The sequence below is a fragment of the Lactuca serriola genome, chromosome 5 (genome assembly GCF_051521515.1).
Source record: "Lactuca serriola cultivar US96UC23 chromosome 5, Lser_US96UC23_V15, whole genome shotgun sequence".
Taxonomy (NCBI): domain Eukaryota; kingdom Viridiplantae; phylum Streptophyta; class Magnoliopsida; order Asterales; family Asteraceae; genus Lactuca; species Lactuca serriola.
This window is the reverse complement of record NC_136412.1, coordinates 120,633,789-120,777,967: the sequence shown is the minus strand read 5'-3', so window position 1 is coordinate 120,777,967 and position 144,179 is coordinate 120,633,789.

The window sequence follows — 144,179 nt, the reverse complement described above, 5'->3', positions numbered from 1 at the left end:
AAGAAAAGTTGCATGCAATAATACATGAAGTGTAGATGTGGCTGAAGTTCATGAATTTGTGTAGCCCATTCAGTGAGGTTTTAAGCCACGATATTTCAACCATCATTCACTAGATATGTTAAGTTTCTAAGGTATTTTTCCTCAGATTTATGGTTGGGTTTAAGGCCATTGATTATGCAAGACAAAAATAGTGATCACAGAAAAAGAGCTGTATGCGCAATAATTTTGTAAAAATTGCCAAAAATCGGATATTTAATATTTTACAGTAAGACCAGTTGGGTTTGAATGTTAACTCGTGGAACTAACCAATACAAAAAGAATATCATGATTTGGTTACGAAATGACTGAGTTATGGCCGTTCAAAGTCGAACAAAGTAATCTGGCAGATTGCATGTTTGCTTGTGTGCATTATTAGGGTATTTCAACAAGAACATCATGCATATCTTTGGTAAGGCCCGATTTCTAACACATGCATGGAATGAATGAGCATCCAAGATGTAATAGAAATGGTTTAAATGATTTTGTTCATGCATGAACACAAAAGAAATGGAGAAGAACATGAAATATTAGGTTTTGATGTCACATGATCATATGTGCATCTTTTTCACTCCTTGCATGGGTTTGATCCCGGATTTTCACCATCTCTAACACATGCATTGTGTTATGGTGAGAATCTACAAACCACAAGGGAAAACATAAAGATTTCTAGCCATGGAATGGCATAGAATCCGCAAAGAAGAGAAAACTAAGAAAGAAAAGAAGTAAAATCATGTAACTATGGAAGAAGATGATGTTGTTTACCTTTGTTATGATCTTGAGGGAAGTAAGAACACTTCAAGGGCTTCACAATCTCGAAATTTTGCAGAGGAATGAGAGGATTTTCGTGAGTTTAGAGAGAGGGAAGAAGAGAGTGAAGTGTGTGAAGAGTGGAGTGTAAGAGAGTGGAGAAAGAAGAGGTAGAGTGTAGGAAATGAGTTAATGATTGAAGTTTTTGGGAAGAGGGAGCATGGGGAGGGGAGAATGGCCAGATTTTTGAGTGGATTAGGGCCTTCTCTCTCCTCAATTCAAATTTTATAAAAATCCCTCCTTAATTTTTATAAAAATCTAATTTTTATAAAAGTGATTCTTTAAGCAAATTTTTGATTTATTTAAATATCTTGTTTTTAACTAATTAATGATGATTAATGCATGATAATTTATATTTCTATTTCATTGGTATAATCCATAATTTGATTAATAACAATTTGATATTAGGAAGTTTATAGCCAAATTTTATAAGGTTTTTAAGCTTTATAATTTATAACTTTGGATTTTTGGCTCTTTTGGGTTTTTGGAATATTGTTTGATATTCAACAACATGTTGAAGTATAATTAGAATGTTTTAATTTATTTTTAGGGTTTTATACCCTATTTCAATTATAACAAAGCTTGAAGCTTTATTCTAATTATAGTATTGACATTTCCTATTGTAGCTAAGCAACTTACTAGAATTGTAAGTATCAAGTATATTAGTCCTTGACCTTAGTTGGATCCTAGTTTATGCAAGATTTTTGACCTAATTTATACTACTAGGTCATGGCATGTTGTGCATGAATGGTTTTTATAAAGATGCATGAGTCCGAGAATGACCTGAATTTGACAGTTGTCACATTTATCATTGCAAGGGTTGACACTATTTAATGGTTATGCGACATATCTCCCTTTGGTTTTCCTGACCAAAAGAATTCATCGCAACCTTTTGCATTATCATCATCTACTAAGGACGTTAGTTCGGAAGTTTGATTTTTATTCAGTCTGGTTTTTACAAAAATTTGATTAGGGATGGTTTGAACTTTCGGAAATACAATAACTTTTGCTTTTAAAACATCCGAAGCCTTATTTCCAACAATGTGAACATATTCAACCGAGTTTTTGGAAATCAAAATTTTCTTTGGTGCATTCTCATTTTGCACAAATGTCAAACAATCAATCTTATCCTCTACAGAGATCTCACTCATGTCACTTTTGTCAAATTTGGAAACATTCTCAGTATCGAAAGTGTTTTCCGAACTCAATTTTATGCATAAAGAGTAAAATTTCTGTAAAGTATCAAATTTAATTTTCTCTTTATCATTTTCATCCAATATTTTTTTAGCATGCTTTTATGATCTTTGGACCAAATGTATTCTTCAATTTTGTCAAGTCCGACTTTATAAGATTTAGAAACATCATCCGAGGACACTATGGATTCGCACATGTAACACTATGCATCAATTTCATCATCTTTCAAATTGAGAAAGGGTAAAGTCATTTTGTGTATCTTTTCCCTATTTCATAGTCAAGATGCAGTTGGGTAATGTTAAAATATAACCCCTTAGAAATCAAACAAAAAATATTTCTTTGTTTTAACAATTCTAAATTGTCTCTTTTCAAATAAATAACATCATCCCTAGACCTAGTTAGCTCTAACTCCAACTTATCTATCCACATCCGTCTCTCTTCACTCTTGTTTGTTATCCTGCTGATTTGATTAGTTAGTTTAGAATTATTTAGACATGTTCTTTTTAAACTATCACTAAAACTAGAGACAGTAAAATTAAAATCATCTAATTCAAATTCGTAACGAGCGACTGGAATATTAAGAGACTGGAGAATAGATTGTACCTTACTGATGACCCACTCACATTCACTGACCTATTCCGAAACAGGTCTTGCAGCAAAACAGCTCTCAGAGGCCTTCACATTGTCAGTGGCATATCATCTCTGCTCCAAAACATCACCACAGACCATCAACCATCTTCCCTCGTACTCAGGGACTCCAGACATCACAACGAAGCATCCAACATGTGTGGGCTTCCGAACTTACTCATCTTCTGAATCTGTTGACCAGACCTCAACACGTCCAAATTCATCATCGTCCTCCTGCACAATCAAAGTAGGTTTAGGATTATCAACACTCTTTTTCTTTCGAGTCTCTTCTAACTTTCGAAGATAATAAGCTTCATCGTCTTCTTCCTCCTTCTTCTCACACCTTCTCTACATGCACTCCTTAGCCAAGTGATTTTTGCCATGACAATAGTTGCAGTCATAGCCGGAATCTCCCATCAATTTCTTTTCTTTCTTCACCTCATCCTTTTGGGAGTTGCTGAGGCTCTCATCCTTTGCTTTGTCAGAACTGTAGTTTCGTTGCTAGTTCATGTTTTTTGAGGCATCCAAAATTCTTTTTAGCAGACTTTCTGGGATTTGACACTATCAGAATGTATTCTTCTTTTGTTAGCTCGCAATCAGAAAGATCAGAATCTGAACCTTCTTCTACAAACTTCTTTCCCTTCGCAACCAGGGCTAATGACCCCATGCTCGACACAATTTTTCCCTTCCTTCATTAGTTTAGATTTGTGGGACCTAAGAATTCCTACTAGCTTTGCCAAAGAATAATTCTTAAACTGTTGATGAGCTTTAACTGTTGAAACAAGTGCCTTCCATTCAGGCCTCAAACCATTCATAAATGTGACTTTTTGCTGCATAGGTTGACGTCTGATCTTATGTTTTAACATTCTGCTTAAGTGATGATTAAACGATGGAATGTTTGATCTAATGTCTCTTCTGGCTTTTGAACAAAAGCACAAAAATCTGAGAGAAGTAATGTTTGAACTGAATGCTCAAGATCTGTGTCACTCGGATAAAGTTTGTAGAAGAAGCGTGTCTGGAGGAAGAGCGAACCTGATTATCCTCATTTCCTTGACGTTACTCATTAACGAATGTTTGTTTGTTCAAGGAGAAGAGCATTGTATACTGCTTGAGTTGTAATGATCTTTCTTGTAGCAGTGTGAGCAAATGTCTGCTTGGTTATTGATTCCCATATTAATGAACCATGATCTTCAAGACCTAGCACGTAGTCTTCAAAGTGCAGCGCCCATACTTCATAATATTATGGAAAAAGAATAGGGATCCTGGTAGTAGATCCGATGCTGCTTGATAGATTGAAGGAAAGAGTGTGTGGATCTTCTGGTTGCATGATGATTCACAAAAACCTGTTAAGAATCAGATGTGTAAAATAATAATCGATTTTAGGTCTTAACTAGAAACTAGATCTAACGTCTACAATCGATGAAGACAACAAGAACAGATCTTACAAAAACTCAAAAACCCTAATAAGCTCGACATAAGATATGTATATTTATTACACAATCTCCTGATCTGATACCAATTGTTGAAACAATAAACTTGTAGATCGATAGATTCAAAACAGTAAAGTAAATGAAACAAGAAGAGCAATTTATCAAAAAGGTGTCGAATGATTATATTATCAACGTCTTAGAAGAGTTCTACTTCTCTATAAAGACGATGTCGGGCAATCCAATTGATTAACCCTAATACAAAACATGCATGCAATATTTATAGCCAAACCCTAGCTCCATAAAAGCGGATAGACAGGCCCAATCCGTTTAATAAAGGCTAAACAGATACATATTAAATTTGACACAACACAATAAATAACTCAACACCAGTAAGTGTATAAAGCTTCTCTTCTGCTGTAACGTCGTGATTTTTACCATAATTTTTTTTTCTTTTAAAACATTTATTTAACAGAATACGTTAGCAGAAGACTTAGTTTTTTTATTCAAAACATTTTTGAAACCACAGCGTTACTTCAAAAATTCAAACATAATTCCAAACCATTTAAAATGTAAACAATAGTACTTTAAAGTAAATAATCAAAAACATGTCCAAGAGTGGTATCGTTAATATAAATCTACTATCCATAAGAACCCCTCTCACCAAGTCCAATCTTCTAAACTGCCTGCACCAATCATAAGGAACAAAAGAGAAAAGATATAAGTGTTAGCCCCAGCTAAGTGAGTTCAAAAAGTTGCACATAAAACATACAACCCCATATGGGTCAATCATTCATTTTATGATGAAGCATAAAAATGATAGACATTACCACTTAGAAAACAATCGCATATCATAATTATTCAACCGCATACATGCATATATGTTTAATCACAATTCTACCACATAACGTATATGATCAACCAAATACCACATAAGCAACCGCATAGCATATAATTAATCACATTTCATATATAAGCAATCTTTAAATGTTTAATCTTTTATTAATAAGCAACCTTTAATATATATTCAACCTTTTAATATGCAACCAACCTTTTGTTACATGTTCAACCTTTTGTTAATAAACAACCTTTGTTATATATTCAACCTTTTAATATGCAAACAACTGTTTGTTACATGTTCAACCTTTTATTATATCTATCCAACCAGTTGATAGAAAAGTGTCTCTTAGTGCTACGTAACTCAAGAGAAACACCCCGTTCACTCTTGTGTGCACGGCCAGCCGAATGCTCTAAGTGGCTCATGACTTCCACCCGAAACACCAACCTCGTGACTCCACTTTCGCTACTCCGACTTTTCAAAGTACAAGTACCCCGCGGTGTCGTTCAGGATCGATACAAACGGTGCCAATTCCAACGATACACCTCCCGATTCCCACGTGATGTTTGCGTTGGCCGCGAACGAGGGACCAACATCACTCCAGCCCACGAACACCGAAGTGCCCGCAAACCATGTGTCACACGGTCATCTAGAAAGACCGACAACTAATCACCGTTGTGGCTATAGCTCTTCCTATAGGTACTCTTTCAACCTAGTAGGCACCCTCAATGATCCGGATAAGGTTTTAGGCAAAGATCATGAACTACCCAAACCCTCTACGCATAACCCCGCAATGTCATTTATAGATTAAGCATGTCATATAATGCATACCTTATGAATGTGTATTAAACATGCAATGTATTCTAACCAACACATCACAACATAACCGTACATCATATTTCAAGCAACTTAAGTTAGCATGTCATATACATCAAGTGCATCAAAGTGTAAGCAACATAGCAATTACATCATATCATGGCATTAACACAAAGCATATATTAGCATAACCAATATCATATCATCATCAAGCACAAGTAATGACATGGTCATCCTAAAATGAATCAAATCACCATCTACGGATTGCACGTTTCAATCAAGCAACTTTAGTGAGTTAAAACTATGAACTCACCTTTAGCCTTGATGAAATTTTCCTTCTATTCCAAGTATTGAACTTACTTGAAGTTCTCAAAACTCCACCTAAACACCACACATAACATTCAATTAACAAATAAAGTATATGTTATATTAATTTTTATATTCTCCCTGCCCGACCCCCGTTCAGTGTTTTGGGCACAAAACAGAACCTGTAACTCCAATTAACCTGAATCTGGACTTTCTGAAAACTAGAATCGATTTCCTACATGTTATCCAGAGAGGGGTATCGGCCAATTATGCTTATATTAGCAGATACAGCTCTCGCAAGATGGGACAAAGTTGTTGTGCAAAATTATAGTATTTGCCAAAATACACAAACACGTAAAGGCTTTAGCCAATGGATTAAGAATACATAAATTTTCACCAATTTGGCCTTGAATAAGTGCATTAAGATCTCATGGTTTGCTCCCTGAATAGTAATTCGTAGTTTGCTAGAAACTTTGAATATTGGTTATCTTTTGTTAAACACCAAACCTCACTGTCCACTTGATCAAACTCTTGAATCTATATACCCATTTTTGTACGATTTGTATTTTAAATGAGATAATCCACCGTCCATAAAAACAATTAACAAATCTTGTTAAACTACTTGTTTACTCCACCAATCCCACACCATCCATTCATTATATATATATATATATATATATATATATATATATATATATATATATATATATATATGTATATCCACGCATGTGATTAATCCCATGAATTGTAACTAATACACGTAGAAAGATTTTACCTTATATTCACGGGAAGCAACGTGTCTCTCACTGTCCTTCACAGTGGCCAATACATGTAATATGCAACCTATCTACGCCTTCCACAGAGCTCCTACCCACCTCGCACTATGCTTGTGTAAATATTTCTTCCCATTCGTGGTTCACTGAAATACCGCATCGAGATCTCATCGGAGTTGGTTTTCGTTGTTTTTCTCTGTCGGTTTCCATTGTTGTAACCACTTTAAGCCACCACAACCGTCTCCTTAATTTCTCCTTCCTGTATTCGCGTTTCTTTTGTTTTTTCTTTCGTTCCTTCCCAGTTGACGCCAAGCAAGAACAGTAAGCAAGCTTGATTTTTGGGTTACATCTTATTCCACATGCTGAGGAAACGGATTGGAGAATAATCGATCCAATTCCCTTGAAGGTTATAAGTAATTGCTATACTGGAAGGGAACGGAAGAAAATAAACACATACGTAACTATCGGTTAAATTGAATTCAAAATAGAAATGTTACACTTTAAGTCCTTCGATTTATTTCAAAATAATTCTTTTAACCTTTTAACAATTTCTTTAATAAATCAAGTTTCATTCAATGACATTTTAACCCCTCTATGTCATTCATACGTTTTAATGAATTATATATATACTTTATTTCTAAAAAAAACACAATTAATTAAATTATATACTCGTTAAATATGTCTGATTAATTAATTTAGGTATTTATTGACACCCTTTTTGTTTAGTTTATTTCGTTCTATACCCTTAGAATCGAAATATCTTTACAACAATTAATTTTCGAGTAACAGAAAGCTAACATCGATAACGGAAAGATTTTCAGGTTGTTACATCTGCCTTGTTTGATACTAAGGATTTCTCTTCTGAGACTGGAAACTCGCGTTTCTTAAAAGTATTTCTCTAAAAATATCTTTGCAAGTTCTGTCCAAGTGGTAATGGAACCGGATAGGAGCTCATATAGGCATTCTCTTGCTAAATCTTGAAGTGAAAAAAGGAATGTCTTTTACTTTATCTGATCTTCAGTTATCGCATGTGGCTTCATTCGTGAACAAACCATATGAAATTCCTGAAGGAATTTATGTGGGTCTTCGTTTTCAAGACCTCGGATGTAACATTCCATTTAAATTAAATGAAATAAATAAATAAATAAGTATCCCTAGACCCTAAGATGTAAAATTATATCATTTTCTTATGATTGTAGCCTTAAATTCGTAGTAATTCAGCAAGGCATTGGTTTTGGGAGTTAAATGTCATAATTTTTGGAATATTGGGGGTTAAATTTAATTTAGGAGTGAATTTGTGAAGATTTCTGAAGGCAGGGGGTGTTTGGTAATTATTGGACTTAAAAAGAAAGGATTTTGGAATGCTGAGGGCTGAAAGGTAACTTATGGGCTTATGTTGAAAAGATTATGTATGGGAGGGACCCGTTGTGTCAATTTTATTATGAAGTTTGGGAGAATGGAAACGGGATTAAACCCGATACCCTCCCTACCTGCTTGAAGGATGCGTCTCAAGGAAACCCTACCTCTACTTCAACTCTCTCCAGCCGCCACCCTCTGGCTGGCGCCGCCACTCCCATTATTGAGGTCACAAACCACCAGTCCAATGCCACCATTGTAGCTCCTGCCGCCTATGAAGACAAGAATTGTTATGGCTACTGTTTTGGGGTCGTGTAGCCTCCCTTCTCTAACTCGTCGTCTGTCAAGCCACCCGATGTCGCCGACTGTTAGCCGTGGCCACCGGTACTGCTGTCAACGAAGGCGAAGGACGCCATATATCTGTATAGTCAAAAGATCATGTCTGTGACCCACTTTGTCCATTTCGATACGGCGCAAGTGCTTCCCCCTCTTCGTTTTGTCGTCGCTTATTCGTACGCTCTAGCCTCATCCGTCGCCGCTCCAGCGACTGTTCCACCTGTTGTCGTCGTCGTATGCCACCAGGTGGGTGGCTGTGTTCAGATTCTGAGCTAAGATGGGTGTGTGTGTGTGTGTGTGTTTCTGATACTAGTATGCATGTCGTACATGTGTTTGCTTGGCCATACTTCATGAGAAAAGCCACCACTACCACCGTGTCACACCCCAAAACCGGAACGGCGGAAACGTTCGGGGGTGGAGGACGTCATGTCAAGTATCACGAGATATGTATATGGTAAGCAAGTAATAAACAACCATTTCATTTCAAAAGATAGTGTTTACAAAGGGTGTTCACAAAACATAGAATTCATACACAAATAACAAAATAAGACTTGAAGCTGAAATGCTTCATCTTCTAAATCCCCAGCACGAGCACCTGTCTAATAGTCTCCTGAGAATACAAGTTATTTGAAAGAGTTGATCAGCAATTAAGCTGGTGAGTTCATAAGATTTTAGTGATGTGAGTAAGCTGTAAAATGTTGTTTGAAAATGCATATGTAAAGGTGATGTAAGCCGTGAGTTCTGTTTTGAAAAGTTCGACTGTTCCTCTAGAAAATCCTATATTTCCTACTTTAATGGAAGTTAAGTAAAATGACACTACAAGCCTTTCTATGCGTACTAAGTGGGTACAAGTTATATATACTTAGAGTAAACAAACAATCGATTGTGCGCATCTGCCCTAAACTCACAACCCAACGGGGAACAGTAAGTAAGGCGGATAGCACACATTCCATTGGTTGTTAGATCGTTGTCATATATAACCTTGGTGTATTCACTTGTTACTCATGGAGTTATTTGTAATGGTTCCTTTATATCCAATCCATGTATGACAACCAAGTTTGGAATTTGGTTGATAATGTGCCCGGACGTAAGACCGTTGGGTGCAAATGGATCTTCAAGAAGAAGACCGACGTGGATGGAAACGTATACACATATAAGGCGCGATTGGTTGCGAAGGGCTTTACTCAAACTCCCGGAGTTGACTATGCTGAGACCTTCTCACTAGTTGCGAAGATAAAGTCTATTAGAGTGATGCTAGCTATTGCCGCATTTCATGATTATGAGATTTGGCAAATGGATGTCAAGACCTCTTTCCTTAATGGGAAGTTGGCTGAGGATGTTTACATGGCTCAGCCAGAGGGTTTTGTTGATCCGAAGCATCCAAATAGAGTGTGTAAGCTTGAGAAGTCCATTTATGAACTTAAGCAAGCATCTCGCAGATGGAATCTTTGCTTCGATGAGAAAGTCAAAGAGTTTGGATTTGTACGAAGCGAAGATGAATCATGTGTATATGTCAAAGCTAGTGGGAGTATAGTCAGCTTCCTCGTTCTGTATGTCGATGACATACTACTCATAGGAAACGACGTCCCGACACTGCAGGAGGTTAAGTCCTGGCTCGGGAAGTGCTTCGCTATGAAGGACCTCGGAGAGGCTTCCTATATTTTGGGAATAAGGATAGTGAGAGAACGAAGTAAGAGACTAATAGGACTTAGTCAGAACACTTACTTGGATAAGGTACTAAAACGTTTTAGTATGGAAAATTCGAAGAAGGGAGAATTACCGATACAAAGTAATGCCAAGTTGAGTAAGACTCAAAGTCCGAGTACCGAAGCCGAAATAGCAGAAATGAGGCGAGTACCATACGCTTCCGCAGTTGGCTTAATCATGTATGCTATGACTTGTACTCGCCTTGATGTAGCCTTTGCTTTGAGCATGGTTAGTAGATATCAAGGGAACCCTGGCAAAGCCCATTGGATTGCGGTCAAGAATATCCTTAAGTACCTTCAGAGGACCAAGGAATGGTTTTTAGTCCTCGGAGGGAGTGATGACTTGAAGGTGCGAGGGTATCGTGACGCCAACTTTCAGACCGACAGGGACAACTACCGTTCGCAGTCGGGCTGGGTATTTACCCTGAATGGAGGAGCAGTAACTTGGAAAAGTTCCAAGCAGGAAACTGTAGCTGATTCAACGTGCGAATCAGAGTACATTGCAGCGAGCGAAGCGTCGAAGGAGGCAATATGGTTGAAGAACTTCATTGGTGATCTTGGAGTTGTACCTGCCATAAAGGAGCCTATGGAAATTTTCTGTGATAATGAAGGAGCGGTTGTCTTGACCAAGGAACCAAGGGATCATGGTAGATCTCGACATATCGACAGAAAATATCATTTTATTAGACACCAAGTAGAAGAAGGACAACTCGTGGTTAAGAGGATATCATTAGAAGATAACCTAGCAGATCCGCTTACGAAGGGACTGACCAGGGTTAAGCACTTGCAGCATGCTAGGAGTATTGGGCTGAAGGATGATATTAGTTTATATTAGATAGTATTAGAAACATGTAATAGATAAATGTAATTAACATTTGATGATTAAATAAAGGAGTATTATTTATGAGTAATGTTACTATCTTATGTTAGTTGTTTAGCTATTGTTTCACTTTGCATGTTTTGACTTCCAGAATAATTGAGTTTATTAAGAATAATCGAATTATTCAAACTGTCCACAATCGTTCATATGTTGGAAGTAGGTATGAATGAAGATTGTCATGAATTGGTGTGTAGATTGTCTAAATGGTATTAGACATAGAAAAAGTTTGCTGCAACGTTCATGAGTGCTTATGAACTAGTTTTGAGCATTGGAACAAACCAGCGCTTGCTGGAATCACCTGATGGAATGTGATGAAAAAGGTTGATCGCAAGACGATAATATCATATGGTCTTAAAACCTAGATATATGGTTTGTTATTTGTTAATTGATTGTACATTGATAATGTGAAACCGCATCAGTAACTTGATGTTATAAAACGCATTGTTGTGTATAGTTGATTAATGAATAAATAAATGCATATAAGTCAAAGTTTATCTGTTACTTTTATCCTAAGAGGGTAAAAGCAATATCTCGGCCGCTTGATGATTTGATTTGACTTATGTGCCGGGCCCGGTCAGAACTAAATTGATGTGTTCGATTAAGTTCTATGTCGAATAAATTTGATATCGAGAAACCAACTGCTGGATAATTGGTTCCATAGAATTGTCCGCATGATATCTAAACAGAGGACTATACGATCCCTTATCTAAAGGACTACCTGATAAGATCAGAGTTTGACAGCGTCTTTGAGAGCTACGATTGCTAATCGGATTATACTTGTGTATATAGTTACTAGACTTATCCAAGTGGGAGACTGTTGGAATAGTGTCTAAGGCTACAACTATATTAGGCAAGTATTTGACCCGATTGTGCATGGTCTTTTTGGGTTGCCTTCACCATAGCAACTTGACAGGATGATTTATAATGAGAGAAGAAATATTATTAATATATTATAGGAATAATATAAGGAATAATAATATTGTTATTTGATTAATATAAGTCATAAATTAATTAGGAATTAATTTGGTGACTTAAAGAGATTAATTAAATAAAAGGGCATAAACTGTCAATTGTATGATAGTTATACTTTGGGCTATAATCCCTTATGGATAAGGGGTGGACGGTTTTAGGGTTTAGAAGGACCTAGAAATCATCCAAGGCTTATCATTAGGGAGATTGGATTGCTTAGGGCCTAAGTTATCCAATTAGGGTTTAATGGTGAAACCCTAGGAGCCTCACTAGTATAAATAGACCCATGGGGTCAAGGAAATCGACACTCTTGCCTTTGAAGAAACCCTAGCCGATTTCTTGCCCTCCCCTCTCACTCTCTAATCATCCTCTTTCTAAGTTGGTGTTTGTAAGCCATTAGAGGAGTGACAATTGTGACTCTAAGCTCCAACGACAAGAAGATTCAAGTAAGCAACTCAAGATAATCTTCTAGATCTGTTTTTCATATATGATTTGAATGTTCTTCATTAGATTTATCAATCAAAGTCTTGGATATATTGCATGTTCAATTAGAGAAACCTAGATCCAAGCATTAGGGTTTGTATGTGCACATAGGAATGTTCTTATGGCTCAAACCCATCACAGTTGTCCTTTCAGATTTTTTCTGATATCTAGCGTTTAATTGTCTTTTCTTAGCCATATGTTCCTCAGCTGACGTATGAATTTTGACTATAGGATTTGGTTTTCTAACAGGCAAGTCAGTCTGTTCGGAAGATGTTTCACTCGGGACATTTTTGGTTCCACTCGGACCAACTTTATTGTCACACCCCGCTAAAGCGGAAACGCAAGGTATGACAGCGATAACAGTTTCATTGCAAAAGATAAAGATACATCACCATAGCAGTATTTAAAAGTTTACAACCCATAGCTTAAAAGAAACAAAGTACAAGTTTTTCCAAAACAACATTAATCAAAATATAACTTCATAATAGCTTCAACACGATGCAGCATGCTCTATGATGATGAATCTTTACATTCACTTACTAATTATTTCCTGAAAAAGCATGTAAAACAAGCGTCAACTATGAAAATAGTTGGTGAGTTCACAAGTTTATAAAATCGAGCGTAAAACAAGGCTTTCCGTACACACAAGTACGTTGCTTCAATGATAAACAAGTTGATTGCTATTAATGAGTACAAGTTTATTGCTATAACGAGAAACGAGTTTGTATGTATATGAGCAAACAATGAGTCTCAACCAAACCTATGACTGAAGCCCTATCGAGATCTATGCTTATCGTTCCATAGATGAATATGGTATCATGCACTCCAGCGATTCGGGCGAGTGAGGAGTTGTCAATTCCTAATAGCGTTATCCATAATGACCATTGGCTCAAAGAGTTAATGGTTAGAGATAAGGGAAGGGCCTTAGTATGATAAGGTCTCATGTTCCGTGTTGCATAGACATACATAAAGAAACATAGCAATACAATAGCAATCATGTTTGATAATAATCAATTTAAATACAACATGCAAACAATAGTTTTTCTGGACATGCTTTTCCACCCCAAAACATAAAAACTGAAAATAGGGGAGTGCGTGAATACTCACGAAGTTTTGTGTAGGCACAAGCGGTACTTCGAGATGCACCAACGTCTTACTACCGGAATCCTACGACATCAAACACACGCACTAGTGAGTTTCCATGTCGATATCTAATGCTAATATACTAAACTCTACATATAGGGAAATGCCAATTTATGTTTTAGTATTGGATTTTATATCAATTAGTTACACTTTTTCTGAAGTAATGAAATTCTACATATCGGGCGATTAATTACAACATTGGCATATAAATTTTCCAAATTTTTTTTTAAGTCCTTATTACAACATAAATTCATGAAAATAGCATTCAAAGGATAAAAATTCTCAAACTTTTTATTTAACTGTTATTACACATTACTAAGCTGGGAAAATTATAAAAATGGATTTTCAAGCTGTTTAATTATATTTTATGATTTTTGAGCATTTATTTCAATAAAAATTGAAATAAATAGAAAACAGTTTCCAAAATTACCCAAACTTTTTAACTAACTGTTATTGTACATAAATAGGCTGGGAAAAATATAAAAGATATTTTTCAGTGGGTATTTCTATTTTTCCTCGTTTTAATCCTTTAAATAGTCATCAATTGAAGAAATAATATTAAACAGTTAAAATAAATCACCATAAATTTTTGTAACATCATTTACAGAATAAATATCCTGGGTAAAATATCAAAAGGGGTTTTCATAATGTATAAACTGGTTTTGGGTATTTATGTATATTTAAGTGCATTTTAATGCAATTAACTTTAGAAAATAAGAGAAAAATAGGTTACAGTAGAGAAAAATCCTCAAAAGTTTTATGTAACCTCCTACTGTATAATATGATATCCTGGTAAATTTTCATGAATTTTGGATAATCAGAACTATTTTTCCCATTTTTAGACCATTATAATTACCAAAAATTGGGAAAAAATAGTAAGACATGATGAAAAATATTGAAATTATTTTATGGAGTCACCAATCACAGTTAAGGTATGCGACAATTGTTAGATACAATTTTCATATCCTCTAAAGTGGTTTTGTAATTTATCATGTCCTAAACAAAAGAAAATTATAAATCGTATTAAACAGTAACAAAAATTGCTGAAATTTGGTGACGGGTCATTATTCCCCATAAGGATCATCCATAAATTTATTTAGGATTTATTGACCTCTGGATGTATTTTATATGATTTATGCCCTTGGTTTTAGCAATAACTCTAATAAATCAAAGAAATAACAAAAGCTCTTGAAATTTTCCAGGTTATCTCATGCATGCAAGGGCTTTCAAAAGGAAAAATGTTAAAAATGTATTCAGAAGAGAAATGAGGGTAATGATTCCAAACAATTTAAGAAAAGTTGCATGCAATAATACATGAAGTGTAGATGTGGCTGAAGTTCATGAATTTGTGTAGCCCATTCAGTGAGGTTTTAAGCCACGATATTTCAACCATCATTCACTAGATATGTTAAGTTTCTAAGGTATTTTTCCTCAGATTTATGGTTGGGTTTAAGGCCATTGATTATGCAAGACAAAAATAGTGATCACAGAAAAAGAGCTGTATGCGCAATAATTTTGTAAAAATTGCCAAAAATCGGATATTTAATAATTTACAGTAAGACCAGTTGGGTTTGAATGTTAACTCGTGGAACTAACCAATACAAAAAGAATATCATGATTTGGTTAAGAAATGACTGAGTTATGGCCGTTCAAAGTCGAACAAAGTAATCTGGCAGATTGCATGTTTGCTTGTGTGCATTATTAGGGTATTTCAACAAGAACATCATGCATATCTTTGGTAAGGCCCGATTTCTAACACATGCATGGAATGAATGAGCATCCAAGATGTAATAGAAATGGTTTAAATGCTTTTGTTCATGCATGAACACAAAAGAAATGGAGAAGAACATGAAATATTAGGTTTTGATGTCACATGATCATATGTGCATCTTTTTCACTCCTTGCATGGGTTTGATCCCGGATTTTCACCATCTCTAACACATGCATTGTGTTATGGTGAGAATCTACAAACCACAAGGGAAAACATAAAGATTTCTAGCCATGGAATGGCATAGAATCCGCAAAGAAGAGAAAACTAAGAAAGAAAAGAAGTAAAATCATGTAACTATGGAAGAAGATGATGTTGTTTACCTTTGTTATGATCTTGAGGGAAGTAAGAACACTTCAAGGGCTTCACAATCTCGAAATTTTGCAGAGGAATGAGAGGATTTTCGTGAGTTTAGAGAGAGGGAAGAAGAGAGTGAAGTGTGTGAAGAGTGGAGTGTAAGAGAGTGGAGAAAGAAGAGGTAGAGTGTAGGAAATGAGTTAATGATTGAAGTTTTTGGGAAGAGGGAGCATGGGGAGGGGAGAATGGCCAGATTTTTGAGTGGATTAGGGCCTTCTCTCTCCTCAATTCAAATTTTATAAAAATCCCTCCTTAATTTTTATAAAAATCTAATTTTTATAAAAGTGATTCTTTAAGCAAATTTTTGATTTATTTAAATATCTTGTTTTTAACTAATTAATGATGATTAATGCATGATAATTTATATTTCTATTTCATTGGTATAATCCATAATTTGATTAATAACAATTTGATATTAGGAAGTTTATAGCCAAATTTTATAAGGTTTTTAAGCTTTATAATTTATAACTTTGGATTTTTGGCTCTTTTGGGTTTTTGGAATATTGTTTGATATTCAACAACATGTTGAAGTATAATTAGAATGTTTTAATTTATTTTTAGGGTTTTATACCCTATTTCAATTATAACAAAGCTTGAAGCTTTATTCTAATTATAGTATTGACATTTCCTATTGTAGCTAAGCAACTTACTAGAATTGTAAGTATCAAGTATATTAGTCCTTGACCTTAGTTGGATCCTAGTTTATGCAAGATTTTTGACCTAATTTATACTACTAGGTCATGGCATGTTGTGCATGAATGGTTTTTATAAAGATGCATGAGTCCGAGAATGACCTGAATTTGACAGTTGTCACATTTATCATTGCAAGGGTTGACACTATTTAATGGTTATGCGACATATCTCCCTTTGGTTTTCCTGACCAAAAGAATTCATCGCAACCTTTTGCATTATCATCATCTACTAAGGACGTTAGTTCGGAAGTTTGATTTTTATTCAGTCTGGTTTTTACAAAAATTTGATTAGGGATGGTTTGAACTTTCGGAAATACAATAACTTTTGCTTTTAAAACATCCGAAGCCTTATTTCCAACAATGTGAACATATTCAACCGAGTTTTTGGAAATCAAAATTTTCTTTGGTGCATTCTCATTTTGCACAAATGTCAAACAATCAATCTTATCCTCTACAGAGATCTCACTCATGTCACTTTTGTCAAATTTGGAAACATTCTCAGTATCGAAAGTGTTTTCCGAACTCAATTTTATGCATAAAGAGTAAAATTTCTGTAAAGTATCAAATTTAATTTTCTCTTTATCATTTTCATCCAATATTTTTTTAGCATGCTTTTATGATCTTTGGACCAAATGTATTCTTCAATTTTGTCAAGTCCGACTTTATAAGATTTAGAAACATCATCCGAGGACACTATGGATTCGCACATGTAACACTATGCATCAATTTCATCATCTTTCAAATTGAGAAAGGGTAAAGTCATTTTGTGTATCTTTTCCCTATTTCATAGTCAAGATGCAGTTGGGTAATGTTAAAATATAACCCCTTAGAAATCAAACAAAAAATATTTCTTTGTTTTAACAATTCTAAATTGTCTCTTTTCAAATAAATAACATCATCCCTAGACCTAGTTAGCTCTAACTCCAACTTATCTATCCACATCCGTCTCTCTTCACTCTTGTTTGTTATCCTGCTGATTTGATTAGTTAGTTTAGAATTATTTAGACATGTTCTTTTTAAACTATCACTAAAACTAGAGACAGTAAAATTAAAATCATCTAATTCAAATTCGTAACGAGCGACTGGAATATTAAGAGACTGGAGAATAGATTGTACCTTACTGATGACCCACTCACATTCACTGACCTATTCCGAAACAGGTCTTGCAGCAAAACAGCTCTCAGAGGCCTTCACATTGTCAGTGGCATATCATCTCTGCTCCAAAACATCACCACAGACCATCAACCATCTTCCCTCGTACTCAGGGACTCCAGACATCACAACGAAGCATCCAACATGTGTGGGCTTCCGAACTTACTCATCTTCTGAATCTGTTGACCAGACCTCAACACGTCCAAATTCATCATCGTCCTCCTGCACAATCAAAGTAGGTTTAGGATTATCAACACTCTTTTTCTTTCGAGTCTCTTCTAACTTTCGAAGATAATAAGCTTCATCGTCTTCTTCCTCCTTCTTCTCACACCTTCTCTACATGCACTCCTTAGCCAAGTGATTTTTGCCATGACAATAGTTGCAGTCATAGCCGGAATCTCCCATCAATTTCTTTTCTTTCTTCACCTCATCCTTTTGGGAGTTGCTGAGGCTCTCATCCTTTGCTTTGTCAGAACTGTAGTTTCGTTGCTAGTTCATGTTTTTTGAGGCATCCAAAATTCTTTTTAGCAGACTTTCTGGGATTTGACACTATCAGAATGTATTCTTCTTTTGTTAGCTCGCAATCAGAAAGATCAGAATCTGAACCTTCTTCTACAAACTTCTTTCCCTTCGCAACCAGGGCTAATGACCCCATGCTCGACACAATTTTTCCCTTCCTTCATTAGTTTAGATTTGTGGGACCTAAGAATTCCTACTAGCTTTGCCAAAGAATAATTCTTAAACTGTTGATGAGCTTTAACTGTTGAAACAAGTGCCTTCCATTCAGGCCTCAAACCATTCATAAATGTGACTTTTTGCTGCATAGGTTGACGTCTGATCTTATGTTTTAACATTCTGCTTAAGTGATGATTAAACGATGGAATGTTTGATCTAATGTCTCTTCTGGCTTTTGAACAAAAGCACAAAAATCTGAGAGAAGTAATGTTTGAACTGAATGCTCAAGATCTGCGTCACTCGGATAAAGTTTGTAGAAGAAGCGTGTCTGGAGGAAGAGCGAACCTGATTATCCTCATTTCCTTGACGTTACTCATTAACGAATGTTTGTTTGTTCAAGGAGAAGAGCATTGTATACTGCTTGAGTTGTAATGATCTTTCTTGTAGCAGTGTGAGCAAATGTCTGCTTGGTTATTGATTCCCATATTAATGAACCATGATCTTCAAGACCTAGCACGTAGTCTTCAAAGTGCAGCGCCCATACTTCATAATATTATGGAAAAAGAATAGGGATCCTGGTAGTAGATCCGATGCTGCTTGATAGATTGAAGGAAAGAGTGTGTGGATCTTCTGGTTGCATGATGATTCACAAAAACCTGTTAAGAATCAGATGTGTAAAATAATAATCGATTTTAGGTCTTAACTAGAAACTAGATCTAACGTCTACAATCGATGAAGACAACAAGAACAGATCTTACAAAAACTCAAAAACCCTAATAAGCTCGACATAAGATATGTATATTTATTACACAATCTCCTGATCTGATACCAATTGTTGAAACAATAAACTTGTAGATCGATAGATTCAAAACAGTAAAGTAAATGAAACAAGAAGAGCAATTTATCAAAAAGGTGTCGAATGATTATATTATCAACGTCTTAGAAGAGTTCTACTTCTCTATAAAGACGATGTCGGGCAATCCAATTGATTAACCCTAATACAAAACATGCATGCAATATTTATAGCCAAACCCTAGCTCCATAAAAGCGGATAGACAGGCCCAATCCGTTTAATAAAGGCTAAACAGATACATATTAAATTTGACACAACACAATAAATAACTCAACACCAGTAAGTGTATAAAGCTTCTCTTCTGCTGTAACGTCGTGATTTTTACCATAATTTTTTTTTCTTTTAAAACATTTATTTAACAGAATACGTTAGCAGAAGACTTAGTTTTTTTATTCAAAACATTTTTGAAACCACAGCGTTACTTCAAAAATTCAAACATAATTCCAAACCATTTAAAATGTAAACAATAGTACTTTAAAGTAAATAATCAAAAACATGTCCAAGAGTGGTATCGTTAATATAAATCTACTATCCATAAGAACCCCTCTCACCAAGTCCAATCTTCTAAACTGCCTGCACCAATCATAAGGAACAAAAGAGAAAAGATATAAGTGTTAGCCCCAGCTAAGTGAGTTCAAAAAGTTGCACATAAAACATACAACCCCATATGGGTCAATCATTCATTTTATGATGAAGCATAAAAATGATAGACATTACCACTTAGAAAACAATCGCATATCATAATTATTCAACCGCATACATGCATATATGTTTAATCACAATTCTACCACATAACGTATATGATCAACCAAATACCACATAAGCAACCGCATAGCATATAATTAATCACATTTCATATATAAGCAATCTTTAAATGTTTAATCTTTTATTAATAAGCAACCTTTAATATATATTCAACCTTTTAATATGCAACCAACCTTTTGTTACATGTTCAACCTTTTGTTAATAAACAACCTTTGTTATATATTCAACCTTTTAATATGCAAACAACTGTTTGTTACATGTTCAACCTTTTATTATATCTATCCAACCAGTTGATAGAAAAGTGTCTCTTAGTGCTACGTAACTCAAGAGAAACACCCCGTTCACTCTTGTGTGCACGGCCAGCCGAATGCTCTAAGTGGCTCATGACTTCCACCCGAAACACCAACCTCGTGACTCCACTTTCGCTACTCCGACTTTTCAAAGTACAAGTACCCCGCGGTGTCGTTCATGATCGATACAAACGGTGCCAATTCCAACGATACACCTCCCGATTCCCACGTGATGTTTGCGTTGGCCGCGAACGAGGGACCAACATCACTCCAGCCCACGAACACCGAAGTGCCCGCAAACCATGTGTCACACGGTCATCTAGAAAGACCGACAACTAATCACCGTTGTGGCTATAGCTCTTCCTATAGGTACTCTTTCAACCTAGTAGGCACCCTCAATGATCCGGATAAGGTTTTAGGCAAAGATCATGAACTACCCAAACCCTCTACGCATAACCCCGCAATGTCATTTATAGATTAAGCATGTCATATAATGCATACCTTATGAATGTGTATTAAACATGCAATGTATTCTAACCAACACATCACAACATAACCGTACATCATATTTCAAGCAACTTAAGTTAGCATGTCATATACATCAAGTGCATCAAAGTGTAAGCAACATAGCAATTACATCATATCATGGCATTAACACAAAGCATATATTAGCATAACCAATATCATATCATCATCAAGCACAAGTAATGACATGGTCATCCTAAAATGAATCAAATCACCATCTACGGATTGCACGTTTCAATCAAGCAACTTTAGTGAGTTAAAACTATGAACTCACCTTTAGCCTTGATGAAATTTTCCTTCTATTCCAAGTATTGAACTTACTTGAAGTTCTCAAAACTCCACCTAAACACCACACATAACATTCAATTAACAAATAAAGTATATGTTATATTAATTTTTATATTCTCCCTGCCCGACCCCCGTTCAGTGTTTTGGGCACAAAACAGAACCTGTAACTCCAATTAACCTGAATCTGGACTTTCTGAAAACTAGAATCGATTTCCTACATGTTATCCAGAGAGGGGTATCGGCCAATTATGCTTATATTAGCAGATACAGCTCTCGCAAGATGGGACAAAGTTGTTGTGCAAAATTATAGTATTTGCCAAAATACACAAACACGTAAAGGCTTTAGCCAATGGATTAAGAATACATAAATTTTCACCAATTTGGCCTTGAATAAGTGCATTAAGATCTCATGGTTTGCTCCCTGAATAGTAATTCGTAGTTTGCTAGAAACTTTGAATATTGGTTATCTTTTGTTAAACACCAAACCTCACTGTCCACTTGATCAAACTCTTGAATCTATATACCCATTTTTGTACGATTTGTATTTTAAATGAGATAATCCACCGTCCATAAAAACAATTAACAAATCTTGTTAAACTACTTGTTTACTCCACCAATCCCACACCATCCATTCATTATATATATATATATATATATATATATATATATATATATATATATATATATGTATATCCACGCATGTGATTAATCCCATGAATTGTAACTAATACACGTAGAAAGATTTTACCTTATATTCACGGGAAGCAACGTGTCTCTCACTGTCCTTCACAGTGGCCAATACATGTAATATGCAACCTATCTACGCCTTCCACAGAGCTCCTACCCACCTCGCACTATGCTTGTGTAAATATTTCTTCCCATTCGTGGTTCACTGAAATACCGCATCGAGATCTCATCGGAGTTGGTTTTCGTTGTTTTTCTCTGTCGGTTTCCATTGTTGTAACCACTTTAAGCCACCACAACCGTCTCCTTAATTTCTCCTTCCTGTATTCGCGTTTCTTTTGTTTTTTCTTTCGTTCCTTCCCAGTTGACGCCAAGCAAGAACAGTAAGCAAGCTTGATTTTTGGGTTACATCTTATTCCACATGCTGAGGAAACGGATTGGAGAATAATCGATCCAATTCCCTTGAAGGTTATAAGTAATTGCTATACTGGAAGGGAACGGAAGAAAATAAACACATACGTAACTATCGGTTAAATTGAATTCAAAATAGAAATGTTACACTTTAAGTCCTTCGATTTATTTCAAAATAATTCTTTTAACCTTTTAACAATTTCTTTAATAAATCAAGTTTCATTCAATGACATTTTAACCCCTCTATGTCATTCATACGTTTTAATGAATTATATATATACTTTATTTCTAAAAAAAACACAATTAATTAAATTATATACTCGTTAAATATGTCTGATTAATTAATTTAGGTATTTATTGACACCCTTTTTGTTTAGTTTATTTCGTTCTATACCCTTAGAATCGAAATATCTTTACAACAATTAATTTTCGAGTAACAGAAAGCTAACATCGATAACGGAAAGATTTTCAGGTTGTTACATCTGCCTTGTTTGATACTAAGGATTTCTCTTCTGAGACTGGAAACTCGCGTTTCTTAAAAGTATTTCTCTAAAAATATCTTTGCAAGTTCTGTCCAAGTGGTAATGGAACCGGATAGGAGCTCATATAGGCATTCTCTTGCTAAATCTTGAAGTGAAAAAAGGAATGTCTTTTACTTTATCTGATCTTCAGTTATCGCATGTGGCTTCATTCGTGAACAAACCATATGAAATTCCTTAAGGAATTTATGTGGGTCTTCGTTTTCAAGACCTCGGATGTAACATTCCATTTAAATTAAATGAAATAAATAAATAAATAAGTATCCCTAGACCCTAAGATGTAAAATTATATCATTTTCTTATGATTGTAGCCTTAAATTCGTAGTAATTCAGCAAGACATTGGTTTTGGGAGTTAAATGTCATAATTTTTGGAATATTGGGGGTTAAATTTAATTTAGGAGTGAATTTGTGAAGATTTCTGAAGGCAGGGGGTGTTTGGTAATTATTGGACTTAAAAAGAAAGGATTTTGGAATGCTGAGGGCTGAAAGGTAACTTATGGGCTTATGTTGAAAAGATTATGTATGGGAGGGACCCGTTGTGTCAATTTTATTATGAAGTTTGGGAGAATGGAAACGGGATTAAACCCGATACCCTCCCTACCTGCTTGAAGGATGCGTCTCAAGGAAACCCTACCTCTACTTCAACTCTCTCCAGCCGCCACCCTCTGGCTGGCGCCGCCACTCCCATTATTGAGGTCACAAACCACCAGTCCAATGCCACCATTGTAGCTCCTGCCGCCTATGAAGACAAGAATTGTTATGGCTACTGTTTTGGGGTCGTGTAGCCTCCCTTCTCTAACTCGTCGTCTGTCAAGCCACCCGATGTCGCCGACTGTTAGCCGTGGCCACCGGTACTGCTGTCAACGAAGGCGAAGGACGCCATATATCTGTATAGTCAAAAGATCATGTCTGTGACCCACTTTGTCCATTTCGATACGGCGCAAGTGCTTCCCCCTCTTCGTTTTGTCGTCGCTTATTCGTACGCTCTAGCCTCATCCGTCGCCGCTCCAGCGACTGTTCCACCTGTTGTCGTCGTCGTATGCCACCAGGTGGGTGGTTGTGTTCAGATTCTGAGCTAAGATGGGTGTGTGTGTGTGTGTGTTTCTGATACTAGTATGCATGTCGTACATGTGTTTGCTTGGCCATACTTCATGAGAAAAGCCACCACTACCACCGTGTCACACCCCAAAACCGGAACGGCGGAAACGTTCGGGGGTGGAGGACGTCATGTCAAGTATCACGAGATATGTATATGGTAAGCAAGTAATAAACAACCATTTCATTTCAAAAGATAGTGTTTACAAAGGGTGTTCACAAAACATAGAATTCATACACAAATAACAAAATAAGACTTGAAGCTGAAATGCTTCATCTTCTAAATCCCCAGCACGAGCACCTGTCTAATAGTCTCCTGAGAATACAAGTTATTTGAAAGAGTTGATCAGCAATTAAGCTGGTGAGTTCATAAGATTTTAGTGATGTGAGTAAGCTGTAAAATGTTGTTTGAAAATGCATATGTAAAGGTGATGTAAGCCGTGAGTTCTGTTTTGAAAAGTTCGACTGTTCCTCTAGAAAATCCTATATTTCCTACTTTAATGGAAGTTAAGTAAAATGACACTACAAGCCTTTCTATGCGTACTAAGTGGGTACAAGTTATATATACTTAGAGTAAACAAACAATCGATTGTGCGCATCTGCCCTAAACTCACAACCCAACGGGGAACAGTAAGTAAGGCGGATAGCACACATTCCATTGGTTGTTAGATCGTTGTCATATATAACCTTGGTGTATTCACTTGTTACTCATGGAGTTATTTGTAATGGTTCCTTTATATCCAATCCATGTATGACAACCAAGTTTGGAATTTGGTTGATAATGTGCCCGGACGTAAGACCGTTGGGTGCAAATGGATCTTCAAGAAGAAGACCGACGTGGATGGAAACGTATACACATATAAGGCGCGATTGGTTGCGAAGGGCTTTACTCAAACTCCCGGAGTTGACTATGCTGAGACCTTCTCACTAGTTGCGAAGATAAAGTCTATTAGAGTGATGCTAGCTATTGCCGCATTTCATGATTATGAGATTTGGCAAATGGATGTCAAGACCTCTTTCCTTAATGGGAAGTTGGCTGAGGATGTTTACATGGCTCAGCCAGAGGGTTTTGTTGATCCGAAGCATCCAAATAGAGTGTGTAAGCTTGAGAAGTCCATTTATGAACTTAAGCAAGCATCTCGCAGATGGAATCTTTGCTTCGATGAGAAAGTCAAAGAGTTTGGATTTGTACGAAGCGAAGATGAATCATGTGTATATGTCAAAGCTAGTGGGAGTATAGTCAGCTTCCTCGTTCTGTATGTCGATGACATACTACTCATAGGAAACGACGTCCCGACACTGCAGGAGGTTAAGTCCTGGCTCGGGAAGTGCTTCGCTATGAAGGACCTCGGAGAGGCTTCCTATATTTTGGGAATAAGGATAGTGAGAGAACGAAGTAAGAGACTAATAGGACTTAGTCAGAACACTTACTTGGATAAGGTACTAAAACGTTTTAGTATGGAAAATTCGAAGAAGGGAGAATTACCGATACAAAGTAATGCCAAGTTGAGTAAGACTCAAAGTCCGAGTACCGAAGCCGAAATAGCAGAAATGAGGCGAGTACCATACGCTTCCGCAGTTGGCTTAATCATGTATGCTATGACTTGTACTCGCCTTGATGTAGCCTTTGCTTTGAGCATGGTTAGTAGATATCAAGGGAACCCTGGCAAAGCCCATTGGATTGCGGTCAAGAATATCCTTAAGTACCTTCAGAGGACCAAGGAATGGTTTTTAGTCCTCGGAGGGAGTGATGACTTGAAGGTGCGAGGGTATCGTGACGCCAACTTTCAGACCGACAGGGACAACTACCGTTCGCAGTCGGGCTGGGTATTTACCCTGAATGGAGGAGCAGTAACTTGGAAAAGTTCCAAGCAGGAAACTGTAGCTGATTCAACGTGCGAATCAGAGTACATTGCAGCGAGCGAAGCGTCGAAGGAGGCAATATGGTTGAAGAACTTCATTGGTGATCTTGGAGTTGTACCTGCCATAAAGGAGCCTATGGAAATTTTCTGTGATAATGAAGGAGCGGTTGTCTTGACCAAGGAACCAAGGGATCATGGTAGATCTCGACATATCGACAGAAAATATCATTTTATTAGACATCAAGTAGAAGAAGGACAACTCGTGGTTAAGAGGATATCATTAGAAGATAACCTAGCAGATCCGCTTACGAAGGGACTGACCAGGGTTAAGCACTTGCAGCATGCTAGGAGTATTGGGCTGAAGGATGATATTAGTTTATATTAGATAGTATTAGAAACATGTAATAGATAAATGTAATTAACATTTGATGATTAAATAAAGGAGTATTATTTATGAGTAATGTTACTATCTTATGTTAGTTGTTTAGCTATTGTTTCACTTTGCATGTTTTGACTTCCAGAATAATTGAGTTTATTAAGAATAATCGAATTATTCAAACTGTCCACAATCGTTCATATGTTGGAAGTAGGTATGAATGAAGATTGTCATGAATTGGTGTGTAGATTGTCTAAATGGTATTAGACATAGAAAAAGTTTGCTGCAACGTTCATGAGTGCTTATGAACTAGTTTTGAGCATTGGAACAAACCAGCGCTTGCTGGAATCACCTGATGGAATGTGATGAAAAAGGTTGATCGCAAGACGATAATATCATATGGTCTTAAAACCTAGATATATGGTTTGTTATTTGTTAATTGATTGTACATTGATAATGTGAAACCGCATCAGTAACTTGATGTTATAAAACGCATTGTTGTGTATAGTTGATTAATGAATAAATAAATGCATATAAGTCAAAGTTTATCTGTTACTTTTATCCTAAGAGGGTAAAAGCAATATCTCGGCCGCTTGATGATTTGATTTGACTTATGTGCCGGGCCCGGTCAGAACTAAATTGATGTGTTCGATTAAGTTCTATGTCGAATAAATTTGATATCGAGAAACCAACTGCTGGATAATTGGTTCCATAGAATTGTCCGCATGATATCTAAACAGAGGACTATACGATCCCTTATCTAAAGGACTACCTGATAAGATCAGAGTTTGACAGCGTCTTTGAGAGCTACGATTGCTAATCGGATTATACTTGTGTATATAGTTACTAGACTTATCCAAGTGGGAGACTGTTGGAATAGTGTCTAAGGCTACAACTATATTAGGCAAGTATTTGACCCGATTGTGCATGGTCTTTTTGGGTTGCCTTCACCATAGCAACTTGACAGGATGATTTATAATGAGAGAAGAAATATTATTAATATATTATAGGAATAATATAAGGAATAATAATATTGTTATTTGATTAATATAAGTCATAAATTAATTAGGAATTAATTTGGTGACTTAAAGAGATTAATTAAATAAAAGGGCATAAACTGTCAATTGTATGATAGTTATACTTTGGGCTATAATCCCTTATGGATAAGGGGTGGACGGTTTTAGGGTTTAGAAGGACCTAGAAATCATCCAAGGCTTATCATTAGGGAGATTGGATTGCTTAGGGCCTAAGTTATCCAATTAGGGTTTAATGGTGAAACCCTAGGAGCCTCACTAGTATAAATAGACCCATGGGGTCAAGGAAATCGACACTCTTGCCTTTGAAGAAACCCTAGCCGATTTCTTGCCCTCCCCTCTCACTCTCTAATCATCCTCTTTCTAAGTTGGTGTTTGTAAGCCATTAGAGGAGTGACAATTGTGACTCTAAGCTCCAACGACAAGAAGATTCAAGTAAGCAACTCAAGATAATCTTCTAGATCTGTTTTTCATATATGATTTGAATGTTCTTCATTAGATTTATCAATCAAAGTCTTGGATATATTGCATGTTCAATTAGAGAAACCTAGATCCAAGCATTAGGGTTTGTATGTGCACATAGGAATGTTCTTATGGCTCAAACCCATCACAGTTGTCCTTTCAGATTTTTTCTGATATCTAGCGTTTAATTGTCTTTTCTTAGCCATATGTTCCTCAGCTGACGTATGAATTTTGACTATAGGATTTGGTTTTCTAACAGGCAAGTCAGTCTGTTCGGAAGATGTTTCACTCGGGACATTTTTGGTTCCACTCGGACCAACTTTATTGTCACACCCCGCTAAAGCGGAAACGCAAGGTATGACAGCGATAACAGTTTCATTGCAAAAGATAAAGATACATCACCATAGCAGTATTTAAAAGTTTACAACCCATAGCTTAAAAGAAACAAAGTACAAGTTTTTCCAAAACAACATTAATCAAAATATAACTTCATAATAGCTTCAACACGATGCAGCATGCTCTATGATGATGAATCTTTACATTCACTTACTAATTATTTCCTGAAAAAGCATGTAAAACAAGCGTCAACTATGAAAATAGTTGGTGAGTTCACAAGTTTATAAAATCGAGCGTAAAACAAGGCTTTCCGTACACACAAGTACGTTGCTTCAATGATAAACAAGTTGATTGCTATTAATGAGTACAAGTTTATTGCTATAACGAGAAACGAGTTTGTATGTATATGAGCAAACAATGAGTCTCAACCAAACCTATGACTGAAGCCCTATCGAGATCTATGCTTATCGTTCCATAGATGAATATGGTATCATGCACTCCAGCGATTCGGGCGAGTGAGGAGTTGTCAATTCCTAATAGCGTTATCCATAATGACCATTGGCTCAAAGAGTTAATGGTTAGAGATAAGGGAAGGGCCTTAGTATGATAAGGTCTCATGTTCCGTGTTGCATAGACATACATAAAGAAACATAGCAATACAATAGCAATCATGTTTGATAATAATCAATTTAAATACAACATGCAAACAATAGTTTTTCTGGACATGCTTTTCCACCCCAAAACATAAAAACTGAAAATAGGGGAGTGCGTGAATACTCACGAAGTTTTGTGTAGGCACAAGCGGTACTTCGAGATGCACCAACGTCTTACTACCGGAATCCTACGACATCAAACACACGCACTAGTGAGTTTCCATGTCGATATCTAATGCTAATATACTAAACTCTACATATAGGGAAATGCCAATTTATGTTTTAGTATTGGATTTTATATCAATTAGTTACACTTTTTCTGAAGTAATGAAATTCTACATATCGGGCGATTAATTACAACATTGGCATATAAATTTTCCAAATTTTTTTTTAAGTCCTTATTACAACATAAATTCATGAAAATAGCATTCAAAGGATAAAAATTCTCAAACTTTTTATTTAACTGTTATTACACATTACTAAGCTGGGAAAATTATAAAAATGGATTTTCAAGCTGTTTAATTATATTTTATGATTTTTGAGCATTTATTTCAATAAAAATTGAAATAAATAGAAAACAGTTTCCAAAATTACCCAAACTTTTTAACTAACTGTTATTGTACATAAATAGGCTGGGAAAAATATAAAAGATATTTTTCAGTGGGTATTTCTATTTTTCCTCGTTTTAATCCTTTAAATAGTCATCAATTGAAGAAATAATATTAAACAGTTAAAATAAATCACCATAAATTTTTGTAACATCATTTACAGAATAAATATCCTGGGTAAAATATCAAAAGGGGTTTTCATAATGTATAAACTGGTTTTGGGTATTTATGTATATTTAAGTGCATTTTAATGCAATTAACTTTAGAAAATAAGAGAAAAATAGGTTACAGTAGAGAAAAATCCTCAAAAGTTTTATGTAACCTCCTACTGTATAATATGATATCCTGGTAAATTTTCATGAATTTTGGATAATCAGAACTATTTTTCCCATTTTTAGACCATTATAATTACCAAAAATTGGGAAAAAATAGTAAGACATGATGAAAAATATTGAAATTATTTTATGGAGTCACCAATCACAGTTAAGGTATGCGACAATTGTTAGATACAATTTTCATATCCTCTAAAGTGGTTTTGTAATTTATCATGTCCTAAACAAAAGAAAATTATAAATCGTATTAAACAGTAACAAAAATTGCTGAAATTTGGTGACGGGTCATTATTCCCCATAAGGATCATCCATAAATTTATTTAGGATTTATTGACCTCTGGATGTATTTTATATGATTTATGCCCTTGGTTTTAGCAATAACTCTAATAAATCAAAGAAATAACAAAAGCTCTTGAAATTTTCCAGGTTATCTCATGCATGCAAGGGCTTTCAAAAGGAAAAATGTTAAAAATGTATTCAGAAGAGAAATGAGGGTAATGATTCCAAACAATTTAAGAAAAGTTGCATGCAATAATACATGAAGTGTAGATGTGGCTGAAGTTCATGAATTTGTGTAGCCCATTCAGTGAGGTTTTAAGCCACGATATTTCAACCATCATTCACTAGATATGTTAAGTTTCTAAGGTATTTTTCCTCAGATTTATGGTTGGGTTTAAGGCCATTGATTATGCAAGACAAAAATAGTGATCACAGAAAAAGAGCTGTATGCGCAATAATTTTGTAAAAATTGCCAAAAATCGGATATTTAATAATTTACAGTAAGACCAGTTGGGTTTGAATGTTAACTCGTGGAACTAACCAATACAAAAAGAATATCATGATTTGGTTAAGAAATGACTGAGTTATGGCCGTTCAAAGTCGAACAAAGTAATCTGGCAGATTGCATGTTTGCTTGTGTGCATTATTAGGGTATTTCAACAAGAACATCATGCATATCTTTGGTAAGGCCCGATTTCTAACACATGCATGGAATGAATGAGCATCCAAGATGTAATAGAAATGGTTTAAATGCTTTTGTTCATGCATGAACACAAAAGAAATGGAGAAGAACATGAAATATTAGGTTTTGATGTCACATGATCATATGTGCATCTTTTTCACTCCTTGCATGGGTTTGATCCCGGATTTTCACCATCTCTAACACATGCATTGTGTTATGGTGAGAATCTACAAACCACAAGGGAAAACATAAAGATTTCTAGCCATGGAATGGCATAGAATCCGCAAAGAAGAGAAAACTAAGAAAGAAAAGAAGTAAAATCATGTAACTATGGAAGAAGATGATGTTGTTTACCTTTGTTATGATCTTGAGGGAAGTAAGAACACTTCAAGGGCTTCACAATCTCGAAATTTTGCAGAGGAATGAGAGGATTTTCGTGAGTTTAGAGAGAGGGAAGAAGAGAGTGAAGTGTGTGAAGAGTGGAGTGTAAGAGAGTGGAGAAAGAAGAGGTAGAGTGTAGGAAATGAGTTAATGATTGAAGTTTTTGGGAAGAGGGAGCATGGGGAGGGGAGAATGGCCAGATTTTTGAGTGGATTAGGGCCTTCTCTCTCCTCAATTCAAATTTTATAAAAATCCCTCCTTAATTTTTATAAAAATCTAATTTTTATAAAAGTGATTCTTTAAGCAAATTTTTGATTTATTTAAATATCTTGTTTTTAACTAATTAATGATGATTAATGCATGATAATTTATATTTCTATTTCATTGGTATAATCCATAATTTGATTAATAACAATTTGATATTAGGAAGTTTATAGCCAAATTTTATAAGGTTTTTAAGCTTTATAATTTATAACTTTGGATTTTTGGCTCTTTTGGGTTTTTGGAATATTGTTTGATATTCAACAACATGTTGAAGTATAATTAGAATGTTTTAATTTATTTTTAGGGTTTTATACCCTATTTCAATTATAACAAAGCTTGAAGCTTTATTCTAATTATAGTATTGACATTTCCTATTGTAGCTAAGCAACTTACTAGAATTGTAAGTATCAAGTATATTAGTCCTTGACCTTAGTTGGATCCTAGTTTATGCAAGATTTTTGACCTAATTTATACTACTAGGTCATGGCATGTTGTGCATGAATGGTTTTTATAAAGATGCATGAGTCCGAGAATGACCTGAATTTGACAGTTGTCACATTTATCATTGCAAGGGTTGACACTATTTAATGGTTATGCGACATATCTCCCTTTGGTTTTCCTGACCAAAAGAATTCATCGCAACCTTTTGCATTATCATCATCTACTAAGGACGTTAGTTCGGAAGTTTGATTTTTATTCAGTCTGGTTTTTACAAAAATTTGATTAGGGATGGTTTGAACTTTCGGAAATACAATAACTTTTGCTTTTAAAACATCCGAAGCCTTATTTCCAACAATGTGAACATATTCAACCGAGTTTTTGGAAATCAAAATTTTCTTTGGTGCATTCTCATTTTGCACAAATGTCAAACAATCAATCTTATCCTCTACAGAGATCTCACTCATGTCACTTTTGTCAAATTTGGAAACATTCTCAGTATCGAAAGTGTTTTCCGAACTCAATTTTATGCATAAAGAGTAAAATTTCTGTAAAGTATCAAATTTAATTTTCTCTTTATCATTTTCATCCAATATTTTTTTAGCATGCTTTTATGATCTTTGGACCAAATGTATTCTTCAATTTTGTCAAGTCCGACTTTATAAGATTTAGAAACATCATCCGAGGACACTATGGATTCACACATGTAACACTATGCATCGATTTCATCATCTTTCAAATTGAGAAAGGGTAAAGTCATTTTGTGTATCTTTTCCCTATTTCATAGTCAAGATGCAGTTGGGTAATGTTAAAATATAACCCCTTAGAAATCAAACAAAAAATATTTCTTTGTTTTAACAATTCTAAATTGTCTCTTTTCAAATAAATAACATCATCCCTAGACCTAGTTAGCTCTAACTCCAACTTATCTATCCACATCCGTCTCTCTTCACTCTTGTTTGTTATCCTGCTGATTTGATTAGTTAGTTTAGAATTATTTAGACATGTTCTTTTTAAACTATCACTAAAACTAGAGACAGTAAAATTAAAATCATCTAATTCAAATTCGTAACGAGCGACTGGAATATTAAGAGACTGGAGAATAGATTGTACCTTACTGATGACCCACTCACATTCACTGACCTATTCCGAAACAGGTCTTGCAGCAAAACAGCTCTCAGAGGCCTTCACATTGTCAGTGGCATATCATCTCTGCTCCAAAACATCACCACAGACCATCAAACATCTTCCCTCGTACTCAGGGACTCCAGACATCACAACGAAGCATCCAACATGCGTGGGCTTCCGAACTTACTCATCTTCTGAATCTGTTGACCAGACCTCAACACGTCCAAATTCATCATCGTCCTCCTGCACAATCAAAGTAGGTTTAGCATTATCAACACTCTTTTTCTTTCGAGTCTCTTCTAACTTTCGAAGATAATAAGCTTCATCGTCTTCTTCCTCCTTCTTCTCACACCTTCTCTACATGCACTCCTTAGCCAAGTGATTTTTGCCATGACAATAGTTGCAGTCATAGCCGGAATCTCCCATCAATTTCTTTTCTTTCTTCACCTCATCCTTTTGGGAGTTGCTGAGGCTCTCATCCTTTGCTTTGTCAGAACTGTAGTTCCGTTGCTAGTTCATGTTTTTTGAGGCATCCAAAATTCTTTTTAGCAGACTTTCTGGGATTTGACACTATCAGAATGTATTCTTCTTTTGTTAGCTCGCAATAAGAAAGATCAGAATCTGAACCTTCTTCTACAAACTTCTTTCCCTTCGCAACCAGGGCTAATGACCCCATGCTCGACACAATTTTTCCCTTCCTTCATTAGTTTAGATTTGTGGGACCTAAGAATTCCTACTAGCTTTGCCAAAGAATAATTCTTAAACTGTTGATGAGCTTTAACTGTTGAAACAAGTGCCTTCCATTCAGGCCTCAAACCATTCATAAATGTGACTTTTTGCTGCATAGGTTGACGTCTGATCTTATGTTTTAACATTCTGCTTAAGTGATGATTAAACGATGGAATGTTTGATCTAATGTCTCTTCTGGCTTTTGAACAAAAGCACAAAAATCTGAGAGAAGTAATGTTTGAACTGAATGCTCAAGATCTGCGTCACTCGGATAAAGTTTGTAGAAGAAGCGTGTCTGGAGGAAGAGCGAACCTGATTATCCTCATTTCCTTGACGTTACTCATTAACGAATGTTTGTTTGTTCAAGGAGAAGAGCATTGTATACTGCTTGAGTTGTAATGATCTTTCTTGTAGCAGTGTGAGCAAATGTCTGCTTGGTTATTGATTCCCATATTAATGAACCATGATCTTCAAGACCTAGCACGTAGTCTTCAAAGTGCAGCGCCCATACTTCATAATATTATGGAAAAAGAATAGGGATCCTGGTAGTAGATCCGATGCTGCTTGATAGATTGAAGGAAAGAGTGTGTGGATCTTCTGGTTGCATGATGATTCACAAAAACCTGTTAAGAATCAGATGTGTAAAATAATAATCGATTTTAGGTCTTAACTAGAAACTAGATCTAACGTCTACAATCGATGAAGACAACAAGAACAGATCTTACAAAAACTCAAAAACCCTAATAAGCTCGACATAAGATATGTATATTTATTACACAATCTCCTGATCTGATACCAATTATTGAAACAATAAACTTGTAGATCGATAGATTCAAAACAGTAAAGTAAATGAAACAAGAAGAGCAATTTATCAAAAAGGTGTCGAATGATTATATTATCAACGTCTTAGAAGAGTTCTACTTCTCTATAAAGACGATGTCGGGCAATCCAATTGATTAACCCTAATACAAAACATGCATGCAATATTTATAGCCAAACCCTAGCTCCATAAAAGCGGATAGACAGGCCCAATCCGTTTAATAAAGGCTAAACAGATACATATTAAATTTGACACAACACAATAAATAACTCAACACCAGTAAGTGTATAAAGCTTCTCTTCTGCTGTAACGTCGTGATTTTTACCATAATTTTTTTTTCTTTTAAAACATTTATTTAACAGAATACGTTAGCAGAAGACTTAGTTTTTTTATTCAAAACATTTTTGAAACCACAGCGTTACTTCAAAAATTCAAACATAATTCCAAACCATTTAAAATGTAAACAATAGTACTTTAAAGTAAATAATCAAAAACATGTCCAAGAGTGGTATCGTTAATATAAATCTACTATCCATAAGAACCCCTCTCACCAAGGCCAATCTTCTAAACTGCCTGCACCAATCATAAGGAACAAAAGAGAAAAGATATAAGTGTTAGCCCCAGCTAAGTGAGTTCAAAAAGTTGCACATAAAACATACAACCCCATATGGGTCAATCATTCATTTTATGATGAAGCATAAAAATGATAGACATTACCACTTAGAAAACAATCGCATATCATAATTATTCAACCGCATACATGCATATATGTTTAATCACAATTCTACCACATAACGTATATGATCAACCAAATACCACATAAGCAACCGCATAGCATATAATTAATCACATTTCATATATAAGCAATCTTTAAATGTTTAATATTTTATTAATAAGCAACCTTTAATATATATTCAACCTTTTAATATGCAACCAACCTTTTGTTACATGTTCAACCTTTTGTTAAGAAACAACCTTTGTTATATATTCAACCTTTTAATATGCAAACAACTGTTTGTTACATGTTCAACCTTTTATTATATCTATCCAACCAGTTGATAGAAAAGTGTCTCTTAGTGCTACGTAACTCAAGAGAAACACCCCGTTCACTCTTGTGTGCACGGCCAGCCGAATGCTCTAAGTGGCTCATGACTTCCACCCGAAACACCAACCTCGTGACTCCACTTTCGCTACTCCGACTTTTCAAAGTACAAGTACCCCGCGGTGTCGTTCAGGATCGATACAAACGGTGCCAATTCCAACGATACACCTCCCGATTCCCACGTGATGTTTGCGTTGGCCGCGAACGAGGGACCAACATCACTCCAGCCCACGAACACCGAAGTGCCCGCAAACCATGTGTCACACGGTCATCTAGAAAGACCGACAACTAATCACCGTTGTGGCTATAGCTCTTCCTATAGGTACTCTTTCAACCTAGTAGGCACCCTCAATGATCCGGATAAGGTTTTAGGCAAAGATCATGAACTACCCAAACCCTCTACGCATAACCCCGCAATGTCATTTATAGATTAAGCATGTCATATAATGCATACCTTATGAATGTGTATTAAACATGCAATGTATTCTAACCAACACATCACAACATAACCGTACATCATATTTCAAGCAACTTAAGTTAGCATGTCATATACATCAAGTGCATCAAAGTGTAAGCAACATAGCAATTACATCATATCATGGCATTAACACAAAGCATATATTAGCATAACCAATATCATATCATCATCAAGCACAAGTAATGACATGGTCATCCTAAAATGAATCAAATCACCATCTACGGATTGCACGTTTCAATCAAGCAACTTTAGTGAGTTAAAACTATGAACTCACCTTTAGCCTTGATGAAAATTTCCTTCTATTCCAAGTATTGAACTTACTTGAAGTTCTCAAAACTCCACCTAAACACCACACATAACATTCAATTAACAAATAAAGTATATGTTATATTAATTTTTATATTCTCCCTGCCCGACCCCCGTTCAGTGTTTTGGGCACAAAACAGAACCTGTAACTCCAATTAACCTGAATCTGGACTTTCTGAAAACTAGAATCGATTTCCTACATGTTATCCAGAGAGGGGTATCGGCCAATTATGCTTATATTAGCAGATACAGCTCTCGCAAGATGGGACAAAGTTGTTGTGCAAAATTATAGTATTTGCCAAAATACACAAACACGTAAAGGCTTTAGCCAATGGATTAAGAATACATAAATTTTCACCAATTTGGCCTTGAATAAGTGCATTAAGATCTCATGGTTTGCTCCCTGAATAGTAATTCGTAGTTTGCTAGAAACTTTGAATATTGGTTATCTTTTGTTAAACACCAAACCTCACTGTCCACTTGATCAAACTCTTGAATCTATATACCCATTTTTGTACGATTTGTATTTTAAATGAGATAATCCACCGTCCATAAAAACAATTAACAAATCTTGTTAAACTACTTGTTTACTCCACCAATCCCACACCATCCATTCATTATATATATATATATATATATATATATATATATATATATATATATATATATATATATATATATGTATATATCCACGCATGTGATTAATCCCATGAATTGTAACTAATACACGTAGAAAGATTTTACCTTATATTCACGGGAAGCAACGTGTCTCTCACTGTCCTTCACAGTGGCCAATACATGTAATATGCAACCTATCTACGCCTTCCACAGAGCTCCTACCCACCTCGCACTATGCTTGTGTAAATATTTCTTCCCATTCGTGGTTCACTGAAATACCGCATTGAGATCTCATCGGAGTTGGTTTTCGTTGTTTTTCTCTGTCGGTTTCCATTGTTGTAACCACTTTAAGCCACCACAACCGTCTCCTTAATTTCTCCTTCCTGTATTCGCGTTTCTTTTGTTTTTTCTTTCGTTCCTTCCCAGTTGACGCCAAGCAAGAACAGTAAGCAAGCTTGATTTTTGGGTTACATCTTATTCCACATGCTGAGGAAACGGATTGGAGAATAATCGATCCAATTCCCTTGAAGGTTATAAGTAATTACTATACTGGAAGGGAACGGAAGAAAATAAACACATACGTAACTATCGGTTAAATTGAATTCAAAATAGAAATGTTACACTTTAAGTCCTTCGATTTATTTCAAAATAATTCTTTTAACCTTTTAACAATTTCTTTAATAAATCAAGTTTCATTCAATGACATTTTAACCCCTCTATGTCATTCATACGTTTTAATGAATTATATATATACTTTATTTCTAAAAAAAACACAATTAATTAAATTATATACTCGTTAAATATGTCCGATTAATTAATTTAGGTATTTATTGACACCCTTTTTGTTTAGTTTATTTCATTCTATACCCTTAGAATCGAAATATTTTTACAACAATTAATTTTCGAGTAACAGAAAGCTAACATCGATAACGGAAAGATTTTCAGGTTGTTACATCTGCCTTGTTTGATACTAAGGATTTCTCTTCTGAGACTGGAAACTCGCGTTTCTTAAAAGTATTTCTCTAAAAATATCTTTGCAAGTTATGTCCAAGTGGTAATGGAACCGGATAGGAGCTCATATAGGCATTCTCTTGCTAAATCTTGAAGTGAAAAAGGGAATGTCTTTTACTTTATCTGATCTTCAGTTATCGCATGTGGCTTCATTTGTGAACAAACCATATGAAATTCCTTAAGGAATTTATGTGGGTCTTCGTTTTCAAGACCTCGGATGTAACATTCCATTTAAATTAAATGAAATAAATAAATAAATAAGTATCCCTAGACCCTAAGATGTAAAATTATATCATTTTCTTATGATTGTAGCCTTAAATTCGTAGTAATTCAGCAAGGCATTGGTTTTGGGAGTTAAATGTCATAATTTTTGGAATATTGGGGGTTAAATTTAATTTAGGAGTGAATTTGTGAAGATTTCTGAAGGCAGGGGGTGTTTGGTAATTATTGGACTTAAAAAGAAAGGATTTTGGAATGCTGAGGGCTGAAAGGTAACTTATGGGCTTATGTTGAAAAGATTATGTATGGGAGGGACCCGTTGTGTCAATTTTATTATGAAGTTTGGGAGAATGGAAACGGGATTAAACCCGATACCCTCCCTACCTGCTTGAAGGATGCGTCTCAAGGAAACCCTACCTCTACTTCAACTCTCTCCAGCCGCCACCCTCTGGCTGGCGCCGCCACTCCCATTATTGAGGTCACAAACCACCAGTCCAATGCCACCATTGTAGCTCCTGCCGCCTATGAAGACAAGAATTGTTATGGCTACTGTTTTGGGGTCGTGTAGCCTCCCTTCTCTAACTCGTCGTCTGTCAAGCCACCCGATGTCGCCGACTGTTAGCCGTGGCCACCGGTACTGCTGTCAACGAAGGCGAAGGACGCCATATATCTGTATAGTCAAAAGATCATGTCTGTGACCCACTTTGTCCATTTCGATACGGCGCAAGTGCTTCCCCCTCTTCGTTTTGTCGTCGCTTATTCGTACGCTCTAGCCTCATCCGTCGCCGCTCCAGCGACTGTTCCACCTGTTGTCGTCGTCGTATGCCACCAGGTGGGTGGCTGTGTTCAGATTCTGAGCTAAGATGGGTGTGTGTGTGTGTGTGTTTCTGATACTAGTATGCATGTCGTACATGTGTTTGCTTGGCCATACTTCATGAGAAAAGCCACCACTACCACCGTGTCACACCCCAAAACCGGAACGGCGGAAACGTTCGGGGGTGGAGGACGTCATGTCAAGTATCACGAGATATGTATATGGTAAGCAAGTAATAAACAACCATTTCATTTCAAAAGATAGTGTTTACAAAGGGTGTTCACAAAACATAGAATTCATACACAAATAACAAAATAAGACTTGAAGCTGAAATGCTTCATCTTCTAAATCCCCAGCACGAGCACCTGTCTAATAGTCTCCTGAGAATACAAGTTATTTGAAAGAGTTGATCAGCAATTAAGCTGGTGAGTTCATAAGATTTTAGTGATGTGAGTAAGCTGTAAAATGTTGTTTGAAAATGCATATGTAAAGGTGATGTAAGCCGTGAGTTCTGTTTTGAAAAGTTCGACTGTTCCTCTAGAAAATCCTATATTTCCTACTTTAATGGAAGTTAAGTAAAATGACACTACAAGCCTTTCTATGCGTACTAAGTGGGTACAAGTTATATATACTTAGAGTAAACAAACAATCGATTGTGCGCATCTGCCCTAAACTCACAACCCAACGGGGAACAGTAAGTAAGGCGGATAGCACACATTCCATTGGTTGTTAGATCGTTGTCATATATAACCTTGGTGTATTCACTTGTTACTCATGGAGTTATTTGTAATGGTTCCTTTATATCCAATCCATGTATGACAACCAAGTTTGGAATTTGGTTGATAATGTGCCCGGACGTAAGACCGTTGGGTGCAAATGGATCTTCAAGAAGAAGACCGACGTGGATGGAAACGTATACACATATAAGGCGCGATTGGTTGCGAAGGGCTTTACTCAAACTCCCGGAGTTGACTATGCTGAGACCTTCTCACTAGTTGCGAAGATAAAGTCTATTAGAGTGATGCTAGCTATTGCCGCATTTCATGATTATGAGATTTGGCAAATGGATGTCAAGACCTCTTTCCTTAATGGGAAGTTGGCTGAGGATGTTTACATGGCTCAGCCAGAGGGTTTTGTTGATCCGAAGCATCCAAATAGAGTGTGTAAGCTTGAGAAGTCCATTTATGAACTTAAGCAAGCGTCTCGCAGATGGAATCTTTGCTTCGATGAGAAAGTCAAAGAGTTTGGATTTGAACGAAGCGAAGATGAATCATGTGTATATGTCAAAGCTAGTGGGAGTATAGTCAGCTTCCTCGTTCTGTATGTCGATGACATACTACTCATAGGAAACGACGTCCCGACACTGCAGGAGGTTAAGTCCTGGCTCGGGAAGTGCTTCGCTATGAAGGACCTCGGAGAGGCTTCCTATATTTTGGGAATAAGGATAGTGAGAGAACGAAGTAAGAGACTAATAGGACTTAGTCAGAACACTTACTTGGATAAGGTACTAAAACGTTTTAGTATGGAAAATTCGAAGAAGGGAGAATTACCGATACAAAGTAATGCCAAGTTGAGTAAGACTCAAAGTCCGAGTACCGAAGCCGAAATAGCATAAATGAGGCGAGTACCATACGCTTCCGCAGTTGGCTTAATCATGTATGCTATGACTTGTACTCGCCTTGATGTAGCCTTTGCTTTGAGCATGGTTAGTAGATATCAAGGGAACCCTGGCAAAGCCCATTGGATTGCGGTCAAGAATATCCTTAAGTACCTTCAGAGGACCAAGGAATGGTTTTTAGTCCTCGGAGGGAGTGATGACTTGAAGGTGCGAGGGTATCGTGACGCCAACTTTCAGACCGACAGGGACAACTACCGTTCGCAGTCGGGCTGGGTATTTACCCTGAATGGAGGAGCAGTAACTTGGAAAAGTTCCAAGCAGGAAACTGTAGCTGATTCAACGTGCGAATCAGAGTACATTGCAGCGAGCGAAGCGTCGAAGGAGGCAATATGGTTGAAGAACTTCATTGGTGATCTTGGAGTTGTACCTGCCATAAAGGAGCCTATGGAAATTTTCTGTGATAATGAAGGAGCGGTTGTCTTGACCAAGGAACCAAGGGATCATGGTAGATCTCGACATATCGACAGAAAATATCATTTTATTAGACATCGAGTAGAAGAAGGACAACTCGTGGTTAAGAGGATATCATTAGAAGATAACCTAGCAGATCCGCTTACGAAGGGACTGACCAGGGTTAAGCACTTGCAGCATGCTAGGAGTATTGGGCTGAAGGATGATATTAGTTTATATTAGATAGTATTAGAAACATGTAATAGATAAATGTAATTAACATTTGATGATTAAATAAAGGAGTATTATTTATGAGTAATGTTACTATCTTATGTTAGTTGTTTAGCTATTGTTTCACTTTGCATGTTTTGACTTCCAGAATAATTGAGTTTATTAAGAATAATCGAATTATTCAAACTGTCCACAATCGTTCATATGTTGGAAGTAGGTATGAATGAAGATTGTCATGAATTGGTGTGTAGATTGTCTAAATGGTATTAGACATAGAAAAAGTTTGCTGCAACGTTCATGAGTGCTTATGAACTAGTTTTGAGCATTGGAACAAACCAGCGCTTGCTGGAATCACCTGATGGAATGTGATGAAAAAGGTTGATCGCAAGACGATAATATCATATGGTCTTAAAACCTAGATATATGGTTTGTTATTTGTTAATTGATTGTACATTGATAATGTGAAACCGCATCAGTAACTTGATGTTATAAAACGCATTGTTGTGTATAGTTGATTAATGAATAAATAAATGCATATAAGTCAAAGTTTATCTGTTACTTTTATCCTAAGAGGGTAAAAGCAATATCTCGGCCGCTTGATGATTTGATTTGACTTATGTGCCGGGCCCGGTCAGAACTAAATTGATGTGTTCGATTAAGTTCTATGTCGAATAAATTTGATATCGAGAAACCAACTGCTGGATAATTGGTTCCATAGAATTGTCCGCATGATATCTAAACAGAGGACTATACGATCCCTTATCTAAAGGACTACCTGATAAGATCAGAGTTTGACAGCGTCTTTGAGAGCTACGATTGCTAATCGGATTATACTTGTGTATATAGTTACTAGACTTATCCAAGTGGGAGACTGTTGGAATAGTGTCTAAGGCTACAACTATATTAGGCAAGTATTTGACCCGATTGTGCATGGTCCTTTTGGGTTGCCTTCACCATAGCAACTTGACAGGATGATTTATAATGAGAGAAGAAATATTATTAATATATTATAGGAATAATATAAGGAATAATAATATTGTTATTTGATTAATATAAGTCATAAATTAATTAGGAATTAATTTGGTGACTTAAAGAGATTAATTAAATAAAAGGGCATAAACTGTCAATTGTATGATAGTTATACTTTGGGCTATAATCCCTTATGGATAAGGGGTGGACGGTTTTAGGGTTTAGAAGGACCTAGAAATCATCCAAGGCTTATCATTAGGGAGATTGGATTGCTTAGGGCCTAAGTTATCCAATTAGGGTTTAATGGTGAAACCCTAGGAGCCTCACTAGTATAAATAGACCCATGGGGTCAAGGAAATCGACACTCTTGCCTTTGAAGAAACCCTAGCCGATTTCTTGCCCTCCCCTCTCACTCTCTAATCATCCTCTTTCTAAGTTGGTGTTTGTAAGCCATTAGAGGAGTGACAATTGTGACTCTAAGCTCCAACGACAAGAAGATTCAAGTAAGCAACTCAAGATAATCTTCTAGATCTGTTTTTCATATATGATTTGAATGTTCTTCATTAGATTTATCAATCAAAGTCTTGGATATATTGCATGTTCAATTAGAGAAACCTAGATCCAAGCATTAGGGTTTGTATGTGCACATAGGAATGTTCTTATGGCTCAAACCCATCACAGTTGTCCTTTCAGACTTTTTCTGATATCTAGCGTTTAATTGTGTTTTCTTAGCCATATGTTCCTCAGCTGACGTATGAATTTTGACTATAGGATTTGGTTTTCTAACAGGCAAGTCAGTCTGTTCGGAAGATGTTTCACTCGGGACATTTTTGGTTCCACTCGGACCAACTTTATTGTCACACCCCGCTAAAGCGGAAACGCAAGGTATGACAGCGATAACAGTTTCATTGCAAAAGATAAAGATACATCACCATAGCAGTATTTAAAAGTTTACAACCCATAGCTTAAAAGAAACAAAGTACAAGTTTTTCCAAAACAACATTAATCAAAATATAACTTCATAATAGCTTCAACACGATGCAGCATGCTCTATGATGATGAATCTTTACATTCACTTACTAATTATTTCCTGAAAAAGCATGTAAAACAAGCGTCAACTATGAAAATAGTTGGTGAGTTCACAAGTTTATAAAATCGAGCGTAAAACAAGGCTTTCCGTACACACAAGTACGTTGCTTCAATGATAAACAAGTTGATTGCTATTAATGAGTACAAGTTTATTGCTATAACGAGAAACGAGTTTGTATGTATATGAGCAAACAATGAGTCTCAACCAAACCTATGACTGAAGCCCTATCGAGATCTATGCTTATCGTTCCATAGATGAATATGGTATCATGCACTCCAGCGATTCGGGCGAGTGAGGAGTTGTCAATTCCTAATAGCGTTATCCATAATGACCATTGGCTCAAAGAGTTAATGGTTAGAGATAAGGGAAGGGCCTTAGTATGATAAGGTCTCATGTTCCGTGTTGCATAGACATACATAAAGAAACATAGCAATACAATAGCAATCATGTTTGATAATAATCAATTTAAATACAACATGCAAACAATAGTTTTTCTGGACATGCTTTTCCACCCCAAAACATAAAAACTGAAAATAGGGGAGTGCGTGAATACTCACGAAGTTTTGTGTAGGCACAAGCGGTACTTCAGGATGCACCAACGTCTTACTACCGGAATCCTACGACATCAAACACACGCACTAGTGAGTTTCCATGTCGATATCTAATGCTAATATACTAAACTCTACATATAGGGAAATGCCAATTTATGTTTTAGTATTGGATTTTATATCAATTAGTTACACTTTTTCTGAAGTAATGAAATTCTACATATCGGGCGATTAATTACAACATTGGCATATAAATTTTCCAAATTTTTTTTTAAGTCCTTATTACAACATAAATTCATGAAAATAGCATTCAAAGGATAAAAATTCTCAAACTTTTTATTTAACTGTTATTACACATTACTAAGCTGGGAAAATTATAAAAATGGATTTTCAAGCTGTTTAATTATATTTTATGATTTTTGAGCATTTATTTCAATAAAAATTGAAATAAATAGAAAACAGTTTCCAAAATTACCCAAACTTTTTAACTAACTGTTATTGTACATAAATAGGCTGGGAAAAATATAAAAGATATTTTTCAGTGGGTATTTCTATTTTTCCTCGTTTTAATCCTTTAAATAGTCATCAATTGAAGAAATAATATTAAACAGTTAAAATAAATCACCATAAATTTTTGTAACATCATTTACAGAATAAATATCCTGGGTAAAATATCAAAAGGGGTTTTCATAATGTATAAACTGGTTTTGGGTATTTATGTATATTTAAGTGCATTTTAATGCAATTAACTTTAGAAAATAAGAGAAAAATAGGTTACAGTAGAGAAAAATCCTCAAAAGTTTTATGTAACCTCCTACTGTATAATATGATATCCTGGTAAATTTTCATGAATTTTGGATAATCAGAACTATTTTTCCCATTTTTAGACCATTATAATTACCAAAAATTGGGAAAAAATAGTAAGACATGATGAAAAATATTGAAATTATTTTATGGAGTCACCAATCACAGTTAAGGTATGCGACAATTGTTAGATACAATTTTCATATCCTCTAAAGTGGTTTTGTAATTTATCATGTCCTAAACAAAAGAAAATTATAAATCGTATTAAACAGTAACAAAAATTGCTGAAATTTGGTGACGGGTCATTATTCCCCATAAGGATCATCCATAAATTTATTTAGGATTTATTGACCTCTGTATGTATTTTATATGATTTATGCCCTTGGTTTTAGCAATAACTCTAATAAATCAAAGAAATAACAAAAGCTCTTGAAATTTTCCAGGTTATCTCATGCATGCAAGGGCTTTCAAAAGGAAAAATGTTAAAAATGTATTCAGAATAGAAATGAGGGTAATGATTCCAAACAATTTAAGAAAAGTTGCATGCAATAATACATGAAGTGTAGATGTGGCTGAAGTTCATGAATTTGTGTAGCCCATTCAGTGAGGTTTTAAGCCACGATATTTCAACCATCATTCACTAGATATGTTAAGTTTCTAAGGTATTTTTCCTCAGATTTATGGTTGGGTTTAAGGCCATTGATTATGCAAGACAAAAATAGTGATCACAGAAAAAGAGCTGTATGCGCAACCATTTTGTAAAAATTGCCAAAAAATGGATATTTAATATTTTACAGTAAGACCAGTTGGGTTTGAATGTTAACTCGTGGAACTAACCAATACAAAAAGAATATCATGATTTGGTTAAGAAATGACTGAGTTATGTCCGTTCAAATTCGAACAAAGTAATCTGGCAGATTGCATGTTTGCTTGTGTGCATTATTAGGGTATTTCAACAAGAACATCATGCATATCTTTGGTAAGGCCCGATTTCTAACACATGCATGGAATGAATGAGCATCCAAGATGTAATAGAAATGGTTTAAATGCTTTTTTTCATGCATGAACACAAAAGAAATGGAGAAGAACATGAAATATTAGGTTTTGATGTCACATGATCATATGTGCATCTTTTTCACTCCTTGCATGGGTTTGATCCCGGATTTTCACCATCTCTAACACATGCATTGTGTGATGGTGAGAATCTACAAACCACAAGGGAAAACATAAAGATTTCTAGCCATGGAATGGCATAGAATCCGCAAAGAAGAGAAAACTAAGAAAGAAAAGAAGTAAAATCATGTAACTATGGAAGAAGATGATGTTGTTTACCTTTGTTATGATCTTGAGGGAAGTAAGAACACTTCAAGGGCTTCACAATCTCGAAATTTTGCAGAGGAATGAGAGGATTTTCGTGAGTTTAGAGAGAGGGAAGAAGAGAGTGAAGTGTGTGAAGAGTGGAGTGTAAGAGAGTGGAGAAAGAAGAGGTAGAGTGTAGGAAATGAGTTAATGATTGAAGTTTTTGGGAAGAGGGAGCATGGGGAGGGGAGAATGGCCAGATTTTTGAGTGGATTAGGGCCTTCTCTCTCCTCAATTCAAATTTTATAAAAATCCCTACTTAATTTTTATAAAAATCTAATTTTTATAAAAGTGATTCTTTAAGCAAATTTTTGATTTATTTAAATATCTTGTTTTTAACTAATTAATGATGATTAATGCATGATAATTTATATTTCTATTTCATTGGTATAATCCATAATTTGATTAATAACAATTTGATATTAGGAAGTTTATAGCCAAATTTTATAAGGTTTTTAAGCTTTATAATTTATAACTTTGGATTTTTGGCTCTTTTGGGTTTTTGGAATATTGTTTGATATTCAACAACATGTTGAAGTATAATTAGAATGTTTTAATTTATTTTTAGGGTTTTATACCCTATTTCAATTATAACAAAGCTTGAAGCTTTATTCTAATTATAGTATTGGCATTTCCTATTGTAGCTAAGCAACTTACTAGAATTGTAAGTATCAAGTATATTAGTCCTTGACCTTAGTTGGATCCTAGTTTATGCAAGATTTTTGACCTAATTTATACTACTAGGTCATGGCATGTTGTGCATGAATGGTTTTTATAAAGATGCATGAGTCCGAGAATGACCTGAATTTGACAGTTGTCACATTTATCATTGCAAGGGTTGACACTATTTAATGGTTATGCGACATATCTCCCTTTGGTTTTCCTGACCAAAAGAATTCATCGCAACCTTTTGCATTATCATCATCTACTAAGGACGTTAGTTCGGAAGTTTGATTTTTATTCAGTCTGGTTTTTACAAAAATTTGATTAGGGATGGTTTGAACTTTCAGAAATACAATAACTTTTGCTTTTAAAACATCCGAAGCCTTATTTCCAACAATGTGAACATATTCAACCGAGTTTTTGGAAATCAAAATTTTCTTTGGTGCATTCTCATTTTGCACAAATGTCAAACAATCAATCTTATCCTCTACAGAGATCTCACTCATGTCACTTTTGTCAAATTTGGAAACATTCTCAGTATCGAAAGTGTTTTCCGAACTCAATTTTATGCATAAAGAGTAAAATTTCTGTAAAGTATCAAATTTAATTTTCTCTTTATCATTTTCATCCAATATTTTTTTAGCATGCTTTTATGATCTTTGGACCAAATGTATTCTTCAATTTTGTCAAGTCCGACTTTATAAGATTTAGAAACATCATCCGAGGACACTATGGATTCGCACATGTAACACTATGCATCGATTTCATCATCTTTCAAATTGAGAAAGGGTAAAGTCATTTTGTGTATCTTTTCCCTATTTCATAGTCAAGATGCAGTTGGGTAATGTTAAAATATAACCCCTTAGAAATCAAACAAAAAATATTTCTTTGTTTTAACAATTCTAAATTGTCTCTTTTCAAATAAATAACATCATCCCTAGACCTAGTTAGCTCTAACTCCAACTTATCTATCCACATCCGTCTCTCTTCACTCTTGTTTGTTATCCTGCTGATTTGATTAGTTAGTTTAGAATTATTTAGACATGTTCTTTTTAAACTATCACTAAAACTAGAGACAGTAAAATTAAAATCATCTAATTCAAATTCGTAACGAGCGACTGGAATATTAAGAGACTGGAGAATAGATTGTACCTTACTGATGACCCACTCACATTCACTGACCTATTCCGAAACAGGTCTTGCAGCAAAACAGCTCTCAGAGGCCTTCACATTGTCAGTGGCATATCATCTCTGCTCCAAAACATCACCACAGACCATCAAACATCTTCCCTCGTACTCAGGGACTCCAGACATCACAACGAAGCATCCAACATGCGTGGGCTTCCGAACTTACTCATCTTCTGAATCTGTTGACCAGACCTCAACACGTCCAAATTCATCATCGTCCTCCTGCACAATCAAAGTAGGTTTAGCATTATCAACACTCTTTTTCTTTCGAGTCTCTTCTAACTTTCGAAGATAATAAGCTTCATCGTCTTCTTCCTCCTTCTTCTCACACCTTCTCTACATGCACTCCTTAGCCAAGTGATTTTTGCCATGACAATAGTTGCAGTCATAGCCGGAATCTCCCATCAATTTCTTTTCTTTCTTCACCTCATCCTTTTGGGAGTTGCTGAGGCTCTCATCCTTTGCTTTGTCAGAACTGTAGTTCCCTTGCCAGTTCATGTTTTTTGAGGCATCCAAAATTCTTTTTAGCAGACTTTCTGGGATTTGACACTATCAGAATGTATTCTTCTTTTGTTAGCTCGCAATCAGAAAGATCAGAATCTGAACCTTCTTCTACAAACTTCTTTCCCTTCGCAACCAGGGCTAATGACCCCATGCTCGACACAATTTTTCCCTTCCTTCATTAGTTTAGATTTGTGGGACCTAAGAATTCCTACTAGCTTTGCCAAAGAATAATTCTTAAACTGTTGATGAGCTTTAACTGTTGAAACAAGTGCCTTCCATTCAGGCCTCAAACCATTCATAAATGTGACTTTTTGCTGCATAGGTTGACGTCTGATCTTATGTTTTAACATTCTGCTTAAGTGATGATTAAACGATGGAATGTTTGATCTAATGTCTCTTCTGGCTTTTGAACAAAAGCACAAAAATCTGAGAGAAGTAATGTTTGAACTGAATGCTCAAGATCTGCGTCACTCGGATAGAGTTTGTAGAAGAAGCGTGTCTGGAGGAAGAGCGAACCTGATTATCCTCATTTCCTTGACGTTACTCATTAACGAATGTTTGTTTGTTCAAGGAGAAGAGCATTGTATACTGCTTGAGTTGTAATGATCTTTCTTGTAGCAGTGTGAGCAAATGTCTGCTTGGTTATTGATTCCCATATTAATGAACCATGATCTTCAAGACCTAGCACGTAGTCTTCAAAGTGCAGCGCCCATACTTCATAATATTATGGAAAAAGAATAGGGATCCTGGTAGTAGATCCGATGCTGCTTGATAGATTGAAGGAAAGAGTGTGTGGATCTTCTGGTTGCATGATGATTCACAAAAACCTGTTAAGAATCAGATGTGTAAAATAATAATCGATTTTAGGTCTTAACTAGAAACTAGATCTAACGTCTACAATCGATGAAGACAACAAGAACAGATCTTACAAAAACTCAAAAACCCTAATAAGCTCGACATAAGATATGTATATTTATTACACAATCTCCTGATCTGATACCAATTGTTGAAACAATAAACTTGTAGATCGATAGATTCAAAACAGTAAAGTAAATGAAACAAGAAGAGCAATTTATCAAAAAGGTGTCGAATGATTATATTATCAACGTCTTAGAAGAGTTCTACTTCTCTATAAAGACGATGTCGGGCAATCCAATTGATTAACCCTAATACAAAACATGCATGCAATATTTATAGCCAAACCCTAGCTCCATAAAAGCGGATAGACAGGCCCAATCCGTTTAATAAAGGCTAAACAGATACATATTAAATTTGACACAACACAATAAATAACTCAACACCAGTAAGTGTATAAAGCTTCTCTTCTGCTGTAACGTCGTGATTTTTACCATAATTTTTTTTCTTTTAAAACATTTATTTAACAGAATACGTTAGCAGAAGACTTAGTTTTTTTATTCAAAACATTTTTGAAACCACAGCGTTACTTCAAAAATTCAAACATAATTCCAAACCATTTAAAATGTAAACAATAGTACTTTAAAGTAAATAATCAAAAACGTGTCCAAGAGTGGTATCGTTAATATAAATCTACTATCCATAAGAACCCCTCTCACCAAGGCCAATCTTCTAAACTGCCTGCACCAATCATAAGGAACAAAAGAGAAAAGATACAAGTGTTAGCCCCAGCTAAGTGAGTTCAAAAAGTTGCACATAAAACATACAACCCCATATGGGTCAATCATTCATTTTATGATGAAGCATAAAAATGATAGACATTACCACTTAGAAAACAATCGCATATCATAATTATTCAACCGCATACATGCATATATGTTTAATCACAATTCTACCACATAACGTATATGATCAACCAAATACCACATAAGCAACCGCATAGCATATAATTAATCACATTTCATATATAAGCAATCTTTAAATGTTTAATCTTTTATTAATAAGCAACCTTTAATATATATTCAACCTTTTAATATGCAACCAACCTTTTGTTACATGTTCAACCTTTTGTTAAGAAACAACCTTTGTTATATATTCAACCTTTTAATATGCAACCAACTGTTTGTTACATGTTCAACCTTTTATTATATCTATCCAACCAGTTGATAGAAAAGTGTCTCTTAGTGCTACGTAACTCAAGAGAAACACCTCGTTCACTCTTGTGTGCACGGCCAGCCGAATGCTCTAAGTGGCTCATGACTTCCACCCGAAACACCAACCCCGTGACTCCACTTTCGCTACTCCGACTTTTCAAAGTACAAGTACCCCGCGGTGTCGTTCAGGATCGATACAAACGGTGCCAATTCCAACGATACACCTCCCGATTCCCACGTGATGTTTGCGTTGGCCGCGAACGAGGGACCAACATCACTCCAGCCCACGAACACCGAAGTGCCCGCAAACCATGTGTCACACGGTCATCTAGAAAGACCGAAAACTAATCACCGTTGTGGCTATAGCTCTTCCTATAGGTACTCTTTCAACCTAGTAGGCACCCTCAATGATCCGGATAAGGTTTTAGGCAAAGATCATGAACTACCCAAACCCTCTACGCATAACCCCGCAATGTCATTTATAGATTAAGCATGTCATATAATGCATACCTTATGAATGTGTATTAAACATGCAATGTATTCTAACCAACACATCACAACATAACCGTACATCATATTTCAAGCAACTTAAGTTAGCATGTCATATACATCAAGTGCATCAAAGTGTAAGCAACATAGCAATTACATCATATCATGGCATTAACACAAAGCATATATTAGCATAACCAATATCATATCATCATCAAGCACAAGTAATGACATGGTCATCCTAAAATGAATCAAATCACCATCTACGGATTGCACGTTTCAATCAAGCAACTTTAGTGAGTTAAAACTATGAACTCACCTTTAGCCTTGATGAAATTTTCCTTCTATTCCAAGTATTGAACTTACTTGAAGTTCTCAAAACTCCACCTAAACACCACACATAACATTCAATTAACAAATAAAGTATATGTTATATTAATTTTTATATTCTCCCTGCCCGACCCCCGTTCAGTGTTTTGGGCACAAAACAGAACCTGTAACTCCAATTAACCTGAATCTGGACTTTCTGAAAACTAGAATCGATTTCCTACATGTTATCCAGAGAGGGGTATCGGCCAATTATGCTTATATTAGCAGATACAGCTCTCTCAAGATGGGACAAAGTTGTTGTGCAAAATTATAGTATTTGCCAAAATACACAAACACGTAAAGGCTTTAGCCAATGGATTAAGAATACATAAATTTTCACCAATTTGGCCTTGAATAAGTGCATTAAGATCTCATGGTTTGCTCCCTGAATAGTAATTCGTAGTTTGCTAGAAACTTTGAATATTGGTTATCTTTTGTTAAACACCAAACCTCACTGTCCACTTGATCAAACTCTTGAATCCATATACCCATTTTTGTACGATTTGTATTTTAAATGAGATAATCCACCGTCCATAAAAACAATTAACAAATCTTGTTAAACTACTTGTTTACTCCACCAATCCCACACTATCCATTCATTATATATATATATATATATATATATATATATATATATATATATGTATATATCCACGCATGTGATTAATCCCATGAATTGTAACTAATACACGTAGAAAGATTTTACCTTATATTCACGGGAAGCAACGTGTCTTTCACTGTCCTTCACAGTGGCCAATACATGTAATATGCAACCTATCTACGCCTTCCACAGAGCTCCTACCCACCTCGCACTATGCTTGTGTAAATATTTCTTCCCATTCGTGGTTCACTGAAATACCGCATCGAGATCTCATCGGAGTTGGTTTTCGTTGTTTTTCTCTGTCGGTTTCCATTGTTGTAACCACTTTAAGCCACCACAACCGTCTCCTTAATTTCTCCTTCCTGTATTCGCGTTTCTTTTGTTTTTTCTTTCGTTCCTTCCCAGTTGACGCCAAGCAAGAACAGTAAGCAAGCTTGATTTTTGGGTTACATCTTATTCCACATGCTGAGGAAACGGATTGGAGAATAATCGATCCAATTCCCTTGAAGGTTATAAGTAATTGCTATACTGGAAGGGAACGGAAGAAAATAAACACATACGTAACTATCGGTTAAATTGAATTCAAAATAGAAATGTTACACTTTAAGTCCTTCGATTTATTTCAAAATAATTCTTTTAACCTTTTAACAATTTCTTTAATAAATCAAGTTTCATTCAATGACATTTTAACCCCTCTATGTCATTCATACGTTTTAATGAATTATATATATACTTTATTTCTAAAAAAAACACAATTAATTAAATTATATACTCGTTAAATATGTCCGATTAATTAATTTAGGTATTTATTGACACCCTTTTTGTTTAGTTTATTTCGTTCTATACCCTTAGAATCGAAATATCTTTACAACAATTAATTTTCGAGTAACAGAAAGCTAACATCGATAACGGAAAGATTTTCAGGTTGTTACATCTGCCTTGTTTGATACTAAGGATTTCTCTTCTGAGACTGGAAACTCGCGTTTCTTAAAAGTATTTCTCTAAAAATATCTTTGCAAGTTATGTCCAAGTGGTAATGGAACCGGATAGGAGCTCATATAGGCATTCTCTTGCTAAATCTTTAAGTGAAAAAGGGAATGTCTTTTACTTTATCTGATCTTCAGTTATCGCATGTGGCTTCATTCGTGAACAAACCATATGAAATTCCTTAAGGAATTTATGTGGGTCTTCGTTTTCAAGACCTCGGATGTAACATTCCATTTAAATTAAATGAAATAAATAAATAAATAAGTATCCCTAGACTCTAAGATGTAAAATTATATCATTTTCTTATGATTGTAGCCTTAAATTCGTAGTAATTCAGCAAGGCATTGGTTTTGGGAGTTAAATGTCATAATTTTTGGAATATTGGGGGTTAAATTTAATTTAGGAGTGAATTTGTGAAGATTTCTGAAGGCAGGGGGTGTTTGGTAATTATTGGACTTAAAAAGAAAGGATTTTGGAATGCTGAGGGCTGAAAGGTAACTTATGGGCTTATGTTGAAAAGATTATGTATGGGAGGGACCCGTTGTGTCAATTTTATTATGAAGTTTGGGAGAATGGAAACGGGATTAAACCCGATACCCTCCCTACCTGCTTGAAGGATGCGTCTCAAGGAAACCCTACCTCTACTTCAACTCTCTCCAGCCGCCACCCTCTGGCTGGCGCCGCCACTCCCATTATTGAGGTCACAAACCACCAGTCCAATGCCACCATTGTAGCTCCTGCCGCCTATGAAGACAAGAATTGTTATGGCTACTATTTTGGGGTCGTGTAGCCTCCCTTCTCCAACTCGTCGTCTGTCAAGCCACCGATGTCGCCGACTGTTAGCCGTGGCCACCGGTACTGCTGTCAACGAAGGCGAAGGACGCCATATATCTGTATAGTCAAAAGATCATGTCTGTGACCCACTTTGTCCATTTCGATACGGCGCAAGTGCTTCCCCCTCTTCGTTTTGTCGTCGCTTATTCGTACGCTCTAGCCTCATCCGTCGCCGCTCCAGCGACTGTTCCACCTGTTGTCGTCGTCGTATGCCACCAGGTGGGTGGCTGTGTTCAGATTCTGAGCTAAGATGGGTGTGTGTGTGTGTGTGTTTCTGATACTAGTATGCATGTCGTACATGTGTTTGCTTGGCCATACTTCATGAGAAAAGCCACCACTACCACCGTGTCACACCCCAAAACCGGAACGGCGGAAACGTTCGGGGGTGGAGGACGTCATGTCAAGTATCACGAGATATGTATATGGTAAGCAAGTAATAAACAACCATTTCATTTCAAAAGATAGTGTTTACAAAGGGTGTTCACAAAACATAGAATTCATACACAAATAACAAAATAAGACTTGAAGCTGAAATGCTTCATCTTCTAAATCCCCAGCACGAGCACCTGTCTAATAGTCTCCTGAGAATACAAGTTATTTGAAAGAGTTGATCAGCAATTAAGCTGGTGAGTTCATAAGATTTTAGTGATGTGAGTAAGCTGTAAAATGTTGTTTGAAAATGTATATGTAAAGGTGATGTAAGCCGTGAGTTCTGTTTTGAAAAGTTCGACTGTTCCTCTAGAAAATCCTATATTTCCTACTTTAATGGAAGTTAAGTAAAATGACACTACAAGCCTTTCTATGCGTACTAAGTGGGTACAAGTTATATATACTTAGAGTAAACAAACAATCGATTGTGCGCATCTGCCCTAAACTCACAACCCAACGGGGAACAGTAAGTAAGGCGAATAGCACACATTCCATTTGTTGTTAGATCGTTGTCATATATAACCTTGGTGTATTCACTTGTTACTCATGGAGTTATTTGTAATGGTTCCTTTATATCCAATCCATGTATGACAACCAAGTTTGGAATTTGGTTGATAATGTGCCCGGACGTAAGACCGTTGGGTGCAAATGGATCTTCAAGAAGAAGACCGACGTGGATGGAAACGTATACACATATAAGGCGCGATTGGTTGCGAAGGGCTTTACTCAAACTCCCGGAGTTGACTATGCTGAGACCTTCTCACTAGTTGCAAAGATAAAGTCTATTAGAGTGATGCTAGCTATTGCCGCATTTCATGATTATGAGATTTGGCAAATGGATGTCAAGACCTCTTTCCTTAATGGGAAGTTGGCTGAGGAAGTTTACATGGCTCAGCCAGAGGGTTTTGTTGATCCGAAGCATCCAAATAGAGTGTGTAAGCTTGAGAAGTCCATTTATGAACTTAAGCAAGCATCTCGCAGATGGAATCTTTGCTTCGATGAGAAAGTCAAAGAGTTTGGATTTGTACGAAGCGAAGATGAATCATGTGTATATGTCAAAGCTAGTGGGAGTATAGTCAGCTTCCTCGTTCTGTATGTCGATGACATACTACTCATAGGAAACGACGTCCCGACACTGCAGGAGGTTAAGTCCTGGCTCGGGAAGTGCTTCGCTATGAAGGACCTCGGAGAGGCTTCCTATATTTTGGGAATAAGGATAGTGAGAGAACGAAGTAAGAGACTAATAGGACTTAGTCAGAACACTTACTTGGATAAGGTACTAAAACGTTTTAGTATGGAAAATTTGAAGAAGGGAGAATTACCGATACAAAGTAATGCCAAGTTGAGTAAGACTCAAAGTCCGAGTACCGAAGCTGAAATAGCAGAAATGAGGCGAGTACCATACGCTTCCGCAGTTGGCTTAATCATGTATGCTATGACTTGTACTCGCCTTGATGTAGCCTTTGCTTTGAGCATGGTTAGTAGATATCAAGGGAACCCTGGCAAAGCCCATTGGATTGCGGTCAAGAATATCCTTAAGTACCTTCAGAGGACCAAGGAATGGTTTTTAGTCCTCGGAGGGAGTGATGACTTGAAGGTGCGAGGGTATCGTGACGCCAACTTTCAGACCGACAGGGACAACTACCGTTCGCAGTCGGGCTGGGTATTTACCCTGAATGGAGGAGCAGTAACTTGGAAAAGTTCCAAGCAGGAAACTGTAGCTGATTCAATGTGCGAATCAGAGTACATTGCAGCGAGCGAAGCGTCGAAGGAGGCAATATGGTTGAAGAACTTCATTGGTGATCTTGGAGTTGTACCTGCCATAAAGGAGCCTATGGAAATTTTCTGTGATAATGAAGGAGCGGTTGTCTTGACCAAGGAACCAAGGGATCATGGTAGATCTCGACATATCGACAGAAAATATCATTTTATTAGACATCGAGTAGAAGAAGGACAACTCGTGGTTAAGAGGATATCATTAGAAGATAACCTAGCAGATCCGCTTACGAAGGGACTGACCAGGGTTAAGCACTTGCAGCATGCTAGGAGTATTGGGCTGAAGGATGATATTAGTTTATATTAGATAGTATTAGAAACATGTAATAGATAAATGTAATTAACATTTGATGATTAAATAAAGGAGTATTATTTATGAGTAATGTTACTATCTTATGTTAGTTGTTTAGCTATTGTTTCACTTTGCATGTTTTGACTTCCAGAATAATTGAGTTTATTAAGAATAATCGAATTATTCAAACTGTCCACAATCGTTCATATGTTGGAAGTAGGTATGAATGAAGATTGTCATGAATTGGTGTGTAGATTGTCTAAATGGTATTAGACATAGAAAAAGTTTGCTGCAACGTTCATGAGTGCTTATGAACTAGTTTTGAGCATTGGAACAAACCAGCGCTTGCTGGAATCACCTGATGGAATGTGATGAAAAAGGTTGATCGCAAGACGATAATATCATATGGTCTTAAAACCTAGATATATGGTTTGTTATTTGTTAATTGATTGTACATTGATAATGTGAAACCGCATCAGTAACTTGATGTTATAAAACGCATTGTTGTGTATAGTTGATTAATGAATAAATAAATGCATATAAGTCAAAGTTTATCTGTTACTTTTATCCTAAGAGGGTAAAAGCAATATCTCGGCCGCTTGATGATTTGATTTGACTTATGTGCCGGGCCCGGTCAGAACTAAATTGATGTGTTCGATTAAGTTCTATGTCGAATAAATTTGATATCGAGAAACCAACTGCTGGATAATTGGTTCCATAGAATTGTCCGCATGATATCTAAACAGAGGACTATACGATCCCTTATCTAAAGGACTACCTGATAAGATCAGAGTTTGACAGCGTCTTTGAGAGCTACGATTGCTAATCGGATTATACTTGTGTATATAGTTACTAGACTTATCCAAGTGGGAGACTGTTGGAATAGTGTCTAAGGCTACAACTATATTAGGCAAGTATTTGACCCGATTGTGCATGGTCCTTTTGGGTTGCCTTCACCATAGCAACTTGACAGGATGATTTATAATGAGAGAAGAAATATTATTAATATATTATAGGAATAATATAAGGAATAATAATATTGTTATTTGATTAATATAAGTCATAAATTAATTAGGAATTAATTTGGTGACTTAAAGAGATTAATTAAATAAAAGGGCATAAACTGTCAATTGTATGATAGTTATACTTTGGGCTATAATCCCTTATGGATAAGGGGTGGACGGTTTTAGGGTTTAGAAGGACCTAGAAATCATCCAAGGCTTATCATTAGGGAGATTGGATTGCTTAGGGCCTAAGTTATCCAATTAGGGTTTAATGGTGAAACCCTAGGAGCCTCACTAGTATAAATAGACCCATGGGGTCAAGGAAATCGACACTCTTGCCTTTGAAGAAACCCTAGCCGATTTCTTGCCCTCCCCTCTCACTCTCTAATCATCCTCTTTCTAAGTTGGTGTTTGTAAGCCATTAGAGGAGTGACAATTGTGACTCTAAGCTCCAACGACAAGAAGATTCAAGTAAGCAACTCAAGATAATCTTCTAGATCTGTTTTTCATATATGATTTGAATGTTCTTCATTAGATTTATCAATCAAAGTCTTGGATATATTGCATGTTCAATTAGAGAAACCTAGATCCAAGCATTAGGGTTTGTATGTGCACATAGGAATGTTCTTATGGCTCAAACCCATCACAGTTGTCCTTTCAGACTTTTTCTGATATCTAGCGTTTAATTGTGTTTTCTTAGCCATATGTTCCTCAGCTGACGTATGAATTTTGACTATAGGATTTGGTTTTCTAACAGGCAAGTCAGTCTGTTCGGAAGATGTTTCACTCGGGACATTTTTGGTTCCACTCGGACCAACTTTATTGTCACACCCCGCTAAAGCGGAAACGCAAGGTATGACAGCGATAACAGTTTCATTGCAAAAGATAAAGATACATCACCATAGCAGTATTTAAAAGTTTACAACCCATAGCTTAAAAGAAACAAAGTACAAGTTTTTCCAAAACAACATTAATCAAAATATAACTTCATAATAGCTTCAACACGATGCAGCATGCTCTATGATGATGAATCTTTACATTCACTTACTAATTATTTCCTGAAAAAGCATGTAAAACAAGCGTCAACTATGAAAATAGTTGGTGAGTTCACAAGTTTATAAAATCGAGCGTAAAACAAGGCTTTCCGTACACACAAGTACGTTGCTTCAATGATAAACAAGTTGATTGCTATTAATGAGTACAAGTTTATTGCTATAACGAGAAACGAGTTTGTATGTATATGAGCAAACAATGAGTCTCAACCAAACCTATGACTGAAGCCCTATCGAGATCTATGCTTATCGTTCCATAGATGAATATGGTATCATGCACTCCAGCGATTCGGGCGAGTGAGGAGTTGTCAATTCCTAATAGCGTTATCCATAATGACCATTGGCTCAAAGAGTTAATGGTTAGAGATAAGGGAAGGGCCTTAGTATGATAAGGTCTCATGTTCCGTGTTGCATAGACATACATAAAGAAACATAGCAATACAATAGCAATCATGTTTGATAATAATCAATTTAAATACAACATGCAAACAATAGTTTTTCTGGACATGCTTTTCCACCCCAAAACATAAAAACTGAAAATAGGGGAGTGCGTGAATACTCACGAAGTTTTGTGTAGGCACAAGCGGTACTTCAGGATGCACCAACGTCTTACTACCGGAATCCTACGACATCAAACACACGCACTAGTGAGTTTCCATGTCGATATCTAATGCTAATATACTAAACTCTACATATAGGGAAATGCCAATTTATGTTTTAGTATTGGATTTTATATCAATTAGTTACACTTTTTCTGAAGTAATGAAATTCTACATATCGGGCGATTAATTACAACATTGGCATATAAATTTTCCAAATTTTTTTTAAGTCCTTATTACAACATAAATTCATGAAAATAGCATTCAAAGGATAAAAATTCTCAAACTTTTTATTTAACTGTTATTACACATTACTAAGCTGGGAAAATTATAAAAATGGATTTTCAAGCTGTTTAATTATATTTTATGATTTTTGAGCATTTATTTCAATAAAAATTGAAATAAATAGAAAACAGTTTCCAAAATTACCCAAACTTTTTAACTAACTGTTATTGTACATAAATAGGCTGGGAAAAATATAAAAGATATTTTTCAGTGGGTATTTCTATTTTTCCTTGTTTTAATCCTTTAAATAGTCATCAATTGAAGAAATAATATTAAACAGTTAAAATAAATTACCATAAATTTTTGTAACATCATTTACAGAATAAATATCCTAGGTAAAATATCAAAAGGGGTTTTCATAATGTATAAACTGGTTTTGGGTATTTATGTATATTTAAGTGCATTTTAATGCAATTAACTTTAGAAAATAGGAGAAAAATAAGTTACAGTAGAGAAAAATCCTCAAAAGTTTTATGTAACCTCCTACTGTATAATATGATATCATGGTAAATTTTCATGAATTTTGGATAATCAGAACTATTTTTCCCATTTTTAGACCATTATAATTACCAAAAATTGGGAAAAATAGTAAGACATGATGAAAAATATTGAAATTATTTTATGGAGTCACCAATCACAGTTAAGGTATGCGACAATTGTTAGATACAATTTTCATATCCTCTAATGTGGTTTTGTAATTTATCATGTCCTAAACAAAAGAAAATTATAAATCCTATTAAACAGTAACAAAAATTGCTGACATTTGGTGACGGGTCATTATTCCCCATAAGGATCATCCATAAATTTATTTAGGATTTATTGACCTCTGGATGTATTTTATATGATTTATGCCCTTGGTTTTAGCAATAACTCTAATAAATCAAAGAAATAACAAAAGCTCTTGAAATTTTCCAGGTTATCTCATGCATGCAAGGGCTTTCAAAAGGAAAAATGTTAAAAATGTATTCAGAAGAGAAATGAGGGTAATGATTCCAAACAATTTAAGAAAAGTTGCATGCAATAATACATGAAGTGTAGATGTGGCTGAAGTTCATGAATTTGTGTAGCCCATTCAGTGAGGTTTTAAGCCACGATATTTCAACCATCATTCACTAGATATGTTAAGTTTCTAAGGTATTTTTCCTCAGATTTATGGTTGGGTTTAAGGCCATTGATTATGCAAGACAAAAATAGTGATCACAGAAAAAGAGCTGTATGCGCAATAATTTTGTAAAAATTGCCAAAAATCGGATATTTAATAATTTACAGTAAGACCAGTTGGGTTTGAATGTTAACTCGTGGAACTAACCAATACAAAAAGAATATCATGATTTGGTTAAGAAATGACTGAGTTATGGCCGTTCAAAGTCGAACAAAGTAATCTGGCAGATTGCATGTTTGCTTGTGTGCATTATTAGGGTATTTCAACAAGAACATCATGCATATCTTTGGTAAGGCCCGATTTCTAACACATGCATGGAATGAATGAGCATCCAAGATGTAATAGAAATGGTTTAAATGCTTTTGTTCATGCATGAACACAAAAGAAATGGAGAAGAACATGAAATATTAGGTTTTGATGTCACATGATCATATGTGCATCTTTTTCACTCCTTGCATGGGTTTGATCCCGGATTTTCACCATCTCTAACACATGCATTGTGTTATGGTGAGAATCTACAAACCACAAGGGAAAACATAAAGATTTCTAGCCATGGAATGGCATAGAATCCGCAAAGAAGAGAAAACTAAGAAAGAAAAGAAGTAAAATCATGTAACTATGGAAGAAGATGATGTTGTTTACCTTTGTTATGATCTTGAGGGAAGTAAGAACACTTCAAGGGCTTCACAATCTCGAAATTTTGCAGAGGAATGAGAGGATTTTCGTGAGTTTAGAGAGAGGGAAGAAGAGAGTGAAGTGTGTGAAGAGTGGAGTGTAAGAGAGTGGAGAAAGAAGAGGTAGAGTGTAGGAAATGAGTTAATGATTGAAGTTTTTGGGAAGAGGGAGCATGGGGAGGGGAGAATGGCCAGATTTTTGAGTGGATTAGGGCCTTCTCTCTCCTCAATTCAAATTTTATAAAAATCCCTCCTTAATTTTTATAAAAATCTAATTTTTATAAAAGTGATTCTTTAAGCAAATTTTTGATTTATTTAAATATCTTGTTTTTAACTAATTAATGATGATTAATGCATGATAATTTATATTTCTATTTCATTGGTATAATCCATAATTTGATTAATAACAATTTGATATTAGGAAGTTTATAGCCAAATTTTATAAGGTTTTTAAGCTTTATAATTTATAACTTTGGATTTTTGGCTCTTTTGGGTTTTTGGAATATTGTTTGATATTCAACAACATGTTGAAGTATAATTAGAATGTTTTAATTTATTTTTAGGGTTTTATACCCTATTTCAATTATAACAAAGCTTGAAGCTTTATTCTAATTATAGTATTGACATTTCCTATTGTAGCTAAGCAACTTACTAGAATTGTAAGTATCAAGTATATTAGTCCTTGACCTTAGTTGGATCCTAGTTTATGCAAGATTTTTGACCTAATTTATACTACTAGGTCATGGCATGTTGTGCATGAATGGTTTTTATAAAGATGCATGAGTCCGAGAATGACCTGAATTTGACAGTTGTCACATTTATCATTGCAAGGGTTGACACTATTTAATGGTTATGCGACATATCTCCCTTTGGTTTTCCTGACCAAAAGAATTCATCGCAACCTTTTGCATTATCATCATCTACTAAGGACGTTAGTTCGGAAGTTTGATTTTTATTCAGTCTGGTTTTTACAAAAATTTGATTAGGGATGGTTTGAACTTTCGGAAATACAATAACTTTTGCTTTTAAAACATCCGAAGCCTTATTTCCAACAATGTGAACATATTCAACCGAGTTTTTGGAAATCAAAATTTTCTTTGGTGCATTCTCATTTTGCACAAATGTCAAACAATCAATCTTATCCTCTACAGAGATCTCACTCATGTCACTTTTGTCAAATTTGGAAACATTCTCAGTATCGAAAGTGTTTTCCGAACTCAATTTTATGCATAAAGAGTAAAATTTCTGTAAAGTATCAAATTTAATTTTCTCTTTATCATTTTCATCCAATATTTTTTTAGCATGCTTTTATGATCTTTGGACCAAATGTATTCTTCAATTTTGTCAAGTCCGACTTTATAAGATTTAGAAACATCATCCGAGGACACTATGGATTCGCACATGTAACACTATGCATCGATTTCATCATCTTTCAAATTGAGAAAGGGTAAAGTCATTTTGTGTATCTTTTCCCTATTTCATAGTCAAGATGCAGTTGGGTAATGTTAAAATATAACCCCTTAGAAATCAAACAAAAAATATTTCTTTGTTTTAACAATTCTAAATTGTCTCTTTTCAAATAAATAACATCATCCCTAGACCTAGTTAGCTCTAACTCCAACTTATCTATCCACATCCGTCTCTCTTCACTCTTGTTTGTTATCCTGCTGATTTGATTAGTTAGTTTAGAATTATTTAGACATGTTCTTTTTAAACTATCACTAAAACTAGAGACAGTAAAATTAAAATCATCTAATTCAAATTCGTAACGAGCGACTGGAATATTAAGAGACTGGAGAATAGATTGTACCTTACTGATGACCCACTCACATTCACTGACCTATTCCGAAACAGGTCTTGCAGCAAAACAGCTCTCAGAGGCCTTCACATTGTCAGTGGCATATCATCTCTGCTCCAAAACATCACCACAGACCATCAAACATCTTCCCTCGTACTCAGGGACTCCAGACATCACAACGAAGCATCCAACATGCGTGGGCTTCCGAACTTACTCATCTTCTGAATCTGTTGACCAGACCTCAACACGTCCAAATTCATCATCGTCCTCCTGCACAATCAAAGTAGGTTTAGCATTATCAACACTCTTTTTCTTTCGAGTCTCTTCTAACTTTCGAAGATAATAAGCTTCATCGTCTTCTTCCTCCTTCTTCTCACACCTTCTCTACATGCACTCCTTAGCCAAGTGATTTTTGCCATGACAATAGTTGCAGTCATAGCCGGAATCTCCCATCAATTTCTTTTCTTTCTTCACCTCATCCTTTTGGGAGTTGCTGAGGCTCTCATCCTTTGCTTTGTCAGAACTGTAGTTCCCTTGCTAGTTCATGTTTTTTGAGGCATCCAAAATTCTTTTTAGCAGACTTTCTGGGATTTGACACTATCAGAATGTATTCTTCTTTTGTTAGCTCGCAATCAGAAAGATCAGAATCTAAACCTTCTTCTACAAACTTCTTTTCCTTCGCAACCAGGGCTAATGACCCCATGCTCGACACAATTTTTCCCTTCCTTCATTAGTTTAGATTTGTGGGACCTAAGAATTCCTACTAGCTTTGCCAAAGAATAATTCTTAAACTGTTGATGAGCTTTAACTGTTGAAACAAGTGCCTTCCATTCAGGCCTCAAACCATTCATAAATGTGACTTTTTGCTGCATAGGTTGACGTCTGATCTTATGTTTTAACATTCTGCTTAAGTGATGATTAAACGATGGAATGTTTGATCTAATGTCTCTTTTGGCTTTTGAACAAAAGCACAAAAATCTGAGAGAAGTAATGTTTGAACTGAATGCTCAAGATCTGCGTCACTCGGATAGAGTTTGTAGAAGAAGCGTGTCTGGAGGAAGAGCGAACCTGATTATCCTCATTTCCTTGACGTTACTCATTAACGAATGTTTGTTTGTTCAAGGAGAAGAGCATTGTATACTGCTTGAGTTGTAATGATCTTTCTTGTAGCAGTGTGAGCAAATGTCTGCTTGGTTATTGATTCCCATATTAATGAACCATGATCTTCAAGACCTAGCACGTAGTCTTCAAAGTGCAGCGCCCCTACTTCATAATATTATGGAAAAAGAATAGGGATCCTGGTAGTAGATCCGATGCTGCTTGATAGATTGAAGGAAAGAGTGTGTGGATCTTCTGGTTGCATGATGATTCACAAAAACCTGTTAAGAATCAGATGTGTAAAATAATAATCGATTTTAGGTCTTAACTAGAAACTAGATCTAACGTCTACAATCGATGAAGACAACAAGAACAGATCTTACAAAAACTCAAAAACCCTAATAAGCTCGACATAAGATATGTATATTTATTACACAATCTCCTGATCTGATACCAATTATTGAAACAATAAACTTGTAGATCGATAGATTCAAAACAGTAAAGTAAATGAAACAAGAAGAGCAATTTATCAAAAAGGTGTCGAATGATTATATTATCAACGTCTTAGAAGAGTTCTACTTCTCTATAAAGACGATGTCGGGCAATCCAATTGATTAACCCTAATACAAAACATGCATGCAATATTTATAGCCAAACCCTAGCTCCATAAAAGCGGATAGACAGGCCCAATCCGTTTAATAAAGGCTAAATAGATACATATTAAATTTGACACAACACAATAAATAACTCAACACCAGTAAGTGTATAAAGCTTCTCTTCTGCTGTAACGTCGTGATTTTTACCATAATTTTTTTTTCTTTTAAAACATTTATTTAACAGAATACGTTAGCAGAAACTTAGTTTTTTTATTCAAAACATTTTTGAAACCACAGCGTTACTTCAAAAATTCAAACATAATTCCAAACCATTTAAAATGTAAACAATAGTACTTTAAAGTAAATAATCAAAAACATGTCCAAGAGTGGTATCGTTAATATAAATCTACTATCCATAAGAACCCCTCTCACCAAGGCCAATCTTCTAAACTGCCTGCACCAATCATAAGGAACAAAAGAGAAAAGATACAAGTGTTAGCCCCAGCTAAGTGAGTTCAAAAAGTTGCACATAAAACATACAACCCCATATGGGTCAATCATTCATTTTATGATGAAGCATAAAAATGATAGACATTACCACTTAGAAAACAATCGCATATCATAATTATTCAACCGCATACATGCATATATGTTTAATCACAATTCTACCACATAACGTATATGATCAACCAAATACCACATAAGCAACCGCATAACATATAATTAATCACATTTCATATATAAGCAATCTTTAAATGTTTAATCTTTTATTAATAAGCAACCTTTAATATATATTCAACCTTTTAATATGCAACCAACCTTTTGTTACATGTTCAACCTTTTGTTAATAAACAACCTTTGTTATATATTCAACCTTTTAATATGCAACCAACTGTTTGTTACATGTTCAACCTTTTATTATATCTATCCAACCAGTTGATAGAAAAGTGTCTCTTAGTGCTACGTAACTCAAGAGAAACACCCCGTTCACTCTTGTGTGCACGGCCAGCCGAATGCTCTAAGTGGCTCATGACTTCCACCCGAAACACCAACCCCGTGACTCCACTTTCGCTACTCCGACTTTTCAAAGTACAAGTACCCCGCAGTGTCGTTCAGGATCGATACAAACGGTGCCAATTCCAACGATACACCTCCCGATTCCCACGTGATGTTTGCGTTGGCCGCGAACGAGGGACCAACATCACTCCAGCCCATGAACACCGAAGTGCCCGCAAACCATGTGTCACACGGTCATCTAGAAAGACCGACAACTAATCACCGTTGTGGCTATAGCTCTTCCTATAGGTACTCTTTCAACCTAGTAGGCACCCTCAATGATCCGGATAAGGTTTTAGGCAAAGATCATGAACTACCCAAACCCTCTACGCATAACCCCGCAATGTCATTTATAGATTAAGCATGTCATATAATGCATACCTTATGAATGTGTATTAAACATGCAATGTATTCTAACCAACACATCACAACATAACCGTACATCATATTTCAAGCAACTTAAGTTAGCATGTCATATACATCAAGTGCATCAAAGTGTAAGCAACATAGCAATTACATCATATCATGGCATTAACACAAAGCATATATTAGCATAACCAATATCATATCATCATCAAGCACAAGTAATGACATGGTCATCCTAAAATGAATCAAATCACCATCTACGGATTGCACGTTTCAATCAAGCAACTTTAGTGAGTTAAAACTATGAACTCACCTTTAGCCTTGATGAAATTTTCCTTCTATTCCAAGTATTGAACTTACTTGAAGTTCTCAAAACTCCACCTAAACACCACACATAACATTCAATTAACAAATAAAGTATATGTTATATTAATTTTTATATTCTCCCTGCCCGACCCCTGTTCAGTGTTTTGGGCACAAAACAGAACCTGTAACTCCAATTAACCTGAATATGGACTTTCTGAAAACTAGAAACGATTTCCTACATGTTATCCAGAGAGGGGTATCGGCCAATTATGCTTATATTAGCAGATACAGCTCTCGCAAGATGGGACAAAGTTGTTGTGCAAAATTATAGTATTTGCCAAAATACACAAACACGTAAAGGCTTTAGCCAATGGATTAAGAATACATAAATTTTCACCAATTTGGCCTTGAATAAGTGCATTAAGATCTCATGGTTTGCTCCCCGAATAGTAATTCGTAGTTTGCTAGAAACTTTGAATATTGGTTATCTTTTGTTAAACACCAAACCTCACTGTCCACTTGATCAAACTCTTGAATCTATATACCCATTTTTGTACGATTTGTATTTTAAATGAGATAATCCACCGTCCATAAAAACAATTAACAAATCTTGTTAAACTACTTGTTTACTCCACCAATCCCACACCATCCATTCATTATATATATATATATATATATATATATATATATATATATATATATATATATATGTATATATCCACGCATGTGATTAATCCCATGAATTGTAACTAATACACGTAGAAAGATTTTACCTTATATTCACGGGAAGCAACGTGTCTCTCACTGTCCTTCACAGTGGCCAATACATGTAATATGCAACCTATCTACGCCTTCCACAGAGCTCCTACCCACCTTGCACTATGCTTGTGTAAATATTTCTTCCCATTCGTGGTTCACTGAAATACCGCATCGAGATCTCATCGGAGTTGGTTTTCGTTGTTTTTCTCTGTCGGTTTCCATTGTTGTAACCACTTTAAGCCACCACAACCGTCTCCTTAATTTCTCCTTCCTGTATTCGCGTTTCTTTTGTTTTTTCTTTCGTTCCTTCCCAGTTGACGCCAAGCAAGAACAGTAAGCAAGCTTGATTTTTGGGTTACATCTTATTCCACATGCTGAGGAAACGGATTGGAGAATAATCGATCCAATTCCCTTGAAGGTTATAACTAATTACTATACTGGAAGGGAACGAAAGAAAATAAACACATACGTAACTATCGGTTAAATTGAATTCAAAATAGAAATGTTACACTTTAAGTCCTTCGATTTATTTCAAAATAATTCTTTTAACCTTTTAACAATTTCTTTAATAAATCAAGTTTCATTCAATGACATTTTAACCCCTCTATGTCATTCATACGTTTTAATGAATTATATATATATACTTTATTTCTAAAAAAAACACAATTAATTAAATAATATACTCGTTAAATATGTCCGATTAATTAATTTAGGTATTTATTGACACCCTTTTTGTTTAGTTTATTTCGTTCTATACCCTTAGAATCGAAATATCTTTACAACAATTAATTTTCGAGTAACAGAAAGCTAACATCGATAACGGAAAGATTTTCAGGTTGTTACATCTGCCTTGTTTGATACTAAGGATTTCTCTTCTGAGACTGGAAACTCGCGTTTCTTAAAAGTATTTCTCTAAAAATATCTTTGCAAGTTCTGTCCAAGTGGTAATGGAACCGGATAGGAGCTCATATAGGCATTCTCTTGCTAAATCTTGAAGTGAAAAAGGTAATGTCTTTTACTTTATTTGATCTTCAGTTATCGCATGTGGCTTCATTCGTGAACAAACCATATGAAATTCCTTAAGGAATTTATGTGGGTCTTCGTTTTCAAGACCTCGGATGTAACATTCCATTTAAATTAAATGAAATAAATAAATAAATAAGTATCCCTAGACCCTAAGATGTAAAATTATATCATTTTCTTATGATTGTAGCCTTAAATTCGTAGTAATTCAGCAAGGCATTGGTTTTGGGAGTTAAATGTCATAATTTTTGGAATATTGGGGGTTAAATTTAATTTAGGAGTGAATTTGTGAAGATTTCTGAAGGCAGGGGGTGTTTCGTAATTATTGGACTTAAAAAGAAAGGATTTTGGAATGCTGAGGGCTGAAAGGTAACTTATGGGCTTATGTTGAAAAGATTATGTATGGGAGGGACCAGTTGTGTCAATTTTATTATGAAGTTTGGGAGAATGGAAACGGGATTAAACCCGATACCCTCCCTACCTGCTTGAAGGATGCGTCTCAAGGAAACCCTACCTCTACTTCAACTCTCTCCAGCCGCCACCCTCTGGCTGGCGCCGCCACTCCCATTATTGAGGTCACAAACCACCAGTCCAATGCCACCATTGTAGCTCCTGCCGCCTATGAAGACAAGAATTGTTATGGCTACTGTTTTGGGGTCGTGTAGCCTCCCTTCTCCAACTCGTCGTCTGTCAAGCCACCCGATGTCGCCGACTGTTAGCCGTGGCCACCGGTACTGCTGTCCACGAAGGCGAAGGACGCCATATATCTGTATAGTCAAAAGATCATGTCTGTGACCCACTTTGTCCATTTCGATACGGCGCAAGTGCTTCCCCCTCTTCGTTTTGTCGTCGCTTATTCGTACGCTCTAGCCTCATCCGTCGCCGCTCCAGCGACTGTTCCACCTATTGTCGTCGTCGTATGCCACCAGGTGGGTGGCTGTGTTCAGATTCTGAGCTAAGATGGGTGTGTGTGTGTGTGTGTGTTTCTGATACTAGTATGCATGTCGTACATGTGTTTGCTTGGCCATACTTCATGAGAAAAGCCACCACTACCACCGTGTCACACCCCAAAACCGGAACGGCGGAAACGTTCGGGGGTGGAGGACGTCATGTCAAGTATCACGAGATATGTATATGGTAAGCAAGTAATAAACAACCATTTCATTTCAAAAGATAGTGTTTACAAAGGGTGTTCACAAAACATAGAATTCATACACAAATAACAAAATAAGACTTGAAGTTGAAATGCTTCATCTTCTAAATCCCCAGCACGAGCACCTGTCTAATAGTCTCCTGAGAATACAAGTTATCTGAAAGAGTTGATCAGCAATTAAGCTGGTGAGTTCATAAGATTTTAGTGATGTGAGTAAGCTGTAAAATGTTGTTTGAAAATGTATATGTAAAGGTGATGTAAGCCGTGAGTTCTGTTTTGAAAAGTTTGACTGTTCCTCTAGAAAATCCTATATTTCCTACTTTAATGGAAGTTAAGTAAAATGACACTACAAGCCTTTCTATGCGTACTAAGTGGGTACAAGTTATATATACTTAGAGTAAACAAACAATCGATTGTGCGCATCTGCCCTAAACTCACAACCCAACGGGGAACAGTAAGTAAGGCGGATAGCACACATTCCATTGGTTGTTAGATCGTTGTCATATATAACCTTGGTGTATTCACTTGTTACTCATGGAGTTATTTGTAATGGTTCCTTTATATCTAATGGAGAGTTCTTTTAAGAAAACCTATATTTCTTATAGTAAAATAATGACTATGGTGATTACTTTTATAATAGCTTTGTTTATACTGCTATATATAATCTGATATCGGGTAGATAGTTAATTGTGGGAATCTGCCCTAAGCCCACAATCCAACGAGAACAGGACGTCGGGGGAAAAAACAAATTTAACTATCTATCGGATATTAGTTCTATATATAAACATGGTGTATAAACTAAGGTATTATAGAGTTAACTCACTTAAAGTCTTTTAAAACTGTACTGCTTAATAAAATGGATTAAGCCCTTTCTGGGAAATCTCTAGTTTTGTCTATCAAAAACACTGATTTTGATAAGAAGTTCTGTACTAGAAAAACTGTGTTTTGACTCTATGTCCTATAACCTGATCCATACTTGGTACCCTTATGATGACTTAATATATACTAAGCATAAGTGTATATATATATATATATATATATATATATATATATATATATATATATATATATATATATATATATATTCGGGTAGATAATAGATTGGGGGAACTCGGTTCAAGACCACATAAAACGAGAACAGGAAATGAAGCGAAGGCACACATCCTATTAGCTGTCGGAATCTATTGGCATATACGTAGTCTATAGTGTATACATTAAGGAATCATAAAGCTAGCATCATGTTCCTAACTTTTAAAAGTAGCCTTCTACCAAGACTTGATTGTTTGAAAGCAGTCTTCTACCAAGACTCTACTGTTATGAAAGCAGTCTTCTACCAAGACTCTACTGTTCCTTTGTCAACTGAAAAGTACATTCTCCCTAGTTTATAACCTATCTCGATTAGAGAATAGATCAACCTTCAAGTGTTACCGACACTTTTATGAAAGTAATGGGAGAAATGAGTACCCTGATGTCGTTTATAATGACATACGGAGGTACTAACAACCTAAAAACATATGTGTTTTATTAAGGTCATAATGTGATAAGAAATTCCCATACTAAACGTTCTACCTATGAGTGATTCTGGGAATCAAGGTTGACTTTCGCAACGAGTTGCTAGGCAACATTATCCATATTAAAGTAGATCCTGTCTGCATGTTATCATGCTATAGCAAATTTACTTGTTTGTTATGTTCTGTTCTGGTATTGTTCTGTTCTGTTCTGTTCTGTTCGGTGTGTGCTTCATTGTACTAGAATTAATGAATGACATTCTCTTAAACTATACCTATAATAGCTTACTAATGCTCTAACTGGACTGTTACTGTAAAGACTCATTTATCTAACAAGTTATGCTTATACTTTAAAAATGGAGTTTTGTATAACTATAAAGTAACATAACCTTTAAAAGTGTTTTGAAATGTTTTAACAACTTATAAATAACATAAGTAACATTTTGAAAGATGTTTATATCAAACATTTACACAATTATCATTGTGTTCAACTTGTATTCCCCCCCCCCCTTTAAAACAATTAAAATAGTTAAAAGATTCATTACGGGGTATGAACTCACCTGATGTGGGTGGTTCAAACGGGCATGCGTGTAAGGATGAGAAGTTCCACGAATGAAGTCTCGAGACACATTAAGTCCTAAATGACATATAAGGATACATATTGACATAAATACAGTGTTTACAACAACTATATGAAAGGAAACACTTTCCGGGACTAGGAAACACCTTAACAAGTGTTGGAATCACATGTGATTCAACATAGGAAGGTATAAAGGCACTTATAGGAGTTTACTACCATGAGTTCATGGCCCAAGGGAGTTTACGGCCGTAAACTCATGGTTACTCATGGGTTAGTGCTAGTTTGAAGTCTAGGGGGTGATTTAGGGACATTAGCTATAGCCTAGGGTGAGAAAGACCACTTCTTTTGGCACTTTTGAGGTGTTCACGGCCCAAATGAGTTTACAACCATAAAATCATGTCCAAATATGTTTATGAGGGTCTTAAAGGTCATAAGGAAGCATTCTAAATTTATGCCTAAGCCTTAGGAAGTGTTTGTGGCATCAAAACACCCCTAACTTGAGTTTTCGGCTCATAGACCATTTGGTCAAGTGTTTGCGGCCGTAAACACTTGTGGGTGTTGATATTTTGGTTGTTTTGGGTCTTAGACACATCAAGGTAAAAGGCTATGCTAGTCTCTTGGCTTAAGGGTGGCATTTAGGGCATTTTAACACCCTAAAATGGAGTTCACGGCCCAAGAACTTCCTTGGCCGTGAACTGACTTTTGGTCCTTGATTTTAATTGATTTTGATGCCTAAACATGTCAAGGTTTGTCCCATGTTTGGTTTCCAAGGTTTAGGGGGACATTGGGCACACTTTGGCCCTTAAAATGGAGTTCACTCCCCAAGGTGTTCTTGGGCGGTAAACTCACAGATCTTTGTGTTTTCCTATGATTTCTAGTGTATTAAGCATATATGAAGTTTTAAAACAACACTAGATAGAAGTACTCACTTTCCGGAACAAAAGTACGAAGATCCTTAAGAGAGAATTCGGCTTTTCTCTAGTTGGAAATGTAACTAATGAATAATTTGGTTCAGAATCCAATATATAGTCCTTGGATTTTTGGCAAAAAATATTTTATTCCCGGAATGAACTCTAATATCATAGAGTTCTGGAATAACAGAGTTGCACAAAACCCAAGTGCAACCTCTCTCCTGGTATCTCCTTAAGTGTAAATCCTGAATTGCTCAAACTTGTCCCAAAAGTTTGAAAGTTAGCAACAACAGGCTTGGGTTCTATTGAAGTGGATGGTTTCACTGAACGTAAATTTTTGGGTTGTCACATCATCCCCCCGTTAGAATGAATTTCGTCCTGAAATTAGCTCTCTTAGCATTAATACTGGGGTTGCGCTCTTCTGATTTGCAGAATACTCACTCGTAGACCTGGCAACTTGCCCTAGTGTTCTTGATAGGATTCATACTTGGTCCATCTATCATTACCTTGTGTATACAAGCCGTATATAATTAGGATTAGTAGGACTGTCGAATGTGCGACTCCGCCCCAGGTCCACAACTCAACGGAGAACAGGAGATCGGGCGGAAACACACATACTAGATCTGCGTAATCATACTCATATACCACCCTCGCGTATACACTAAATAATAATAGGCGGGCTGTATTCGTCCTTAGCCTCTGTGCTAGAACTTGGTCTGTTGGACGAGTGGTAAGTCACGATCGTCTGCGGATATCTGGCGATAAGGCTTCGGAGGACAAAGTACTCTTCGCACAAGTACTTCGGGGTTTAGAATGCGAAAGATAAAGTTTAGGTTTAGGTCGGACCTTTGATACGAATGACGAAAGTTTAGAGAACTTGCTGATCGAGGCGATAGAAACCTATGAACTCAGTATGGTGAGGACCACGCGAACTCATGATGAATGGAAAACAACGGACTCTATACTGAACAAAATTTTGGTCAAATGAAAGAAACGTCTGATAAACGACGATGTATCCCTGGTATGAATTGTACTGTACTCTTAGTATGTTCATCAATGTACTCCTTGTAACCGTTCTCTTGTTTCCTATTTTCTACTTGAAGTTAACACTCCTATGTATCGTACCGCTGCGTGCGCATACATACAAATAAAAGTGATTTATTAACTGAAGGGATACTTTTATACTATAATCCACTGCGGTACCACTACCATCGTCCGTCATATACCAGTTGTGCATTCTTAAGATGTGCAAGATGGTCGACTGAGTATCTCTGCCTCAAATCCTAAACCAATTAAGGAACGAGGACCTAAGCGGAGTCATTCACTCTAAGCCTGCAACATCTTAGTTGTGCACAACCCTGGGGTATATGCTGAGCCATAATAGCTTCTCTAAGGGATCTTTTAGTTCTCTGAATACTATGACCTAATTTAACATGTGAGTTTGTTATAGTTACTTTTAAGTGTCATCCCCAATTATTAATCTTATATGAATATAAATTAATTTTAAAAGTAATTACTATTTTGAAAACGTACCACTACTCGTCGACGACTCCGGGGTAGGTTCTCCTGCGCTGATCATCAGAATACGTCCATCCGCGCCCGAGTTCCTGATTATCGGGCGGTCCCTTTGACGGTGTCCAGTCTCACCACAGCCATAGCAGGCTTGGTTTTCTTCAGTTCTAAGGACGATTCTTTTTTCCTTAGTTTATTTGATCAAATAAAAAAGCAACTTTGGGATTTCTTAATCACAGACAAATCATAGACAAAAAAATATAATAAAATAAATATATAAAGCAACAGAGCCATTGGGAGATCAGTTGAGCTGGTGCCCTGCAGTAACGGACTGTGTGTCCCTTTCTGTGGCAGTTTAAACACTGCATTTCCCGGCACACTCCTGTGTGGTGAAAGTTGCATTTTCCACACTTTGGAAGGTTTCCAGCATAACGACTGGCAGGTGCTGAAGCAGTAGGCGTCGTTGCATCGTACATAGTACTCGCTTGTTGTTCTTGTGTGATGTCTTGTGTTGTTCGCTTCTTCTTTCTCTTGTTCTCCGACTCTTGATTATAGTCCTCTTCCCTTGATGACTCGGGAATAGGGACTTTTACGCTGTGGAGGACTCCATGATCGATGAGTCGTTGAGCCAAGCATTTAGCACTATCGAACGTGGCTGGGTTAGAAGACAGCACATTTCCTTGGGTCGGAGCAGTCAGACCCCAAATGTACCTTTCTATCTTCTTGCTCTCCGAGGTAATCATCTCGGGGCATAGAGCTGCTAGTTCGATGAACTAGTCCGTGTAGGTCACTATGTCTGAGCCGACCATAGTGAGATCCCATAGCTCTTGTTCCAGTTTTTGAATCTCGCCCAACGGGCAATATTCCTCCCGCATTAACTCCTTTAGGTTTTCCCAACCTATGGAGTTTGCCACTGACAGGGTCAGTGAATTAACATGGCTGTTCCACCATGTTAGGGCCTTGCCATCGAAGGTGCAGGCAGCAAACTTCACTTTGCTTCCTTCTGGGCATAAACAGATTTCGAAAACCAACTCTGTTTTCTCGAACCATTGCATGAGGGCAATGACTCCTTCAGTCCCTTTAAAGGACAAAGGTTGGCATCTGGTGAAGTCTTTGTAGGAGCATTCTCCCTGGCGCACAGGGAATTCACCTTGTGTAGAATTGGTAGGTGCTTCGCCTCCACCTGTACTGGGGGAGTGATATTGTGCCATGGCTGTTGCCACAACCACGACCACTACAACGTTCAGAGTTGCTGCATCGATTTGTGGAGAAGGTATTGGAGTTATCGGAGTGGCGTGTCTGGGTGATCTGCAAAGAGGCATCTTTGCTAAAAGAAAACAAAGATGAGACGGAATAAGTCTATAGCAACGGACACAAGCCGAAAACTGAAAAGACAAGGTTATCCTAGTTCTGGATGTATCGGGTCCTGACTTCCACAGGGTTCTAGGGACAATTCATAAATCAGTCTATACCTAATAAACACTATGAATTTGAAATAACTATCCTCGACTGAATATTTGTTTCCTGAATAACTGTTACCAGTTGCATGTATGAAAATAATTCTAACACATGGAAAGTGAGCAGTGTTTCCACTCGCTCGATAAATAACCTAATTAATATTTATTAGTGTGACGCGTAAGACATTTTGGTTACTTCGACTGATCTTTCCTTGAAAACTTCTCATGGACTTGTCCTTGTTCCTCCTGGACTCTTCTGTTGTCTACTCTAAGGAAGTGGTTATGTTTATCTGGGCTTGTCGTGCGAGAATGAAAGCGACTAAAGAACCTATGAGCTTTAAGGTAACTTTATGGGGTGATCCTTACGGAATCTTCCTATAATTATACTAGGTATACCAGTTGGTATTGTATATAATTGAAGATCAAATAGACCTTCGAACAATTGATCCCACCTCAACACTACTTCCTTAAAAGGAATGGATAGCGAAGCGTCGGTCACATATTCTATGTCTATAAGATCTTGATTATATATAAAACTTTATGAATATACCCTGTAAGATTATAGACCTATCCGTAAGGGTCTTTTAAGTTATCACATAAGTTATGTATCTGGACCAAAATACTTCTATAGTATTCTAACATAATGTACTTGGTATGATCTAAAATCGTTATCGCGTTATAGTATCATAGAATACTCCCATAGTACTCTAATTCTAACTGTACTTGTTCTGACGTTCTCTTGACTGGTGATAAGGTAATTTTTAACCCTGTTGCCACACCACATCATTCCCACACACATGTTGGTCACATCTCGAATGAATATAGTTGATCAGACTATATTGACCCTAGCTATGATTACATAACCGTTCGGGTTGACGACAGTGCCCAACCTTGAAATACTTTTAGTTTTGTTCTCCTCGTGATCCTAGTTCTATTATGTACATGTATGAGCAAGTAGGTATATTTTTATAACTTGTAGTTATATTCTAAAATATATCATTATCCAGAGCACTTAAGCCCCATTGTATTTATAGTTGTATATCTTTTATCGGTTGATATACTTAGTTCACTATAAACCTGGCTCTGATACCAATCTGTCACACCCCAAAACCGGAACGGCGGAAACGTTCGGGGGTGGAGGACGTCATGTCAAGTATCACGAGATATGTATATGGTAAGCAAGTAATAAAAGAACCATTTCATTTCAAAAGAAAGTGTTTACAAAGGGTGTTCACAAAACATAGAATTCATACACAAATAACAAAATAAGACTTGAAGCTGAAATGCTTCATCTTCTAAATCCCCAACACGAGCACCTGTCTAATAGTCTCCTGAGAATACAAGTTATTTGAAAGAGTTGATCATCAATTAAGCTGGTGAGTTCATAAGATTTTAGTGATGTGAGTAAGCTGTAAAATGTTGTTTGAAAATGTATATGTAAAAGTGATGTAAGTTGTGAGTTCTGTTTTGAAAAGTTCGACTGTTCCTCTAGAAAATCCTATATTTCCTACTTTAATGGAAGTTAAGTAAAATGACACTACAAGCCTTTCTATGCGTACTAAGTGGGTACAAGTTATATATACTTAGAGTAAACAAACAATCGATTGTGCGCATCTGCCCTAAACTCACAACCCAACGGGGAACAGTAAGTAAGGCAGATAGCACACATTCCATTGGTTGTTAGATCGTTGTCATATATAACCATGGTGTATTCACTTGTTACTCATGGAGTTATTTGTAATGGTTCCTTTATATCAAATGGAGAGTTCTTTTAAGAAAACCTATATTTCTTATAGTAAAATAATGACTACGGTGAATACTTTTATAATAGCTTTGTCTATACTGCTATATGTAATATGATATCGGGTAGATAGTTAATTAGGGGAATCTGCCCTAAGCCCACAATCCAACGAGAACAGGACGTCGGGGGAAAACACACATTTAACTATCTATCGGATATTAGTTCTATATATAAACATGGTGTATAAACTAAGGTATTATAGAGTTAACTCACTTAAAGTCTTTTAAAACTGTACTGCTTAATAAAATGGATTAAGCCCTTTCTGGGAAATCTCTAGTTTTGCCTATCAAAAACACTGACTTTGATAAGAAGTTCTATACTAGAAAAACTGTGTTTTGACTCTGTGTCCTATAACCTAATCCATACTTGGTACCCTTATGATGACTTAATGTATACTAAGCATAAGTATATATATATTCGGGTAGATAATAGATTAGGGGAACTCGGTTCAAGACCACATCAAAAGATAATAGGAAATGAAGCGAAGTCACACATCCTATTAGCTGTCGGAATCTATTGGCATATACGTAGTCTATAGTGTATACATTAAGGAATCATAAAGCTAGCATCATGTTCCTAACTTTTAAAAGTAGCCTTCTACCAAGACTCGATTGTTTGAAAGCAGTCTTCTACCAAGACTCGATTGTTTGAAAGAAGTCTTCTACCAACACTCTACTATTATGAAAGCAGTCTTCTACCAAGACTCTACTGTTATGAAAGCAGTCTTCTACCAAGACTCTACTGTTCCTTTGTCAACTGAAAAGTACATTCTCCCTAGTTTATAACCTATCTCGATTAGAGAATAGATCAACCTTCAAGTGTTACCGACACTTTTATGAAAGTAATGGGAGAAATGAGTACCCTGATGTCGTTTATAATGACATACGGAGGTACTAACAACCTAAAAACATATGTGTTTTATTAAGGTCATAATGTGATAAGAAATTCCCATACTAAACGTTCTCCCTATGAGTGATTCTGGGAATCAAGGTTGACTTTCGCAACGAGTTGCTAGGCAACATTATCCACATTAAAGATAGATCCTGTCTGCATGTTATCATGCTATAGCAAATTTACTTGTTTGTTATGTTTTGTTCTGGTATTGTTCTGTTCTGTTCGGTGTGTGCTTCATTGTACTAGAATTAATGAATGACATTCTCTTAAACTATACCTATAATAGCTTACTAATGCTCTAACTGGACTGTTACTGAAAAGACTCATTTATCTAACAAGTTATGCTTATACTTTAAAAATGGAGTTTTGTATAACTATAAAGTAACATAACCTTTAAAAGAGTTTTGAAATGTTTTAACAACTTATAAATAACATAAGTAACATTTCGAAAGATGTTTATAACAAACATTTACACAATTATCATTGTGTTCAACTTGTAATATTCCCACCCTTAAAACAATTAAAATAGTTAAAAGATTCATTACGGGGTATGAACTCACCTGATGTGGGTGGTTCAAACGGGTATGCGTGTAAGGATGAGAAGTTCCACGAATGAAGTCCCGAGACACAATAAGTCCTAAATGACATATAAGGATACATATTGACATAAATACAGTGTTTACAACAACTATATGAAAGGAAACACCTTCCGGGACTAGGACACACCTTAACCAAGTGTCGAAATCACATGTGATTAAACATAGGAAGGTATAAAGGCACTTATATGAGTTTACTACCATGAGTTCACGGCCCAAGGGAGTTTACGGCCGTAAACTCATGGTTACTCATGGGTTAGTGCTAGTTTGAAGTCTAGGGGGTGATTTAGGGACATTAGCTTTAGCCTAGGGTGAGAAAGACCACTTCTTTTGGCACTTTTGGGGTGTTCACAGCCCAAATGAGTTTACAACCATAAACTCATGTCCAAATATGTCTATGAGGGTCTTAAAGGTCATAAGGAAGCATTCTAAATTTATGCCTAATCCTTAGGAAGTGTTTGTGGCATCAAAACACCCCTAACTTGAGTTTTCGGCCCATAGACCATTCGGTCATGTGTTTGCGGCCGTAAACACTTGTGGGTGTTGATATTTTGGTTGTTTTGGGTCTTAGACACATCAAGGTAAGAGGCTATGCTAGTCTCTTGGCTTAAGGGTGGCATTTAGGGCATTTTAACACCCTAAAATGGAGTTCACGGCCCAAGAACTTCCTTGGCCATGAACTAACTTTTGTTCCTTGATTTTAATTGATTTTGATGCCTAAACATTGGGCACACTTTGGCCCTTAAAATGGAGTTTACTCCCCAAGGTGTTCTTGGGCGGTAAACTCACAGATCTTTGTGTTTTCCTTTGATTTCTAGTGTATTAAGCATATATGAAGCTTTAAAACAACACTAGATAAAAGTACTCACTTTCCGGAACAAAAGTCCGAAGATCCTTGAGAGAGAATTCAGCTTTTCTCTAGTTGGAAATGTAACCAATGAATAATTTGGTTCAGAATCCTATATATAGTCCTGGGATTTTTGGCAGAAAATATTTTATTCCCGGAATGAACTCTAATATCATAGAGTTTTGGAATAACAGAGTTGCACAAAACCCAAGTGCAACCTCTCTCCTGATATCTCCTTAAGTGTAAATCCTGAATTGCTCAAACTTGTCCCAAAAGTTTGAAAGTTAGCAGCAACAGGCTTGGCTTCTATTGAAGTGGATGGTTTCACTGAACGTAAATTTTTGGGATGTCACACACTGTGAGGTTGTGGCTATAATCTCCGACCACGTCCTGTCGCCACAAGGGTGGTTGAGCGTATGTGTGTGTTATATTGCATGTGTGTTTCATTTGGTTATTACGTTGTACAACGTATTGTTTTGGCTGGATTACAACCCGTCACCACCACCGTAGGTGGTGGCTGCTACCTCACGCCATCATTTTGCCGCCATCAAGCACCACCTTGGGTGGCTATGTGCATTTGTGTGTGGTTGTTATTTTGGATGCTTGGAGATATTAAGTCGAAAATCATAACCACCACCACAAGGTGGTGGCCGCCACTGTAAGCCGCCGTTGACCACCACTACCCGAGGTGGTAGTGGGTGCTGTCTGACTTAATTAACCTTAATTAATCGAAAATTTTAACCATTTGTCTAATTGGCACGTGATTGGGTTGGAAACCCTAATTAGGGTTTAGAAAACCCTAATTTTGGATATGTTAGTATCAGAGTGTCGGGACCCGCATTTTGGACCATTGGATTTGAATTATAATTTATGCCCGGCCACACCATATGATAGACCTAGTAGAATGATGGACTTAATAGATTAAGTCCTTAATTGGTTAAGTGTTTTTTTTAATTAACCCTGATCGTCATTTTATGTGAAAACCCTAATTGTGTTGGGTTTTAAGTTGGGCTTAGATGTTTGGATTCTTGATGGGCCACCTAATAACAACTATATGGACTAGGAAAATGGATGGGCTTTAGGGTAAGGCCCATGTGAGGGGCTTGGGCCCAATTTGAAAAACCGGGCCATATTTTGGGCTTTGGTTTTTTGTTTGACTTTTGGGCCTTTGGAGTGTGAGTTTTGGCCTTGGGCTTGAATCAAGCTAGGTTATAGGTAAAGTAGTCTTTTTACCCAAGCATGGCCTTATGGTTATGTATTGGAACCCAATTATTAATTGGGTGTTGTTTTGATGTTGACAGTTCGGGAATGTCATCCAGCAGTTAGAGTTTTATACGCAGGACTTCAGTAGTGTGAGGTGAGTTACCTTCTCGGTAGTAGTGGGTCTAAGGCACCAAGGCCGGCCCAATAATAGTTGTTTGTAGTTAGATGATTGTCTTTATGATAATTATCTGGTATGCCACTATCTGTTATGATTATGTGCCAGTATGCTATGTTATTATGTGATAGTGCTAGGGGTGAAATAGACCGCGGAGCTGGTTGGAATAAAATGAAGGGTAGTGGTAGGAGGGTGAAATAGGCCTCGTAACCAGTTGAAATAAACCGGAGGGTAGGTCGGGCACCCAAATATGCCTAACAATATGTGTATGATATGATATTATGTGGTAGTGGTAGGGAGTGAAATAAACCCTGTAACTGGTTGAAATAAACTGGAGGGTAGGTCGGGCACCCAAATATGCCTGACATGGGTAGGTCGGGCACCCAGGTATGCCTGACATGGGTAGGTCGGACACCCCGATATATATGAAATGGGTAGGTTGAGCACCCATGTATGCTCAGCAGGGTATGGCGGACACCCATACATACCTGACAGTATGTTTATTGTATGGTATGTTGTATGATGGGGGAACTCACTAAGCTTTGTGCTTACGGTTTTTAGTTTGGTTCAGGTACTTCTTCTTAAAAAGGAAAGGAGCCGACATGATCATAGCGCATCACACTATGATTTCCACATTATGAGATCTTTGGGAGTTGTACTCTGATATATCTTTTCTATGACATGTTTTGGGTCATTTGAAATACTAGTTTTTGATTATGAAATGAGTTGACACTATTGATGTTTCATACGAATGGTTTTTATAATTACTTAATTAAAAATGAAATTTTTTGCTCTAAATTTTGGGATGTTACAAGTTGGTATCAGAGCCTTGGTTTGAGGGATTCGGACACACTCTTGGGTGTGTATGGACACTAATCGAGGGTTTGAGAGATTTTTACAAGAAAAAATGTTTTTTCAAAAAATTAAAATGAATGGTTTTCAATAAGTAAAGGAGTGTGATACGTGCAATCGGCCGAGCTCAAGTAAGTTTTCCCCAAGATACCCATATGTGTTATAGTATGATAAAAATTGTGAATATGTGAACTGCATACTAGATGAGGGCTAAGGATCTAGGAAGGATGCCTTGTACGCCTACTGTATGAGCTTATAGACCTGCATGCTAGTACTGATCAGTCAGTGATAGGATGACATGTTTAGGTTATGCCTGATTGTTTGAGCTCTTGGAATTGCTTGTTAGTATGGTTCAGATAGTTGAATAAAATGGCTTGATTGGACTATGCTGGTTAGTTTTTCCATTGTCTGAATGGTGCTTGTTTTGTGCTTTGTGGGACTCTTAGCAATGTGAGTTAGCTAATAAGTGAATATGCTAGGTCACATGTGGCACAGGTTGGATAGTATCAGAGTGATGGACTCAGCCCTATTGCGTAGCTCTTGTCTGAGTCCAACCGTTCTAGGATTGAGTCTTTTACTCGAAGGATTATCTAATCTCTATTACATGTGACTATATTCATGAGGTAGCTAGTTGACATTAATAGGAATCCTTCAGCAGCTGAGGAATGGGTGATTTTGGGAACCTAGGAAAGCCTATGGAATGCTTTAGTGGATTTGGTTGCGCTGTTAGCTAGAATTTAGAGTATCAGTGTGAGAGGGTGACTTGGAGGATTTGGGATGATTCTTGAGGAAAGTATGGATAAGTGTGGAAGGTAGTATTGGGACCGTACTATTGAAAGCACATGATCCATACTCGAATCGGGGAGAGTCTTGGAAAATATAAGAAAACTGTGGGATGAGGATTCTTGGATATATCTGAATCTCTTGCATGTCATTTCGGTATGGTGTTGAGCACTCAGGAATGGGATCCAAATTCTTGTTCCGGCTCAGGAGCAGGACCTGGGCCAATCGATGTGCGATAGTGGGATTTCATCTCATCGGAGATTACTCGCAGAGTTTCGGTTTGGACCTTGGTGGTTTTTGGTTTATCCAAGGAAGGGATTTTGGAGCTTTTGGATGGTCATCTCGAAGACTTCAGGCCGAAGTTGTATTAGGGAAATTGGGAACTCATCTGGAGTCCGAAACTTGTGAATCTCCAGAATCCTTCAGGAAGGAGGATCCTATTGTTAGTTCCTGTCATTAAGATCGGAATGGGGTGTTGCACCATGTCCTCAGGATGGCCGAGGTAACTCAGGAGGAGGTGGTCATGATTCCTTCAAATGTTTGTGGGTATGTTATCTTCTGCCACTTCAATGTAGATATCGGAAAATTATACCACTGGGGAATTTTGATTAAGTTTGAACAAGTTAGATCTCGAGTCGGTTATCTGCAATTTTCTGGCTTATCAAGGATTGTTATATGCCATTCTACATGCCGAGAAGTCCTTTGATGAACCTACAGATGAATGTATCTTGCAGAGTGAGTTCCGCGTGTACCATTATTGTTCCAGGTCCTTGTCGGGATTTTTTTAGGAGTATTACTTAGAGGATATTTGGTCAGGGTTAGCGTGATAGCTCTCCGGTGAATTCAGGGGTTTTGTGGTTCTACCAACTATTTGGGTATAATCAACAGTTGCCTATGGATGAACTTTGGAGTTCAAGGCACCACCGTTGCATGGAAAGAATGGTAGCATGAAGATGATGGTGTTAGTTGTGTGAGTTGTTTGATCATTGGAAGCGCTAAGGGAAATGGCTCGTTGGTGAGGTATTGGTTGGAACATCTGTCTTTTGGTCTTCAAGATTTGAGTGTGGTATCATTTCAAGCATCAGGGGCTATCGGTTTCGCTGGGATTCAGGAAATGTTCATCTAGTCTTTAGAAGTTGTGTTGTCTTTTGGGGATTGGCTAGTGATGGAGCCCTAGTTGGTAAGCGTTGGTTGTCATCAAATCGATCATTGGAAAGTGAGAAGGATTGGGAATTCTTCAATTATCGTACGTTGTGAGAATTTAGTCGAGTCAAAGTGGGGTAGAATCGTTCAGGAGCAGGACCGGTTTTAAAGCTTGGATGAGTTTGGCATCCCCGTCGGAAAGGAAGGAGACCCAAGTGGTTGTTTGGTTTGAGGGTTGTGTGAGTTGGGAGTTCGATAAAACTCCCCAGCCTGCGAATCGCGTCTTCTTGGTGCTTGATAGCAGAATTTGGGGAATCAGGTTGGGGTTCCGGTCATGAATTGAGTTTAATTTGGTTGTTCGATCGAGTGGGTGCTCGACTCTGTGTGCGATTCGAATTGACATATTAGGGGTAAGACATTGAGCTACAGTTGTGTTAGGGAGAAAGTGTTGTAAGACTGCGGGGCTAGCCGTAGAGTTCACTAGTAGTCAGATAGTGTGGGAAGTGTTGTAAGACTGTGGAGTAGTCGTAGCATTCACAAACGGTCAGATAATGTGGAAAGTGTTGTAAGACTGCGGGGGTAGCCGTAGCATTCACAAGCAGTCAGATAGTGTCGAAAGTGTTGTAAGACTACGGGGTAGTCGTATCATTCACAAGAGGTCAGGTAGTATTGACAGTGTTGTAAGACTTTAGGGGTAGCCGTCAGATTCACAAGAGGTCAAATAGTGTGGAAAGTGTTGTAAGACTGCGGGGAGCCGTAACATTTACAAGCATCCAGATAGTGTGGAAAGTGCAGAAAGATTGCAGGGTAGTAGTGGCATTCCGAGATTCATTCAGATGACTTAGGCTAGGGTGGGCCAGTTCGCAAGGTTGTTAGTAAGTCACAACATAATTGGTATCAGAAAATGGTAGGCTGAAGGAGACCGAACATGATGTACGACTACACCTATTCTGGTAGCATTCACTTTTTTGCATCGAATTCAGTGGCGACATGTTGTCGGGCTATCATGATCGGATGGATCGAAGGAATAATGGAGCTATGAGTGACAATATGGCTAGGGAAGATTTCTATAGCCGAAGTTCTCTTTGGAAATCGCATGGAGCGACTGTGAAGTTGCTCTTTGCCTCAACAACCGGGTAGGAATCTGGTATTCCGGATAACGTCAGTGATTTGGGATTTTACGTAGAGTAGCTTATGGACAGGAAGACGCTAATTCACTTGTAGTTGGATTGAATAATCTGAGAGTAATTATTTTGACCCTGTTATGCAGATCTCGTTTGAGTCTAACCATTGCAGGGACGAGTCTCCTACTCGAAGGATTATATGAGCCTTTTGTCAAGTATAAGTGTTCTGCATGGGATGATTGGTCAGTGACTCTATTTCTAATAAGAATCTTGAATATCAGAAGTTAACTGGTTATCCGGGAAATAAGGGAGCAAAATTCAGCTATAATGATTCAATATGGGCAGTCTGTTAGGGAGTCAGACCCTCCCGAGACTTCAGGTTTTAGACTGAATAAATATGATTATGTCGTAAGGAATTTATTCATATTCAGGTCGTAGAGCCCTACGAGGGTTGGTTTCGGTTGCCTTGGGAAGGTTGCAATATGCTAAGGGTTGTCACCGAGTTGCTCAAGTTATTTGGCGTGTTAGGAATGGTAAGGAATGATTTCGAGGATGAAATCTAATTTAAGTGGGGGAGAATTGTAACTTTCCATTTAAATAAAATAAATAAATAAATAAATAAGAAGTCCTAGACCCCGAGATGTAGTATTATATCATTTTCTTATGATTGTAGCCCTAAATTCGTAGTAATTCAGCAAGGCATTGGTTTTCGGAGCTAAATGTCATAATTTTTAGAATATTGGGGGTTAAATGAAATTTAGTAGTGATTTTGTGAAGATTTCTGAAGGCAGGGGGTGTTTGGTAATTATTGGACTTAAAAAGAAAGAATTTTGGAATGTTGAGGGCTGAATGGTAACTTATGGGCTTGTGTCATTATGTGTGGAAGGGACTAGTTGTGTCAATTTTCTTATGAAGTTTGGGAGCATGGAGACGGGATTAAACCCGATACCCTCCCTACCTGTTTGAAGGATGCGTCTTAAGGAAACCCTAAGCCTACTTCAACTCTCTCTAGCCGCTACTCTCTGGCCGGCGCCGACACTCCCACTGTTGAGGTCAAAAACCACCAGTCCAATGCCACCGCCGTAGCTCCTACCGCATATGAAGACAAGAACTGTTGTGGCTGCTGTTGTGGGGTTGCGTAACCTCCCTTCTCCAACTTGTCGTCTGTCACGCCACCCGGAATCGCCGACTGTTAGCCGTGGCCGCCGGTACTGCTGTTAACGAAGGCGAAGGACGCCATATATGTGTGCAGTCAAATGATCATGGCTGGGACCGACTTTGTCCATTCCGATACGACACAAGTGCTTCCCTTCTCACCCTCTCCGTTTTGCTATAGGTTATTCATATGCTCCAGCGTCGTCCGCCACCACTACAACGGTTGTTCCACCCGCTGCCGTCGCCGTATGCCACCATGTGGGTGGCTATGTTCAGATTCCAAGCTAAGGTGTGTGTGTGTGTGTGTGTTTGCTACTAGTTTGCATGTTGTACATGTGTTTGCGTGTCGGATTTCATGAGAAAAGACACCACTACCACCGTGAGGTGGTGGCTATCACCTCCGACCACCGTCTGCCACCACAAAGGTGGTTGGGCATGTGTGTGTGTTATATTGCGTGTCTGTTTCTTTTGGTTATTATGTTGTACAATGTATTGTTTTGGCTGGATTATTCAAGGAAACAACCCGTCCCCACCACTGTGTGGTGGTAGCTGCCACCTCACGCCACCATTCTGCCACCACCATGGGTGGCTGTGTGCATTTGTGTGTGGTTGTTAGTTGTGATGCTTGGACATATTTAGCCTAAAATCATAATCACCACCACAAGGTGGTGGCCACCGCCGTGAGCCGACATTGACTACCACTACCCGAGGTGGTAATGGGTGGTGCCCGACTTAATTCACATTAATTAACCTAAGAATTTAACCATTTGTCCAATTGGCACGCGATTGGGTTGGAAATAGACCCCATAGTCGGTTGGAATAAACCGATGGGTAGGTCGAGCACCCAAATATTCCTCACAATATGATTATGTTATGTGATTATGTGATAGTGGTAGGAGGGTGAAATAGGCCTCGTAACTGATTGAAATAAACAAAAGGGTAGGTCGGGCACCCAGATATGCCTGACAATATGTTTATGATATGATATTATGTGGTAGTGGGAGGGGTGAAATAAACCTCGTAACCGGTTGAAATAAACCGGAGAGTAGGCCGGGCACCCATATATGCTTGACATGGGTAGGTTGGGCACCTAGGTATGCCTTACAGGGGTAGGTCGGACACCACTGTATGTCTGAGATGGGTAGTTTGAGCACCTTGGTATGCTCAATAGAGTAGGTCGAGCACCCAGATATTCCTGACAGTATGTTTTGTTGTATGGTATGTGGTATGATGGGGGAACTCACTAAACTTCGTGATTACGATTTTTAGTTTGGTTTCAGGTACTTCTTCTTCAAAAGGAAAGGAGCCGGCATGATCGCAACACATCACACTGTGATTTCCGCATTATGAGATCTTTGGGAGTTGTACTCTGATATTACTTTTCTATGACATGTTTTGGGTTATTTGAAATACTAGTTTTTGATTATGAAATGAGTTGACACTATTGATGTTTCATACTAATGGTTTTTATAATTACTTAATTGAAAATGAAATTTTTTGCTCTAAATTTTGGGATGTTACATCGGAACGTAGGAAGAAGATGTATCAGCCCATATTTGAGTTCGAAGTTCTGGGCTTTTGAAATGTGATGCAGAGGGGATGCTGATTGACTTCTTGAGTTCCCACTCTTTAAGAGTCTTTTTTGCTTCGTCTCCACTCATGGTTGATTCTTTATATTTGGTTTCTGAACAGTCTGTGGTTTCATATTTAACTGAGGAGGGTGGGGAGTAAGTTTTAAAAGGATTGTTTGAAGGTGAAGATAGGTGTACTTTCAGAAAAGACAAAATAGTTAGCTCTAGTTCGTTCCACAAGGGAGTGCCTTGTGGTGTGGTGATTTCAATTGGTAGGGAGGATAATGGTGAACCAAAGAAACTAGCTAATTGTTTTTTCTTTGCTTCTTCTTTATTTAATTTCCTTGTAATTCTTTCAATTTATGGATTAAAAGCTATAGGTGTACCTGAATGAAAATTTCTTGGCATAAAACTGTTAGAAACATTGTGTCCCCGATAACAGCGCCAATTTGTTCGCATGCTGTTGCGCTCATATTAAGCAAATATATTTTTCACTGCTAGTTGCACTAATAATATAACATAGGAAAGCAAGGTCGAACCTCAAGGACACAACCTAATGGTCAATGCCTTTTTGCATCAGGCACATTCTAGTCAAGAAACATAAAATATGAAACGGGGTTTTTTTTAAATTAAACTAAAAACTAAAATTTTCAGTGAAAATAAAGTAAACAAAAATCAATAATAGAAATGATTTCAGTTCTGCTGCGACTTTCCTAGTCATGCAATAAGCTTAGATCTGGTTATTTTGAATGTGTTCTATTAACAAGCTCTAGTATAATCTCGTTTACCTAAATTAGTTAATCAAAACAAGCTCTTTGAGTCAACCCTAACTTTTTACAATTCATTTAAACAAGCTCTTAATTAAATGAGAAAAGTTGCATTAAGATCTGTGTAAAATTCCCAACAATACCCAATACTTCTCACAAGTTTGGAAGCTTAAAGATATGATTATTAAAGTTTATATCTGAGTTAAATCCCAAACATGGAACCAATCTGATACATGTTACTTTGTATCAATTGACAAGAACAAATATGTGACAACCCGGAATTTCTAGTGTAACATACCGGAAATTTAGATGCATACTTGAAGGGCTAAAGTGTAAATTAAGGCGGGGACTCGACGAGTAGGTCTTCTGACTAGCCGAGTTGGAGCGAGATTAAGTGGCCAACTCGCCGAGTCGGTAGCTGGGACTCGACGAGTTGGTTCTGAAGAGAGAAAACCCTAATCCCGGGGGTTGTGCCTTATATAAAGAACATAACACCTCTTCCCCAACCTCTTTACCTTCCCTTTGAGTTCCAGAAACCCTAGATTCATGTGAGCTTTCCTTTGTGAGAGATTAGAGCCTTGGAGGAGGGAATCTTGGAGGGAAATTGAAGAGCAAGAAGATTGGAGCAAGGGGCTTTGCAGAGATTTAGCTTACTCTTCAGTTGGAGATTTCATTTGAGGTCATAATATGTTGTTTGAGCTTTTTTGCATCTAGATTTATCATTTGTGGGGTTCTTGGGGGCATAGTTAAGGTCTATCTTGAGTATGGAGTAAGATCTGAGGATGCTACCTCAGATCTAGGATTGTAATGATCCAGGAAGCCACAAAGTTTATGCCTAAGAGTGGTTGGTGAAGCCTCTTTGTCTCAAAGCCTAACCCTAGAGTGTTTTAGGCTTGGATCTCTATGGATTCACGTAAAGTTTGCCACTTTACATGAGGGAAAGACTGTAGAGGAGTGGATCTATGGTGTGGAGCCACTGCATGGCTTGGAAAGCCTCTATATGGAATGAAAACTTAAGAGACTCGGCGAGTTCCATGGGTGAACTCAGCGAGTTGGATGAATATAGGCAGAAACTCGACGAGTGGGAAGAACAACTCGGCGAGTCCGTTGAAGATTGCCTTGGACTCGGCGAGTCTGGTCATGGAACCCCAACCTCTTCTGGTTAAGTCGCGAATCGGTGAGTCGAGGGACGACTCAGTGTGTTGAACAGGAAAGGACTCGAGGATCCTTGAACTCAGCGAGTGTTGGGGCGACTCGGCGAGTTGAGTCGCGATATGGGGGTTCTCAGAGCATAGAGACTCAACGATTAAGCGGGTTGACTCGACGAGTAGAGTCAGTCAGGAAGTTTGACTTTGACTGAGGACTTTGACTTTGACCAAGAGTTGACCAGTTGACTTCCAGGGGTATTTTTGTTAATTGTTGGTATTTGTTTGAGCTCTGTCTATTGGTGTTGATCAGTGGTGGAGTTCGTGTCGGAGGTTGGAGCAGCGTGATCCTATTTTTTCAGTCAGCAGTTGCAAGGTGATTTATCCTCACTATATCAACAGGGTCTAAGGCACCAAGGCCGACCCTTTATTGGATGGAAATCCGGGTAGTTGTTTGTTATGTTATTGCTTTGTTGTGTTTGCATCCTGGTAGTTAGGATGGTGTGTGTTAGAAACCTGGTTAGGGTCGGTGTCCTGGTTTATAGGATGATGTTGTGCTAGTAACCGGTTAGGTCGAAATCCTGGTAGGGATGTGCTATGTATGTGATCTGCTAAGATCGGTTTGATTAGTTGCAAATTGATATATGATTATATGTTTATGTGCACATGGTTGTTGGACTAGGGTTGGGTTGAGGCGGGTCCTGCTTTGTGTTGTAGGCCAATATACGCAGGGCGGACCAGTTATCCCGAAGGCCCAACGAGCGGACCGGATAGACTGTAGGCCCCAAGAGGGCGGGCCAGACGTGCCGAGGCTCGGAGAGTGGATCAGGCCGACTGAAGGTCGGGTGCGGGCGGACCAGTCATACTGTAGACTCAGAAAGTGGACCAGGTGGATTGAAGGCCCGGTGCGGACGGACCAATCACACTGAAGACTCGATGTATATGGTTAGACTCGGAGGGTGGACCAGGTGGACTGTAGGCCCGGTGCGGCGGACCAGTCACACAGTAGACCCGAAGTGCATGTCTATTCTGTTTTGTTATGATATGACATGTTATGTGTATGGTAAATGTGATTGGTATTTTGGGGTATCTCACTAAGCTTTCGGGCTTACAGTTGTGGTTTAAATGTTTTAGGTACTTCAGGAGACTGTGGCAAGGCAAATGCGTGATCGTACCGCTCCTCATTTTTATGTTTTATGATATGGTTCTAGGAATACTCTGATAATAATTGTATTGAAAATCTTTTCATAATAACTTAATGAATTGGGTTGTTTATGAAAAATTTAAATTGGTCGGAATTTTTAGAGCGTTACATCTAGCTTGTATAAACGTTCAAATCTATCAAAGTTAGACTCGTATTGCTATATTTTAGCACTTTTTAGGGTCTATTCATTGTATTATGAGTCTAGTGCATCAAAGGAATCAATGTTTGGATTTGTCAGTTAAAGTTCCAAACCATCTAGCAAACCGTAAACCTCCTTAAAAGGAGTTTACGGTCATTATCATTTTTGATCATTTCTTCCATTTCAAACCTAGAACTTGATTTCTCTCCCAAGGATCTTAAGGTTTTGCTTCCAAACTTCAAATAATGTAAGTGATTCCTTCCCTTTTGGAGTTGATACATCTCTTCTTCTTGATTCACTCTTGAATTCATCCATAAATCTCATCTTTTGAGTCTAGATCTTCAAGATCCTCAAGAACACCAATAACACTTAGGTGTTTTGGGCCGAAAACACCCTCATTTGCTTCCATATTGTAAGCATCTTCCTCATATACTTGTCATCTAGTTAGGATTCTTGATTTACGCCTTGAAATCATCACTTATCCAAGAACAAAAGGTGTTTACGGTCTAGTACATCTCCTTAGACCGTAAACCCTATGACCGTAAGGTCATTAGACCGTAAGCACATAGGACCTTGAACAACTTTGACCGTAAACTCTTATGGTCATGCCACATGGACCGTAAACTCTTTAGGGTGGCCATACACCCTAAGTGTGCAATCATATGTGATTGTATCCCTTCAATCTAAGAGTTTCCTAGTCTATTAGGATGTTATCCCTTATAATTAGTTGTTTTTACACTAATCTAATACACATGCATGTCATTATATGTTTATTAGGATCTTTGTGTGCTCAAGGTTTCACCTGACTCTCTACATCCTTTTTCCAAACATACTTCTGTATCGCTCACTACAAGTGAGTTCATACCCCTTAATCTACCTTTTAAATGATTTTAAATGATTTCATGGGGGGAATACAAGTTGAAACATTATAGTTATTATATCAATCACATGTGATTAATAACTATCAAACAAATGGATTTGCTATACTTTTAGCTGTTTTATCGAACAAACTACTTCAAAATGTTTATCAAACTCTTTTACATGTTAAACTCTTTATCACACTTGTTCTTACATGCCAAACCTCTTCTTTAAACTCTTTTAAACTTACATATTGTCAAAACCGTGTCTAACGCATATATTATGTATATATGTATAAGACATAAAAGCTTTTGTCTCAGTTCAATACATTCAGTTATACAAACAACTTTACTAGTAAACTATAACAGGTATAGTTTAGGAAGTCACTATTCACTATTTCTAGTACAATGAAACATACAAGGAGTCATTTCATACATGAGTCAATACATACTATTATGAGAAACTAAGAGAACATAATATTATGAGAAACTAAGAGAACATACTATTATGAGAAACCAAGAGAACATACTATTATGAGAAACAATACATACTATACACTATACAAGAGAACATACTATGATGAGAAACAAAGAGAACATACTACATACTAGACAGAGAGAACATACATTACACTAGTACATACAATACATATACAAGAATACTATAACATAAATGTGAGCCATGGTTTCGGGGCATGGCATCACTGCCATGGATCGTTTTGTATCCAGAGTCTCCTAAAGGGAGAGCGTGAATTTGTGTATAGATCTATACTGGATTGACTATCCTACACCTTGATGTTCGCTACAGTGGGAGTTGCAAGTCTACGGGTTCCAAATGTCATTTCTTCCGACGTCTTTTATCGTCGTGTTTTTAGTCGATAGTATGGTACAATCATATCACATTATACCTTAATTAACAATCAGTTTAAGGTAGTTAGTACAACAGTAGGTAGCATCATACAACACTACAGTACTTTATTATTTTCCCATTACATTCACATTGTGATCTTCTCACATAAATGGTAATGTAAAAACTATATTTTTGGTTAATGATAGTCACATTTGGGAAAATACACACTTTACAAGAAAAAAACATACAAAACATTTGATGCCATGGTAGAAGGCTACGTTTAGTAGAAAATATAGGATTTTCTAGGAGATACAATAATTTACTACAAACCTTTACAAACTTATACATCAAACACTTGCAAACATTTTCATACAAATAGTGACACTAAAATGCTTATGAACTCACCAGCTTTAAAGCTGATCAACTCTTTCAAAATAACTTGTATTCTCAGGTCATCAGTAGATAGGTATCGATACCAGGTTTTGGGAAGATGAAGCTCGTTCATGTCACACCCCAAAACCGAAACGGCGGAAACGTTCTGGGCTAGATGACGTCATGTCAAGTATCACAACATACGCAGTATAGTAATCAAAGTACAACAACCATTGCATTACTAGTAATAATTTTATATAGGTTGCATTTCATAGCAACGTCAAAGTAAATATAGAACATAACATAGATGCAGCTCGGTTCTAGGCTGACTTCGCAAAAGCTCCCGAGATGTACCTGTCTATCGATAACCTGAGAATACAAGTTATTTTGAAAGAGAGTATCAGCATTTTTATAATGCTGGTGAATTCATAAGTATTTAGTGTCATTTGTCTAAATATACATTTTTATTCGAAATAACTTTGTGACAGATAGTAGTTTAGGATCTATGGTGTATTAGCGTTCTTTCCAGAAAATCCTATATTTTCTAAATAATAGCAGTCTTCTACCAAGACTTGACAGATTTATATTTTAAGGAGTAATTTCCCCAAAATACTATCAGTACCAAAATGCAGTTTTGACTTTAAAGGAATTATGAGAAAATCACAAGTAAAAATACTAAGGGAAAATAACATATACTTCAGTAGTAATACTGCTGACTAAAGCAAATGAAAACATAGACTCCAGGAGAGTATCAAATGAATGATACGCCTGGCTCAGTCTAACACAAGGAAGCACAGACTCCAGACAATATCGAATGAACGATACAGCTGGCAAAGTCTAAAACAAGGAAATACAGACTCCAGACAGTTTCGAATGAACGATACATCTAGTAAAGTCTAAAATATTCGGTAATCCTAAGTGGGTTGGTTCAAAGGTTTATAATGTGATCTAGTATATAACTAGGAAAATAGGTTAAGATGGTTTCGAAATACCGTGATAATTCTTGTTACCTTAAAGCCATGAATTATAAGGTAAAGATAAAGATACTCGTAACCATACTGATTGATAATCGAATACTTGACGACTTGCTGGCGTCGGAATGAATGTGACATTTGTCACCCCTTGGCTTGGTCGGCCGGGACTGTAGCTAGAAGTCAGGGTGTGGGAGTGTCTGTCCCGTATAGATCTATACACACAATGCCCGCTCTCCCTCCAGGAGATTCTGGTTACCAACTTGACAACGGTGGAATCCATGTCCTGAGGATGTATCTCGTATTTCGAATTCTATTATAAGTATTGTAATAATGATATAGAATCACGAATGAACTAACTCCTTTGGAATTCTCCGAACTGGAAAAAGTAAATAGAATCTCCTAACTATTCCTATAATAGTTACTAATGTTTCAGGTATATGATTGGTGAATGGAAGGATGCCCTTGCTACCCAAGGGAAACGAACTGGTCGATGGAAACCTTTATGTCTATACATGTATACATGATATATAATTAATATTTAAACGATCTTCGGATGGATAACCGATACCCACCAGACCACATCCCAACGAGGAAAAGGAAATAGGGCGAACTAGCCGTTCTAAGTCCTTTAAACATTATTTATATAACTATACAAATATAGCATGCATTTAACGAAATAAAAGCATAGAAGAAAACTCTGGTAAAACCTTTGGGAAATCCTTACAAATAAGAATTTATGACTCAATATCAGTTTATAAAACAAGCTTTTGAAAACGATTTGATAAAATAGTTTAAGTGAAGAAAACCTTTGGAAAACCTTTAACAAGAAATTACAAATTGATGTCTCTTTAGTAAACAAGCTTTGAAAAACTTTGGATAACCTTTTAATAATCTAAAAAGGGATATTCATACTTTAACAAGATTCAAAAACATGATTTGGAAATCTTAAGCTGGATAAAGTAGTTTAATATGCAAAAATCTCTTTTGCTATACAATTAATAATCACATGTGATTCAAAGGTTGTTTCAGGGGTATGAACTCACCTGCAGCGAGTGGATCAGATGGAAGTGTCAGTTGGGTGCTCGGTGTCAAGTGAAGACTGAACACACTTAATGATCCTAGTAACATATGAAGACATATGTTTACATATAATTAGTGATTATAACATTAATTAAAAACGTATAAACATCCTAATGCGTGGAAATACACTTTGGTCAAGTGCAAGGAGGCTATTGGGTTGCAATAAAGGTGTGTATGACTTTATATCGAGTCCTGAAAGCTGTTTTGGGCACATCACTTTCATGAACTCGCAACTGATGGTACCCTGACCGAAGGTCTATCTTAGAGAAGTAACTGGCTCCCTGGAGTTGATCGAAAAGGTCATCTATTCGTGGAAGAGGATATCGGTTTTTGATAGTCAACTTGTTTAGCTCACGATAATCAATACACATACGAAAGGATCCATCCTTCTTCTTGACAAACAAAACCGGGGCTCCCCAGGGTGAGGAACTCGGTCTAATGAATCCTTTGCTAAGCAATTCGTTAAGTTGACTGGATAGCTCCTGCATCTCTGCTGGAGCTAAGCGATACGGAGACTTCGCTACAGGAGTAGCCCCAGGAATTAGGTTAATACGGAACTCGACCTGACGCTCGGGAGGGATTCCTGGAAGCTCTTCGGGAAACACATCAGGAGAATTGCAGACCTCGGGGATGTTCGCAAGGTTTTTAACTTCTTGATTCTCGTTGATTACATGAGCCAAGAATGCAATACACTCCTTTCGCAGGAGTTTCTGAGCTTTGATGCAGGAAATGATACGAAGGTTGGAACCGAGTTTATCGCCATAGATCATTAGGGTTTGACCCGAAGGAAGGTTGAGACGGATGGCTTTTTCGAAGCAAATGATATCTGCATGATTGGGACTCAACCAATCCATGCCAATGATGACATCAAAGCTCTTTATGGATACAGGCATAAGATCGATAGGAAATGAATGGTCGTTTAAGGTAAGGGTGCAATCTACGAATACCTCACTCGCACTTTCTTTCTCTCCATTTGCCATTTCGACGGTAAATATTTCGGTTAGAGGTTGGGAATCATGTTTTAGGTTATGTTTGAATGCATGACTAATAAAACTTCTTTCAGCACCCGAATCGAAAAGAATATTAGCATACGAGTTGTCGAGAAGAAACGTACCCGAGACAACGTTGGGATCGACGACCGCTTCTTCCCGTCCTATAGCAAGGACCCTTCCGGTGTTGCCAGCAGTAGTCTTCTTGGGGCAGTTTCTTTTAAAGTGCCCGGCTTCACCACAGTTATAACAGGCTTGACCAACGCCCGTTCCAGAGGATTGATTTGCTGATTGAGTCGGAGCTTTGCAGTATCGAACAGTGTGCGCCTTCTTTCCACAATTAGTACAGGATAGTTCTCGACAGGGACCAGGGTTGTGGTGATATTTGCATTTTTCACAAAGAGGGAGGTTACCAACATATCGGTTGGTAGAAGTTGGAGTTGTGGATCCCACAACGGAAGCAGCAGCTACGGGGGTAGTAGCAGCATGAACTGCTACTGTTTGTTGTCTTTTGGAGGAGCCTTGGGAAGATTGACCCTTCTTCTTCTTCCAGAATTTCCTTTTCTCACCACTGCTTTTGGTAGACTTAGGGGTAGCAGTGGTGGTTTCCTCAACATCATCACTGTGGTGAATTATGGCTTGTGCTAAAGTCTTAGCACTATCATAAGTATCTGGGCGAGCAGCTAAGACATGACCTTTTGTAGGATTGGTTAACCCCCAAATAAACCTCTCGATCTTTTTGCTCTCAGGGGTGACTAGACCAGGGCAAAGAAAGGCAAGATCATCAAATCGGGAAGTGTAGGCAGCAATATCGGAACCTTTCATCTTTAGGTTCCAGAGCTCGTGCTCTAGCTTCTGCATTTCTCCTTGGGGACAATATTCAGCAAGGAGGAGCTCTTTCATAGCCTCCCAGCCCATGGCATTCGCTATAGGGAGAGTTAAGGATTTGACCCGGCCATTCCACCAAGTCAATGCTTTATCAAGGAAAGTACAAGGTGCGAACTTGACCTTATCGGACTCATCACAGGCACAGATTTCGAAAATGGATTCGATTCTCTCAAACCATCGGGATAAGGAAATGACACCACCAGTGCCATTGAAGAAAGAAGGCTTCGCATTCATGAAGTCCTTATAGGAACCCTCCTTACGGCATTCCTGATTACCATCTTGATTTTGATTACTACCTCCTGAACCACCGGTATTTAGCTGGGACATGGCAGCTGCCACCGCGACGGTAACAGCTGTTTGAAATAACACGGGATCGATTTCAGGAGGAGGTGGCGGAGGATTGTTGGAGCTGGGTCTCTTCCTGGGAGGCATCTTGATCTAATAAGATCAATAAAGAGAGAGGATGATAAGTCCTCTGAATCGAGAGATATGACAGGTATTAATTCCGATTAAACGGTAAAGCAGGAAAGAGTTATTGAAGCAAGTAAACTATCGCTAACGGAATGATCGAGGGTCTATACATGTACGATTATTCGAGAAATACTCCCATAGTATTTCATGGTTTGCTATAATATTGGCTCAACGGTTGTGGATTTTATGGTAAGTTTTAGGCATGCCGCATACCACAGTCACTCCCAAGCACATGTTGGCCGTGTCTCGAATGAATATAGTTGGCCAGGCTATATTGACCCTAGACACGACTACATAACTGCCCAGGTTTAACTGCAATACACAACACCCATTTACTTATGTTTTGTTCTACTTATAGATACGAATCTCGACGGTTCGGTATACTTGTATATTTTTGAAAATACTTGTAGTCTGAAGATACTTTTATTTCAGAGCACTTAGGCCCTTTAGTGTTTATAGTTTTATACCATGTAAGTTTTGGTATACTTTATTCACTATAAACAAGGGCTCTGATACCAATCTGTCACACCCCGAAAACCGAAGGCGGAAACATTTACGGGGTTGACTCCACGTTGAGTATCAAATCCAATGTACATAGTAAGTAAAGTGAAACAAACATTACATTACATATTAAAAGTTTTACAATTTGTTTCAAAAGACACAGTTTATACAGTTGTGATACATAATATAGATATAAACAAAATGAACGGGCCTTGCACGCACACGATCCTGAACCAAGTAAGTCTTCGGGTACCTGTACTATCGTTGACCTGAGAACACAAGCAGTTTGAAAATCAGCATAACGCTGGTGAGTTCATAAGTAGTTTTGTTTTGTGAAAAATGTTTATGTTTCCTTTCTGTTTCTGAAAATGTAACACACGCCAAGAAAATCCCATATTTTCTTAAAAGTTGGTTGTTGTATCACAAAACTAAAGTATAGTTTGGTTATCCAAATCATTGTTTTATTTCTTTAATGTATCAGTGCATTCCCAGGAAAGTCCCATACTTTCCTGAAGGGTAGTTATTGTAAAAGATGTAATGTTATTCAGTTGGTTACACTTTTCTGCTTATATGTATGTTACCCAGGAATGCCCCATGCTTTCCTGTATGTTGGTTTTCAATATGAAAGATGTATTCTATTAAACGTGGTTATGTACAAAGTTTTTCCCCAGGAAGGTCCCATACCTTCCTGAATGTTGGTTATCATTTGTAAAAGATGTAAAAGATGTAAACCGAAGCCTGGTTATCTGTAAAATGTGGTATGTGATTCATTATTACTATAAGTAAATCTCTGTTATCCTAGTTGCGAGTTCCATAACCATACTAAAGACTGAACCTGTGGCAATAAGTAGTCCACAGCCTTGTGGCAATAAGTAGTCCACAGCCTTGTGGCAATAAGTAGTCCACAATTCTTATGACTTTCGTCACCCTTGAACCATTTCGGTTCGGCTGTAGCTAGCAGCCAGGTGTGGGGTAGTCAGCCCCGTATAGATCTATACACTCAAGTCATGCTCTCTAAATTCCAGAGATTTTGGTTACGGGTGTAGTCCTCCACTCGCGTATCTCTGTGGAGTGTTCGCCGAGGACGTGTCTCCAATCATACGGAATAACAAATTTACTAGTAATAATAGGATAATCCTCCATTCGCGTATCTCTGCGGAATGTTACCGAGGACAAGACAGTGTACATAATATATTGTTCATGTGTTGTAAAGTCATGCTTTTAACTGATAAAATGTGGAAACCATTTGTGAAATATATATAACATAACAGTTTATAAAACCCATTTCACAAATAAATGTTTAAGTGATCTGTATATTCTACTAGTTATCAGTTGTGTAATCAATATTAAAAGCATATGAAATGTGAAACACACACATGAAAATAAGTTTTTTTAAGTACAAGAAAACTCTTGTACTTTGCTTGTGTTCCCCCCTGAAAACAGTGATAAACAGTGAAAAGGGTAGGGGTATGAACTCACCGGACTCGGAAATGCGTCGGTTTTGGATACTAGACGTTGGTTCGGGGATTGTTTACTCGCGATGTCCCTATGTAAAATGAAATAATGTCCATGTATATACAATTAGGGATATATTCACTAATTATATGGAACATTACATTCCAACGAGGTTAAACACCTCAAAACGAGCGTTTGGAGTGATCCGGGTGACATCTTCGGACTTGTAATGGCACTAGGGACTTGGCACTTGACTTTACTCCTTAAGAGTAACCATTTTAAAGATTTTGCAACCACAAAACACATCCACACATGAGTTTACGGCCATAAACTCATGTTGGTGTGATTTTGATGGTTTAAGGGCTTAAATGGACATGGGGATTGCTAGAATGGATTATCTAAAATGCCTTGGGACACTTGGAATGAATTTACAACATTTAAACATGAGTTTACGGCCACACTCTTTAGAGTTTACGGCCGTAAACTCACCCATGGACAAGAATGGTTAATTTGAACTATATAGGACAATCACATGTGATTCTAACTAATTTTCCAAGCCTTGTTATGAATTTAGAACATCATTTAACACACTTATTGGAGTTTACAGCCTAGAGGTATGTTCTAAGGCCGTAAATTCTCCTTTACCCATGAAAAAGATAGTTTTTGATGCTTACAACAATCACATGTGATTCTAGAAATTTATACAGGCCATTTGAGTGTATTTGATGCATCATTAACATGGTTTTATGAGTTTACGGCCAAGGGTATGTTCCTAGGCCGTAAACTCCTATAAATGAAACTTTTGATATGTTTCAAACCCTTAAACTATTTTTAGATGCATCTAGATTTTACCACAAGGCCATTGGTTGAGTTTTAAGGCATTTGGACATGTTTTAAGGCATTAAATCCCCTTTTAAGTGGAGTTTACGGCCCAAGAATATGACTTGGCCGTAAACTCACTTTTGTCCCCCAAAAATCATGTTTAAGGTGTTCAAGCCTAGTTTAGCAAGCCTTAAGGTCATATCTAAGTCCCAACTATGATTTGGAAGGGTTATTTGGCTCAAAAACCCCATGAATATGAGTTTACGGCCCAAGCTTATGCCTTGTCCGTAAACTCCTTCAAATGGCTCAAAATTAATGTTTCAAATGTTATAAGTCCTTTCCATTAAGTCATTAAGCCATATCTAATGTCCAACATTGCTTAGGAGGGGGTTTAGGGCTTAAAAACCCCATTTAATGGAGTTTACGGCCCAAGCTTGCTCCTTGGCCGTAAAATCATGTTCTTGGTCCCAAAACTCAATTAATTCATCAATTTGAAGGCTAAAGATGTTGAATAATATGCTAGGGAGGTTACCTTAAAGATTTGAAGCCTTAAACTTGAGGTTTGGACCTTAATTCTAGCTTGAGGAGAGAGGTTGTGAGTGTCTAGTGAGAAATTGGCTAAAGGCTTCAAATGAAGTCTTAAAACACTTTATATAGTGTTCGGGAATTGGACACGACGGAATTCTACCCGATACCGACATTAAGTGGGGCTTTTGGTCATACCCGACCAAATTGTTGTGACTCGTTATGGCCGATTCTATAATTATTCCGATCACTAACGTGGGGTGTTAAAATGATTTCTAAACGTATTAAGACACCCATTAAGTCATTTTAGGGCAATTTAAACTAATGACTTAATAAAATGGCGAAATTTGAAACGAAATTGAAAATGACGTCTGGTTGTTCGGATTGGATTACAAGTTGTGGTACAAGAAGTGACATGAAATTTCGGGTTGTTACATTATCCCCCCGTTAAAGGGAATTTCGTCCCGAAATTCAAGACAAGAAATAAAATAAAATACAAATTATGGATCTAGAAAGAGTTGTGGATACTTCTGTTTCATTGAGTCTTCTCGCTCCCACGTGAACTCCGGGCCCCGCTTGGCATTCCAGCAAACCTTTACCAACGGGATGCGACTCTGTTTCGTACGTTTGACTTCTCGATCCATGATTTCGATTGGTTCCTCCACAAAGTTGAGGTTTTCATCGATCTCAATCTCGTCTAATGGAATCACTAGGGTTTCATCGGATAGGCACTTCTTGAGGTTTGAAACATGAAAGACGGGATGGATGTTACTAAGTTCGTGAGGTAAATGAAGCTTATAGGCTACCGGACCAACTCTGGCGATGATTTCAAAAGGTCCAATGTACCTCGGATTAAGTTTCCCACGTTTACCGAAACGTACAGTGCCTTTCCAGGGCGAGACCTTCAACAGAACACGGTCTCCAACTTGGAATTCTAGTGGTTTCCGACGATTATCAGCGTAACTCTTCTGACGATCGCGCGAGGCATTTAGTCGTTCACGGATTTGGATAATCTTCTCAGTGGTTTCATGGATGATCTCAGGACCAGTAAGTGCGCTATCGGGGACTCGACTCTTGGCTAATTGTGTATCTCCCACTTCGGCCCAGCACAGAGGGGATCTGCACTTGCGACCGTATAGGGCTTCGAACGGGGCAGCCCTAATGTTGGTGTGGTAACTATTGTTGTACGAGAATTCGATCAAAGATAGATGTCCGTCCCACGACTTTCCAAAGTCAATGACACATGCCCTAAGCATGTCCTCCAGGGTTTGGATTGTTCTCTCGCTTTGTCCATCGGTCTGAGGATGGTATGCCGTGCTCATGTCAAGTTGGGTTCCAAGGGCTTTCTGGAGAGACTGCCAAAATTGGGAAGTAAACCTGCTATCTCGATCAGAGATAATGGATGCAGGTACGCCGTGCAGTCGGACTACCTCATGAATATATATCCGTGCGAGTCTTTCCATTTTGTATGATTCTTTGATTGGAACGAAGTGAGGTGATTTTGTCAAACGATCGACAATTACCCAAATGGTATCATACCCACTCGAGCACTTGGGTAGTTTGGTGATGAAATCCATAGTGATCATCTCCTATTTCCATTCAGGTATCTCAGGTTGCTGGAGCAGACCTGAGGGTTTCTGGTGTTCAACTTTTACTTTGGCGCAAGTCAGACACTTGCCCACGAATGAAGCTATTTCAGCCTTCATATTTGGCCACCAATATTGTTTCTTGAGATCTAAGGACATCTTGTCAGAGCCCGGGTGAACAGAGTATCTAGTTCTGTGTGCTTCCTCCATGACTCACTCTCTAAATCCTCCGGACTTGGGAATCCAGATCCGATCCATAAAACAATGTACTCCGTCACTTCTTATCTCAAGTTTCTTTTCCATTCCTCTCAAAGCTTCAGTTGTCATGTTCTTGGGTTTCAGGGCTTCTAACTGAGCCTCTCTGATTTGCATGGGTAGGTTGGAATGGATGGTTATCGACTGGCTCTTCACCTTGTTGCTTGTACTCTCCTTTCGGCTAAGGGCATCTGCTACCACATTGGCCTTGCCGGGATGGTAACGGATTTCACACTCATAATCACTGAGTAGTTCTACCCATCGCCTTTGTCTCATGTTCAAGTCTTTTTGGTCGAAGATATGTTGCAGGCTCTTACGATCAGTGAAGATCGTGCACTTGGTTCCGTAAAGGTAATGCCTCCAAATCTTCAATGCAAAAACTACGGCTCCTAGCTCCAAGTCGTGTGTGGTATAGTTGACCTCGTGTGTTTTCAACTGTCTAGAGGCATAAGCAATTACTTTTCCTCTCTGCATAAGTACACAGCCTAAACCTTGAGTAGACGCATCGCAGTAAACCACAAAGTCCTCTGTACCTTCGGGTAGGGACAGGACAGGCGCGCTGCACAAAGCTTTCTTCAACGTCTGAAATGCGGTTTCTTGTTTATCACCCCAACAAAAGGGTACAACTTTCTGTGTTAGAGTGGTTAGAGGTTTGGCGATTCGGGAAAAGTTTTGGATGAACCTTCGATCATAGCCAGCGAGACCCAAGAATTGTCGGATTTCTGTGGGTGTCTTCGGTGCTGACCAATTCTCTATTGCCTTAATCTTGGAAGGATCAACATGAATACCCTCCTCACTTACCACATGACCAAGGAAAGTTACCTTCCGTATCCAGAACTCACATTTTGAAAACTTCGCGTATAACTTCTCGGATTGTAGGGTCTCCAACACTAGCCTCAAGTGTTGTTTGTGGTCTTCTTCACTTGGGGAATAGACGAGTATGTCATCGATGAATACTATGACAAACTTATCCAAATAAGGACGACACACCCGGTTCATCAGATCCATGAACACTGCCGGTGCGTTGGTTAAACCAAAGGGCATCACTACGAACTCGTAGTGTCCATATCGAGTCCTGAAAGCTGTTTTGGGCACATCACTTTCATGAACTCGCAACTGATGGTACCCTGACCGAAGGTCTATCTTAGAGAAGTAACTGGCTCCCTGGAGTTGATCAAAAAGGTCATCTATTCGTGGAAGAGGATATCGGTTTTTGATAGTCAACTTGTTTAGCTCACGATAATCAATACACATACGAAAGGATCCATCCTTCTTCTTGACAAACAAAACCGGGGCTCCCCAGGGTGAGGAACTCGGTCTAATGAATCCTTTGCTAAGCAATTCGTTAAGTTGACTGGATAGCTCCTGCATCTCTGCTGGAGCTAAGCGATACGGAGACTTCGCTACAGGAGTAGCCCCAGGAATTAGGTGAATACGGAACTCGACCTGACGCTCGGGAGGGATTCCTGGAAGCTCTTCGGGAAACACATCAGGAGAATTGCAGACCTCGGGGATGTTCGCAAGGTTTTTAACTTCTTGATTCTCGTTGATTACATGAGCCAAGAATGCAATACACTCCTTTCGCAGGAGTTTCTGAGCTTTGATGCAGGAAATGATACGAAGGTTGGAACCGAGTTTATCGCCATAGATCATTAGGGTTTGACCCGAAGGAAGGTTGAGACGGATGGATTTTTCGAAGCAAATGATATCTGCATGATTGGGACTCAACCAATCCATGCCAATGATGACATCAAAGCTCTTTATGGATACAGGCATAAGATCGATAGGAAATGAATGGTCGTTTAAGGTAAGGGTGCAATCTACGAATACCTCACTCGCACTTTCTTTCTCTCCATTTGCCATTTCGACGGTAAATATTTCGGTTAGAGGTTGGGAATCATGTTTTAGGTTATGTTTGAATGCATGACTAATAAAACTTCTTTCAGCACCCGAATCGAAAAGAATATTAGCATACGAGTTGTCGAGAAGAAACGTACCCGAGACAACGTTGGGATCGACGACCGCTTCTTCCCGTCCTATAGCAAGGACCCTTCCGGTGTTGCCAGCAGTAGTCTTCTTGGGGCAGTTTCTTTTAAAGTGCCCGGCTTCACCACAGTTATAACAGGCTTGACCAACGCCCGTTCCAGAGGATTGATTTGCTGATTGAGTCGGAGCTTTGCAGTATCGAACAGTGTGCGCCTTCTTTCCACAATTAGTACAGGATAGTTCTCGACAGGGACCAGGGTTGTGGTGATATTTGCATTTTTCACAAAGAGGGAGGTTACCAACATATCGGTTGGTAGAAGTTGGAGTTGTGGATCCCACAACGGAAGCAGCAGCTACGGGGGTAGTAGCAGCATGAACTGCTACTGTTTGTTGTCTTTTGGAGGAGCCTTGGGAAGATTGACCCTTCTTCTTCTTCCAGAATTTCCTTTTCTCACCACTGCTTTTGGTAGACTTAGGGGTAGCAGTGGTGGTTTCCTCAACATCATCACTGTGGTGAATTATGGCTTGTGCTAAAGTCTTAGCACTATCATAAGTATCTGGGCGAGCAGCTAAGACATGACCTTTTGTAGGATTGGTTAACCCCCAAATAAACCTCTCGGTCTTTTTGCTCTCAGGGGTGACTAGACCAGGGCAAAGAAAGGCAAGATCATCAAATCGGGAAGTGTAGGCAGCAATATCGGAACCTTTCATCTTTAGGTTCCAGAGCTCGTGCTCTAGCTTCTGCATTTCTCCTTGGGGACAATATTCAGCAAGGAGGAGCTCTTTCATAGCCTCCCAGCCCATGGCATTCGCTACAGGGAGAGTTAAGGATTTGACCCGGCCATTCCACCAAGTCAATGCTTTATCAAGGAAAGTACAAGCTGCGAACTTGACCTTATCGGACTCATCACAGGCACAGATTTCGAAAATGGATTCGATTCTCTCAAACCATCGGGATAAGGAAATGACACCACCAGTGCCATTGAAGAAAGAAGGCTTCGCATTCATGAACTCCTTATAGGAACCCTCCTTACGGCGTTCCTGATTACCATCTTGATTTTGATTACTACCTCCTGAACCACCGGTATTTAGCTGGGACATGGCAGCTGCCACCACGGTGGTAACAGCTGTTTGAAATAACACGGGATCGATTTCAGGAGGAGGTGGCGGAGGATTGTTGGAGCTGGGTCTCTTCCTGGGAGGCATCTTGATCTAATAAGATCAATAAAGAGAGAGGATGATAAGTCCTCTGAATCGAGAGATATGACAGGTATTAATTCCGATTAAACGGTAAAGCAGGAAAGAGTTATTGAAGCAAGTAAACTATCGCTAACGGAATGATCGGGGGTCTATACATGTACGATTATTCGAGAAATACTCCCATAGTATTTCATGGTTTGCTATAATATTGGCTCGACGGTTGTGGATTTTAGGGTAAGTTTTAGGCATGCCGCATACCACAGTCACTCCCAAGCACATGTTGGCCGTGTCTCGAATGAATATAGTTGGCCAGGCTATATTGACCCTAGACACGACTACATAACTGCCCAGGTTTAACTGCAATACACAACACCCATTTACTTATGTTTTGTTCTACTTATAGATACGAATCTCGACGGTTCGGTATACTTGTATATTTTTGAAAATACTTGTAGTCTGAAGATACTTTTATTTCAGAGCACTTAGGCCCTTTAGTGTTTATAGTTTTATACCATGTAAGGTTTGGTATACTTTATTCACTATAAACAAGGGCTCTGATACCAATCTGTCACACCCCGAAAACCGAAGGCGGAAACATTTCCGGGGTTGACTCCACGTTGAGTATCAAATCCAATGTACATAGTAAGTAAAGTGAAACAAACATTACATTACATATTAAAAGTTTTACAATTTGTTTCAAAAGACACAGTTTATACAGTTATGATACATAATATAGATATAAACAAAATGAACGGGCCTTGCACGCACACGATCCTGAACCAAGTAAGTCTTCGGGTACCTGTACTATCGTTGACCTGAGAACACAAGCAGTTTGAAAATCAGCATAACGCTGGTGAGTTCATAAGTAGTTTTGTTTTGTGAAAAATGTTTATGTTTCCTTTCTGTTTCTGAAAATGTAACACACGCCAAGAAAATCCCATATTTTCTTAAAAGTTGGTTGTTGTATCACAAAACTAAAGTATAGTTTGGTTATCCAAATCATTGTTTTATTTCTTTAATGTATCAGTGCATTCCCAGGAAAGTCCCATACTTTCCTGAAGGGTAGTTATTGTAAAAGATGTAATGTTATTCAGTTGGTTACACTTTTCTGCTTATATGTATGTTACCCAGGAATGCCCCATGCTTTCCTGTATGTTGGTTTTCAATATGAAAGATGTATTCTATTAAACTTGGTTATGTACAAAGTTTTTCCCCAGGAAGGTCCCATACCTTCCTGAATGTTGGTTATCATTTGTAAAAGATTTAAAAGATGTAAACCGAAGCCTGGTTATCTGTAAAATGTGGTATGTGATTCATTATTACTATAAGTAAATCTCTGTTATCCTAGTTGCGAGTTCCATAACCATACTAAAGACTGAACCTGTGGCAATAAGTAGTCCACAGCCTTGTGGCAATAAGTAGTCCACAGCCTTGTGGCAATAAGTAGTCCACAATTCTTATGACTTTCGTCACCCTTGAACCATTTCGGTTCGGCTGTAGCTAGCAGCCAGGTGTGGGGTAGTCAGCCCCGTATAGATCTATACACTCAAGTCATGCTCTCTAAATTCCAGAGATTTTGGTTACGGGTGTAGTCCTCCACTCGCGTATCTCTGTGGAGTGTTCGCCGAGGACGTGTCTCCAATCATACGGAATAACAAATTTACTAGTAATAATAGGATAATCCTCCATTCGCGTATCTCTGCGGAATGTTACCGAGGACAAGACAGTGTACATAATATATTGTTCATGTGTTGTAAAGTCATGCTTTTAACTGATAAAATGTGGAAACCATTTGTGAAATATATATAACATAACAGTTTATAAAACCCATTTCACAAATAAATGTTTAAGTGATCTGTATATTCTACTAGTTATCAGTTGTGTAATCAATATTAAAAGCATATGAAATGTGAAACACACACATGAAAATAAGTTTTTTTAAGTACAAGAAAACTCTTGTACTTTGCTTGTGTTCCCCCCTGAAAACAGTGATAAACAGTGAAAAGGGTAGGGGTATGAACTCACCGGACTCGGAAATGCGTCGGTTTTGGATACTAGACGTTGGTTTGGGGATTGTTTACTCGCGATGTCCCTATGTAAAATGAAATAATGTCCATGTATATACAATTAGGGATATATTCACTAATTATATGGAACATTACATTCCAACGAGGTTAAACACCTCAAAACGAGCGTTTGGAGTGATCCGGGTGACATCTTCGGACTTGTAATGGCACTAGGGACTTGGGACTTGAGTTTACTCCTTAAGAGTAACCATTTTAAAGATTTTTCAACCACAAAACACATCCACACATGAGTTTACGGCCATAAACTCATGTTGGTGTGATTTTGATGGTTTAAGGGCTTAAATGGACATGGGGATTGCTAGAATGGATTATCTAAAATGCCTTGGGACACTTGGAATGAATTTACAACATTTAAACATGAGTTTACGGCCACACTCTTTAGAGTTTACGGCCGTAAACTCACCCATGGACAAGAATGGTTAATTTGAACTATATAGGACAATCACATGTGATTCTAACTAATTTTCCAAGCCTTGTTATGAATTTAGAACATCATTTAACACACTTATTGGAGTTTACAGCCTAGAGGTATGTTCTAAGGCCGTAAATTCTCCTTTACCCATGAAAAAGATAGTTTTTGATGCTTACAACAATCACATGTGATTCTAGAAATTTATACAGGCCATTTGAGTGTATTTGATGCATCATTAACATGGTTTTATGAGTTTACAGCCAAGGGTATGTTCCTAGGCCGTAAACTCCTATAAATGAAACTTTTGATATGTTTCAAACCCTTAAAATATTTTTAGATGCATCTAGATTTTACCACAAGGCCATTGGTTGAGTTTTAAGGCATTTGGACATGTTTTAAGGCATTAAATCCCCTTTTAAGTGGAGTTTACGGCCCAAGAATATGACTTGGCCGTAAACTCACTTTTGTCCCCCAAAAATCATGTTTAAGGTGTTCAAGCCTAGTTTAGCAAGCCTTAAGGTCATATCTAAGTCCCAACTATGATTTGGAAGGGTTATTTGGCTCAAAAACCCCATGAATATGAGTTTACGGCCCAAGCTTATGCCTTGTCCGTAAACTCCTTCAAATGGCTCAAAATTAATGTTTCAAATGTTATAAGTCCTTTCCATTAAGTCATTAAGCCATATCTAATGTCCAACATTGCTTAGGAGGGGGTTTAGGGCTTAAAAACCCCATTTAATGGAGTTTACGGCCCAAGCTTGCTCCTTGGCCGTAAAATCATGTTCTTGGTCCCAAAACTCAATTAATTCATCAATTTGAAGGCTAAAGATGTTGAATAATATGCTAGGGAGGTTACCTTAAAGATTTGAAGCCTTAAACTTGAGGTTTGGACCTTAATTCTAGCTTGAGGAGAGAGGTTGTGAGTGTCTAGTGAGAAATTGGCTAAAGGCTTCAAATGAAGTCTTAAAACACTTTATATAGTGTTCGGGAATTGGACACGACGGAATTCTACCCGATACCGACATTAAGTGGGGCTTTTGGTCATACCCGACCAAATTGTTGTGACTCGTTATGGCCGATTCTATAATTATTCCGATCACTAACGTGGGGTGTTAAAATGATTTCTAAACGTATTAAGACACCCATTAAGTCATTTTAGGGCAATTTAAACTAATGACTTAATAAAATGGCGAAATTTGAAACGAAATTGAAAATGACGTCTGGTTGTTCAGATTGGATTACAAGTTGTGGTACAAGAAGTGACATGAAATTTCGGGTTGTTACATTATCCCCCCGTTAAAGGGAATTTCGTCCCGAAATTCAAGACAAGAAATAAAATAAAATACAAATTATGGATCTAGAAAGAGTTGTGGATACTTCTGTTTCATTGAGTCTTCTCGCTCCCACGTGAACTTCGGGCCCCGCTTGGCATTCCAGCAAACCTTTACCAACGGGATGCGACTCTGTTTCGTACGTTTGACTTCTCGATCCATGATTTCGATTGGTTCCTCCACAAAGTTGAGGTTTTCATCGATCTCAATCTCGTCTAATGGAATCACTAGGGTTTCATCGGATAGGCACTTCTTGAGGTTTGAAACATGAAAGACGGGATGGATGTTACTAAGTTCGTGAGGTAAATGAAGCTTATAGGCTACCGGACCAACTCTGGCGATGATTTCAAAAGGTCCAATGTACCTCGGATTAAGTTTCCCACGTTTACCGAAACGTACAGTGCCTTTCCAGGGCGAGACCTTCAACAGAACACGGTCTCCAACTTGGAATTCTAGTGGTTTCCGACGATTATCAGCGTAACTCTTCTGACGATCGCGCGAGGCATTTAGTCGTTCACGGATTTGGATAATCTTCTCAGTGGTTTCATGGATGATCTCAGGACCAGTAAGTGCGCTGTCGGGGACTCGACTCTTGGCTAATTGTGTATCTCCCACTTCGGCCCAGCACAGAGGGGATCTGCACTTGCGACCGTATAGGGCTTCGAACGGGGCAGCCCTAATGTTGGTGTGGTAACTATTGTTGTACGAGAATTCGATCAAAGATAGATGTCCGTCCCACGACTTTCCAAAGTCAATGACACATGCCCTAAGCATGTCCTCCAGGGTTTGGATTGTTCTCTCGCTTTGTCCATCGGTCTGAGGATGGTATGCCGTGCTCATGTCAAGTTGGGTTCCAAGGGCTTTCTGGAGAGACTGCCAAAATTGGGAAGTAAACCTGCTATCTCGATCAGAGATAATGGATGCAGGTACGTCGTGCAGTCGGACTACCTCATGAATATATATCCGTGCGAGTCTTTCCATTTTGTATGATTCTTTGATTGGAACGAAGTGAGGTGATTTTGTCAAACGATCGACAATTACCCAAATGGTATCATACCCACTCGAGCACTTGGGTAGTTTGGTGATGAAATCCATAGTGATCATCTCCTATTTCCATTCAGGTATCTCAGGTTGCTGGAGCAGACCTGAGGGTTTCTGGTGTTCAACTTTTACTTTGGCGCAAGTCAGACACTTGCCCACGAATGAAGCTATTTCAGCCTTCATATTTGGCCACCAATATTGTTTCTTGAGATCTAAGGACATCTTGTCAGAGCCCGGGTGAACAGAGTATCTAGTTCTGTGTGCTTCCTCCATGACTAACTCTCTAAATCCTCCGGACTTGGGAATCCAGATCCGATCCATAAAACAATGTACTCCGTCACTTCTTATCTCAAGTTTCTTTTCCATTCCTCTCAAAGCTTCAGTTGTCATGTTCTTGGGTTTCAGGGCTTCTAACTGAGCCTCTCTGATTTGCATGGGTAGGTTGGAATGGATGGTTATCGACTGGCTCTTCACCTTGTTGCTTGTACTCTCCTTTCGGCTAAGGGCATCTGCTACCACATTGGCCTTGCCGGGATGGTAACGGATTTCACACTCATAATCACTGAGTAGTTCTACCCATCGCCTTTGTCTCATGTTCAAGTCTTTTTGGTCGAAGATATGTTGCAGGCTCTTACGATCAGTGAAGATCGTGCACTTGGTTCCGTAAAGGTAATGCCTCCAAAGCTTCAATGCAAAAACTACGGCTCCTAGCTCCAAGTCGTGTGTGGTATAGTTGACCTCGTGTGTTTTCAACTGTCTAGAGGCATAAGCAATTACTTTTCCTCTCTGCATAAGTACACAGCCTAAACCTTGAGTAGACGCATCGCAGTAAACCACAAAGTCCTCTGTACCTTCGGGTAGGGACAGGACAGGCGCGCTGCACAAAGCTTTCTTCAACGTCTGAAATGCGGTTTCTTGTTTATCACCCCAACAAAAGGGTACAACTTTCTGTGTTAGAGTGGTTAGAGGTTTGGCGATTCGGGAAAAGTTTTGGATGAACCTTCGATCATAGCCAGCGAGACCCAAGAATTGTCGGATTTCTGTGGGTGTCTTCGGTGCTGACCAATTCTCTATTGCCTTAATCTTGGAAGGATCAACATGAATACCCTCCTCACTTACCACATGACCAAGGAAAGTTACCTTCCGTATCCAGAACTCACATTTTGAAAACTTCGCGTATAACTTCTCGGATTGCAGGGTCTCCAACACTAGCCTCAAGTGTTGTTTGTGGTCTTCTTCACTTGGGGAATAGACGAGTATGTCATCAATGAATACTATGACAAACTTATCCAAATAAGGACGACACACCCGGTTCATCAGATCCATGAACACTGCCGGTGCGTTGGTTAAACCAAAGGGCATCACTACGAACTCGTAGTGTCCATATCGAGTCCTGAAAGCTGTTTTGGGCACATCACTTTCATGAACTCGCAACTGATGGTACCCTGACCGAAGGTCTATCTTAGAGAAGTAACTGGCTCCCTGGAGTTGATCAAAAAGGTCATCTATTCGTGGAAGAGGATATCGGTTTTTGATAGTCAACTTGTTTAGCTCACGATAATCAATACACATATGAAAGGATCCATCCTTCTTCTTGACAAACAAAACCGGGGCTCCCCAGGGTGAGGAACTCGGTCTAATGAATCCTTTGCTAAGCAATTCGTTAAGTTGACTGGATAGCTCCTGCATCTCTGCTGGAGCTAAGCGATACGGAGACTTCGCTACAGGAGTAGCCCCAGGAATTAGGTTAATACGGAACTCGACCTGACGCTCGGGAGGGATTCCTGGAAGCTCTTCGGGAAACACATCAGGAGAATTGCAGACCTCGGGGATGTTCGCAAGGTTTTTAACTTCTTGATTCTCGTTGATTACATGAGCCAAGAATGCAATACACTCCTTTCGCAGGAGTTTCTGAGCTTTGATGCAGGAAATGATACGAAGGTTGGAACCGAGTTTATCGCCATAGATCATTAGGGTTTGACCCGAAGGAAGGTTGAGACGGATGGCTTTTTCGAAGCAAATGATATCTGCATGATTAGGACTCAACCAATCCATGCCAATGATGACATCAAAGCTCTTTATGGATACAGGCATAAGATCGATAGGAAATGAATGGTCGTTTAAGGTAAGGGTGCAATCTACGAATACCTCACTCGCACTTTCTTTCTCTCCATTTGCCATTTCGACGGTAAATATTTCGGTTAGAGGTTGGGAATCATGTTTTAGGTTATGTTTGAATGCATGACTAATAAAACTTCTTTCAGCACCCGAATCGAAAAGAATATTAGCATACGAGTTGTCGAGAAGAAACGTACCCGAGACAACGTTGGGATCGACGACCGCTTCTTCCCGTCCTATAGCAAGGACCCTTCCGGTGTTGCCAGCAGTAGTCTTCTTGGGGCAGTTTCTTTTAAAGTGCCCGGCTTCACCACAGTTATAACAGGCTTGACCAACGCCCGTTCCAGAGGATTGATTTGCTGATTGAGTCAGAGCTTTGCAGTATCGAACAGTGTGCGCCTTCTTTCCACAATTAGTACAGGATAGTTCTCGACAGGGACCAGGGTTGTGGTGATATTTGCATTTTTCACAAAGAGGTAGGTTACCAACATATCGGTTGGTAGAAGTTGGAGTTGTGGATCCCACAACGGAAGCAGCAGCTACGGGGGTAGTAGCAGCATGAACTGCTACTGTTTGTTGTCTTTTGGAGGAGCCTTGGGAAGATTGACCCTTCTTCTTCTTCCAGAATTTCCTTTTCTCACCACTGCTTTTGGTAGACTTAGGGGTAGCAGTGGTGGTTTCCTCAACATCATCACTGTGGTGAATTATGGCTTGTGCTAAAGTCTTAGCACTATCATAAGTATCTGGGCGAGCAGCTAAGACATGACCTTTTGTAGGATTGGTTAACCCCCAAATAAACCTCTCGATCTTTTTGCTCTCAGGGGTGACTAGACCAGGGCAAAGAAAGGCAAGATCATCAAATCGGGAAGTGTAGGCAGCAATATCGGAACCTTTCATCTTTAGGTTCCAGAGCTCGTGCTCTAGCTTCTGCATTTCTCCTTGGGGACAATATTCAGCAAGGAGGAGCTCTTTCATAGCCTCCCAGCCCATGGCATTCGCTACAGGGAGAGTTAAGGATTTGACCCGGCCATTCCACCAAGTCAATGCTTTATCAAGGAAAGTACAAGCTGCGAACTTGACCTTATCGGACTCATCACAGGCACAGATTTCGAAAATGGATTCGATTCTCTCAAACCATCGGGATAAGGAAATGACACCACCAGTGCCATTGAAGAAAGAAGGCTTCGCATTCATGAACTCCTTATAGGAACCCTCCTTACGGCGTTCCTGATTACCATCTTGATTTTGATTACTACCTCCTGAACCACCGGTATTTAGCTGGGACATGGCAGCTGCCACCACGGTGGTAACAGCTGTTTGAAATAACACGGGATCGATTTCAGGAGGAGGTGGCGGAGGATTGTTGGAGCTGGGTCTCTTCCTGGGAGGCATCTTGATCTAATAAGATCAATAAAGAGAGAGGATGATAAGTCCTCTGAATCGAGAGATATGACAGGTATTAATTCCGATTAAACGGTAAAGCAGGAAAGAGTTATTGAAGCAAGTAAACTATCGCTAACGGAATGATCGGGGGTCTATACATGTACGATTATTCGAGAAATACTCCCATAGTATTTCATGGTTTGCTATAATATTGGCTCGACGGTTGTGGATTTTAGGGTAAGTTTTAGGCATGCCGCATACCACAGTCACTCCCAAGCACATGTTGGCCGTGTCTCGAATGAATATAGTTGGCCAGGCTATATTGACCCTAGACACGACTACATAACTGCCCAGGTTTAACTGCAATACACAACACCCATTTACTTATGTTTTGTTCTACTTATAGATACGAATCTCGACGGTTCGGTATACTTGTATATTTTTGAAAATACTTGTAGTCTGAAGATACTTTTATTTCAGAGCACTTAGGCCCTTTAGTGTTTATAGTTTTATACCATGTAAGGTTTGGTATACTTTATTCACTATAAACAAGGGCTCTGATACCAATCTGTCACACCCCGAAAACCGAAGGCGGAAACATTTCCGGGGTTGACTCCACGTTGAGTATCAAATCCAATGTACATAGTAAGTAAAGTGAAACAAACATTACATTACATATTAAAAGTTTTACAATTTGTTTCAAAAGACACAGTTTATACAGTTGTGATACATAATATAGATATAAACAAAATGAACGGGCCTTGCACGCACACGATCCTGAACCAAGTAAGTCTTCGGGTACCTGTACTATCGTTGACCTGAGAACACAAGCAGTTTGAAAATCAGCATAACGCTGGTGAGTTCATAAGTAGTTTTGTTTTGTGAAAAATGTTTATGTTTCCTTTCTGTTTCTGAAAATGTAACACACGCCAAGAAAATCCCATATTTTCTTAAAAGTTGGTTGTTGTATCACAAAACTAAAGTATAGTTTGGTTATCCAAATCATTGTTTTATTTCTTTAATGTATCAGTGCATTCCCAGGAAAGTCCCATACTTTCCTGAAGGGTAGTTATTGTAAAAGATGTAATGTTATTCAGTTGGTTACACTTTTCTGGTTATATGTATGTTACCCAGGAATGCCCCATGCTTTCCTGTATGTTGGTTTTCAATATGAAAGATGTATTCTATTAAACTTGGTTATGTACAAAGTTTTTCCCCAGGAAGGTCCCATACCTTCCTGAATGTTGGTTATCATTTGTAAAAGATTTAAAAGATGTAAACCGAAGCCTGGTTATCTGTAAAATGTGGTATGTGATTCATTATTACTATAAGTAAATCTCTGTTATCCTAGTTGCGAGTTCCATAACCATACTAAAGACTGAACCTGTGGCAATAAGTAGTCCACAGCCTTGTGGCAATAAGTAGTCCACAATTCTTATGACTTTCGTCACCCTTGAACCATTTCGGTTCGGCTGTAGCTAGCAGCCAGGTGTGGGGTAGTCAGCCCCGTATAGATCTATACACTCAAGTCATGCTCTCTAAATTCCAGAGATTTTGGTTACGGGTGTAGTCCTCCACTCGCGTATCTCTGTGGAGTGTTCGCCGAGGACGTGTCTCCAATCATACGGAATAACAAATTTACTAGTAATAATAGGATAATCCTCCATTCGCGTATCTCTGCGGAATGTTACCGAGGACAAGACAGTGTACGTAATATATTGTTCATGTGTTGTAAAGTCATGCTTTTAACTGATAAAATGTGGAAACCATTTGTGAAATATATATAACATAACAGTTTATAAAACCCATTTCACAAATAAATGTTTAAGTGATCTGTATATTCTACTAGTTATCAGTTGTGTAATCAATATTAAAAGCATATGAAATGTGAAACACACACATGAAAATAAGTTTTTTTAAGTACAAGAAAACTCTTGTACTTTGCTTGTGTTCCCCCCTGAAAACAGTGATAAACAGTGAAAAGGGTAGGGGTATGAACTCACCGGACTCGGAAATGCGTCGGTTTTGGATACTAGACGTTGGTTCGGGGATTGTTTACTCGCGATGTCCCTATGTAAAATGAAATAATGTCCATGTATATACAATTAGCGATATATTCACTAATTATATGGAACATTACATTCCAACGAGGTTAAACACCTCAAAACGAGCGTTTGGAGTGATCCGGGTGACATCTTCGGACTTGTAATGGCACTAGGGACTTGGGACTTGAGTTTAATCCTTAAGAGTAACCATTTTAAAGATTTTGCAACCACAAAACACATCCACACATGAGTTTACGGCCGTAAACTCATGTTGGTGTGATTTTGATGGTTTAAGGGCTTAAATGGACATGGGGATTGCTAGAATGGATTATCTAAAATGCCTTGGGACACTTGGAATGAATTTACAACATTTAAACATGAGTTTACGGCCACACTCTTTAGAGTTTACGGCCGTAAACTCACCCATGGACAAGAATGGTTAATTTGAACTATATAGGACAATCACATGTGATTCTAACTAATTTTCCAAGCCTTGTTATGAATTTAGAACATCATTTAACACACTTATTGGAGTTTACGGCCTAGAGGTATGTTCTAAGGCCGTAAATTCTCCTTTACCCATGAAAAAGATAGTTTTTGATGCTTACAACAATCACATGTGATTCTAGAAATTTATACAGGCCATTTGAGTGTATTTGATGCATCATTAACATGGTTTTATGAGTTTACGGCCAAGGGTATGTTCCTAGGCCGTAAACTCCTATAAATGAAACTTTTGATATGTTTCAAACCCTTAAACTATTTTTAGATGCATCTAGATTTTACCACAAGGCCATTGGTTGAGTTTTAAGGCATTTGGACATGTTTTAAGGCATTAAATCCCCTTTTAAGTGGAGTTTACGGCCCAAGAATATGACTTGGCCGTAAACTCACTTTTGTCCCCCAAAAATCATGTTTAAGGTGTTCCAAGCCTAGTTTAGCAAGCCTTAAGGTCATATCTAAGTCCCAACTATGATTTGGAAGGGTTATTTGGCTCAAAAACCCCATGAATATGAGTTTACGGCCCAAGCTTATGCCTTGTCCGTAAACTCCTTCAAATGGCTCAAAATTAATGTTTCAAATGTTATAAGTCCTTTCCATTAAGTCATTAAGCCATATCTAATGTCCAACATTGCTTAGGAGGGGTTTTAGGGCTTAAAAACCCCATTTAATGGAGTTTACGGCCCAAGCTTGCTCCTTGGCCGTAAAATCATGTTCTTGGTCCCAAAACTCAATTAATTCATCAATTTGAAGGCTAAAGATGTTGAATAATATGCTAGGGAGGTTACCTTAAAGATTTGAAGCCTTAAACTTGAGGTTTGGACCTTAATTCTAGCTTGAGGAGAGAGGTTGTGAGTGTCTAGTGAGAAATTGGCTAAAGGCTTCAAATGAAGTCTTAAAACACTTTATATAGTGTTCGGGAATTGGACACGACGGAATTCTACCCGATACCGACATTAAGTGGGGCTTTTGGTCATACCCGACCAAATTGTTGTGACTCGTTATGGCCGATTCTATAATTATTCCGATCACTAACGTGGGGTGTTAAAATGATTTCTAAACGTATTAAGACACCCATTAAGTCATTTTAGGGCAATTTAAACTAATGACTTAATAAAATGGCAAAATTTGAAACGAAATTGAAAATGACGTCTGGTTGTTCGGATTGGATTACAAGTTGTGGTACAAGAAGTGACATGAAATTTTGGGTTGTTACACAATCAAGTTGGGCTAAAACCCATAGGATGGTCCATGGATGCTCCCTGGTGTATTTGAACCCATGGATCCAAGGAAATGGAAATTCATGACAATTAGGGTTTACCCTAATTGTAACACTATATAAAGATCTTATTCTTGACAAAAATCGGCCACTAGTGAGGAATAGAAGGGCTAGCCGATTTCATGAAATGTAGATTTCTCTCAAGTTATTCCAAGTGTATTTGGTGTTGTGTGAACCATTTGAGGTGTCACACTTGGGGCACTAGGCACTCAAGCTTCATGAAGACTTTCTACATCAATTAGGTATGTATTCTATCTTGTTATATTGATAGTTTTATATGCTAGATTAGGATAATACCTTGGATGTTCTTATTTGCGTGTATAATTGAGAAAACATAGATCCAAGGTATTTAGGGTTGCATGTACACTTAGGAGTGTTAGAATGCTCAAAACCCAACAGTGGTATCAGAGCCTAGGCTTGTTTTCTTGTTATACTTGCAAAAGAAGCTGGAAAATCGAGTTTTGATGTTGTCTGCCCAGCAGACTCGCCGAGTCCAAGGCAAAAAGCATCCAACTCGCCGAGTTGGTTCGTGCACTCGACGAGTTGGACCCCCAGACATCATAAATTCGACCTTTTTGGCTGGAATTGGACTAGGAACATTACCCTAAGATGTTTTTGAACTTATAAACTTGTTTTTGATGTGGTAATGTTCATGCTAATCCAATTTCAAAGATAATTGTCAATAGATTCATGTTTTGTATTAGTTTAAGGTTTAGACTAATTACATGAAAAAGTTTGATTTGAATTATCTTGTTCTTATGAGTTGCTTAGAATAATAGAAAAGTTGAGTGAAATAGTTGTTTTCAATCCAAATTAATCTAAGAGTTGATTCTAAAATGTGTTTTTGTAACTTGTCCTCAAGTTATATGAAAAGTCACATTTAAGTTTCATAAAACTCATAATAGTTGGCAAAGGTTACAAAAATGAAGAGTCTAGTTCTAATTAAATGTGTTTATGACTTCATAACTTCTCCTCAAGTTATGGAGGACCAAGAGTCTCTTCATTAAATAATAAATAAATAAAAAAAAAGTGTAACCTTAATTAATTCCATAAGTTATATGATAAAGAAAAGTTAATTCTTTTATTAGTTTAAAGTCTTCCATAACTTGTCCTCAAGTTATGGAACATGAAGAGTTTTTGGACTAAAACTACTTTAAACACATAAGTTATGGAATTAATTAGTTTTGAATAGTTTCAAAACTTGCCCTCAAGTTTTGGAATTTGTAAAGTTTTCTCTTATGCATACTTTAATTCCATGTTAGCCCTTAGAATTTTAAAGAGTTAAAATTCAACCCTTATACTTTATAATATTATAAGTTAATAATATATATATATATATATATATATATATATATATATATATATGTGTGTGTGTGTGTGTGTGTGTGTAAGAGTAAACTCAGTCTTACCGCTAGTACGCCTCATTCACGAAGCCGGTTATAAGGTGGGTATACGGTTGTTGCCTATAAAATGGCAACTTAATGGGTGTCTACTCTCACCCACCGCTTGCTTGACTGGTGGAGGGTCGTTAGCCGAACGGGTTTGACAGGACTATAATTCTCCCTTCATTAAAAGTATTAATGATAAATACTAAGTAACTAAACTCTTAATAATACCCAATCTTAGTTACTTAGGAAAATGTGAATAAGGTGCTAATCCATGAAATTACACTTTGCACTTTGTTTAAGTCGGTCAGTGGAGCGTGTGTGGTTAACTGGCACACTAACTCGTATTTAACAAGCTAGGCAATGGGTAACTTAATGTTTATGATAGTATCGATGGAGCGTGTGTGGTTAACCGGTACATCGATTGAGGGGTGAACACTTAAGGGTACCAAGTAATTTGCATGGTTACTTCACACCTTGTTTTGTGATCCTCGGCATCCCAGTCACAAAACCTGAAGGGCACACTCGAGATTGAAACATGCCATTGAAAAGTTTAATGAATCTCAAAAGATCTAGGAGTTTCAAAACCAATTAAAACCTAATAATACATTTCGTTTATCTTGGTGGAAATTGGTGAATCGTCATTCACCTACCTTCAAATATTTTATAGCTTGGATTACGACATACCTCTTCTAAGTTATAAAATATTTTGTTGGGTCCTAGCCTTAATATTTCATATTGGGTGTCATATTAAGGACTTAAGATCAACTATCTTGAATATCTCCCGAAAGGTGTCTGGTTTAGACATTTATGATCTTCCCAAATCTCTTGAAACAAGCTTTCCTAAATGAAGATGATGTCCCTTGGAAATCATACTTCATTCACCTCCTCCAATTATTCTCCCCAACCCACAAGTTCATGAAAAGTTTAAGGTCACTCAAGCCCAATTGGCAAGGCAAGGTCTAGGTGTGGTCACGTCTTGGAGATGTAGTCACATATTGACAAGCCGGGAGAGTTGGGTGTCAAAGTCTTGAGAAAGTCGGTGGTTCAATCACTTTCTAAGTTACATAGTGAGTTCCTTTGGGACACCTATGAAACAGACTATGACAAGACCCTTAACGATCTTATCTATTTGTTAAGATCATTTTCCTTAAAACTTGATGGACATTGACAATAGTGACATAGGAAATCCAGGAAAGCATTCTCTTCCAAATGGAAAGGGATCGGCCATAGTCAACTCGGTTGACCAAATGGTAAAGAGAAAAGCTAAGTCTGTGATAGTCGCGTGTACCATTATCAAAGGATCCATATGTTTATATTGCCAAAGAAAGGGGCATTGGTTGCGAAGCTGCCAAATTTACCTAAGGATGTTAAAGTCAATAAGTTTGACTCTACTTCAGGTAAAGTCCACTATCTAACTCTGTTAAGTTTCTATTATGAGATTCTTGATACATGATGTGACCGGGTCACATGGTGATGTTTTAAGAATCAACGAAAAGTGAAGAAACTTAAAGAAAGAATATGCTGAATCTGATCTCATAGATGGATTTCTATCGCGTAGTTTGAAGATCGGATTCTTGAGCTACTTCTTAGGAGTTATGAGATATTGCTTAGGAATAGATAACAACAAGTTTTCATATGGATTGTAAGGATAAGTTTTTCCGCAAAGTTTTAAAATAAAAGAAAATTTTAGATTTTATTTATTTTAAAATATCCTTGCAATGGCATTTGAGGAAAAATTGTTGCTTATATGATTCCATTAATAGCAAGAGTGGAAATATGAAATTGATTCTTTCAATTGTGGTAATGTCTAAATTTACCAAATAAGGAAAGATTCTCATCACCTAAGTTTCAATTGGACCGGAACTTGGAATCATGCAAGTTGTATTGCATGATGAATGAGAACTTTCAAGTATTGGAAAAATTAAGACTAATTACTCGTTCACATGGATGTGTGAGTCAAGTAAAGGACTAAGGGATCGAGTACACATTCTTGTGCACGGGTCAAGTGCACCACAAAAGATCGATAAGATTATTCATCATAATTTACTAAAGCTTAGTAAATATGGTTATACTTACAAGCTTAAGTGTAATTCTGAGACATTGGAAAAGGATCCAATGTAAGGCAGAGCGAATAAGAAGAATCAAATTAGGTAGAAGGATAAAAGTTTCTCAAATCTGAAAAGATGGGAGAGTACTTTAGTATCAGTTTTGTGATCATCTTAATGTTTAAGAACCATAGCACAATTAGTTCTCTAAGGAAATCTTAGTGCATTCTTATGACTAAGACGAGGAATCTTGAATTGTTGAAATGGTTAAATCAAGAAGATGAGTCCTACTTCGTTCCAATACAAGTATTAGAGTCATACTCCAAGATTTTAATTTGAGTGACATGCCTTAAAGCAGGTTTAAAACACTTGTCAAATGTAAGAGTAAAAGTTTCCTACTCTTGTACATTTGAAATTGGTAAGTTGTGATGTTTTGGATAAAACAAAGACCAACTAAGGCCAATTATGTGCAGTGTTTGTCTTGATTAGAATCCGCACTATCTCTTGGATGTTTGACAAGGGAGTCTTATAGGTCAAGAGGACAGTGGGAGTCTTAAAGGTCTTGAAAGTCTCAAGAACTAATCAAGAATAAAACCTGGAGTTCTTCACTAGCACACGACTTGAGGTTTATAACCTATCGTGTTGACATATTCTCTGTCCATTCCAGTTAAAGTTTGCTTTGCATATGAGTTCTTAGAGTTCTCAATGTGTTGCACAACAACTTGGAAGCAATGGCAGGCCCTTGAGCTGCCAGGTGGCAAGAAATTAAGATTGAGTTCAGTCCATATGAGTTTGGATTTGTCATTATCCCTGTCTTGTGACTATGGTTTTGACAATTCACATGGATAAGAACACATACACCAGTAAATCTAAGTGTCATAAGGTTTCTCTCTGATTCATGAAAATGATGGTGAGGAAACACTTTCACTAAGTAGATTTTAGCTAGATAGAAATTGTGATATTTGCATTCTCAAAGTCGTTAGTGGAGCGTGTGTGGTTTACCGGCACACTAACCTGGACTTGTGAGAAGTGGCAAAAAGTTCTAACAATTATGATTACGGCGTCCCTCTTCATAATTGTTTAGACACACAAGTGTGCCATCTAAGGGAGGGTGTATGATTTTGATAAAGTTTTATCAAAACAATCTAGTATCAGAAATATGAACTTTGGTAAGAAAGTCAGCTGATTTCTGAGTACATGTCAAAGCCAGTGGGAGCATAAGTGTTATGCTAATAATCATCATGTTAGTGGGAGCATGATAATTATGATAAAGGTTGAAAGTTAGCAATGTTAATTATAGAAAACAAAAGTTTCAATTGGGAAAGAGTTGTTTTGCTATAATTAAGGGAGAGGAAATTATACTTCATCTCAAATCTATAAGCTTAGATCGTGAGGTTTTAATCATTTAGTCAAGGATATATATGAATTTCATGTTAGAATGGCTCAACATAAGGAAATTTTGTATATGAGTCCATTATTTGCGTTCTAAAATTCGATTATGATTACGGCATCCCTTTTCATAATCTGAATTATGAGAATTGGCAAATTGAAATGGAAATGTTATAGCAAAAGACTAGTTTAGTCTTTATGTGAGACATCACGAATCGATTCCCATATGCTTCGGATATATAGGATCGATTACATGTGCTATATTCATCCTTTCTAAAATTTTCCAAATGCCTGGGGCATTAAGAAGGAAAAAGGTTTAGAACTGGATATGACTAAAAGGATTAAACAATTGTCGAGGAAAATCTAAGGTTTACCAAAGATTGGGCGCTCAAGGACAGTTGGAAGTATAGTGATAATTCTGGAAGAACCATATTGACATAGTCTGTAAGGAGGCAACTCTTGTTCAGAAGGGATAAGTCAAAATGGAATCTGGAAATGTTTCAAAGTTAGAATTTTCAATCTGTTTAAGATTAGGAAACTTAATGCAAGAAGGATGTTTCTAAGGAGCTGATCTCCTTTGGAATGCTCTGTAATGGTTGTTGTCAAGTCTTTTTGATTTTGTGCATAATAATTACAAGAAGATCAATCCATATAAGTTTAGAATCTAACAGATTTCAGTAAATGGAATGAATTTGGAATTCTTGCATTTGCAGTAAGGATTTGGGAGTGTGAAAAGAGAATCATTGAAGCTATGTTCAATTGATCTAGTTCACAAAGTAAAGATCATAGACAAACATAGCATGCATACTTGGTGTGTGGCATGACTAGTGTTTAGAAAACATAGTGTACGTGCTTGGAGCATGGGACAACTATTGTTTTCAATTCAAGAATAAAGTTGATAGTTGAAACAGTATACAATGAATAATGTGTAATCATATGGTGATAAATAAAAGGTGTTTTATTTATGTTCATAGATTTTGATACCATATTGGATTCAATTATTCTTGTGTTTCATTTTGCATGTTTTGACTTCCAGAATAAACTAGGTTATTCATCTTGAATGACTAAGTTATTCAAACCATCCACAGTCGGTCATATGTTGGAAGTAGATATGAATTAAGACTGTCATGGATTGGCTTGTAGAGGTCTAAGGTGTGGGACAAAGGTCTACAACACTCATGAGTGCTCATAAGTTCTGAGTATTGGATTCAACCCGTGCTCATTGGAATCACTTCATGGATTTTATCACGAGTGATCATGAGGCGATAATATCTTATATTCTTCAAACCTAGAGATATGAGTTGTTACTATGAGTTGATAGTACATTGATTGCACGAAAACGCATTTGGTAACTCGGTGCTATCAAACGTGTCTTTGTGTATGAGTCAACAAGTAGTAGAATAAGCCATATGAGTCGAAGTTTATCCATTCCTTTTACCTTCGGGATAAAAGCGATATCTGTGGGCCCCTCGATGATTTGATGATGACAAATGGAAGTGCTCGGCCGGGCCAGGACTGATTTGATTTGTTCAATTACTCAGTCGTCATAAATCGGAAATCGGGAAACAACAAATGGACAGAGAGAATGATTATAATCCATGTCTCAGTCCATATGATATCTAGAATGGAGGAATATATGATCCCTTATCTAATGGACAAGTCATTGACAAAGGTCAGAGTTCATCGACAAGGTCAGAGTTCGACAGAAGCTTTTGAGAGCTACGATTACCAGTTGGTTCCTGAAGTCATACGCAATAATAGTTTTAGACTTATCCAAGTGGGATACTGTTGGATTAATGTCTAAGTCCATAACTATAATTGATAAGACTTGACCCGACCCGGCATGGTCCATTTGGGTTGCATGGCATCATGCATTTGGATAGACTATAATGAGAGAAATAAGACACTTATGGTTATTAATATATTATAAGTTCTAGTATATTAATAATAAGAATAATAAGATTTTTTAATTAGTATTGATCAAGAATTAATCTAGGATTAATTAAGTGATCAAAAGAAGACTAATTAAATATATGGGTTGATTGTGTAAATTATCCATACTTGTATAGTGGGCTAATGCTCCATGGATAATCAAGTTGGGCTAAAACCCATAGGATGGTCCATGGATGCTCCCTGGTGTATTTGAACCCATGGATCCAAGGAAATGGAAAGTCATGACAATTAAGGTTTACCCGAATTGTAACACTATATAAAGATCTTATTCTTGACAAAAATCGGCCACTAGTGAGGAATAGAAGGGCTAGCCGATTTCATGAAGTGTAGATTTCTCTCAAGTTATTCCAAGTGTATTTGGTGTTGTGTGAACCATTTGAGGTGTCACACATGGGGCACTAGGCACTCAAGCTTCATGAAGACTTTCTACATCAAAGAGGTATGTATTCTATCTTGTAATATTGATAATTTTATATGTTGGATTAGGATAATACCTTGGATGTTCTTATTTGCATGTATAATAGAGAAAACATAGATCCAAGGTATTTAGGGTTGCATGTACACTTAGGAGTGTTAGAATGCTCAAAACCCAACATTTACCGCCCGGGAATTCCATCTTATGAGGTTTATGGCATGATTTTTTGTGTTAGGGCTTTAGTGGTTACTTTCTAAGACTTGATTTTTAAGTGTGAAAAGCTCGAAATACTAAAACTGATTTTAAATTTTCTAAAAGATGGCGGAAATGAATTTGACTTCCAAATGAAGTGTTTGACTATAGAAATTACATATATGAAATATTCGGGTTGTCACAGTTCAAGACTTATCTCTTAATTTGATTTACATTTTTGGTGTCTTATATTATTAATGCAATGGATGATGTTGTTTCTTGTTTACTAGTATGCTTTGTTGTGATACTGTACATGACGTCCTCTGCCTCCGAACGTTTTCACCGTTCCGGTTTTGGGGTGTGACAAAATACATTTTCTATTAACTGATTAACAGGAATGATAAAACCCTAGCTAGGTGAACAAACTAACAAGAATTAAAATCAAACATTCATTAAGTCTAAACTGAAAAATCTAGATAGAAACAAAAAAAGAAAACCAAATCTAGGCAGCAAATAAGGGGTTCTGGCAGTAAGCACGACCCGTGCTTCACGGCCGAAACTTTACAATGCCTCAAAAAAAATCAAAAATCCTCCGGTTATGTTTCGTAAGTGAAGAACGACCCGTTTTTGGTGAGAAATAGCCCATATTTGGTCATTTTTTGTGTTTTGGCTCCAAATAAGCTCCATATGCTCCAAAGACTTTCAAACTCCCGCTCCACTTCAAATTTCCTGAAAATAAACACAAAAACATGAGCAGTACGAGAATTCTTACAAAATACATGATTTGAACATTATTTAAACTAATGCACACAAGAAAGCATATAAATTGATGGAAAATGCTAATAAAAACTAATATAAAAGATGTATAAAATGGCATGTATCAGATATTGTCACACCGCGCTAAAGCGGAAACACGAGGCGTGACAGTATAAAGGGTTTCATAGCAAAAGTTAAAAGACAACACCAACCATAGTATTGAAAATAATTACAAATTTACAATGGATTTGAACAAATTTTAAAAGAAATTACAATGTAAATTGAAATACAACACATGTGAATGCTCCTAACAGTGATGTGTCCTTAAGTGCCACTTACTCGATGATTCCTGAAAAAAGTATGTAAAACGAGCGTCAATTATGAAAATAGTTGGTGAGTACTCACAAATAAACAAAATAATATTGGTTCCATGAATTGAAATCAAAGTTTTGATAAAAGTTTCCAATAATAAAAGTATATTGTTAAAATAAGTAAATAAGTTTGTAAAAAAACAAAGTTCTTTGTCATCATGAGAGATAAAGTATGTTTCCCAAATGAGATGCAACGTTCATATTCTCATGGAAGATAAAGTTCGTTACTCAAACGAGTAAACAAGTTTCATTGCTAAAATAAGCAATCAATTTCGTTGCTACAAGGAGCAAACAATTTCATTGCTAAACATGTATATAAGTTTCCAGTAATAAAAGTTCGTTGTGATAATGAGATACAAAGTTTATTGCTATAATAATTATAAAGTTTCGTTGCTAAAATAAGTATACAAGTTTCATTGCTAAAATAAGTATACAAGTGTCGTTGCTAACATGAGAATACAAGTTTCTTCGCTAAATTGCAATGTAAGATTCGTATGTGCATCAAATTTCCAATCATGAGTTCACAACCCAAGCCTAATGACCGAATCATGCCCTATTGACTACTATGTGTATCACAAACATAGTGTATAAAATGGTAAAATGCACTCAAGCGAATCGTGCGAGTGAGGATTTGTCTACCTCTTGATAGCGCTATCCATAATAACCATAGGCTCAAAAGAGTTAATGAGTTGTATCTAGAGATTCCAGGGACTTAACCGCGATACAGTCCTCATGAATTAAAGTAACATACACATACATACAAAGTATAGCAACCAAGATTCATACGAGTCAAAATAAATACAACGAACATAAAAAGTTTAGGACATGCTTTTCCACCCCAAAACATTTAAAAACCGAAAATAGGGGAGTGGTGAATACTCACAATGCATTGAGATGATTCAAATTGTTCTAAGTTCCACTTGTACCACTACCAAATCCTACAATAATGGTATACGCTAGTGAGTCTCTAGTCGAAATCTAATGCTAATATACTTACTACTACAATAGAATTATGCCAATATTCTGTCAAAATTTAATATTGATAAGTTACAAACATTTTTCTGAAATGGTGAAAATTTGTAACTCATGTGATTAAGATAATTATGGATATTAATTTCCAGATTTCTATAATATTAATTGAGGGTATTTCAACATATTTAAAGGTGTTTTAAGCTCCTAAATATCCAAAATATTATCAAATGGTTTCCAAAAATTGTTGAACTTTTCATTTTCATTCTAAGTAGAGTAGAGATCTTCCATAAATTTTCCTTCGAATTTTTGATATGATTAACTATTTTTCCAAAATTTTAAGCCTTTATAACAATATAAATTCATGAAAAAATAGCATCCAAATGATAAAATTCCAAATCTTTTTTTTGATACTGCCATTAGACATACTTAAGCTGGTAAAAATATAAAAATGGATTTCTAAACTGTTTAACCCGATTTTATGATTTTTATTCATTTATTCTAATAAAAATTGAAATAAATAGAAAGTTGCTTCCAAAATTTCCCAAACTTTTTTTAACACTGTTATAATACATATAGAAGCTGTGAAAAATATAAAAAATATTTTTCAATTAGTTTTTCTATTTTTCTTTGTTTTATGCTCTTGAATAATCATTAAATGGTGAATAATTATCAAACAGTTAAAGTAAATTACCAAAAAAAATTGAAACTCCATTTACAGTGTACATAATCAGGGAAAAATACCAATGGTGATTTGTATATAATGAAATCTGATTTTGTGGATTTAAGTGTATTTAAACTCCACATTAGGTAGCATTTGCGAAAAATCATATGTAGTCTTTTCACATTCCTTAAAGTGGTTTTATGATTTATTTGAATTAAGCAAAAAAAAATTCAAAACCATAGCAAACAGTAACAAAAATCAATGGAACTCACCGATATGTCATCATTTACTTTAGGGGTCCTCCAGGAATTTACCTAGGATTTATAGACCTCAGAAATTATTTTATATGAATTATTGCCCTATTTTCTTGCAATAATTATAATAATTCGGAAAAAATGAATTATTTTCTGAAACTTTGTAGAACATCTCATTTTGTTTTTGGAATTCTGGGAAAAATCGGATTTGATCAGAAAATAAGTTTTAGATATTTATTTGGAAATAAATCCTTTATGAACCTATTTGAATGCTTTTTAACAACAAACTTTGATGATCTAGCCTCTAAGTTTGAAGATCATCACATGCATGTTGGTTTTTAGGTGAAATAATATCACCTTAATTATAAAAATCGTGGTTATGAACATGCATATGAATAATCCATCCACAGAATTGTGTAGAAGAAGAAGATATGTAAGAAAACTTGAGATTTTGAAGGAAGATTGAAAGGGGAATGAAGGATTTGCGTTTTTACCTCAAGAACAACTTCAAATGTTGATGTTTTTGAGTAGAAATGGATGAACCTTGCTGCCAAAATTCGTGGTTTAGGGTAAGGGAGAGAGAAAATGTGGTGGTGTGTGTGAGAGAGAGAAATAAGAGAGATGAGAGAAGACTCTGGGAAAGAAGAAAATGATGAAGTGCTTTTTGGGAAGAGGCTTTCTTGGAGAGAGGGGATGATTTTGAGGGATGAGAGAGGAGTTTTTTAAAAAAAATTTCCATAAATTTTATAAAATACCTTCAATTTTTTTATAAAATTCCCCCAAATTTTATAAAATGTGCATTTAGATAAGATTTGTTCATAACTCTTGAGTTTTTAGTTTATAACATAAGGTTGACTATTAATGGGTTAAATTTTTATTTCTCTTGATTATATTTTTCCTCATTTAATTATTTTAGAGTAATATTGTAAGGTTCATAATTATTTTTATAAAATTTTTAAGCTTAAATTTTATAAACTTAGGTTTTTAAGGTTTTGAGAGTTTGTAAATCTTTGGATATCAAAATAAATAGAATCTTTGAGACTTCAAGTTATCTTATGGTATTATAACTCTTTTATAGTTTTAAATAATGTTTGTAACTTGTTTTATTGGTTTATTGACATTCTATGTAGTGATTCCGAGATTCAAGCGAAATTGAGGAATCAAGTATACTAGTCCTAGCTTTCAACTTTGACTTAAGTTCCAACGAGACTCGAACCTAATTTCTACCACTAGGTCAAGTGTATGATGTGTGTATATGATTCATGAAAAGGTTTTCGAGTCAAAGAGCGACCCGAATATGGATAGTCACTACAGTTAAGTAGTTGTAGAATTCACATATCAATGTGAAATCTAAGTACACTATCCACTATTTCTAATTGTTTCCAAGTTTCTATTAGGTTATAAATCAGATTATAGTTACTAAGTCTAGTATGTGTTGTGCCTATATGTACAACTAAGTTTAGTAAAATCTAGAACCGACTCGAATTTTGACGGTTGTCACAGATATCCCACATTTAAATTATTAATTTAACTTTATAATTTAAATTCATGATATTCAACCCCTATTTAACTAAATAATAAAATATTTAGAAGTATATGCTAAAATGAGACTTTTTTTTTGAAGTAGGTTGCTGAAATACAAAGTGTTTCATGGTACAATTCTGAAAAAAATGCAAATTAAATCATAATAATCTATTGCTAAAATAGTAAACTGAAATAGCATTGTAGTTATGTATCTTTGACAATTTTAGCTAGCTTTTAAAGTACCTTGTATGTAGGAATCTTAAATTTTCAAAGAAAAATGAAAGCTGAAATCAATAACAAATGCAGATGGAGGAGCTGATGCAAGAAAGTGAATGGAGAAGAATGTAAAAATTATTGAATTAAAGGTATATAAAAAAAAAAAAGAATTATTTGGCGATTTTAATGAAATTCTAGAGATTATGATGCAATCTTATCTTTTTCTAACCATAATTGTTGGGATTTTTATTGATTAATCAAAATCTTATTCAAAATAAAAAGTATAATTTATATTTGAACTTAGAGATTTTTATTGAATATATGGAAGGTATAATTTGAAAGGTATATAACATAAAAGACACTAAGTTTACATCAAAATTCTAATTTGACACTGTGTTTTTTTTGTCTCAAATTTGACACTGTGTTTTCTAGTTTTTTACAATTCTGACCACTTGACCGGTCAACCCGATTACCTATTGACGTGACATAATGAGATATCAGTTTGATGACGTGGCATGCTAATATAACATGCTGACGAGTCAAAATTGTTTTATTTACCACAAAAGACACTAGGTTTTTCATTTTTTGATTTTGACACTAAGTTTAATTTTTTCTTTCAATTTTGACACTTTATTTTTTTGTTCCAAATCGAAGATCATTTTTTCCAAGTTTGTTAAATGTAGACAATTTTTCATTTGAAACCGCATAAATATTTGTTAATACATTTAAAACTGTGTAAATATATTTTTTTTTAATTTAAAAACCATATTTTTGTATAAATACAAGGTTTTCTTTTTTACATTCAAACCTTAATTTTATGTATAAATATATATTAGTTATATAAAAATCGAATTTTATATTCGATACGCAAGTTTGTATTATCCGTCTCACTTTTACTTCTTCATTTTCTAAACTTTCATGTTTATCTCCCGTGTCCATACTATATATAGGGTATGTTTAACACACAACTTTTAGGAGCTTCTAACTTGTAGCTTTTAAGAAAAAGTTCAAAAAAAAGCCTCGTTCGGTGATAGGAGCATTTAGCTTTTATCCAAACCAAAATACTCCAAAATCAAAAGCTAATTGGTGAAGCGTTAAAAAAAGCTATAACCCTAGTATAACAAAATTACTAAATTGCCTCTCACGTATTTGATCATGTCGATATTTCCACCCTAATCATGATTGTTTCTCCATTTTATGGCTCTCACGAAGAACCTTTGTCGATCCTATTACTCTCCCACTGTCGATCTTGTTCCTCCCCATGCAGTGAAGAATTTTCATCAAACAAGGTAAATTTTCAATCCATGTTTATGTTCATAGAAGTCGGTTCATCTTCATCAGAGTTTAAAACTTTTAATACACTAATTGTTGATAACAAAACTTTTTCAAAAAAATTCTTACATTGAGAAAGGCATTTGTTTCATTTGTTTTTGCCATATATGCATGATCTCCAAAAATATGCAGACAAAGAGTGTTGTAATTAGTTTTCATTTGCTGGAATTCTTTGTAAATTCCAAGATTTATGTTATTTAAATTGGTACAGAATATGTAGGGATTCCTAGGTAAAAGCAAGATTTCTGCTTGTTAAATTAGTTTATATGTGTTTGTGTGTAAATAAATGTTGTATAAAACCAAAACAATATATAGAATGAAATTATTTTTCATAATTTTTACATTATAAATATAAAAATATGCACATACTTGGAACTTTAAAGTTTTAACCTGATTTTGCCTATGGATTCCTAACATGGAACAATCAAATAAATATACATGATACATCATTTCCCCAGTTACATTAAAGTATCTATTAATTATGGATCTTTGACCATTTTGCTCTGTAATCTTTTATGTGATATACTAGCAGGTTTAGGGGCTAAATGAATCTCATTGAACCATTAAACTCGTTATACCTAGGTAATATCTATATTGCCTATTCCTTTAAGCAACTTAAGATCTAATTTTTAGTTTTCTTTAATCATCAGAGTTTCTTTTTTACATAGATCAAACCATAGATACTTAAACTTTAAAGCTTTAATCCTACTTTTACCGAGGTTCTCCTAACATGGAACACTAAAATAAATATACATGATACATCCCTCCCCCAGTTACATTAAAGTATCTATTAATTCTGGGTTTTTGACCATTTTGCCCCTGTTTTGCCCCTGCAATCTTTTATGTGATATACTAGCAGGTTTTGGGATTAATTCATATATTCTTCAATTTAGGCCTTATCATACATTTTTTGTTTGTTTGATTAATCCTTTTTTGTTTCTCTTTATTCTTCTTGTACTATTGTGTCCAATTTTTACACAACTTCCCATTCCTAGACAACCTCCAATTTGTTCATTATATTGGCTCACATGTGTTTATACACTTTTAAGTATATGTTATTTGAATTCGAACTCAGCTACTATGGCATTAAATAATGATCATGAGAAATTTCTTTTGATTGGACAGATAAGTTTGTTATGATTTTATGTGGCCTCTTAAAAAAAGATATTATAAAGAACGGACGTATCTCTCCAATTAAATGGAAAGACCTTCAATCAATTTTCGAAAAAGATGCTCATACCACGTTAAATAACTATAAAAAATTAAAGAACAAGTATGATGGAATGAGAAAAGACTATAATCTTTGTAAGTTGTTAACAATTGGGGAGACTGTTTTAGGTTGGAATGAGAGTACACAAATACTAAATTGCTTCGATGAATGGTGGGACAAAAAATTAAGGTAATAAATTATTTTTTTTACTAATAGCTACTATCTCGTTATTTTGAAAAATAACCTAAAAATGTTATATTATATAGGAAAACCTGAATGTTAAAGGAATTAAAAAAAACAACCTTCTTTAGAGCTACCAGAAGCATGGGATCAAATATTCGGGGATGCAGTTGCGAGTGATGCAGACTGTGTGGCACCGTCCATGGGTCCAAGTAGTATCAATGCTATGTCGAATGTTATTATTAATGAGAAAATCTAACGGGAGGTGATGATGTAGCAGCCGATGATCATGTGCGAACTGGTGATGACACTTTTTCTCCTCTCGATACCCTCAACACTCTTCTACCTTGGAAAACTTAGAAAATGAAACTACCAATTTCTTTTCAAATTTCGCGAATTAATGACAAAGCGGGGGGGGGGGGGGGGGGAGTTGTGGTTCTTTGTAATGAGTTTGTTTGAAGATCCGGTAAAAAGAGTATTGTTTTGAACTCTCCCAGATGGTGCAGGTAGGGTAGCAAGGCTGAATTATAAGAATAACACTAGCAACTAAATTTCTTGTTTAAATGTCGTCTATGATTCATTATTGATATGATTTTTTTTAAAAATTTGAGTATGTCGTTTCATTTGAATGTTTTTCTTAATAGTTAATGCTACATATTGGCACTATTCTATTTTAAATTTTATTGCTACATGTTGTTTTATTTTCAAATTTTAATTCCATGTACTGTTCTATATTCAAATTTTAATGCTATATATATATATATATATATATATATATATATATATATTTATATATATATATATATATATATATATATATTATGTTTATAATAATTATCTTAAATAGTACATGTGCGTAAATGGAAATTCAAGAGAAGAAGAAGAGAAAGAAATTTTACTGTTTTAGACGGTTACTAGATTCATACTTTGCAAGTGTTCTAGATTTTGCATACTTTTACAAATATATACACATGGAACCTTGTATGACATCTCCCTAAACCGGAGAGTATTGGATGAAAGGAATTTTAAATGATCATCCTATTCATTGTGTTAATGCATTTAGAATGCACCCAAATGTGTTCCTTGAAAGATCTATTATGCCCAAGAGTCATTATAGAATGATGTTGCTAATATATGATCCTATAGGGTCATACCATATAACAAGTTACCATAAATTGATTATTTATTAGTATAATTTGATTATAAATAAATATATCAACACTTTTATTTAATTGAAAAATTATTATTTCATGGAAATAATATTTACTAAATGGTAATTTACTATTTGTGGAAATAATATTTATTGGAGAAATAGCAACTTATGAAATATATCATAAAGTGTGAATATTTATAAGTTATATTTATATATTCGTATCTTAATAAACTAGTTACGATTTAGATAAAAGATAGTTTTATATAAAATAAGATTTATATATATATATATATATATATATATATATATATATATATATATATATATATATATATATATTGGGAATTCTTTATAAAGATAATTGATTTTTATAAAGATAACGTGTAGGTGTATATAAACTAGCCACGAGACAAATTTTGTCTTCTTTTATACATGCTTTTCTTGAAATTAAGGGAGGAGACCAAGCATGGTCTTCTTTTACCATGCTTGGGACAAAGTTGTCTCTCATTTTACTGTATGGTCTCCTTTTACTCTTTGGCCATTATATAAGAGAGTGCATGGAAGGGATTTTTAAAACACTTCTTGCAAGTCTTCTTCTCCCACTTCTTAAATCCAAATCCCGGAGCTCCATGATCTCTAGAGGATTGCCAAATTTCAGAATTTGAAGGCTCTTATTCTTCTCCATTCTCTTGTGTTTGATGCTAGACAAAGTCCATTTGTTGCTTCACCTTTGAACATATATTTGATATATATTTCAAAGGCTTATGAACAACAAATTACTAGTGAATACTAGAATGTTTTGATGGTTCTACTCTTGCTTGGTGGATACTTGTAGATAACTCTTGTTTTAGAGTTTCATGCCACAATTCATCAACTTCCAAACTCCCATGAGGATCAAAGTCTTCAAAGTTTGTTGTGTTTTCCCTTCTATGGTTGTTTTAATCTTTCTAGCTCTTGCAAAATGATCCTTGGTGGGGAAAATAGTTATAGTTTTATTTAGAAAAACAAAGAGTTGTTTTATATAATTTTGAGCATATAAATATGTATGATGTGCATAAGCTTGCCATGAATCTTTGTGTTGTTGCATGTGTTGATTTATTTAAAATGATTGTAACTATTTATTTATTCATATGGTATGTAATAATTATATAGATAGTTTTCATTTGTTAATTTTTGTAAGTAATAGATTATTTTTAGAAATAGTTTATTTTTATAAAAATGTAACAAGAATGAAGATGGTGGCAATTTTGAAGATCAAAAGTATATAAAGTTGATTTTATTAAAGTTTCTCAAACTTTATAAAATTATTTTTATAAACTTGCTACAAGGTGTTTAAGCAAGTGGGAGCACATGAAGAATTTACAAGATAAAGGTCCCTTATGTCCCTTTAGGAATGCACGTGATAATTGTGTGATGGCTCACAAAATTATTACTAGTTAATGGTTTGGTTTATGCACATATGTTTTAATCGTTATGCATGCTTGTGTTGTTTTATATTTATGTTATTATTATGTTATGGTTGATAAATTAGTTTTTCAAATGCAAAATAATGTTTGAACATAAATAAACATCACAAGAAGTTTGGTTTTAATGAAATTTTCCTTTTAACATAAGATCCTAAAAATAGCTTTATAATAAAACAAGCTTTATTGTTAAAACCAGTATCTGGTAAAATTTCGGGATTAAAATTGTTTAAGTTTAAAATAGAGATTTATAAACTTATCAAAATCCAAACCTTATTTTATAAAAAGGAAGTTTTATTAAAAGGTTTCCAAATGTTCTAAAGTGCTCAAATGATATAACTTAATACTAGTTATCAATTTAAAACTTTGATCGCGTCAATTATATAAGACCGGGTTTTATGTATAGAACATAGTTAAAAATATGATTTTAACATGAAATAAGTTTTTTTTAAGTATACCATGGTTTATTGAATGCATGCAATAACCATGATATAACATGTTTTTTAAACTAGAACTATAAAAACATCAAAGTCCCCTTACAAACCTCAAGTCTATGCAATCCTTCTTAAAGAACACTCATACGTCTCTTGTATGCACTGATGGGATAAAGATACCTAACCACTTAGTGTTACCTTTTGATGACATACGGGGTATTTTCGCGATTTCAATAACCAAGTTATAGGCCAATTACACAAGTTTTTCAAATTGGATGATTTGATCGGAAATCTCTTGTGATAAAGGATACCTAAGCAAGAGAGTTCTCAGGAACAGATGAGATCAAACATGTCTAATTAAATTTATTATTAGCGATCCTATAAATCTAAGAATTATATGGTAAGATATAATTGATAATCGATATCTATCGGGTTGAATTCGGATGAATGAGATAAAGGATACCTAACCATTTATTTGTTTTGCAACTTGGATCCTAGACTTTGATAATTAATGTTTTTACAAACTAAAAGGGTATTAATTATTAAAGATTAAATATTAAAAATACTAAATGAATTTTGTTAAAATTTTGTAGATATATAATCCACTCTCATAACCATGAATTCTCATTTCTGTTTAAATGACTTGATAACATTCAATAGATACAACTTCAATGAACGTGTTTATGTCTTAAGAGACAATCTCGTGAGAGATGTGAAATTGTATACACTTAAAGGTCCTAATCCTAAACAAATTAATTTAAGTAATATACCTAAATATGTTACCTAGTAAAGGCATCATTGTGATGCTCAAGATGCTTCTAGCATCAGGCAAGGAATAATTATTCATGACTTCTAGGAAGTCTCAGATAATTTAAACATATATCTGATGATATAACAGCTCAAGCAATATTCTAATAAATACAGTGATATTTTATTTAAAGCTAGTTTAAACATTGGAATAATGCAAGACTAAAAGAATCATCTTATGTGATCCAGGAGGCCCATGTTTTATGGACTGAACACCTTTAAGCCCAAAAATTCCAATAAAACCCACATATATGGATCTTATTTCTTTTGTGAAGAAACTGAAAACTAGTAGAGGAACTGCTCCTCTTATCTAAAAAGAAAGTATGAAAGATACTAGTACTTTAGGTATCTACTGGATAGAACTCATACTTTCGTGTAACACTCAAGTACTTGGTACTTAAATGTTAATCTAATATTTGTAACTTGATTGCAAATATTTACAAAAGAGTAACTAGCTAAGCACAAGAAAGTTGGAACTACACTTTCTAAGTTTAGTTTATTATTTATGCTTATAACATAAAGTACGTGTAATATAAAACAATGTTTGTTTTGGAACAATGTATGTTTTAAATTTAGCATGTCTAAATATTTATGTCTCAGTTATTTGTTTAAATGTTTGATTATTTACTAAATCGTTTTTCATAACGACAATATGCATATTCTAAAATGGTTGACTTCTATTTATGAGACTAGATCTCTTAATAGAATTACAAAGTAAATATCAACATTTTATAAATGAAGTTGAGTTCTAGATGCAAGCATTTTTGACTTAAACTTATCTTAAATCAAATTTATCTATGACATTGTTATCTTTATTGTATAAATGAAATCCACATATTCCAACTTAAAGAAAAGGATCTTTGATGGAAAATAATGTACTTTATTTGACATATGTGAATCTTATTTATATATAAAAGATTCCTAATAATATTTTCACTAAAGTGTAGAGAAAATAATTATTAAGGAACTATACACTTTGGTGTATGACTTTATTTCTAATGAATGTCTATGATTAAGCACAAGATACAACCCAATAGTACCATCTAAAGCCTTCGTTATGATAAAGGGTGAATTAAACTTTACTTGATATAGTTTACTTTCTAATCGGTAGAAATTTCCTCCTTTTAACCTTTTTGGGATTATACTTCAATCACTATTAATTGTATCGAGAATACAAACACCAACTAATTACATAATTGTAGAATATTCTAAAAGGACATGTAGATTATTATATACAAACCCACCAAGAATAAGTTCATTTATTCCTTTGAAAATAGAGTTAGCAGAAAGCAAGCTTCTAATAACAAAGCAAGTGGGAGGCACGTGGAACTTGAAGCAGCTCAAGAACCATAGCTGGATGTAACAATTGTTGGCACTAGTTTCAATGCCACACCCAAAACCATGAACGGTGGAAACGTTCTGGGGCGGAGGACGTCATGTACAGTATCACAACAATGAAAAGTAGTAAACAAGCAACAAGTTATTTTGAAAGAGAGTATCAGCTTTAAAGCTGGTGAGATCATAAGTATTTTAGTGTCTTAATTTGTATGTAAGTATTTGTACGTATATGAACTGTAAGTATTGAAAATGTATATGAACTGTAAGTATGAAAATGTTTTTCATGATCCTAGGAAGCCCAATGTTTCCTACTAATCGTACCCTTCTACCAAGGCATCAAGTGTCTCTGTGTGTGTCTCTTGTAAGAGTGTGTATTTTCCGAAATCTGACTATCATTAACCAAAAATATAGTTTCTACATTACCATGCGTCGTGTGAATGTTCACGAAGTGAATGTAATGGGAAAATGAAATAGTACTATGGTGTAGTGTCGAACTACAACCGTACTAATTACCTTAAGTCTAGGGTAATTCTTATAAGTACTGTAGTATTTGTAATAAGTGACTACTTCTGTACTCCTATTGCCTTATTTGAGGGATAAGGCATAATGTGATGGCTAGATCCCAGGCTAGACGCTCCCCTGTCAAAGGGAGTTTAGGACCTTTACACGACCCCTGCATATTTGCACGCCGTGAACATCCACATTACTATGATCATGTATACCCAATATAACTATCACAATGAGTTGCGATTCATTGGTATAGTTAGATCCTGAACTCGTTCCATGCTATAGCACCTAGTGATGTATGTCCTATTATCGTATATGTAAGCGCACTCATGTAAACGTATCTATGTATACGTACTCATGTAAGCGAAATCATGTAAAAGTATATGAATGTATGCCTTTGCTACCCAAAGGTACTGAACTGACTGAAAGGAACTATTATGTCCATATATGTACACGTGATATATAACTAATGTTGAAACGTCCTTCGGACGGATACCTGATATCCCACCAGACCACATCTCAAGCGCGAAAAGGAAATAGGGTGGATAGCCTTCCTAAGTCCTTTAAACAATACTTATATAACTATACATATATAGGCATGCTTATAACAGGGTCTCTATGTAAACGTATTTATGTAAATGTACTCGTGTAAATATAATCATGTAAACGTACTCATGTAATTGTATAGTAATGCACTGTAATGTTCTGCATGTGCTAGCTGTAATGTGTGTTCTCTCTATCTAGCATGTATAGTAATGTACGGTAATGTTCTGCGTGTGCTAGCTGTAATGTGTGTTCTCTCTCTATCTAGCATGTATGATAATGTACTGTGTGTACTAGCTGTAATATATGTTCTCTCTATCTAGCAAGTATTGACTTATTAATGAACTGACTCATTGTATGATATCGCGTTCTAGTAATGGTTCTAATATCTTCCTAAACTACCCATATGGTAGCTTACTAGTAATGTAACTGGTACGTATGAACATGGATGTATACCCTTGCTACCCAAGGTTATTGAATGAACAGGAAGAACCTTTATGACTATATATGTACACATGATATATAACTAATATTTAAACGACCTTTGGACGGGTACCCGATATCCCACCAGACCACATCTCAAGCGCGAAAAGGAAATAGGGTTGATAGCCTTCCTAAGTCCTTTCAACATTTCTTATATAACTATACATATATAGGCATGCAATTTACAATATAAAAGCATAAAATAAGTTTTGTAAAACCTTTTGAACAAGATTTCTATCTAAGAAAAGATCGACTTGATGTCAATCCATAAAACGGGTTGAAAGCATGTGTTTGATAAAACAGTTTAAGTATAAAGAAACATTTGTTTGAAACACAATTATAAATGAGTTTGAAATGAAACATACAGTGTATAATGAACAGTTTAATAAGGAGTTTTAAACATATAAAACGTTTATGAAAATCATGTGAAGAAAACTGTTTGGTAAAACGACTAACGAGTAGCAAATCATTTAAATGCTGCTTATTAATTACATGTGATTGATATAATAACTAACATGATTCTACTTGTATCCCCCCCCCCCCATAAAACATTTAAAAACATTTGAAACATTGATTAAGGGGTATGAACTCACCTGTTGTGAGTGGTACTGAAGAACTGAAGAGGTAGGATTGCTAGGTGTCAAGTGAAGTCTTGAACACACTTTATGATCGTAGTTAACATATAATATCACATATATGTATCAAATTAGTGTATAAACAAATAATAAACAAGTCAAGACACCCTAGGACATGCTAAACACCCTTATCAAGTGTTATTAGCCTCTAGGATTGTATCTAAGTGTTGTAGGGAAAAGCTATTGTGTGTAGGGTTCAAGGAAAACTCCACCATGGAGTTCACGGATCTAATGTCACTACCAAATGAGTTTACGGCCATAAAATCATACTTACAAGACCATTTGTTGTTTTGAGGCTTATCAAGACCCTAGGAAGCAATTCTACATAATGGCAAGGTCCTTGGAAGAGTTTAGGGCATTATATAATGCCTTTTAGGAGTTTACGGCCCTAGGACCAAACCCCATGGAGATTACGGCCGTAATCTCCCTTGGAAGGGTGTTTTTGGTGTTTTCATGTCCCTAATTTAACTAGGAACTAAAATAGGCTAGTGTACAAGGCTTTAGTGTAGCACCTGGTTCATGGTACGTATTTCTTGTGGCTAATATTTTAATTTTATGCATTTTTGCCTTGGACTCCGCGAGTTGAAGGACCAACTCACCGAGTAGGAGCGGGATAAGGTGCGGGGTTTGAACTTTGTACTCGGCGATTCGGTCCCCGGACTCGGCGAGTAGACCCTGTTTGGACAAAAACCCTATTCCGGGCGTTTGCACCTTATTTAAACGCTCTAACTTGGCCTCTTCAGCACCTAACACTTCCAGAGAGATGTAGAGAGAAACCCTAGCCCCCATATTGTTCATAAGAGTGATTTTGGCCTTGTGGAGAAGGAATGGAGCTTAGAGAAAGGAAGAAGAGGTTGAAGTGTGCAAAGAGGGGAGGTAGATCCGGGATCTACACTGTGAGAAGCTTCCATTCAGGTAGAAAAGTTCTTACCTTGATCATTAGTTCATTAGATCCCCTTTTTGTCCCAAATTAGTGGTTTCAAGCCCTAAAACTTTAAATTCCATGTATTTATTCTTTAAGTTCTGAAAGGACTTCAGATTGGGACTTTATGGACATCCTAGAAGTATAAAGTCTTTGTGGTTGGGGTTATTGAGGTCCCTATTGAGTGTATGACCCCTTAAGAAGCTTGGAATTGCCTTCTTGAGCTCATAGGGCCATGCATGCACGTAAAGTTTGCAACTTTACGTGATAAGCATGCCCTAGGAGCTTAGATCTATGGGTTAGAAGCGTTGCATGTCTCAGTTTTAGTTTGTATGGGAAGTGGGTCGTAGGGACTCGGCGAGTTCTATGAAGATGGTCTTAGACTCGGCGAGTTGGTAGAACAACTCGGCGAGTCCTATGAAGATTGCCTGGAACTCGCCGAGTTGTTCTTCAAACTCGGCGAGTCATATGAACTTTCATTGAGTAAGAAGGGATTTAAGTGTTGAAGATCCAACCCTTCGTATCTGCACGAGGAGTCAACAGGGTAACGTAGTCCCAAAACCCCAAATCCTCTTACGGATGTTCTGGTGAGGATTGGGAGCGAGTGGGGGACCTGCTCGTGGAACTCGACGAGTTGCTCTCGGACTCGGCGAGTCGGACCACGAGTCAGTTCCATAGTCCCGAGTAGTGAGTCAAGGGTGACTCAGTGACTGGAAAGAGGGACTTGGCGAGTATGACCGGGTTAGTAGGAGAAGGACTCGGCGAGTCTGTGCCACGACTCGGCGAGTCCAGTCAACTGGAAGTTGACTTTGACCAAGAGTTGACCTTGGACCAGGGATGGGTCAGTCAATTGACCTAAGGGTATTTATGAGTGGCTAATCTATGTTTATGGGTTTGTAGCCGGAGGATTACCGGTGCAGCAGCCAGACGTCTAGCGGTCAGACCTTCGGTAACTACTCTTCGAGGTGAGTTTCCTTCCAGTAGTAACGGGTCTAAGGTACCAAGGCTGGCCCATAGAGACGTGATGTTAGTATTAGAGTGTGGGTCGAGCCCGTATCACTTGGTTGAGTTGATTATGATATATGTCAGTATGATAGAATTGTCTATACCCATTGTTTGTGTGATACTTGTATATTATGGGTTAGCAGCTGAGTGTGGGCGAGGCCCGTATCTCTCTGAGAGTGGAGTGTGGGCGAGGCCCGTATCTCCCAGATAGAGGAGTGTGGGAGAGGCCCGTATCTCCCAGATAGAGGAGTGTGGGCGAGGCCCGTATCTTCCAGATAGAGGAGTGTGGGCGAGGCCCGTATCTTCCAGATAGAGGAGTGTGGGCGAGGCCCGTATCTCCCAGAAAGAGGAGTGTGGGCGAGGCCCGTATCTCCCAGATAGAGGAGTGTGGGCGAGGCCCGTATCTTCCAGCTAGCGGAGTGTGGGCGAGGCCCATATCTTCATGAGTGTGGGCGAGGCCCGTATCTCCTAGCTGTTCATTGTATGTTTGTATGGTATGAGTATTATGGGGGAACTCACTAAGCTTCGCGCTTACAGTTTTCAGTTTTGGTTTCAGGTACCTCTTCTTCGAAGGGGAAGGAGCTGGCGCGGTAGCGGCCCATCACACACATGCCTCGTATTCTGCACTATGAGATCTTCTTGGGGATTTGTACTCTGACATTTATTATATTTTATAAAAATGATTTCCAGACATGCGATATCTTTTATGAAATGTTATGATCGGTGAACGTTTTATTTCTAATGTTTTACTAAGTATATGTTTTAAAAATGAAATTTTTGGCTCGTATTTTTGGGACGTTACAAGTTGGTATCAGAGCCCTGGTTTGAGGGATTCGGACACACATTCGGGGGTGACTGAACTCAAATCGAGGGATTAAAAGATTTTAAAGAAGAAAATATTTTCTAAAAGCTAAGTAAAGAGTTTTAAGAAGGAACGAAGTGTGTGATGTGCGCGACCGGCTGAGCTCAAGTAAGTATTCCCCAAAGTACCCATACAAGCTTATGTTATGTTTATCGGTTTCAGTAGAACAGCATGCTAGACTAGGACTAAGGGTCTAGGAGTGATGCCTTATGTGCCTGCTTTATGTGCTTCATTGAATGAAAACTGCATGCTAGAATTGAGTAGACAGTAGTAGGATAGCCTATTTAGGTTATACCTGATAGTATGAGTTTAACATTGTATGCTAGTCGGTTTCTCTTTATGAGGACGGATTTGCTTGAGATTGTTTCTTGTGGTCTGAATACGGCTTGCTTTGTGCTTCGTGGGACTCTGAGTGATGGGAGTTAGACATTAGGTGAATACGTCGCGTCACATGTGCTTAGGGTTGGATAATCTTAGAGTGCCGGACTTGGCTCTATTGCGCAGCTCTAGTCTGAGTCTAACCGTTGTAGAGCCGAGTCTGTTACTCGAATGATTATCTGAGCCTCACCACGTGTGATGGTATTCAGGTAATGGCTAACTGGCATTACAAGGAGGCCTTCAGCAGCTGAGGACCGGGTAGAGTGGAGTTAGAGATTTTCCTAGGGCAAGCCTAGGATAAGTATAGCAGTGATCAACAGTAGTGAAAGGGACCTGGTGGAGTCAAGGCAGTCCTTGGAGAAGGTACGGATAGATGTGGAAGGTAGTATGGGCCCGTACTACTGAAAGTAGAGGATCCGTACCCGAACCGAGGAGGGCCAAGATAAGACCAGGAAACTTGTAGTAGGAGTGATCCCTCCAGAGGTATTAGTATCGCTAACGGTTATTATTTATGTATTGCAGAATGGTGGTGAAGGGTATGATTCTTTCCCTTTATCTTTTTTTTATGATGTTATGATATTGATATGTGCTCTGTATATATGCATTAGGATCGTTCCATGTGAACGGTATTCCTGTCCAGGTATTGTTTGACTCGGGAGCCACCCGGTCATTTGTTTCCCTTGCGCTTAGCAAGAGGTTTACTGAGTCTTCGGGCATGTTGGATTGCCCTTTATAGGTGGAGATTGCCAATGATCGATCAGTACGAGCGTCAACAGTGTTCAGGGATTGTGTTCTAAGGTTGTTTGAGGAGCGCTACTTGGTGGATTTGGTTCCCATTCCGTTGCGTGGGAACAAGGTGATTATAGGCATGGATTGGTTGAGCCCTAATAGGGCGGTGATTGATTGCGCATAGCAACTGGTGCGGCTCAGGACCCCGAGTGGGGGAGAGTTGGTGATCCACGGCAAGAGGCCACAACATGGACCCACAGTATGTTCAACAGCAAGGGCTAGGTGCTACCTTCAGCAGGTTTGCGCGGGATATGTCGCGTACGTTATGGATACCCGGGAGGCGGGTAAGGCGACGGCAAGCGAGGTTCCAGTGGTGCGAGACTACGCTGATGTGTTCCCGGAGGAGCTTCCTGGAATACCTCCGGAGCGTCAGGTAGAGTTCAGGATCGACCTAGTTCCTGGTGCGGCTCCGATAGCCAAGGCGCCCTATCGGTTGGCTCCTCCCGAGATGCAGGAGTTGTCTACGTAGCTGCAGGAGCTGCTAGACAAGGGATTTATTCGACCGAGCAGTTCAACCTGGAGAGACCCGATCCTGTTTGTGAAGAAGAAGGACGGGTCGCATCGGATGTGTATTGATTATCGGGAGCTGAATAAGGTAACAGTGAAGAACCGTTACCCACTCCCGAGGATTGATGACCTCTTTGATCAGTTGTAGGGAGCATCTTGGTTCTCCAAGATTGATTTGCATTCAGGTTATCA